At 44.0% G+C, this 121284-nt stretch overlaps 2 protein-coding genes across 2 annotated transcripts; both read left to right on the top strand.

The window, feature by feature from the left end:
* Positions 1–291: 291 nt before the first annotated feature.
* On the top strand, positions 292–57875 carry KCNK13 (potassium two pore domain channel subfamily K member 13). The gene is made up of 2 exons (XM_081913875.1): positions 292–1524; positions 55974–57875. The coding sequence occupies exons 1-2, from the start codon at positions 1179–1181 to the stop codon at positions 56894–56896; spliced, it is 1269 nt and encodes a 422-aa protein (XP_081770001.1). The 5' UTR covers positions 292–1178; the 3' UTR covers positions 56897–57875.
* Positions 57876–100071: 42196 nt separating this feature from the next.
* On the top strand, positions 100072–114158 carry PSMC1 (proteasome 26S subunit, ATPase 1). The gene is made up of 11 exons (XM_081913723.1): positions 100072–100175; positions 102769–102822; positions 103863–103959; positions 104858–104982; positions 105847–106032; positions 107508–107636; positions 109398–109494; positions 110461–110650; positions 111670–111821; positions 112437–112591; positions 113828–114158. Exons 1-11 carry the CDS (start codon positions 100173–100175, stop codon positions 113960–113962), a joined length of 1323 nt encoding a protein of 440 aa, XP_081769849.1. The 5' UTR covers positions 100072–100172; the 3' UTR covers positions 113963–114158.
* The last annotated feature ends 7126 nt before the right edge of the window (positions 114159–121284 follow it).

Genomic DNA, 121284 nt, shown 5'->3' with positions numbered 1-121284 from the left:
TCATCTGGGCATCTCCTTAGGAACATCCCCGACAGGTGTGAAATGGCACAGGCAACCATCTTCTCCATCCATCCGCGCGGGACTACGGTCAGTCCCCGGAGTCTTTCCCTGCCGCCGCCTGAGTCCAAACAGGGCGAGAAAGGGGTCCGCTTCCTTCCCCAGCCCCTCGCCTGCCCCTAGTGTTGCGCGCTCGGAAGAGCAACGAGCTCGGCGTCCGACTTTTCAAGTGGAAGAGGTGGGAAGGCGCAAGGGGGCGAAGCTCTTCCCGCGCCCGGATCAGGTCCTTAGAGGAGTTGGCCGCAAGTTCAAGGTCTTGGGAAGGCTGAGCTCCGAGAGCGGCGTCGGAAGGCGGAGCTGCCCTTGCCTTAAACCTCGGCGCAGGTCTTTGGGAGCTGCCTTAGAGGGCTGGAGAGGAACACAGGAGGAGGAGGGGGAGAGGAAAAACCCGTCGTGGGTTCAGGGTGAAACCGAATAAAAGATGCCGGGGCTAAAACCGTCCCTGATCTATGCTTGGGACAGGTCAGCGCGTGCTGGCCGGAGAGAGAGAAATGCGCTCTGCACATGATCAGAGAAACATTCCCTGGTTCCTTTTGAATCACGTCGCGTTTGGCGAGGCTCTCTGCAGAAAGCAGGCTCCGGCGCCGCGCACACGACGACGACTCCCAAGAAAGCTGAACTTCGGGGCGGAGTTCGTGTTTTTTCAATCGCGAGCCGGGCCACGTGCTCCGTAGATCCCGGCGGAGAAAGAAACTGGCGGGCGGACCGCGACGAGAACTACCTCTCCAAGGTCTTTAGGAGCGGAGGTTGGGACTGCAAGAGCCCTCGACTGCGAGCGGGTGGTACTACTCGGGAGCAAGCCTCCCTCCCTCCCACCCACCCACCCCTCTCTGCCTCGGGTGACCATTGAACTCCATCCAAGGCAGGATCGCCGGCTCCACGGACGGGACCCCTGCGATGCCCTCGTGGCCTTTCGCTTCGGCGCCCTGCTCTGCCACAGTCGCCACGGGGAGTCCTGGGGCTCCGCTCGCCGTCGAGGATCGCGTGGTTCGTTGTTGCTGCCGCCGCCGCCAGGCTCTGGAAACCGGCAGCCAGCCCGCCCGCTCGACGACTTGCCTGCGGCGGATCGCGTGAGATGGGCCGCCTGGGGGCGCACCGGTAGGGCGCGCCGTCGGGCGGAGATGGGGTGCCGCGGGGTGTGCTGCTGCCCCGCGCCCGGGCTGTACGCCTTCAACGAGGACAACGCCCGCTTCGCGCTCCTGGCCGTCCTGATCGTCTCGTACCTGCTGTGCGGCGCGGCCGTCTTCTCGGCCCTCGAGCGGCCCACGGAGCTGCGAGCGCAGGAGAAGTGGCTGGAGAGGCTGGAGAACTTCTCGCTCAGGTTCAACCTCACGCCGGCCGAGCTGCAGGAGCTGCTGCGCGAGTACGAGGGCGCCTACGTGGCCGGCATCCGAATCAACAACACGCTGCCCCGGTGGGATTTCCCGGGGGCTTTTTATTTCGTGAGCACCGTGGTCTCCACCATAGGTAAGTGGGAGAAAGCCGCGGAGGGGAGCGCACGGTCGCGCCTCTTCTCTGCCTGCCTCTCCCTTTTCTCTTCCTCCATCGCCAAGAAGGGGCATCTCTCTCAGGCTTTGGGTTACTTGCGAGCGCTTTTCCAAATCAGAAAACACGGTAATGTACGGGGGGGGGGGGCCGAGTAAAAAGCACATGTGCGTTTCACACTTCAGTGTTGGAAGCTGTGATGGACTGGGTATGCTGTAAAATACATGCCTGTGCTACATGGAGGGGTTTGTGCTTAGAAAAGCATCTCACTTGCATCTCCCTAGGGCAAAGTCAGGCTCACTTTGGGAAGTCCAATTTTAATGCCTCTGCATTGGCAATGCAAGTCAATTTTCCAGTAACTCTTCCTTCCTTCCCTCCTTCCTTCCTTCTCTCTAGGCTCTGTCCACCTGCTGTATGTTTTGCTTTTTTTATAATATTTCCCTGAAGTACCACCAAGCTCCTTTATTCCTTTATTAACTGTACATTAGCAGTGACTAGTTTGATCTGTTTTCATTGTTGGTTCTGGTTTTGCCTTTGTGCATGAACTTTAGTTCAGCTGCCTAGAGGTGTGAAACCTGTGAAAACGTTCCGGGGGGAGGGGGCGTGTTACATGAGAAATGGATTTGTTCAGATGTTTATAACTACATTTTATTTTTGCATTGTTTTATATTATTGAGACCATATGTGGAAAGGCCCAGGATATAAATCCTCCAAAATATATTTCCCATCCCAAGCATTTGAAAATATTTTTCCTTGACGAGCTGTGTTATGATATAACAAGCTTTGACGTTAACCGAATTGACAAGTCTCTGTAATAATAGCATTTAGCAGATGAGATTGACTTTTAAAGCATCCCAGCTGTGCAGTTTTCTGCTTTTGACAGTGAGCTCCACAGGTTGTTTTATGCACAGCACACCTTTTCTTTCATAGCTTGGGTTATTTACAGTCTGGTGTGCGTAGGTGATGTCTTTGAGACGTCCCACTTAGGCTGCTGGTGTATTGGGGCTACTTTTCACTCACGACACTGACAGCGCTTTTCCTTTTCCTGCATTTGAGGGGAGGTGTGAATGTAAAAACCTACTTAATGGCTGGATTCAGTATGGAAAGTGAATTATACAAACTCCTGTGGGAAAGCCCTGTAAATGGCTGTTGTCAATGAAAAGTGGGACCTGCTATCAGGCAGTGGTGTAGCGTGGGTTGTCAGCACCCGGGGCAAGGCAAGTAATTTGCACCCCCTAACCCGCGGATTTGCGCCCCCTAACCCGTGCATTTGTGCCCCCTAACCCCCAGATGTTGCGCCTGGTGCGGCCGGCCCCCCCTGCACCCCCCACGCTACGCCACTGCTATCAGGAGAGGTCCTGTTCAGAATTCTAGCCAGCCAGCCTTGCCCTTTTTCAGGATATTCCATTCTCCCCTCTGCAATTTACTAGCATTCAATATCCATTGAGCATGTTCAGCCCTCACTGAAAGATCTCCCCTTTGTTTTCCTTCTTAAAAACAATTTATTTATAGCTTACTTCTGCAAACTTCTGGGTTTCCCTTAGCCAGCTGGTACCTCCCTCTTGTGAATGGATTGTGCCATTTTGGCTGCATAAGGATCTGCACTGGGAGAACGGACTCATGAATTTCAGTATAGTAGGGATGGGGAATGTGTGGCTGCTGTGGTGTCGCTGAACTACTGCTCCCATCATCCCTGGCCATTGGTCCCATGCTAGCTAGTGCTGATGGGAGTCATAAATGACAACATGGGGTGCTGCTGTTGGGTTTCCCTATCCCTGTTTTATATAAGATGGATAAACTGTTTCTGACAGCATGCCACTGAACACCAATTGCTACAACAGGGAGAGGCTGCTTGCCTTCAAGTTCTGCTTGTAAGTTCCTAAGAAGCATCTTAGGTTGGACCTTTGATCCTGCAGGAATCTAAGAAACTGCTTTATACCATGTTAGACCCCAAAAATGGCCCAAAATGGCCCAAAAATGGAAACAAGAGGACCTACCGACCTTGACTGAGTGGAGAATGAAACTTATGGATTATGCAGAATTGGATAAAATGACTGGAAAAATTAGATATCAGAAAGATCACAAATTCATTGAGGACTGGGGAAAGTTTACGGAATATCTGAAAACTGTATGTGATGAACAGACAACGCTAGTGGGTTTTAAAGAGGCTCTGTGATAAACCAAGGTATATTGTAAGAAAGAAACTGAGATGGAAGGTTATTATCAAATCGGCAATACTACATAGAAAATGTGTAAAGATATGAAAAATGGATGATTGAAGGAGGTACTGGTGGAAGTTCAAAAACTGTAAATTGGTAAACATGGTTGTCAAAATTATTTGTTAAAGAAAAACTTAATAAAAATTTATATATATACCATGTTAGACCATTGGGCAGAGGTGTATCTAGGGGTTGGTGAAACCAGCCCCCACCGGGGGTGTAGGCCTGAGGCAGGGTGCAGCAATCACCTATCAGGCGCTGGGAGTCCTCCCAAGACACCTGGAGCTCCTTCTCCCTCAGCTCAGGGAATCCGCCAGGATCTCCAGCAGGAAAAGCTGCTGCTGCTGCTGCTGCTGCTGCTGCTGCTGCTGCTGCTGCTGCTGCTGCTGCTGCTGCTGCTGCTGCTGGAGGGGACAAAAGGGCTCACTGGAATGACTTCTAGGCAGGGAGCACGTTCCTCCTATCCAGGCAACCTTGCCTGCTTCTTTCTTTCAGCGGGCAGGAGGGATGCCAGTACAGCTCTTTGCCGAGCGCACAAGGGACAGTGAGTACGCTCTGCCATTGGGCCATCTAGCTTATAACTGGGGATACTGACTTGCAGAGGCTCTCCTGGGTATCAGGCAGAGGGCATTTCTAGCTCTTGAGAGCCAGTGTGGTGTAGTGGTTAAGAGTGGTAGACTTGTAATCTGGTGAACCAGGTTCGCTTCCTCCCTCCTCCACCTGCAGCTGCTGGGTGACCTTGGGCCAGTCACACTTCTTTGAAGTCTCTCAGCCTCACTCACCTCACAGAGTGTTTGTTGTGGGGGAGGAAGGGAAAGGAGAATGTTAGCCGCTTTGAGACTCCTTCGGGTAGTGATAAAGTGGGATATCAAATCCAAACTCTTCTTCTCCACCTAGAGATGCCTGGGATTGAACTTTGGAACCTTTTCTGTGCAAAGTGTGCACTTTACCACTGAGCTACAGCCCTTCTTATGTTCCTAAATGGCGGCTGCTTTTCAGCTTCACCCATGCAAGAGATGTTGACTGGTGCTTGTGAGGACTCATCAACACTCGATTTCCCACCATGTTTTTCCGGTTTGTATCAGGGTTCTCTTCACACCCACCCACACCCGGCTACTTTCCTCATGGAAACCAGCTCTTTGACGCTCTTGGCATTCTGCAGAAACCCAAATTGTCATTTGCTCCGATTCAGCATTAAAGAGTGCATTTTCCTGGGGAAAGTGGGGGGCGGGGGAATGCCTACGCTGGGACTAGGAAACACAGGTCTGTGCGTGGAAAGTATGGGGCAGAAGCCTAGTGTAGATGAGCCTTTAGTGTCATTCATGGAAATGAACATCAAGAGATGATGTGTCAGTGCAGACAGGACAGATTCTCGGGAGGTCTGCAGGTGCCACATCTGAGGTTAAAATAAGAAAACCTGAAGCTTTACTGATTTTCCAATTGGCAACCAACACACAAACCTTCTGAGTTTTTGCAGTGAAGACTAGGCCAGCTTCTTACTCTTCACCCCTTCAGCAATGACTTACACCACCTTCTGCTGCTTGCAGTGGCTGTTGCTCCCAGTTACCTTAGGGTCTGGTGTGCTATCACAAGCAACGTACGCAGTCAAGTGATGGTCCCCAGGGCTGGTAGCAAAGTCATGAACTGGCCCACTCCACAGTAGTTGTTGTTTAAATAGACTATTTCTGCTCTAGAAGACAATTGCAGAATTTGAATTTGCTGCAAAACAGAGAAGACAGCAAGCACACTTACATAAGGTTTTTGTTTTTTTAATGCCATGCAGGGACTAATGTATTTGTAATTTGAGACATTTCAGTGAAATTGGCCACCAGGCACCTCATTTCCTGTGTAGAATAGTCATCAGTGAATGATGGCATCTCTAGAACACTGCTTTGCAGGGATTCAAACTTAATGCTGAGCCTCTGTGGGTTGCTTTTGATTGTTTGGAATACTTTTTTTGAAGCTGGGTGCTGGGTAGAAATCTCTTTTATGTGGGCTGAGGTATACGTTACATACACATCTGAACCAGAGGACTGGTTTAATCTTTTACTCCAAACCACAAAGTGAGATGCAGATGAGATTTTATAAAGCATGGCTTACTAAGAGGATGCAAGTCGTGTTGTGGTCTAAACCACTGAGCCTCTTGGGCTTGCTGATCGGAAGGTCGGCGGTTCGAATCCCCGCAATGGGGTGAGCTCCCGTTCCTCTGTCCCAGCTTTTGCCAACCTAGCAGTTCGAAAGCAGACCAGTGCAAGTATATAAATAGGTACCGCTGCAGTGTGAAGGTAAGTGGTGTTTTAGTGCGTTCTGCCATTTGTCACGGTGTCCCGTTGCACCAGTAGCGGTTTAGTCATATTGACCCCATGATCCAGAAAGCTGTCTGCGGGCAAACGCTGGCTCCCTCGGCCTGAAAAGTGAGATGAGCACCACACCCCATAGTCGCCTTTGACTGGACTTAGCAGTCCAGGGGTCCTTTACCTTTACCTTTTTTTACCTGCTATGCCCAAACCAGCCCACTTAATAAGACTACACCATTTAAGTGATTAATAAACCTCTCCTTAAAATTTTAAATTAGTTCCAAGACATGATCTGAAGGCACACTGTATAGCAATCTTACTTGAAGCTAAATGGGGCTGATATGGATTTATTTGATTTAACATTTGTATTCTGCTTTTCGAACAACAAATGTTGAGTTCACAGTAATCATTGTAGCATTGAAAACACTACAATATCAAACATATAAGTAAAGCAAGCACAACAAATTCATCAAAACAATTAATACAATTGAATGCCTGGATAGGAGACCATCTGGGAAGCCAATATATGCTGGTTTGAGTTCCCTGGAAGAAAATGGAATATAAATCAAATTGTTCAACTACTTAATGATAAGTGGTCTCAACAAAAATCAATCAAAACACTCTAGATGTCTTCAAGATGTTTGGACTGCAACACCTGACACCAGCGGCTTAGTTAGCCACTCGGGTGCCCGGTGCGGCATGAGGCACGTCCTGCAGCCGGGGGTGGGACAAGCTGCTCATGGGGGCGGGACAAGCAAAGGTAGGGCACACTGCGTGGAGCCTCTCTGCAGCCTCCCCCTCAGCTGTAGGGCAGCCGAGGCAGTGGGCAGACGCAAGCCCCGCGCTGCTCAAAAAAGCAGCGTGGAGCTTGCAAGCAGTCCACCCTCCCCCTCAGGAGAGACGTGTATCTCTGGCACACTGCAGGTCCCGCGGTGTGACGTCCAGTGCTCCCCACTTCACCTAGCTACCAGTGGTGTAGGAAGGGGGGTGTGGTAGTTATTTTTTCAAAAAAAAGTATTGTGAGCCCAGTTTGGGTTTTTTGGGGAAAACCACATGCATTTTTGCCATTTTGTCACCCCCCTCAGTGATGACACCCGGGGTGGCCCGCACCTACCACACACCCCTTCCTACGCCACTGCCTGTCACCCCTTGCGATTGGCCATGCTGGCTGGGTGTGATGGAAGTTGGCATCCAAAAGTTCTGGAGGAGACACCAGTTTGGGGAATTCTGCTGTAGTACAAATAAGTGTCCCTCATTCCAGTCCTAAATAGGCATAAGTAGGATTTCTTAGGTATGGTTTGCCTTCAGTCTACCACACACTCATGAATCTAAAGCTTGCTTGTTTTTTCTGCCTTTGAACTGATCTTTCTCGGGAATGGCTTACTCACTGGCTTATTTGTAGCGATACACAGCTATGAGCTGAAAATCAGTAGTGCTGAAGATCTTCAAAAGAGACATGGACTCGATGTTCCCAGTAATAAGTAGTTTTTCAGGAACAGGCTTTCTTAAGACACATTTCTATTAATAATAAAACTCCTTCGTCACCAATACACCTTGATACAGGAGGAGGCCATGGCCTCTGGCTGCTTCACAGTTTGTTTAGTTCATAATAGATGAAACAAAGTCATAGATTTGTCAGAATATCCACCTGAAAACCACTGAGCTGCTACTGCTACGTTTCCAATTAGCCAAGCCCCAAACTGGACTCTCATCATCACCTCATTATGGGCAAGAGTTATTAATTATTATGAAATGTAACTCTTTTAAAGACAAATGCAAGAAATTGTGATAATGAAAACTATCCTCTGTAGTTTATCTAAGTTGGTAAGAACATAAGGAGACACCCTGCTCCCCACAGTGACCAACCAGTTGCCCATGGAAAGCTCACAAGCAGGGCATGAACACAACAACACACTCCTGCTTGCCTTTGCCAGCAACCAGTATTCAGAGACATGCTGCCTCTGACATTTACTTTCCACCTTTCCCAATGAGACAAGAAGATAAGAATAGGGTCTGGTCCCGTGGGTTACCCGAGAGGTGAGGTCCAAGTCTGGTCCGTGGTCAAAAGTGCAACGTGGAAGCAGTCCGTAGTAGCTGAAGCTGGGTGCAGGGCAGGGAGCCAGGGCGGGTCAGAAAAGCAGAACAGGGTTCAGGCAGGAAAAGCAGGACAGGGTTCAGGCAGGAACTAGCAACCAACAATGTTGCTCCCGCAACTTGGGACTGGGGCTGGCCGGCTTTTATCTGCCCCGAGGCATAGGGCGGCCCTGACCCTCTGGTGACTCGCCTCTCCTGGCCTGGAGGCGAGCACTCCTCCTGCGGGAACTTAGTTCCCTTCGCCTCTCTGCCCTGAGCCTCTGTAACTCAGGAAAGGCTGGAGGGTTACCGGACCCAGAGGCAACCTCAGCTTCCTCTGACGGGGCTGAGAGTGGAGCACCTGCAGGCAACGGGTCCTCCATCACCTCAGGAGCCAGAGCAGACTCAGCTGATGCCTGCACCTGAGGATCCAGCACAGGTGAGGACCCTTCAGGCTCATGCCCCAACCCTGGCTCAGCTGGTTCTGGGGGATCCTGTGCAGGCTGGGATCCCTCGGGTTCAGCATCCAAGTCCGAATCCCAGGCCATCAGAAATAGTACTGCTGGATCGATCAAAGGCCCATCTAGTCCAGCATTCTGTTTTCACAGGGGCCAACGAGATGCCCATGGTAAGACCACAAGCAGCACAACACTCACAATTCACAGCCACTGGAGCTCAGAAAAAATCACCTTTGATACTGAAGACAGCACACAGCCATCATGACAGTTACTGCTGTTATTGTTGTTATTTATTAATCACCTTCTGCATATGTCTCAAGGTGATATAGAGAAAACAGTTACAAAACAGCTCAAAAAATAACAGAAGCTGAGGTTAAGAACAATATAAAACAAGACCTCAGCGGCAGATTCATTTAACTAGGAAAACCATTGAAGGTCACATTCCCCATGAAATTTTTTTCTGCTGTTTTAAGACAAATGTTAAATGAATAGGGCAAAACAGCTGGAAAACCAAGCCTATCTTTGTGTGTGTGTATAGTATTAATGCGGTGGTGCCGAATTGCACCCAACATTGCGGGGGGGTCCATCGTGCATCATTCTAAATTAAAACGCTTTACATTCTATTTATTTTAGTAGCAGAAATTTACACATGTACCTGTTTTGCATGGGTCTTTTGTCTGGATTATGGTCCAACTATGCTCCCTAGAATAAAGTTCTCTTTTCCTGTCAGATGCCCAAACTAACTTTTTGAACCTATTGCCTCACATACATCTGCTTCTGTTTCTATTAATTAACTGTGCGCTTCTGATTTGAAAATACTGGAATAAAGGTCTCCGAAAATATATCTGATGGCAAATTTCCACAAGTTTTTCCTCTTGATGTCAAAATGTGTTTCCATGGCTTATCTAACTAGAACAGGAACAAAGGGGAACCACTTCCATTTGCTTTGCACTGTTTAGAAAGATAACAAATTATGATGGGGAATATACAGTTTATGCTGATATTCTCTACCCCTTCTATTCTCAGTTGGTAAGACCCTGTAGGCAATATAATTCTTAAGTCTTCCTGTCAACTTGCAAAAGTAGTTTAAAGCAGACCAGGACCAGGGCTTCTGAAAACTATAAATATGCATCTGAAATAAATTGTGCAGAAGTGTTGTCTTCTTCAAGTGGCATTCTTTGCTCATGAAAGCCACACATATATAGAGGACTGCAACGATACCCACCTGGGTTCACAAGCAAAGTTGAATCCTCAACTTGAAAGAGCCGTGTGACACAAAGGCCCAAGAACCTTTTATCCACAGACTAATGGAGTTAGGCATTTGTTCTTTCTGCCAGTCTGCATTGCTCTATGTGGGTGAATGACAAAAAATATTTGGACAAAGCTGCTCTTCTTGAATCCCATCATCTATGAACATTGTGCTAAATCATCCTTCAGCAACCTGGTGCCCTCAAATACTGCTTTGGGGGTATTAGCCTGGGCACATCGGTAGGTGGGATGTGTTTTATATTTTTATTCTGAGAACCCTACAGTCTATTTTTGATGCATTTCCCCCCTTAGCCAGGCTCAGAGGCTGTAAATACAGTGGTACCTCAGGTTACATACGCTTCAGGTTACAGACTCCGCTAACCCAGAAATAGTGCTTCAGGTTAAGAACTTTGCTTCAGGATGAGAACAGAAATCGTGCTCCAGCGGCGCAGCAGCAGCAGGAGGCCCCATTAGCTAAAGTGGTGCTTCAGGTTAAGAACAGTTTCAGGTTAAGAACGGACCTCTGGAACGAATTAAGTACTTAACCCGAGGTACCACTGTAAATCACATTGGGAGAGGAGGCAAGGTAATATGGGGGCTGTTTGTAGCTTTGCAGCAGGGATTGAAAGCCTTTTTGGGGTGGGGCAGCTAACCTTCCAGTGTTGAGTGTGGTCATCCACATTCTACACATGAAGGTTTGCACATACACCACAGACACGAGGTTTATTCTAAGCTCCCCTCCGTCCCATGTGCAAGCAGCCAGCACACTCCCCACCCCTCACCCTTTTGTAGTGTCCTGCTGTATGCTAGAATAAGCCCTGCATACAGGACATAGGTAAAGGTAAAGGGACCCCTGACCGTTAAGTCCAGTCACGGACGACTCTGGGGTTGCGGTGGTCATCTCATTTTACTGGCCGAGGGAGCCAGTGTTTGTCCGCAGACAAGCATGTCTAAGCTGCTTCTGGCGAACCAGAGAAGCGCACGGAAACACTGTTTACCTTCCCGCTGGAGTGGTACCTATTTATCTACTTGCACTTTGACGTGCTTTTGAACTGCTAGGTTGGCAGGAGCAGGGACCGAGCAATGAGAGCTCACCCCGTCGCAGGGATTCGAACTGCCAACCTTCTGATCGGCAAGCCCAGAAAGGTTGAAACAGGTTGGCAGCCACAAGGGAAAGCTTGACGAGCCAGATCAGGCCTGCAGGCCAGTGTCAGTGGCATGCGGTGAATTTTTTCACAGGAACAGTTAGGGCCAGAGGTGCTAGCTTGCAAGGGCTGTGGTGGGTCAGGTTGATGTTATGCGTGTGATGCCCTGACGTCACGCACCCGAGCTTCGCGCCTCCCTCCCTAAGCTGGGCAGAAGCTTCCCAGGCTTTGCGAAGGAGGTGCCAGGGCTCTGACGGGATGCTGGAGCCCTCCTGCCCCCTTCCAAAAGCTGTGGGGGGAGCTTTGGGAAGATGGCAGGACGGATCTTGGACCCATTGGAACCTCACACCTCCCTCCCTAAGCCGGACAGAAGCTTCCCGGGCTGTGTGAAGGAGACGCCAGGCGAACATTTAGAGGTCAAACCTAGTCCAGGGGTCAGCAACCTTTTTCAGCTGTGGGCCGGTCCACCGCCCCTCAGACCTTGTGGGGGGGGGCTGGACTATTTTTTTTGAGGGGGGGAATGAACGAATTCCTATAAATAACCCACAAATAACAAAGAGATGCATTTTAAATAAAAGCACACCTTCTACTCATGTAAAAACACGCTGATTCCCGGACCATCCGTGGGCTGGATTGAGAAGGCGATTGGGCCGCATCTGGCCCCCGGGCCTTAGTTTGCCTACCCCTGCCTTAGTCCAGTGACCACACACCACTGCTCATTGTGTTACGTTGGGCAAACTCATGTGTTCTGGGTGGGGGGAATCTAATATGAGTATGAACTGTGTAGACTTCTCGGTAGTGGCGCCCACCCTGTGGAACGCCCTCCCATCAGATGTCAAAGCGATAAACATCTACCTGACATTCAGAAGACATCTGAAGGCAGCCCTGTTCAGGGAAGTTTTTAATATGTGACATTTTAGTGTATCTTTCATCTTTGTTGGAAGCCGGCCAGAGTGGCTGGGGAAACCCAGCCAGATGGACGGGGTACAAATAATAAATTATTATTGTTGTTGTTGTTGTTGTTGTTGTTGTTGTTGTTGTTGTTGTTGTTATACCAGGGATGGAGGACCTCCAAGCCTCTATAGCTGGCTCTGATAATTCTCCTCAGACTGCTCACCTTCTTCCGACACCACAGACACTGGCTCTGCTTTGCGCCCTGTTTTTGCCTTCCTGGAGTGCATCCTTGAGCTCTGATCATTTCTCTTGTTCTCCTAGGTGGAGCAGAGAGGCGTGTGTGCAGAAACCAGCCTTCTGTAAATTTCTCCATTTTGTTGCTCTGCTTGTGCTTTGCTTTATTAATTCCCAGCTCATCTCAAACAGCGCTCCTCCTCCTCCCCCCCCCCCCGGGAAAAGTTTTTTTCACAAATAAGTAAGGCATTTAGAATTGTCCCCTTGATTCAGCGCACAGCAATCTTTTGTCTTATGTATCTTTCTCAGGCTCTTCTTTCCAAGTTACGTTTCCCAGGCTTGGACAGTGAAATTTGCAACATTGCAGAACATGTGAAGGCCGCTTGCTTGATTAATAATAAAATAAAAATGGTGCTTATTTTAAAGAAAAGAAACAAAAATGTTTCTCTGTCCCACTAGTGGGCCTCCTCTCCCTCCCACACCCAGTTAAGCTGTCATCTTCTTAGTTAATTACCAACAGGGAAACCAAGAAAGCTAAAGAGAGACTCAAGATGGTTCCTTGATGAAGCATGACTCTGGTTGGAAAGATTCTTTAAGACTTATTTAAAAATAAAGTTTTGATGAACTTGTTTAAGCTTAGAGTGTATTTTACTCTTGTATATGTGTGTGGTTGCTTTTTAATTTCATTATTTATCCTCTGAGCTTTTAGGGTTGGATAGGCTCTATACTAAAGAACACAATAAAAGTTAGCTATTTCATAGTCATTGCTATTTGCATTTTCATGCTGCTGTTGCTTTTTATCTACCTAGATCCATCCTAATCACAATGGTTCCTAGTTCATTGCCAAAATGTGACATGTTCTGGTAACAGATCTGGCACCCTAGGACTGAACAATACACTGCATAGATGACTCTTTCCAAATAGTTTGCTCGGTGCCTGTTGACCTGGAAAACTAAGCACTGTGACTTCCATTATTTTGTCTAAACCTACAACAACCATCATATTCTGAGCTGAATGCATGCTGAGTAGCATTCTGCAATCTACATTGGAGGCTAATATCACATAATGGAATATATACTAATAAGACAACAGTGTTTTGTTTGGACATACATGGTGCCAAGTACCCCCAATTTAATGTTGAGAAAATTGCTTTTGTAATTGAAGGTAATAGCCAAATTTGCTGAGAACATTAGACATGCTGAGTGATTTGGGACACACGTGCACACACAAAGGTACAAGGAGAGGGGGAAATGGCAAGTTGATTATAGTACTGTTGTGTTGCAGTGTATATTTTAACTTGGAAACTGTCACCGTCTAATTGTAAAGGATTTTGGAAGCGGAGGACTTTAGGGGAGTGATACAGGAAACTTGAGATATGAAACATGGGAAAAGCTTTGGTAGTGTTGCAACACTTAGACCAGTGTTTCACAAATTTGGGTCTCCAGCTGTTTTTGGACTACAACTCCCATCATCCTTAGCTAGCAAGACCAGTGGTCAAGGATGATGGGAATTGTGGTCTGAAAACAGCTGGAGACCGAAGCTTGGGAAACAATGACCTAGATAGAGCCTCCTTGTGTCACCAGGATCCTGACAAAGTCTGTGGATGCAGCAGAAATACACTGTGGCAATTTTTGCAGGGCAGGCAAACATGACCTTTGCTCCCACATTACAACAATAATATCTGAAGCTTCACATTATGATTTGATTTTGTGCTGGTCATTCATTCTGCATCTTGTAATTTTACAATGTCCCCCCCCCCCGGATTTTTTAAAATTGATTTTCCACATTTTTCACACACACAGAAAAGAAAGAACAGAACAGAACACGCAACAAAGACAATAAACTAAACACAAAAGAAAATTATTACTTCAAATACCTAAATCTCTTAACATTGATAACTGACTTCCTCAAATCCCCACTATCTGAATTTCTTTATATCACCTGTATAACAGTTCTCCAACTTCATATTTCTAAAAATATTAACTCCTTTCATTAATTAACCTCTTCTCCTTTATTATTATTCTAATCCTTAATATTTACTACCACATAATCTTATTCTACCCTTAGCCTATTTGTTACTTCCAAGAGTTTTCTATTTATCTGTAATTTTATGAAATTTAATGTTTTTATCGCACAATGGTACCTCAGTTCTCAGACCATTCTGGAAAACCATTCGAGTTCTGAAACATTCGAAAATCAAGGCGCAAAGGGTTGACTGCAAATTTGATTGAGAAAATTGAAAAACACACAGCGGAATTCGTTTTACTTCCGAGGCATGTTCGGAAACAGAAGCATTTACTTCTGGGTTTTTGGTGTTCAGGTTCTGAAACGTTTGTCAGCGGAGACATTTGAGAACCGAAGTACCACTGTATAGCATCATTGTATGTTTTTTATGCATTGACAGTTTGTAAACACTCTTGAAAAATACAAAAATGGTAGCGTTCCCACACCTGCAGTCTTCCTGTATCATGACATCTGTGGGTCACCAGATGCTGGATAGCTTCCAGCAGCATGGCCAGTAGTAAGGGTTGTTAGGAGTTGTGGACCAGCAACAGCTGGAGGCCCAAGGCTCCCCAACCCTGTTCCATGTTAATGCTGCTGCTGTCATGGGGATTACTGGGAAATACTGGGTTTCCCCAGCCACTCTAGGCGGCTTCCAGCAAAATATTAAAATACAATAGTCTATTAAACATTAAAAGCTTCCCTAAACAGGGCTACCTTCAGATGTCTTCTAAAAGTCTGGTAGTTGTTTTTCTCTTTGACATCTGGTGCGAGGATATTCCACAGGGCGGGTGCCACTACAGAGAAGGCCCTCTGCCTGGTTCCCTGTAACTTGGCATCTCACAGTGAGGGAACCGCCAGAAGGCCCGTGGCACTGGACCTTCGTGTCCGGGCAGAATGATGGGGGTGGAGATGCTCCTTCAGGTATACTGGATTGAGGCCATTTAGGGCTTTAAAGGTCAGCACCAACACTTTGAATTGTGCTTGGAAACGTACTGGGAGCCAGTGTAGGTCTTTCAAGACCAGTGTTATGTGGTCTCGGCAGCCACTCCCAGTCACCAGTCTAGCTGCCGCATTTTGGATTAGTTGTAGTTTCCGGGTCACCTTCAAAGGTAGCCCACATAGAGCGCATGGCAGTAGTCCAAGTGAGAGATAACCAGAGCATGCACCACTCTGGTGAGACAGTCCGCGGGCAGGTAGGGTCTCAGCCTGCGTACCAGATGGAGCTGGTAAAGAGCTGCCCTGGACACAGAATTGACCTGCGCCTCCATGGACAGCTGTGAGTCCAAAATGACTCCCAGGCTGCGCACTTGGTCCTTCAGGGGCACAGTTGCCCCATTCAGGACAGGGAGTCCTCCACACCTGCCCGCCTCCTGTCTCCCCAAAACAGTACTTCTGTCTTGTCAGGATTCAACCTCAACGGGCAAGATGCTGGACTTCTGGCACAACTGATAGTGTAGGAACCAAGGGCAAGTGGCAACGGCAGCACCGCAGAGGTATCATGCACAGGTCTTTAGCTAACAGCATGCCGTGCAGAAGAGGGACGTTCAGTGACCCTAAAGTTAAAAAAAAACACCATACCATCTGCAGAATAGAGACTGCTGTGGGTTAGTTGAACTAGCAGTCTGTCTTGGAAGCTCCTCTGAAAACGAATGACAACTAGTCTATGTTGAAGGCTTTAAGCTGTAAACCAGGACACTTGAACTATCCAGTATAATTACCAATAGACACCATGTTCCAATAAGAAATTTACTTGGAATCAGCCAAATGGAAAGATTTTCTAAGGAGTGCTTGCACTCTTCACCCCCCCAGCTGTATTTCTGATAAAATTATGTTATTTTAGAACTCTTCTTCTTTTTGTAGTCTTCTGTTCTTGGAACGAAGAGTGCCATTGTTACGTTCTTCACACCTTCTATGGTGGTACTATCTTATATAAGCACTCTCTGATCTTGTAACAGTCTATAACCTCTCCTTTTCTTCTTTTTCTTTTTTAGAATGTGCTAACGTAACATTGCCAGTATGCTTTATTCTATTAGTAAAGAGAAGTCTTGTTACCTAGGGTTGGTGCATGTGTTTTATTTTGTTCTGTCTTTGTCCCTTTTCCAGAATAACTCTTCAAATGAGATTGGGTTTTTTCCCTCCCAAGAGCTGAAGAGCATCACAGTAGCTACAGCTGTAATCTTCCTGATTTCCTAAACACATCCATTAGAAAATATGCAGGTATTAATCCTATAGCAAATAATGGCTTTAATTAAACCCCTATGAATTCTTCAAGGGGAAGACTCTTAATCTGTCATTTGGACCAGAGTAATCATGGGATTATGTGGAATATTAAAAATGATTGGAATTGAATTTTATGAGGATTAAAGTTTTCGTGAAACACTGACAGTGGTTTGAATTATTCCTTGACAATGTGCTTCTTATGCCCATTTTATTGGCATGTTTTGGGTATCAGGTGGCCAGGAGCAAAAGAGAGCAGGGTTCCTGCATGTTTAATAGTTATGTAGAAGAAGGAATTTCAACCGTTGTAGTGTGGGAATGTTCAGGGTGGCAGGAGTGGATATATTATTTATTAATATCCTTCCTAACTTGTGCTAGCAAGTTCCTTCATGTAGCAGAGTTACATTCCCCTTTCTTACATGCACAGCAAATAGCTTGTTGCAGGCTCATGTAAGCCTTCTCACTATTATACACTTCAGTCTGTTTCAAATCAAATTGTACATTCCTGGTAAGTTCCCTTTAATCCCTCTTAAAAGAATAAAGACCTGACAATCTTATTTAAAGTCAAGAAAAGAAGTTTACTCACATCAGTTCACAGTTGAATTCCTGTAGGCAGACTTTGTTACAAATATGTACATGTGGATCTACCCCATATGGGGAAATAATCCCAGTACTTTTCCTAGCTGAGAGCTAGCAGAGCATTCCTAGCTAGAAAGCTGGTCCAACAAAGAAGGAAGTGAACAAGAGAGAGAGTGCTGCATGACTCCTCCTTTTGTTACCTGGACAGGTAAGGTCACACCCACCTCTAGTCACATGCAAGGGAAGGATGCTCCAGCCCAGTTTTGACTGGCTGGACCAACATCCCCTGGCATGTCCATTCTAGGAAAACAAGGAATGTTGTATTTGACTGCTCCCAGTGGATTACATCCCACATGTAGTTTGCTCCCTCTTCTACACAACTATTAAAAGTGCAGGAGCACAGTCCTCTGGCTACCCTATTTGCCAATAATGCCTTAGCAGGGAGCCAAACTAAACAAATAACGCGGTGTCAGAAGTGCATTCACTGCTCTATCAAATGGATATATGAAATCGCCTTCTCTTGTGTCCAGTCGTCTCTGTCCAAGTATTATTCTGCTCTGACCACCACCAGCTTTCTGGGGTCTCTGGGAAAGGTCTTTCTCATCACCTTACTTCCAGAGATCATTTTTGCTAGAGATGCACATTTTGTATGCAAAATATGTATTCTATGAGCTTGCTACTATCCTCTCCTCATGTTAATTTCACATGAAGCTGCCTTACACTGAGTCAGATCATAGGTCAATGATATTAGCTCTGTGCTAGCTCTTAACCTGTGGTAGCTCTCCAGATCTTCATTCAGAAGCCTTCTTCCCAGAGATCTAGACATGCCAGGGACCTTCTGCATCAGTGGTGCCATTGGGGCAGAGGTCCAGGGCCCCACTCAGAAGAATGTGCAGGAGACCCCTCAAACCCAGGAAGACTGGCTTTCCACATTACCACCTAAAGAGCTCCTACCCTGTAGGACCAGAGTCAAAAATTACCTAACTGCACCGCTGTTCTGCATATAAACTGTGTGTGTTACTGGTATATCATTGAGATATGTCCCCTGCCCAGCCATATATCATATTAGTGCAAAGATTTCTGTTAGCAGAATTGAACTTCTGCCCTCACCCCCCAGGGACCCCCTAAATCAGTTCCAGAGGTTCCGCCAACCTTCCAGTATGGATTTTGGGAGTGTGCTTGGTGCTCATGGGGCGGGGGGGGGGGAGGATGGGGCGGGGAGTTCCGTTGCACAATAATAAAACCTTCCACTAATGGAACACAGGTGCCTTGGATACCACCTCTTCTGCTGTCCTTTAGCCTATTGCCAGAGTGTGATCTTGTACACTTAAGTACTGAGCTTCAAAATCCTTCAAGGAGCATGACTAGTATCCATGCTAAGTGCTTCCATAATAGAGTGGCTTTTGGGTAAGGGGGTATATTTTGAGTTATCATTTGTTCTTGGGAAGGATGAAGAAGGGATGTCATCAGACCTGTCCCTTTAAATGTCTCTGGTTTGGATTTTACCCATCCATAAATAATTTTTACTCAGCTTTAACAAAATAGATTTTTTTTAAAAAAAATCTAATTATTGTTGTGAAATCAACTTCACTGGATGATGCTTCCTATGGAAAGGATTAGGGCGGGTTCCTCTCAAACCTTTGCCTCCTCCCCCGGGGAAGGAGTGATCTACTCACCAGACTGACAGGCAGAGTAGACAACTAACTTCTCAGCCCCTGAGCAAACTGCTAAACTGGAACCACATCAAAATGCTGCCACTCTGCAGAGAACATGAAGGAAAAAATGGGAATAGGTGAAGGAAGGTAAGAGTTACAAAAAGAACTTGCCCGTTTAAGAAAGGGTAGAAAGTCCCAATTAAGGAGCAAGAGCATAAAGGAGGCCTAACAGTATTTGAGATAGCGGCAGAAACCATAGCCCCACCTGCAGCCCCAGTATTGTCAGTAGGAAGGAGAGGTGAGCAAAATGTCCTCTTATAGGCGTCATCAAACAGACATTCACTGTAAGACAAATATCTGTTTTTGCCAGATGCTGCTGCTGGAGGACTTGCCTAATAGGGCTACATCAGAGCAGAATCCAATGTTAGTGAGCTAAAATAACCTATAAGCTTCCTCTCAGCTCTCTTGCATTTCCCCTAAGCATCAGTCTCCACAGAAGCTTCTGGTTCTACTGTAACCATGGATTTGAAATAATTGTCTGGAGATGCTTAAAACTAGATTTTCTTCATTCTGACGTCCATCTAAATGACGAATAAAGGAAAAAAGGAGAACTTTACTTGGTTCAGTGGAAAACTCAATGCCTTTGCAGTAAGCTTTACTTAACTCAGGTTTCGTTTTATGCATTTTAGATGTATGTTTGGGTTTTTTTGCATGGCCCAGAACAATCATACTCAGTAGGAAATTGTCATCACATCCTATGGATGCAATAAACACTGAACAGGGCTGTGGTTGTGACAAAATAAAGTATTTTTTAATTTTAATTTTTAGATCCTGCTTTATATCAAAGCAGTTCAGTGTGTAAAAATCCATTAAAATCAATAAAAAGCAACAATCAAAACATCCACATAGACACAATGTGTAATTCCAGCAACGATAGCAATCACAACAGCCAGAATTACTGTGAGTAGTATTATTATTATTTATTTCATTTATGAAAAGCAAATTTCACAATACAATAAAAAAACACTAATATAAAACACCCGCATATATAAAAACAATTTCAAATCCAATACAGATGCTGACTGGAGTTTGATATGAAACACAACTGTTCCACATCCCTCACATTCAGAAAGGCAAGTGCTTTTTCTCTCTCACACACAGACAAACAAATTTACAAAACAAAACAAAAAATTCCTTCCAGTAGCACCTTAAAGACCAACTAAGTTAGTTCTTGGTATGAGCTTTCGTGTGCATGCACACTTCTTCAGATACACTGAAACAGAAGTTTCCAGACCCTTCTATATAGTGAGAAGGTGGGGAGGGGTATTACTCAGAAGGGTGGTGGGAATGGGTGATTGGCAGATAGCTGTGATGAGCCTGTTGACGACTCTTAACGACCGCAATAGGTCTTACAGGAAAAAGCAAGGGGTGAGAAGGTGAAAAATGGCTTTGTCATGTATAATGAGATAAGAATCCAAGGTCTTTGTTCAGACCAGGTCTCTCCATGGTTTTAAGTTTGGTGATAAGTTGCAATTCAGCAGCTTCTCTTTCCAGTCTATTTCTGAAATTCCTTTGTAGTAAAACAGCTACTTTGAGATCTTGTATAGCGTCCTTCAGCTCTCTATATTGGACAAACAGGCCAGACCTTACGCCAAAGAATAAACGGACATAAATCGGACATCAGGAATCACAAGACAGAGAAACCAGTAGGAGAACACTTCAATCTCCCAGGACATTCTATACAAGATCTCAAAGTAGCTGTTTTACTTTATCTTTAGTGGGTGTCCGTTTGGCAGCTCTAGCAACACCTCTATCACAAGCGCTGGTCTTGGGGGTTCCGGCGTGGGCACTTTCACTGCTCTTTGGCCTGGCTGCTGTGCCCCGATGGTGGCAGCCTGGCGTTGGCTTTTACTTGCTCCTTGACTCCTTCCTCCTCCCCGCCAACAGCTCCCGCCATCCCTTGCCATTCCTTTCTTTGCGGGCAGACTCTGGCAAAGTGCCCTGGCTGTTGGCAGAGATAACATTTCTTGGCGCTCTTTCCCTCCTTCTTCCGCCCTTCACTGGGGTTTGAAACTGCGCGCGCGCTGTTCCAATTTCCATCGGCTCTACTGGCGGGGAATGCTGCTCTGGAATCTCTGGAATGCGGAAATCCCTCCAACGTTCACCCTTCCCTTCCCGCTTCTCCAAAGCTCTCGCCTCCTGGCGTGCTCCTATGGCCAGCGCGGATTTAGTCAGCTGGTCCATAGACTCCACCCTGGGCGCCCGGGAAAGTTCGTCCTTCACTGCCGAAGAGAGCCCTTCTTCGAACAGCATTTGTATCGGTTCCGCCGATAGATCCCATCCCAATTTATGGATCAACATGGTGAACTCAGTCCAGTACTCACGGACAGATCGGCTCCCCTGTTTACACGCCATTAACTGTCTGCGCACCACTCCCTGCTCAATCTCGCTGGAAAACATCAGATCCATGGCGCGAAAAAACTTCCTCAAGTCCTTTAGGGCGTCATTATTAGCTGCCATCAGGGGCCTAACCCAGTCTTTCGCCCCCCCTTCGAGATGGCCAATCACAAACGCTACCCTCGATTCCTCATCGGGAAAGTCATCAAACTGCAGATTGAGGGCATATTGCATCTCTGTCCTAAAGGCTTGATAGTTCCTGGGATCACCCCCAAACTTCTGCACCAATCCTGGCACCTTTCTTGTGAGTGGGGTGGTTTTTCCCTTTTCTGCATCCTGAGCCCTCCTCTCCTCGAGCCTCGCCGTTTGCAGCACTAGCTGGACTTCCAACACCCTGTACCTTTCTTCCAGGCTTGGACCCGCTCCAGCTCCTCCTGCTTCTCCGGTTCCGGCTGGGTTGCTCATGATGCCTCTCCTTGCACAAGCGGCTTTCAAGGACTGTCGGATTGCTGTGATGGGATGTTGAGCTGCTTGTGCGTAAAAGCTTAGTCCCTCAGTTTGGCCAGGTTAGCAAACCTCTGTCTATAACGGAGCCCCTTAAGCATGGCTCCGTCAATCGCTGGCAGAATCCGACAGTGGCCGTTTACGGAATTTCTTCCAACATAAAAGCTCCTTAACGGAAACGCGTCTTCTGGACTCTCGGCGCGACAGTTTCCGGCGAGGAGTGGGTGTCCCTATAGGAGGTCCTGAAACCTCCCCACTGTTTTCGCTGGAAGTGCCTCTGAGCCATCCCTCCGACTCACTTTCCCTCGGAGCTCCTTCTCTCCCCCTGCTGGTTCCCTCTTCTGCTGCTAAGTCTCTCCTAACCTCCGTGAGCCCTTCCACCTCCTGTCCTTCCGATGCCAGTTCCCTGACATAATGTTTAGGTGGAATCTAAGTTTATGTTTAGGTGGAGTTGGCAAGGATTCTGCTGGGGTGGGGGGAAGTTCTGCCCACAGAGACAGATCGTCCCCATCTTTGTAGTATACAAGACCTTTCTCTAGCAAACTCCCTTTCTCTCACATGCATACGTGTGCGCACATATGCCAGCCGTCCTATGAACTGGCACCATGCCGATATCAAAATGCAAACCATCCTGCACCAGGTTCCTTTTGTTTTGAAATTTTCCCTTCTCTACATATGCAGCCATTTTGCTTGCTTGGCTTATCAACTTGAAGGCAACAACTGGAACAAGAGCTTTAGTAGCAATCACACAAAACAACCCAGCGCAACTCTGGTCACATTCAAGGACCCTCCTCCAGGGAGACAGTGACTCAGCTGCATGTCTTTGGCTGTTCTGACCCTGAGGTGATTTCATTGTCAGGGAGAACGCATTTTCTGTAGCATCCTCCTTGCACTTCATCATCTCAGCCCAGAGCCCAAGTGTTTTATTGGCACAAATCTCATTGAAGATACATGGCTTTGGCTCACTTACACATCTTGGGTTTTGGGGCAAATGACGGTCATGTTTTGTACACTTTGGGACCCAAAACAGGCAAGCAATACATGCTGACTAGACACAGACTTCTGTTCATTTATCAGCATCCTAGAATGTAGAACAATTTGTTCTAAGAACTTGGCCTTGGATTTAGAGCCTTTCTCAATAGCAAGTGTTTCTTCTTCAAATGTAGCACAAAAGAGCCTGAAATAGACATAGAACAAAACTGCGCGGCACAGTTCTCAACAGGATCAATGCTCTTGCTGCTGTAACTCTTCACTGCATGGGAGTACGTAATTAATGCAGAACCCTCGCCGGACACCATGCGACTCTGTCTACTTTGCCAATGCTAGTAGGTCTGAGATCTGGACCCAGTGAAACTTGTATATTTTCCCCTACTGCCTTTCCACCTAGGGGTCCATAAGGGGGCTTTGTTCCTGGATGACTCTTCCAGCAGAGTCCCAGTAAGATTACAAGATGCATCAATAAAGATGAGCGCCATTCAACACATTAAACCTGGCTTTGCCATCCAGTGTGCACACTCAGGAGGTAGCTGCAGCCAATCACGATGTGTGTGTATGCAAATGTCTCTTTGCCACATTCAGATGTCACATTTTTAGGTGCATACCTAAAATAAAATCTCTAAAAGTAGAGTGTATGCAGTAGCGCTAAAGTAACTTGACCTGATGGCTTTAAGAGTGCATATCAAGGATGGGGAATGAGTGACCCTCCAGAGGAAGTTGGATTCCAACGCCCACGGGCCCAAGCTACTATGGCCAATGTTCAAGGATGATGGGAGTTGTAGTACAACAACATCTGGAGGGCCACAGGTACTGTATCCTTGGCATATAGACATACATACCTTACTTGCCTGGGACGCAAGTGGCTCTGTGGGTTAAACCACAGAGCCTAGGACTTGTCGATCAGAAGGTCGGCAGTTTGGATCCCCGTGACGGGGTGAGCTCCTGTAGCTTGATCCCTGCTCCTGCCATCCTAGCAGTTTGAAAGTACATCAAAGTGCAAGTAGATAAATAGGTACCGCTCCAGCGGGAAGGTAAACAGTGTTTCCGTGCGCTGCTCTGATTTTGCCAGAAGTGGCTTAGTCTTGCTGGCCACCTGACCCGGAAGCTGTATGCCGGCTCCCTCGGCCAATAATGCGAGATGAGTGCCGCTACCCCAGAGTCGGTCATGACTGGACCTAATGGTCAGGGGTCCCTTTACCTTTACCTTACCTTACTTGCCTATCTGAATACTAGGATTGCCGTGAGATGCCTCTCTTATTTCAAAGGGTTCTCCTTAGTGTCAGGTTTTCTTTGAAAAATGGCAATTCAGGTTAGAAGTGTCTATCTCTAGCCAATTAATAACAAAAAAATGGTGAAGAATGTCAGCCCAAATCTTTTAAAGACTAAATGGTTGCCCTGATTAATGGTATTCCAAATTATTTGTTTACTCCGCATTCGTCCTGCTTTGCTTGCAAAAAGCATACAATGGTACCTCAGGTTACAAACAGTTCGGGTTACAAAGTCTGATAACCTGGAAGTAGTACCTCAGGTTGAAAACTTTGCCCCAGGATGAGAACAGAAATCACACACCGGCGGCAGCGGGTGGCCCCATTAGTTAAAGTGGTACCTCAGGTTACGAATGGTTTCGGGTTAAGAAGGGACCTCCGGAACGAATTAAGTTTATAACCCGCAGTACCACTGTACATAGTTTAGAATCACCATGTCCAATCTTCCATTTGTTCCAGTTTGTTTATGGGGCAATTTTACAACCGTCAGGCTTCATTCTGCATTTGGTCTGATTCATTTTTATGGTATTTGTCCATCTTCCTGCTAGTTGTTTGCTCATCCCACACTTCGAGAGCGAAGGCAGGATATAAATTCAATAAATAACAAAGAATAATAATTCTGTTTCACTTGTACTACATTTTCTCGGATGCCTCCTCTCAGGAACAACGCTAATATCACCTCGTTATTTTCCATGAATGAATCCTTGCAACTTTCTGGTTAGAAATTGCTGCTCTGAAAAGGTCAGCCAGCGCTTTATTTCTGCACCCAGAGACTTCTTCTATTTCTAGCTCAAAGTTAACAGCTAATTATTACTAGTGCTGAAGACACAGAGGAGGAGGAGAATGCCTCATCTCTGGTGCACAGGAGAGGGGGCTCCCCTGGCCCCCATAAATGGAATAATTTTTATTGCAAAGGCAAAAGAATTGTAAGAGACGAGAACCTACTCACTCCATCCACCCCTCCATTGATGAGATTTCACACTTCTAATTTTACTTTAAAACCTGTTTGAAAGATACTGCTGTTATGAGGTTCTCCTTGGTCGATGGAACTGCTGTGTTTTTAATCTCTGCAGCATTTCACATGAGCCCAAGGCTGGGCTGGTAATGCTGCCATACTCCTCACAAAAGCACCACAGGAATCACCAGGAGCTTCAAAGAGCTGGGTGATAACTGTCATACTATGTGCAAATTACTGCTGAAAAATCAGTCCTGAGGTGGTTCCAGGACCATGCCAGTCCTTAGTCAGCCAGCCACTTCCAACTGGTGTTTGATTAGCTCTGAGTAGGTGTTTTCATGGGGAAACAGGGCAGTGGATGAGACCTCTGGACATAGCGAAATAAGGCCAAGACATACTTGTCTGGCTGCTGCATTTTCCCAGGAGAAGATAAGCACACCGCCATGGCTGTCCTTCCTGCCTGGCAACCTGCCCTGCAGGATCCCTATGTCACCAGAAATGTAGCTGGATTTTGTGCAATAGCCATAAGTCAAAGGAAGCAAAAGATTATGCAGCTCCACAAACAGTCATAAATTGACACAGCTCACAGTCAAATTCTTCTAATTTTTTTTAAAAAAAACCTTTAATGTAGTTTATATTTCCTTGACTACGCATTTTAAATCTATTTAATGAGTATATTGATTGTCAGTGCTATTTTTATAGAAAAAGAGGTGCCGGAACTCACTATGAACACCTCCCTCATTTGCTTTGAATGGTGCCGGAACTGAGCTTCTGTGAGTTCTCCCTGAAAAAAGGCCCTGTTGATTTCTAAATTCCACTTTGACCATTTTAATGTTTGTGTAAAAATTATGCTGAAAGTCTGGTTTTACTATGCTGGCTGTTTAGCTGTAATAATAATAAACATTCATTCATACCCTGCAGGATCCGTGCCTCCACTGAGCAAAGACATCAATTCTGTTGGAATTCTTGGACAAAAAGTGCAAGAATGTTAGAAAAATTTTAATAAAAATTTGCTGCTGCTGCTGTTTACAAAAGAAGGTTAGGGGGAAAGACAGGCAGCAGCAGGTGACAAGGGAAGGAAGGGATGAAATTCAAAGAAAGTGAGAGAACAGATAGAAAATCAGGGAGAGTTGAAACCTTTTGGATGCCGTGGATGCTTTTTGGGGTAAAAATAAATAAAAAATGCAAACATAATAGTGATGATGACTTGTTCAACATCAAAGACAGCCTTCACTGAAGAGAAAAACCCTGGAAAGCAAAGAGAGGACCCAGCTACTAAAAGGGAATGAAATGTACTGGGAATAAAACAGAGATCCAGAAGCAGATTCAGCCACCCTGACCTTCTTTCCCTCCCCTCCCTCCAGCTTACTATTGTGATAAAGGTGAAGGTACCCCTGACCATTAGGTCCAGTCGTGGCCGACTCTGGGGTTGCGACGCTCATCTCGCTTTACTGGCAGAGGGAGCCGGCGTACACCTTCCGGGTCATGTGGCCAGCATGCCTAAGCCGCTTCTGGCGAACCAGAGCAGCACACGGAAACGCCGTTTACCTTCCCGCCGGAGTGGTACCTATTTATCTACTTGCACTTTGACGTGCTTTCGAACTGCTAGGTTGGCAGGAGCAGGGACCGAACAACGGGAGCTCACCCCGTTGCAGGGATTCGAACCGCTGACCTTCTGATCGGCAAGTCCTAGGCTCTGGTTTAACCCACAGCGCCACCCGCGTCCCTACTACTGTGATAGTTGTTCCTAAAGGGAAAGTGTGCCACATTCTCAGAAAATCGAACAGGGGTGCAAAAGACACAACGTCCTGTTAGAGGAAGAACTGGGGTTAGGTGGGGTAGAAGACCCTGTTGTTGGCCAGCAGGTACTGGGTTTTTCCACCTGCCTTGCTCCATCCTCCAGCCCTAGAAGCCTTCAGAAGGGAGCTTTTGCTGCACCAGCTTTTTAAAATTTTTATTTAGCTGTTGTTTTGTTAACATTGTTTTATATATTGCAATTGTTTCACTGAGGATTCGTTGATTATTCTATATGAATAAAGCTGTGTTTGTGATGTTCTAGTATGTTCTATCATTCTATATTGACATTTATTGTTGGTAAGCCGCTTTGGAATTCATTTGAATTTAAAGAGGCGTAGAAATATAATCAATCCATCCATCATGAACAAAGTTGTTCTGGTGCTGTTAAATTGACAGTGATAGGATAACATGAAGATTTCTCAACCCTTTGAGCGTCAGTCACCAAGTCTGTGATTTGTAACCAGGAACTGCTAGACAGGCCACACCACTTGGCCCCTGATGTCTGTCATCTAGGTTTACATTACAGCACTCGGCTGAAGGCAGGCGGGTGCCTAGGGACAGCTTGGCACTTCTCATCTGTCAGCCATTTCCCACTAACCTCCAATCCCTTTTATTTAGCTTGCAGGAAAATACATTTTTGCTTCTCTCCCCTTGTTCCTCTGAATATGCACAGATTTAAACATTGGCCTGTTTGATAGTGTTTCCTCAATTCTTCCTTTGCTGTAAAATTTCAGTTTGTTTGTCTAATTATTCTTTTGATTGCAACAATTAAGGAGGGTTTTTTGGGGGGGGGGGAGTTGGTGGAGCAAGTGGGTGGAATCCTTTTATACCATCCTTCCTTCTGATTTGTTCAATGAAATGTGTTTGAAGTACACAAGTGTTGAGGATCTGGCTGCTGGATCCACTGTATTATTATTATTATTATTATTATTAATTATTATTATTATTATTATTATTATTACCGTATTTTCCGCTCTATAACACGCACCCGACCATAACACGCACGTAGTTTTTAGAGGAGGAAAATCCGTAGGCATGCCACCCGTAGGCATTCCCTCCATAACACGCACAGACATTTCCCCTTCCTTTTTAGGAGGAAAAAAGTGAGTGTTATGGTGCAAAAAATACAGTAATTGAATTTATATGCAGCCCTATACCTGGAGGTCTCAGGGCAGTTCCCAGAAGGCTCAGGGAAGTTGTAGTCCCCAGGTAAAAAATGGTAAGGTAAAAAGGTAAGGTAAGGGATGCAGGTAGTGCTGTGGTCTGAACCACCGAGCCTCTTGGGCTTGCTGATCAGAAGGTCAACGGTTCAAATCCGTGCGATGGAGTGAGCTCCCATTGCTCTGTCCCAGCTTCTGCCAACCTAGCGGTTCGAAAGCATACCAATTAAAGTAGATAAATAGATACCACTGTGGCAGGAAGGTAAACAGCATTTTTGTATGCTCTGGCTTACGTCACGGTGTTCCATTGCGCCAGAAGCTGTTTAGTCGTGCTGGCCACATAACCCGGAAAGCTGCCTCTGGACCAAAGCTGGCTCCCTCAGCCTGAAAGCAAGATGAGCGTCACAACCCCATAGTCGCCTTTGACTGGACTTAACCAGTCCTTTACCTTTACCTAATCCCCAGAGCTCACCTAAGGCACACTAGATCGCACCTTCTGCCCAGATACGAACCAGAAATGGATGAATAAATACTTCCTGGAATGACCTTATAAGAAAAGGCTCCAGAAGCTTTTCCAGCAACAGCACAGATGTATTGAAAATAGAGCTACTCAGGAAACACCAGCAATTTTACCACCCAAAATCATTAGGGGGGCTTGCACTATTGGCCGCAGGATGTTGGTGACCCTCAGACACAGCACCCTCAGTGTGCCCCCCTAATTTAGCAAGGTGTGGGAAATGCAAACTGAGAATTCTCACGGGCTGCATCTGATTTTGGACTCCCTGTGGAAAGTGGAAATGTTAGGGCAGTTTTAGGATCCTGGCAAATGCTACCCTCTGGAGGTGGCCCTGGGCAGTTGTCACTGTGTTGTGGGTCCAGGGAATGATTTAGATAGGTCAAGAAGCTTCTCATATGCAGATACAGTGGTGCAGTCAGCAGGAAGGGAGAGAGTTTTTCTATGCATAACAAAATTAGGAGCATCTTTCATTTAACTAGGCAATAGGCTAAGTTGGTGGAATGACTAAATCAGTGAGAGAGAGAATACATTGGGTGTTAAGAAGTTTGAATAGAAATCTAGAGTGGCTCTGTCAAGGAGTGTTGGAAAGTTTTGATTTAATAATATTTGAATAGACAATATAGACATTTGCTGCTAGTCTGGAGACTGGTTTATATCAGGGATAGTGAACTTTTTGCCTTCCAGATGTTGTACTCCCAACTCCTTTCAGCCCGTCCACTATGGCCAATGGTCAGGGCTGGTGAGAGGTCCACAATTTCGATGCACACAATACACAATTCAGAATATTTCTATGTCTTATGAAGCTTATTTCTGGTCATAAGAGGCTCAATAGAAATGCAACAGTGATAGCTAAACATGGCATGTACATTCTCAGCTTTTCTTGAAACGGTTTGCTTGCTATATTTTTGAAGTTTTTCACAAAGGTAATTTGGTGCCATATGGATAAAGTGCGATAACAGCCACATGTCCCATTTCTAGTTATAGGATTTACAGAACTATTATGCTTTTCTCATAGAATAAATTGTGCTTATGGAGTCTGTATAATTCTTCTTCGGGTTTCTTTTAATTAAGATTCCATATGCTGCCAAATAAATTAAGATGATTCCTCTGAGAGTTGTTGTAATGATGTAGGTTTTTAAAGCAAATTAACTTTTCTTTGCAGCATTTTGCAACCGTGCTATTGGCGCGTTCTGCCTGTGCATGAAATGGAATGAGAATTCAGCTGATTCCACCACAATTTCTGTTGTGCACTGGCAGAAAGGCAGCACGTGCAGGAGAGCATTTGACTGCAGATTTTTAAATGTTAACATGGTGAGTAAATATGCAGTGTCCCAGATAGTGCCCTCAGTCAGATGGGGTTACAGAACAAGTGGGAGGGACAGTCTCTAGACAAGAGCTTCAGTTCCAGAAATACAAGGCAAAGTTCTATTTGCAGAGCAAATTTATTTATTTATTTTTGTTTTTTAGTCGTTTAGTGGTGTCCGACTCTTCATGACCCCATGGACCAGAGCACGCCAGGCACTCCTGTCTTTCACTGCCTCCCGCAGTTTGGTCAGACTCATATTAGTAGCTTCGAGAACACTGTCCAACCATCTTGTCCTCTGTCGTCCTCATCTCCTTGTGCCCTCAATCTTTCCCAACATCAGGCTGTTTTCCAGGGAGTCTTCTCTTCTCATGAGGTGGCCATGGGTTGATTTCCTTAAGAATGGATAGGTTTGATCTTCTTGCAGTCCATGGGACTCTCAAGAGTCTTCTCCACCACCATAATTCAAAAGCATCAATTCTTCGGCGATCAGCCTTCTTTATGGTCAAGCTCTCACTTCCATACATCACTACTGGGAAAACCATAGCTTTAGCTATACAGACCTTTGTCAGCAAGGTGATGACTCTGCTTTTTAAGATGCTCTCTAGGTTTGTCATTGCTTTTCTCCCAAGAAGCAGGCGTCTTTTAATTTCGTGACTGCTGTCACCATCTGCAGTGATCATGGAACCTAAGAAAGTAAAATTTCTCTCTGCCTCCATTTCTTCCCCTTTGCCAGGAGGTGATGGGACCAGTGGCCATGATCTTAGTTTTTTGTTGTTGAGGTTCAGATCATATTCTGCGCTCTCCTCTTCCACCCTCATTAAAAGGTTCTTTAATTCCTCCTCACTTTCTGCCATCAAGGTTGTGTCATCTGCATATCTGAGGTTGTTGATATTTCTTCCGGCAATCTTAATTCCGGCTTGGGATTCATCCAGTCCAGCCTTTCGCATGATGAATTCTGCATATGAGTTAAATAAGCAGGGAGACAATATGCAGCCTTGTTGTATTCCTTTCCAAATTTTGAACCAATCAGTTGTTCCATATCCAGTTCTAACTGTAGCTTGCCTCATGGAAAAAGAGAGGTAATCTAATTTATTTATTACAGTTACTTATATCCCACCTTTCAAGATTACCTCTCTTTTTGCAGGAGGTATATTTTTTCTTCTGCTTTAGCATTGCTGATGCTTAAAGTTCTGGTCTTTATCTGCATGTATTCTTATCCTTTTGTGACATATCTATTAATCTAATAGATATGTAGCATAACCTACACTTTGGAACTCCTTACCTATTGATATCAGGCAGGCACCTTCACTGTACTTTCCAGCACCCATTTAAAACAGGCCTCTCCACACGAAAGCCCATACCTGGTGCTCCTCCAATATTTATTTGATTTAACAACCTAACTTGGACATGGGGCAGAGAGCCTTTGTTGTTGTTGTAACTTTCAGATCTACTGCAATTCAGCCAGAGATCTCTACAAGTAGGTCTTGCCTTCCTTCTGGCCCGCCAACTCCCTCCCATAGTAAAACGCCACACACTACAAAAGGGATCAGCAAAATCCACTTGCTGAATTAAAAGTCCCTGACGCCCTTTCAGTGCGTCACTGGTACGCATAATGAACATTGTTCCGGAGATAATTAGATGTTTGCATACTCCTCTGAACGTCTTTGCTTGGAATGGATTTCATCTCTTGATGGCAGAGAAGGCTTAGAAAGTGGAGCTCTTTCTGTGGTCTTACTGTGCTTCCTACACGGGCAGAACATCACTGCTGCCATCACTGCAGGCATACTCAAGTAGGCGTTGCCACAGGCAACAGGCAACAGGATGCTGGCACTCGAAGCTGAGAGAACCACAGGGATGAAAACAGAAACAGCAGCTCAGCAGGACCCGGTCTCTTAACAGTTAGTGAAAAAATCAGCACCTCCTATCACATTTCGTTCTGGCTAACAGATCCTGGCTTGCATTACAAACATTATGCAGTGGTCTTTTTTATATTTCCTGATGCGCATCCCCCCCCCAAGGGTGTTCATCAATTGAAAGCGGAAAGAGAAGTTGAAAACAAAAGGCTATGGGTGACATCCAGTGACGTCCACACCAATGCACAGCAGATTTCTGCTCGCACATCAGAACAGTTCCCTTTTCCCTATCATGTAACACACTGAGCACCTCTGGACCCCATCATATGGAGAGGGTGGATTTTATTCCATCCTGGCAGGGTCTTTTCTGCTGTAGCCCCATTGCTGTGGAACAATCATCTGAGTAAAAAGTTCATACCACCACCTTCTTCTAGACAGCCTTTCGAAGGCAAGTATAACTGTGGATGTTTTTCAGTTAGCCATTGCAAATGGGACTACTTTATCTGTTGCTTTGTTGTAGAGTTCTTGTTTGGGGGGGGGCTGGCTTTGTCCAGGTTCCAATTTTATTGAATTGGTTTTACTATTTTGTTTTATTTTTGTAAACCACTGTTTATAAATATGAATCTTTTAAAAATAAAAAATAAGTGAATAAACTTCAAAGGACAGTGAATTTCAATGGTAGAAGGAGCATCTTATGCCTGGAGCATGTCCACCGCATTGTTCAGCCTGAACACTGAGGTCCTGCTCTGAGGACCTTCTGGCAGTTCCCTCCTTGCGAGAGGTGAGGTTACAGGCAATCAGGTAGAAGGCCTTCTCAGTAGTGGTGCCCACCCTGTGGAACGTCCTCCCAGCAAATGTCAAACACATAAACAGTTATGTGATTTCTACAAGACATCTGAAGACAGTTGTCAGGGGCTGGACTGAGGAGGAAAGGTGGGAGCCACTCTCCCCTCTCTCTGCACCTTCCCAGGAAGAGGCAGACAGTACAGTGGTACCTCGGGTTAAGTACTTAATTCGTTCCGGAGGTCCGTTCTTAACCTGAAACTGTTCTTAACCTGAAGCACCACTTTAGCTAATGGGGCCTCCTGCACTATTTCTGGGTTAGCGGAGTCTGTAACCTGAAGTGTATGTAACCTGAAGCGTATGTAACCCGAGGTACCACTGTATAGATTTAGAACAGCGGTTTGCTGGAGGGCATAGTTCAGAGGCTGATGAAGTAAAAAGCTGGGATATATTGGGGGAGCAGCAGGAAGGAGAAGCATGGGGGGCGGGAAGAGAGAGAGAGACAGTTAACAGACTCAATGTCTCTTGAAAGCATTCCTGATTCCCCCCTCTCCCAAAACCGGACGGGATGTGTGAGTAGCAGAACAGAAATCTCAGAGGCAGAAATCACTGACCAACCGGCGCAGGGGTGACATAGATTAGGAGGGACTGAAGGTATGGGACTTTACTTGGAGCAACACCATTATTATAGAGACAGTGTTCCTTTGTCTCTCTCTGTGAAGACTGAATAAATAAGAACTCTTTTCGGTTATCTGCCTTTGACTGCCACAGGGGAGGGATCGTCATTCCCAAAAGCCTTGACAGAGCCTTGACAGCAGCCCTGTTCAGGGAAGTTTTTAGTATGTGATGCTGAATTGTGGTTTTAGTATTTTTTGTCGGGAGACACCCAGAGCGGCTGAGGCAACACAGTCAGATGGGCGACGTATAAATAATAAATTGTTGTTGTTGTTGTTAGCATTTCCTTTGCATTCAGAAGATCCCATGTTCAATTCCCAGCTTCTCCGGGTAGGGCTGGGAGAGACTCCTGCCTGAACTGTTGAGAACTGCTGCCAATCAAGTGTGTAGTGGACAATACTGAGCTAAGTGGACTACAAGTCTAATTCAGTATCAGGCAGCTTCCTCTGTCCCTGTGTTCATCTCACAGTGCCACAGCTTTGGCAAATGTGAAGCCATAGTTCTGTAGCACCTCTTTGGGGATTACAGGAAGTAGCAAATCGAAAGATACATTGCCTGTTTCTGAAGTATGTTCGTGGTGGCATGAGGGGGGCTTTGTGAATATGCACGAGTCCTCCCCACATCTGAAGCACATGCAGCTTCACGGTGGGAAGAGATACGATCCTCTTGGCCCTGTGGAAGTGTGAAAACAGAAAGTGTGATTCTTGCACTTCATCTTTCATTGGTTCTTGTAAAATGCACAAAAGGGGGAGCAAGTTGCCGGAATAGCATTTCCCCCCCCCACACACACCTTCCCATCACCTGAAAACAAATGAGCAGATGTTTGCTAAAGGAAAGCTGCTCATAGTGACAAATTGCATATTGCCTCCTGCAAGTCTGTCTGGAGACAATTAAATTTATTTTGTTTTGTCTCACAGGGGACATTTGGTTTGGGGTAATTTTTATTTTATTTTTCTAAGATACTTCCAACTGATGGTGACACGGGATAGATTAAGCAGTGGATTCATCTGCTGAGGGGGAAAGGGTAAGGAAAATAGCACATCCATCAATGTGACCCATGCTTTGCCTTGATTCCCCCCCCCCCCAAGAAAGGCAGCATGTACCTTTCTGAACAAAATAATATTTTCAGTGGTGTCTGGTTACCCTATTCAGTTCATTTTTTTTGCTGGTTTTGTGTAATCTGCTGGACTGCAATTGCCTCATTAACACACACTGTCATTTTTCCATAGTCAAAATGTTCTGTTTTTTGTTTTTTTTTAGAAGAGGTTGGATTTGATATCCCGCCTTTCACTCCCTTTAAGGAGTCTCAAAGCGGCTAATGTTCTCCTTTCCCTTCCTCCCCCACAACAAACACTCTGTGAGGTGAGTGGGGCTGAGAGACTTCAGAGAAGTGTGACTGGCCCAAGGTCACCCAGCAGCTGCATGTGGAGGAGCAGAGACGCGAACCCGGTTCCCCAGATTACGAGACTACCGCTCTTAACCACTACACCACACAGGCTCTCCAAAATGTTCTGTTGTGAACCAATGCTATCTACTCATAGCGAACTCCCTTCTCTGCGTGTCACTACTGAGGTAGTCAGGAATGGCCCACCAGCCACACACAGTCAGGAGGTATCAGCAGGTATCAGTTTGAGGGGCATACAGTGGTACCTCGGGTTAATTCATTCTGGAGGTCCATTCTTAACCTGAAACTGTTCTTAACCTGAAGCACCACTTTAGCTAATGGGGCCTCCTGCTGGTGCCACACCGCCAGAGCACGATTTCTGTTCTCATCCTAAAGCAAAGTTCTTAACCCGAGGTACTATTTCTGGGTTAGCAGAGTCTGTAACCTGAAGTGTCTGTAACCTGAAGCGTATGTAACCCGAGGTACCACTGTACAGCCTACAGGCATACAAAAAATTGCCAGAAAGAAAACAGAAGGGGAGTGGGGGCGGGTTGAAAGTCCTTTATAAAAAGCCCAGTGAGGGTTAAGGTGCTCAGGTGCCAGTAAGGGCTTTAGTTTGTGGAGAGGGAGCACTCCATACTGTAAAAAATAAAAATAAATGTGCAGGTCACACTGAACACAGCATGAGTACAGAATGATGTGAGGGGTATATTATGTGTACATAATATATCCCTCACAGAGTTACAGTTCCCAGCAAGCTTTAACAAACCCTTAACAAACTACAATGCCCACAATTATGGTGGCCGGGGGCCTGGGAGAGAAAAATGTGTTTCGCATGTGCTTTAAGGGTATAATGTGTTCCCAGCCTTTGATGGCTTCCAAATCCTCTTGGGATGGAGGGAGATATTTTACCCCATCCTTGAGCACATTTTCAGTTAGCTATAGTTTCGCATTACGACTAGACCTAACCTGTGATTGATCTTAATTGTTGTTTATTGAAGCAAGCAAGCCTCATAAACCACAGGCTGAAGTTGGCTTCTTCATCTTTGGATGAAAGGCAGAATATAAATGTAATAAATAAAATAGATAATTAAAACTGTCCACAGTTTGTCTGACCATGTAACGGCAAACTGCGGTTAGCTAAAGATAGAAGCAAAAGCTTCCAGTCTTCTTCTCACGTCCCTAGGCTCATTCATATAGCAGTATTTTATTTACTTTATTTAAAGCAGTCAGCAACACTTAGTATTGCTTGTAAATATCTCTAAATGATGTGCAGTCTAAAAAAGAAATACAACATAAGACCAGTAAAACAGTAGTGTGTTTGTGTGGCTCATTTGTCTGTAATTTATACAGTGGTACCTTAGGTTAAGAACTTAATTCGTTCTGGAGGTCTGTTCTCAGCCTGAAACTGTTCTTAACCTGAGGTACCACTTTAGCTAATGGGACCTCCCACAGCTGCTACACGATTTCTGTTATCATCCTGAGGTAAAGTTCTTAACCTGAGGTACTATATCTGGTTTAACGGAGTCTGTAACCTGAAGCGTCTGTAACCTGAAGTGTCTATAACCCGAGGTACCACTGTATTGGCAAAACCTTGATTGCAAAACAAGTTGTTCATGGCATAGTGCAGACACGTCACATCATGAAATGAGGGATAGCTCAGTCGGTAGAGCACAAGACTCTTAATCTCAGGGTTGTAAGTTTGAGCCCCACGTTGGGCGAAATATCCCTGCATTGCAGAGGGCTGGACTAGATGACCCCCGTGGTTCCTTCCAACTCAACAATTCTATGATTCTATGTTACACCACTGCTGAAAGAACTGCACTGACTGCCAATTAGCTACCAGGTGTTGGTACATGTGTACAAAACCCTATGCAGCTTGAGACCAGGATACCTAAAAGATATCTAACCAGCCAGTCCCTGCCTTTGGCAGGATGCAGATTATTATCTCATCAGGAGGTTCATTCTGCATGATGTCAGAATCAGGCCTTTAGATATGGTGGCATCTCCTCTTTTGAACTCCCTCCCCTGTGCTGTTTATCTTTTCAGCACCTATTAAATAATTTCATTTTGCAGCAAGCCTTTTAAGTAGAGATTTGCATCCCGGTCCATCTGAACAGAACATAAGAATTGCTTTTATATAAGTTTTGAATGTTAATGTTTTTATTGCTCTGGGGTGTCTTATGGGAATTTGGGAAGTGATTCATAAATGTACTAAATCATGCTGAAAACTGTTTTTTTTTCTGTGGCCTTGACAGGAAAGCAGAGTTCTGGATAACCTGCTCATTAAGTGGTTGTCTTGTTCCTGCTCCTGGCACAACTTCTCTGGTCGTGGGTTGCTATTAGTCAGGATGGAGTCCTTTTGACCATGTGCTGCAGTCGAAGTGGCAGATTCAACCTTTGTGTGCTCAGAACATAGTGTTCTCTACAGCCGCATCCAAGGTGCAGGGTTTTAAATAGCCCCCTCTGCACCACCCACATAAATACAGCGGCATTTTCTTGCCAGCAGAAGAGAAGCTGTGTTTCCTGTATGCTCGGTGCGCACTTAGGCACATGCTGAAAGCAGGTGTTTGGCAACAGACATAGATCAGAAAACCCCATATACAAAATCTGAATATACAGAGTGCTGGGGTGGGGCATGCAGTTTGCAGGAAATAAAATGACAACAACCGGTGAGCTAACCCTTTCCTGCAACTCTCGGCCGCTTTTCCCTGTGATGCCAAGAATGTTGGGGAAAGTGAAAGGCAAGGAGAGAGTTAAGCACAGACCATTCTGCCACCTGTTGCTTCTCCTGTTGCTTGTGAGAGCCAGTGTGGTGTAGTGGTTAAGAGCGGTGGACTTGTAATCTGGTGAGGCGGGTTCGATTCCCCGCTCCTCCACATGCAGCTGCTGGCTGACCTTGGGCTAGTCACACTTCTTTGACGTCTCTCAGCCCCACTCACCTCACAGAGTGTTTGTTGTGGGGGGAGGAGGGGAAAGGAGATTGTTAGGCCCTTTGAGACTCCTTTGGGTAGTGATAAAGCGGGCTATCAAATCCAAACTCCTCCTCTTCTTCTTCTTCTTCTTCTTCTTCTTCTTCTTCTTCTTCTTCTTCTTCTTCTTCTTCTTCTTCTTCTCTGCATCTCAGGCTCCCGTTCAGTGGTGCCAGATATATGGGGCACATGGGTATTCAGCCCCCTCAATATTTTGAGGCAGGGGGCACAGCCCCCCCAATATTGAGGAGACTGCAATCCATCGCTGCCCCTCAGTGGGTGCTGGTAAACCAAGCAGGAAATTTGGAGGGCAATTTTTGCCCACTGTGATTGCCAGAGTGTTCTGGCAGGTGCCTGCACATCCCAGAAGGTGGGGCCCAATGGGGGGGGTGTTGTGTGTGTGATGTCATGCACACGTGACAGCCCCCCCCCCCGATGTGGGGCCCAACTCGGTGCGCCTGCCTCTGTTACTGATTTGCAACTGTTTGGTGGCTCCATTATTCTCAGATTAATTAAGGTTGGGAGATAGGTCTAGTTAGGTTCCCATTTCAATGTGGATCTACCTAATTTGCATTTCCCAAAACAATATGCAACCCCAAACTCTAATACCCTATGAAATTTACTTCTCCAAATTTTGCAGTCCAGATCTCCAGCCAAAAAACTGTGTAAAATGCATGTTTTAGGGGAAAGTATGCATAGAATGTATACATTAGTGCCTATTGGGGGGGGGGGAATGCATTCAGACCAATATAATTTTTGCCGTTCACAATACATTTCTTTCTAGCTTAGATGATGGATTTGTTCATCATATGACTTCTCTTTCCCCCTCCTGCTCTGGATTCAGGTTACTGGGAGCAGGGAACAAGACAGCAAAATTGTCAAGAATATGAAATATGAGTGTTTTCCCCTCAGGGACTAAACTGCTGGAATAAACTATCCCTCAGCTTCATAATGTTTGTGTGGAAGCTTCATTTTTTTTTCTGGGTGAAAAAGCACTAGGAGTAGAGAGTCTCACTGGGAGAAGAAGCAGCGCAAGCAAGAACCATATTTCTAGCCGTATCGAGGCAGCATAAGTGAGATGTCACATGCATAAGTAAACATTAAGCATGGGAAAGGTATCCAGGGAGGAAAGTGGGTGGACTGTCTTACATAAATGTCTGTCATGTGAGAAAACTGAGAGACTAAGAATCTTACTATGAGATCATTCTGGCAAGAAGCTGATTTTGATCTATTGGATGCAGTGAGATATCTATAGAATTTTGTCATGCAAAATTATGTAGTACATACTGTACATGCAGTATAAAACTATTATTGCATATGTTTTCTTTTTCTCAACTGCATACCAATAGGCTTTACAATGCAAACACTGAAAATATAAATTGTATGGGTGTCCAGCTGCAAGTCAGACCAAGTTTGCATACTGCACCCATGTGAAGCTCTGCCTCTCCTGCCTTTTTCATAGCTCTAAACCTCAGTGGAGAAGCACCTGTCTTAGTGTTTTTATGCTGCTTGTTCAGTTCATATCTGTTCAAGTCTTGGGTAAATGGGATCATTGTCTCCTATCAACCACAAAGAGTTGTGACCCAGCAACATCTATAGGTCCACGGGTTCTAGTCTATTTTTCTCCAAGGTGCTCAAATTAAGAGCACACACGATCTGTCCCATCCCTGGCTTTATTCTGGTTTTGAAAAGGTTGCTAGTTTGTAGATGAGTTCAGTATCAATATTTAAGAACGGTGTTTAGAGAAAAGTACCATACTTTTCCGTGTATTAGACGAGTTTTGTTTTTTTACTCCAAAATAATATTCGAAATCAGGGGTCATCTTATACACAGGTAGTGCAGAGCAGGGGGCAGGCAATTGGTTGCAGCCGTGAGCAGGAACTTTTGAGCAGCGATGGGGTGGGTGATTGGTGGCTGCAACAAGGGCTGCTTGCGATTGGCTGTTGCTGCGGCAATTGGGTTGGTGATTGGTGGCTGTGGCAAGGGCTGTTGTGGATTGGCTGCCATTGTGACAATTGGGCGTGCGATTTCCTGCTGCTAGTTGCGATCGAAAAACAAACCCCTGTGTTGCAATGAGAACCAATCACAGAAATATGGACACAACACATAGGCTAATAACTGTTAAATCATATGTAGTAGAATAATTATATCATTCAAAAGTAGAATAATGATATCATTCAATGATATCATTCAAAAGATATGATATCATATCTCACAATGGTTATTCAAAGGTTTCAACAAAAGATGTCTCAAAAGTCTAAGAAGTAAGGTTTTCTCAAATGACCTTTGACACCTATCTTGAAAGCATGGCTTGATGTTCTGTGCCACTAGTTTGTTACATTGTATATATGAACTCCAATAGATTTATTTCTACCTTTTGAATGATATCATTATTCTATTACATATGATTTAACAGTTATTAGCCTACATGTTGTGTCTATATTTCTTTGACTAGTTGTGAGCGGGTAGACGCTTGGCGGTTTTAGTGTTGCGTGCGATTGGCTGCGTTTGTCAGTCGTGTGAGTGATTTTTGTTAGTCCCTCCACCCAAAAAGCTCAAAAACTTTGGCCATCTTCCCCCCATTTTCTGAAATTGGAGTCCCCCAAAATAGGGGGCGTGTTAGAATTTTTTGGAGGTAATGACTGAGGCTGTAACATTAGCAAAAGGAGACAGTTGGCAGGTGACACAGCACAGGCAGTGGTGTGTAAGTAGTGCTAGGGCTTGCATAACTTCTTTTGTAAACACAAAACAATCATTGGATTCAGTTCTCCTGCTATCCTAAGAACAAACGGCAGTTGTTTGAGTGCCCTGATGCCACTGGATAATGCTCTAAATGTTCATTATTGGCATCAAAATAATTCTTATTTTGAAGAAAGGAACAGTGTTGGACAAGGTGAAGACCGGAAGAAGAGAAGGATGAAGATATTGGCTGAGGAAATTGCAGCACTTACATATGATTAGTAGCTTTTGTTCTAAGTGGGATTGTCTCACTGTGTAGACAAGAGACTTCGTTGGATAGATAGACTAGATAGTTAGACAGGAAAAAACCAGTTTGGAAGTTTGATGAGAGAGATTGGTGTGGGGGAATTATAAACAAAGCAGCTGCCCGAAAAGTGTCCGTACAATTAGAGTATTTCCTTTCAACCTTTCTGTTGGGCCATGTAGTTCTTTTATGAAGGCTCTTATTATTTACATCAAATGTTAGAAAGCTAAGGAGAGACAAAGGAAAGGGTATCTGGACAGGTGTATGAGTTGTAGTGCTGTTGAGTGATCGTTTTGAATATTGGTGTGAGTGGCAATAAAAGAACTCAAGTTAATGTAGTTCCATCCTGCCCACCCCCCCCACCCCCAGCTCCAACTTGTAAAAAAAAACACACCTGTATGAATAATCTAAGATCTAAGAAATTTGTACACCGCTTAAAACAGAGATGGGAAAAATTGTCCCTCCCATCACTCTTAGCCATTGGCCATGCTGGCTGGAGCTGATGGAAGTTCAAATACAGCATATCTGGTACTCTACAGAATCCCCATCACAAGGCTGCACTGAAAGTAATTCAGTAGCAAAAAAACCATAATAACTGTAATGGTACTAGGGGTTGCTCGTGCGTAAGTTGCCGCCACTCCTGGTTAGGTTACCTGGTTGAACCCTTTCTGTCTGGACAGCCCTTCACTTCGTGGCTGTCTCAGTCGCTGACAGAATCCGTCAGTGGGCGTTTCTTGAACTTCTTCCAGCAAAGAAGTTCTTTGACGCCAAGTCTCCTCCTACTCTCCCTGCGCGGAAGTCTTCTGCGCAGAAAGGGTGTAGGCAGCGGAGGACCCATGCTCTCCCCGCTGGTCTCTGGTGAAGAGTCCTGGAGCCTCCTCTCCGATTCCCCCATCTGCCCCCCTTCTCCACTGGTGTTACGCTGATTTCCTTCCCCAGCAGATGGGCTGCCTCTCTCCCTACTGGGACCCTCTCCGGCATCCCTCTGGAGCCTTCCCTCTGCCTCTAGCTCCGATGGCAGTTCCCTGACAATAACCAATAAGGTTATGTATTGTCACCTCTGTTTCACAGAGGCATGCTTTCTGGGGAGCCAGCACTGTATAGCTCTTGGTGTAAAATGCATCTGAGATCAGACAGAAAAGAGAGGAGGAGAAAGAAATCACTACTGTACTTATTAAAAAGCACAGTGTATTTCTATGTATATAACACAGAAACAGTGTTTTCAGTTTTGGTATTTCATTCCATGTAGTTTTAAGAAGCCTTAAGGGGGGGCACCCTCTAAATTTCTCTAGCGTACAGGTGAGAAATTATGACAGCAGTAGAATTTTTAACAGCTCAAGCATCAGTCAAAGTGAGGGGACAGATCTCTTCAGGGAGCCAGGTCACTTGTCAGAGTGGTGTGTTCATAGTTGAAACACTGGAGGAATTTCCAGCATTTGTGGATCAAGTTTTGGGACTCAGCAGGGATTCCTGCAGCTCCCGGGAATAAGCTGAGCAGCCTGCTCAAGCAGAGAGAACCATACAAAACAGCCAAGGAAGAGGAAAAGGGGCCCCTGATGCCTGCCTCTTTAAAAAACACCGGCTTCCTAGCAGCATGGTGTGCAATTTTAGCACCAAGTTCTGTTTTAAAGCATCTTCGGTATATTGTACAGTATTTGATGTGACAAATTAGCTCCCAAGCATTATAGTTTATTCTCAGGGGCCCCAGCTCCTTCTTAATCACCTGAATGGCGCTGTGGGCACAGCATATTAGTGGGTTACATAAAGCTGGTGGGGACTGCAAACAATTTAGAAAATATGCTGAAAATACTCTGAAGCATCTCAGGGAAATGCTCCGCAGTTGAACCAGTAACATGTAATCCAGTGAAAACAAACACGTACGGGAAAGGGAGGGTGTCAGGAAGACAACTGGCAACCATTTTCATCCAACCAGACTTAGAATAATTGCATTTTGTCCTGTTCTAAACATTAGAGAAGTATATTCAGGCCACACAATAGGAGGGGAGGAGTATGCCCAAATCATGTTCCAGCTGAATCACCTGAATTTCACGGTATTTGCACCTTTAGCTTTGGTCCCACCTGTTAACAATGGCAGATCTCCACTTTCCTAGGGCACAGCATTTTATAGGTTAAAGGGGGAGTCTGGGCACCTGTTCTAGTTTTTGGAACTGGAGACTGCTACAGGTGCATGGAGGCTTCTATAAATGTGGAACATCACTAAGGCTAGCACTCTTCCCGAGATGAAATCCTGTTAAATATGCATAGGTGTATGTTCCCTGCGTTTAATGCGTGAACCAGCTGAAGCTGGAATAAATTAAATGTATCACTTGACAAGTACCACTTCAAACAATTGCAGGAGATGGTCATAATTCACATCACAAATTAAATCCAGGGTGATGTTTTTCTATTTTATTTTAGGACCTTTTCAATCAGTTTGTTTTTGGTCTGTGTTTGAAAATCCTGCAAACTCCGTAGAGTATTAACCAGAGCATTTTGGTTAAACTACAAAAAATCAAAAGCATCTAAAAGCTAGATGCCCATTCCGTAATCTTTGTAAGTAATGTCCAGCACAAAAAGTGGGGAGGGAAGTAGCTGACTCAAAAAAATATTGTGCTGGAGTATTGTTTTCTGTTTCAGCTATCACAGGTCATGCAGAACATGAACAAACCAGGATGTGAAGGCAAGCAGAATTTTTTTTACTGTGCTTTACTGTACAGAAGCAGATACTGAAAAGATAAGCATTAATGACTTTGGAGCAACTGGCTTCTAATTATCCAGGGCAGGGGAAACTTCTTCAGCCCAAGAGTTACAGTCAAGAGTTATGGGCAACCTTCCAGGAGCTTCGTATTGGTGGTGGGCAGGACCAGAGGCAAAAGGGGGCGGAGCAACTGATGTAGAGTAGGCCACATTCAGCCAGAGGTTTCTGTGCAAAGGTAAAAGGTAAAGGACTCCTGGACGCTTAAGTCCAGTCAAAGGCACCTTTGGGGTTGCAGCGCTCATCTTGCTTTCAGGCTGAGAGAACTGACGTTTGTTCACAGACAGCTTTCTGGGTCATGTGCCCAACATGACTAAACTGCTTCTGCCACAACGGAACATCGTGAAGGAAACCAGAGCGCACAAAAACACCGTTTACCTTCACACCGCAGCAGTACCTATTTATCTACTTGCACTGGTGTGCTTTCCAACTGCTAGGTTGGCAGTAGCTGGGGCAGAGCAACAGGAGCTCACCCCATCACAGGGATTCGAACCGCCAACCTTCTGATCGGCAAGCCCAAGAGGCTCAGTGGCTTAGACCACAGCGCCACCCGCGTCCCCAAGCACACATCTTTCTTTGCTCTTATTTAATGCAAGGACAATAACAGTAAGCTGACTGGCTCTGGGTTTGTTGCAGATGCCAGAAAGAGGGAAACTTAACCCATCTATTCTATACATACAATTTAGAGTTCTAAGTCACCACTAATGGAGGACTAATGATTTTTAGACTTGGACGTGATAGAAAAAGGAGGAACATTTGTCAAGTTTTTTTCATGAAATGAAAACATGGTTTACAGATATAGTTTTATTTATTTATTTGTTATCCAGGGTTGTTGTTTTTTATCAAGTGGTGTATAAATTATATGAAATAAATAAATAAGGCAGTATACACACATTATTATTATTTATCACTTATTTTTGTTTATTAGATTTTTATCTCTCCTTCTGGGCAGCTTCTCCTCACAAAACCCATGTAGTGAGCTTTATAAGAAAGTGAGGATAGAACCATTATCTTCAAAGTTTAGAGCCAACATTTGAACCAAACTGGATTTCAGTGCCTTGGGTTCAAACCTAGGCCGCTGGGTGTTGTATTAGGAAGATAATGTAGTGGTTTGTTAACATCCAAATACAGAGTTAATATTTAGCTGTTCCACTGAAGAAATTTTCTGCTTGAATCTGCAGGAAAACCTAGAACTAATTTATTCCTCAAAGTCGAAATCAAAACTAAATATCTCTGTATTCATATGATGTTGCTGTCTGACACAAATACAGTAATGCAAATATAATTGCCTTCCAATTACTCCGACTGGGTGTTTGAATTTTGTTGCATCCAATTAGAGCTAGTGTTCAACAGACGTCAAATAAATTGTGATTAAGATAAGGGGGCATGCTGCTGCGTATGTTACCAATAATTTCTCAGTTGGTTTTATATCTGCTCTAAGCAATAAGGCAAGGGTCACAATTTCAAACCTGGCACCCACAAGTGTCCTGGTACCCACAAAGGTTTTCACTGGTGTCACTGGGCAGAAGAAGAAGAGGAAGAGGAAGAGGAAGAAGAAGAAGAAGAAGAGGAGGAGGAGTTTGGATTTGATATCCCGCCTTTCACTCCCTTTAAGGAGTCTCAAAGCGGCTAACATTCTCCTTTCCCTTCCTCCCCCACAACAAACACTCTGTGAGGTGAGTGGGGCTGAGAGACTTCAAAGAAGTGTGACTGGTTCCGGAGGCGGTGCCTCCGACAATGGCGGATTCCCTCTGATTCAGAGGGAGACAGCTCCACAGAAATCAGGTCCTACTGCTGCAGCGAAGCGGGGACCCCTTCGAAAACCGCAGGCGGAAGAAGCCTGCAACCGTGGGACTCGGTGGGCACTGTTTGTGCCCCCCCCCATTTGGCAAAGGAACCCCACAAAAGGGTCCGGAGTGAGACGGGGGTTGGCGCGGTGCTGAGAGTCAATCGCTACTTCTGCGGAGCGAAGCCTCACAGCTGATGTCAGAGAGCGCTGTCCTTTTTCCTGTGACAATTCGGATTCTAAACAACAACCCATGAGTAGGACAAATTGAAACTTTTGGATAAAAAAATATACCTTTGAATTTGACCCGAGACGGGAAGGCGCAAACAGGAAGTCCGCCTCCCGTTCTTTGTATGAAGATCAAAGCAAAGATTTTACAAGCTAAAAGCCGGAAAAAATAAAAAATTGACAGCTTGAAATTTCCTGCACCTTTAACTACCAAATCCCCCTAGACAGCAGGAGGAAAGGGGGAAAAACTTGACTTTTAATCCTGCAGAGAGTGAGTTAAGAAAATAAGTCTCCATTGTCCCTAACCTGGGGACGGAATGACAGGAAAGAAACTGTCGGTGATGCTTACAATTTGAATATAGAAAAACTGACAGACAGAATTGGAAAAGGAAAAAATAATTCCAACGCCGCTTTCTGCCTGTTTGCTTTATATTGAAGGAAACAAAATATCTGAAAATCGAAAGTAACTTTCTCCTTCCTTGTTGGATACATTTTGAAAATGGATGCTAAAAAGTAACTACACCCCCTAGAGGAAGCCTGCCAGTGTGTCTGCTTCAATCTAAAAAGAGAGCATAGTAACTGTGAAAATCAGACCGTGGGACCAGTTCCCTGACCTTGACAGAAATGATTAGAGAGGAAGTTTTATCTGCCCTGGACAAAATATATGTTGTGCTGCGACAGCTGGATGAGAAAGTGTCTCTGATGAATCAAAAGATGGACTATATAACAGCTGCAGTTAACAAAGAGATGCCAATGGGAAATGCAGTTACAGAAACTGCACAACAATCTACTTATGAAACTGGTTTAACAGGGCAAGTGCAAGGGCAGAGAAAGATAGAAGAGGTTGTGAATGCACCTCAAAAGACACAGAGACTTCAAGTCCTACATGACCAAAAGCTGCAACACTGGGAGATGGAACTTGGAGGACACTGGCTAAATTTTGGACTTAAGAAAATTCTTATCTCTGGTGGGACTGTGAAACAAGTGGAAGATCATCTTTGGAACAATTACTTTTTTGGATTACAAACTAAACATTGGGGAGTGCAACACCGGGGAATGGGACAATTGGATAAAAGGAAATGAAGAATACTACTGTATGGAACTCCCCGGGGATTGGCTCTCCAAAGAGAAAGAGAAGAGAATGTGAAAGAACCCAACAGGGAACAAGGATGTATGCAACTACAAACAGAAACAAGGAAACTTGCAGAGGGGGCCTGGAAGTGACCTGAGAGCCTCAGATATTAGAACATCGGACTGATGAGGATATAATGACTTAAGGACTGACATTACCCGGAACCAGGAAAAGGGACGTTGGATAAATCTAGAATGAGAAATGCCTTTTGTAATAAACCTATATTTATGGAATTAGTGTAATACTAATGAAATATTAAGTGATGTTGGAAAGGAAGTAATTGGCTTAAGCAGAAAGGTTAAATATGGTTTGAATTTAGAAATTTTAGAGATTTGAGGACAAGAAAAAATTAATGATATTAATGCAAAAAAATGAAGTGGTTTGAGTAATAAGGGGAAATAAGAATTTGCAGGAATGGCTAGGTTACAAATGATAATATGAAGTAATATTACATGGGGATACATAAATAAGGGTAAGATAAGAGGGTATGAATTTGCTGAATAAATTTCCAAATGGAATACAAAGAGAGAGGTGAGAGGAAGTCAGGAAAATAAGTAAAAGAACGGTGAGAAATTGAAAGGAGGGATTTTTTACTTTTCTTTTTCTTGTTTTTGTGTTGAATTTTTTGGCTTTTGAGAATTCCCAGGTAAGATCCTCCCTCCTTTGTGTGGGCAGGTAATCCCTCCCCTACCTGGCCTGGTCTCCTTGGCAACTCTTCCCCCAGGTGGGATTGGACAACTGACTGAGGTAGGCGGAGACCTCCAGGTATCCCACCTGAGGGAAGGCAAAGCCTAGCCTATGCTGTTGGAGCCGCTCCAGATCTAGGGGCTGCATGCGTCCACGCAAAGGGCGCCCCCCGTTTTAAGCGGGGAGTGGTCATTCTTTATTTTTGGGTGTTCTTCTTTGTTTCTTTTTTTCTTTTGTTGTTTTTGTAACCTTTTTTCTTGTTAAAATCTAATAAAATATTATTCAGGAAAAACAAAGAAGTGTGACTGGCCCAAGGTCACCCAGCAGCTGCATGTGGAGGAGCGGAGACATGAACCCTGTTCACCAGATTACGAGTCCACCGCTCTTAACCACTACGCCACACTGGCTCTCAGGTTTCCCAAACTCAGTTTTCATTTTAAAAAAGAAGCAAGTCTGTGTCCCTCCTAGAAAGAAAGTTATGGGACAAAATGTGTGAGTAACTTCTAAGCAATTTATGTGAAATGACGAATGAGTGTGATGTACACACACACACACATCTGAGGAATGCTCCCAGTTAGATAGCAACACTGTGTGTGTGATCAGTATTCTGTGATCTCCACAATCAAAACATAGCTGACTTCCTATGGCAAGCATAACTTTGTCAGAGGTGGTTGTCTTGCTCATTTTGTGTGATGCCACATTCTCCATCGTAGCTATTTTGTGGCTGGCATCCCCAGAGCTCTCCCAAAATTTGAAATCTGGCCGCCGGTCCCAAAATGTTGGCAACCCCTGTTCTAAGAGGTGGTGATTTTTCCTCCTGGGGAAACTATTTGTTCAAACAACCCAGTTATATTTTCTTTACATCAGGTGTTCCCAAACTGATCTGTGGCTCACGTGTGTTCCATGAGCATCATTCAAGTGGTCCATGGCACGTCTGTAAAAATACAGTTAAAAATCATGCAGCACCTAGCACAGCTGTAATGGGCAGAAAAATCCTTAAGTCTTCCACCAAGATCCTCAGCAAATTTTAAGAGATCCATGGGGAACAAAGTTTGGGGATGACTATTGCTTTGGATCATATTAGAATGTCTAGGCCTTGGGGGGCTGTCAGTTTAGCCAAGGAAAAAATCATTATCATCATCATCATTTATTTATATCCCGCCCGTCTGGCTGGGTTTCCCCAGCCACTCTTGGCGACTTCCAACAGAATATTAAAATACAATAACCTATTAAACATTAAAAGCTTCCCTAAACAGGGCTGCCTTCAGATGTCTTCTAAAAGTCTGGTAGTTGTTTCTCTCTTTGACATCTGGTGGGAGGGCGTTCCACAGGGCGGGTGCCACTACTGAGAAGGCCCTCTGCCTGGTTCCCTATAACTTGGCTTCTTGCAGTGAGGGAACTGCCAGAAGGCCCTTGGTGCTGAACCTGAGTGTCTGGGCAGAACGATGGGGGTGGAGACGCTCCTTCAGGTATACAGTGGTACCTCTGGTTACATACTTAATTCGTTCCGGAGCTCCATTCTTAACCTGAAACTGTTCTTAACCTGAAGCACCACTTTAGCTAATGGGGCCTCCCGCTGCTGCTGCTCGATTTCTGTTCTTATCCTGAAGCAAAGTTCTTAACCCGAGGTACTATTTCTGGGTTAGCGGAGCCTGTAACCTGAAGTATATGTAACCCGAGGTACCACTGTACTGGACTGAAGCCTTTTAGGGCTTTAAAGGTCAGCACAACACTTGTGCTTGGAATTGTGCTTGGAAACGTACCACTTAGGTAGTATAAGAGACACAAATGCCCAGAGATCTACGGGTACGGGGTGGTATACAAGTTTAATAAATAAACAACAGCTAGTAGTAGTAATGGCTGTGTTCTGCCTCAACGATTGGAGGTATGGTGCCTCTGAATGTCAGTTTCTGGGAATCACAAGTGGGGAGAAAGCTGTTGCTTGTTGGCTTCCCATGGGCATCTGGTTGGTCACTGTGAGACCAGGATACTGACTAGATGGGCCATTGGCCTGATCCAGCAGGGTTGTTGCTATGTTATGAGGCCACAGGACAATGTGATGGCTGTGGTATGATCACAGCAGTCATATTCCATGCCAGTCAAAGTGAATAGATGCTTTGATGGCCACACTAAAAGTCCCTACTGGCAGCATCCAGACATAATGTCAATATCTGAGAAGCCATGGTCTAGGGACTTGTTCACTCAGTCAGGTTTTAGAGGTTATTATCTAACAGCTGTTACCATGTAGGAACAAGCCCTGAAACTTTGTCAACCATTCTTGGTTATTCGCAACTTCCTGTGTCGCTTTGCAAAAGTGAACTTTCCTTTCTGGTTTATACATGATCATTTGGCCAGAACTAAGAGGGGTGAGGCAAGAGTATTAAGGGCTTATAATAAATAATACATGGAGATCGGTGGTTTGAATCCCCGCGACGGGGTGAGCTCCTGTTGCTCAGTCCCAGCTCCTGCCAACCTAGCAGTTCGAAAGCACGTCAAAGTGCAAGTAGATAAATAGGTACCGCTCCGGCGGGAAGGTAAACAGTGTTTCCGTGCGCTGCTCTGGTTCACCAGAAGCAGCTTAGTCATGCTGGCCACATGACCCAGAAGCTGTACGCTGGCTCCCTCGGCCAATAAAGCGAGATGAGCACCGCAACCCCAGAGTTGGCCACAACTGGATCTAATGGTAAGTGTCCCTTTACCTTTAATAAATAATAATAATAAATTTTTATTTATACCCCACCATTTATACCCCAAGACCTGGCTCAGGGTGGCTAACACCAGGTATAAAAACAATTGATTAAAATACAACTTAAAAACAAGATTAAAATACAACATTAAAATGCAGCCTCGTTTCAGTTAAAGTGAATTCAGAGTTTCATTTTTTTACAGTGATGTAAAATCTTTTCATTTTTTACAGCCTAGTCATTTAAGGCATTTTATAAATCATCAGTATCCTAAGAGCAGCATCATGCATTGTTTATAAATGAGATTGTTATTCTCTTGATAATAACAAATATATCTTAATATGCTATGTTTGAAGTTTTCATCTGTTTTTAGTTTATTGTAGATTTTAATTATTATATTGTAATTTTGTAATTTCTTTAGTTGTTAATTTGAATGTTTGAAGGGTGTTTTTTGAAAACCACCCTGAGGTTCTATTTACAATCAAGTAGTATTTGCATATTGTTACAGAGCATACATGCATACGTATTAGGGAAAAAATACCTATTCTGTAAGATGACTCTACATAAGATCTCTGTTAATCCATATGGGAATAGCCTTCTATGCAACTGTCTCAAGGCGATGAAAACAGCAAAAACAACAACAGTTAACCGATATATTTAAAACTATAAAACAAAACCGTACAGAATAGACGCTCCTGGCCAAGAACAGATGGGAAATTCCCCCTGACCTCATGCTTTACCAACTGAGCTACCAAGGTGGATAATAATAATACAGTGGTGCCTCGCTAGACGAAAAGAATTCGTTCCGCGATTCTCTTCGTCTAGCGGTTTTTTCGTCTTGCGAAGCAAGCCCATTGACAGCTTAGCGGAACAGCTGATAAGCGGCTTAGCGGCTTAGGAAAAGGGCAAAAAAGCAAAAAAAACCCACCGGGGGACGCAAAATTTTTTCGTCTTGTGAAGCAACCCCATAGGGAAATTCGTTTTGCGAAGCGCCTCCAAAACGGAAAACCCTTTCGTCTAGCGGGTTTTTCGTCTTGCGAGGCGTTCGTCTTGCGGGGCACCACTGTATTGCATTTTATGTTCACATTTTTATCTTAACATTTTAGTGCTGTATTTAATTTCTACGGTGTTCTTTTGGGGGAGATTTTTGTTCTGGGACAGTCTATAAGCAAACAATCCATCAGAACACGGCAGGAGCAGCTGTATGCCTGCAAATCATATATGTAATCCAGTCTTAAATCAAAGACTGAGCTCTCCATGGTCCTGATTCTTGGTTGCCTAATCTATACTTCCTACACCTGCCCACAACACCCCTTTGGGCTCTTGCTGGAATGTTATATGGTGCTTTAAACTTGAAATGTAATGTGCTCCATGCGTGTTCTGAAGCATACATTAGAGGCATTCCTAACACTCCTTTTGAACATGTAATATGTTTTTAATCAAAGCGTTTGGGGAAATGGAGTTATTGAGTAGTACACTGGCATGAAGCTGCACAATTAATTTTGGAAAGGAAGTGTTTGGATAAATCGTGGGTGTGTTGCATTTTCAGTTGCTGGAGTATTTTCCTGGCTTGCTACGTGCCACATAATTAATGCAGTATTTTAATAACTAATTTATAAAGCCAAACATGAGCAAAAATATTTTGTCTTTCTAATGTCGTTTTGCTCTCCACCAGTCAGCTAGGTAAACAAACTACAGCTTCTTTGGAGGAAGCCATGACTGTTTAAAGTAGCATCGTGGTGCTTTAAATATGTGGTGTGTGACTGTGGCCTTATCTGGCAAATAACAAAGCAAAGGAAGGAAGGGGAGTTTCGCCCATGTGGATGTGAACTAGTGCAAATGTGCTCATTTTTCTCTGAAAATGAGCACAGATTAGCAGTAATGGTTCTGTAAATGAGAAAGGGAAGGCTATCTTCACTTCATCATACTTGAGCCCATCGTCAAACACCTGATACTTTTTAGCAGCCTGTATTTCCGTTTCTCTGTGCTGACAGAATATTCTGATAAAGAAGCGGAGGTGTTTAATTCAGTGTGGGGGATGCTTCAAATGTTACTTCTAGCAGGCATATTTTGCTTAATAATCAAGCAAAAGGGTATCCAGTTGTTTACATATTTGTGTGCATGCATCATTTAAATTGGAGTCTTTTTAAAATGGCCCAGTTATTAAAAAGTTAGTGCACAGTTCCTTTATGTAAGAACAAAGACAAAGAAACAACTGCGCCACACGGTCATGCAGATGTAATCAGGTCCACCACAAGGAGAAATGGAAATGGAGTGAAATAATTACATTCCGACCCTGTGATTCTGGTGTGTCTCAAAGGCTAACAAGTCCAACCTCCCTGGCTGGTGCAGGAAATCCACTGAGACACAAAAGAGTTCGGTGTGGGAAAGCTTGATGCTGGTTGAATGTTCTTACGAAACAGATCTGCTCCTCTTTTCGCCAAGCAGGAGAACATTCTAGGGTGTTCACAGGGTCAGTTTCCTTGTAATGGGAGAGCACTAGAGATTCACATTGTCTTGCCATATCTGTTGCTTTGCAGGTTTCCAAGCAGAGAATAGAATCATAAAATCATAGAGTTGGAAGGGACCACAAGGATCAACTAGTTCAGGGGTCCCCAAACTAAGGCCTGCAGGCCGGATAAGGCCCAAGGGACTCATTTATCCGGCCTGCGGCGATGCCCGACGCCCACTCTTACCGGCACAGAGGAGGCCTGTGCACATGCGTACAAGCTATTTCCGGTGCTCCTCCGACCCGGAAGTGCACAGGAAATAGCATGTGCGAACGCGTATGGGTATGCGCTCCCCCACCCACCGCGCGATCAGCGCTGGAGACACCAGCCTGAGGAGCAGTAAGTTTGCTGACCCCTGATCTAGTTCAACCCCTGCAATGCATTTGTACATTGTTAAAACTTGATGGTTTCCAGAGAATGTAAGATGTTCATTTTCCCCATATGCAGTAAAGCAAGCTTCCTCAAACTCGGCCCTCCAGATGTTTTTGGCCTACAACTCCCATGATCCATAGCTAGCAGGACCGGTGGTCAGGGAAGATGGGAATTGTAGTCTCAAAACATCTGGAGGGCTGAGTTTGAGGAAGCCTGCAGTAAAGCCACAAAAATACCATGGTATCAGACATCCCTGGGAAGAGAGATTGACTGTTAAACCACTTTGGGAATTGTAGCTCTATGTGAGGAAGGGAAAGTCCCCATGCTCCTTTAACCAACATAACACTCAGCTTTTTTAACCAACCCAGGGTTTTTAGAAGCAATTTTACTCCTAAAGCAGGCAATGTACTTGCTGATGATGCTTAAGGTTCCAGAAATATAACACTTTTGTCCCAGTTTCAGCCAAATCCAGCTAAAACCTCTGATTCTGGCCTAATTCAGATTTGAAGGCTGAGACACCCAAAGGATAATAACAGCCTTTAAGGAAAATTGCAGCTTTTCTACATTAAGTCCATGATCACCAGTCAGCTGTCTGGTGATAGACCCATTCACAATACTCAAGGTAGTCAAAAATCATAACATTTCGTGCCTGTGCTATCTGTACATTTGACCTCTTCATTCTTCATAGGAAAGTGGAATTGGGGAGGGGGGTAATTTTGAAATTTTTGAAGGGGCTTTCCAGCTACTATCAAGTTAGTTCTCCCAATTACCGTAAATGAAATGCTTCTAAGAAGATAGAGAACAATCAAGGTGCTGCAACAAAACACAATCCCTGCCTTGCACCGCCATAAAAATGATTTACTTAATTATATTTACATCTGTCTTTCCTCCAAGGAGCTCAATGTGGTTCATGGTTCTCCCTTTTCTTTTCTTTTCTTTTCTTTTCTTTTCTCTTCTCTTCTCTTTTCTTTTCTCATCCTCACAACGACCCTATGAGGTAGGTTAGGCTGAGAGACAATGACTGGTCCAAGCTCACTCAGTGAGCTTTGTGGTCCATTGGGGATTTGAACCCTTGTCTCCCAGCTCCTAGTCCAACACACTAACCACAACACCACAGTGGCTCTATGCTTCCTTGCCCACCAAAAATAATGAAGATACAAATTACCAGAATAAAACTGAGTGTAATAATATAAGTTGTGGTAATAATAATAATAATAATAATAATAATAATAATAATAATAATAATTTATTATTTGTACCCCGCCACTCTGTGCGGCTGACAACAAAGATGAAAGATACACTAAAATGTCACATATTAAAAACTTCCCTGAACAGGGCTGCCTTCAGATGCAGTGGCGTAGCGTGGGTTGTCAGCACCCGGGGCAAGTCAAGTAATTTGCGCCCCCCTAACCCATGGATTTGCACCCCCTAACCCTAGCCCCCAGATGTTGCGCCCAGTGTGGCCGGGCCCCCCTGCACCCCCCACACTACGCCACTGTTCAGATGGTACTGTCATGAGTATCTAATTTCTATATTATCTAGGGATTTGTTTATTTTTGGCTAACACAGAACTCAAATACGCTTTGCTTAGCATATTACACACCCACATGAACATTGCTGTAATTAATTGAGCACAGGAGCCTTGCCAAGAGAGACCACAGACAGAAGCTCAAAGGAAACTCTTAACACTCTTCAATGCACAGGACAAAGACATCATGTTGCAATAAAGGATGTGCTTTTTGGTGAATATTATCTACTGCCTTGTTAGTTTAGCAAAAGCGTAGGAGGCAATGACTTAGATCAAACTCTGGGAAAGTAAAGGGAGTCTAGCACTCTGTCCCCCCAAATTACAGACTTTCAGGGTGACAAAATGTAAGATAAACTGTAACTGTCTCTTAGTGTCATTATGCTCTCTTCTCTACCAACGAGGGCCTCAGTTTTGTGAAGTCCTGTGTCAGTTTCTAACCTCAAAGTTGAGGGTTTGGGACACTGTGTTCCATTTCTAGAAAAAGGGGGAGAAAGAAAAAATTCATTTTCTTTGAGGATCCCAAGTTCTCCTTATGTTGGGGAGGAAACAAAACATGGCCAGCAAGCATTTGGAAGCCACCGAGGTAAAAAGAAGCAGCAACCCCAGGAGGAGCAACTATGTCCCTTTATATAAATGACAGCCTACTAAGCAACTGTACTAGACTGAAGCAGATTTATAGCACAAACTCGACCTAAATCCAAATGCTCTGGTTGAATTGAAGACAAAGGCTGCAAATCTAAAGTTACTAGGAGTGAACTGAAACAAATGTCTACACATAGTTTTGATTTATCTGGAAGAGTCCGGTTGCCTCTGATTGACTGCTTGATTTTCACATTTATATGCTGTTATTTTGGCCCTGCCAGATATTTAAATCAACAATAAATATCCCAAAGCCTGATTCATCAAACTTAGTAGCTTCAGTCAATCCTCACAAAACAACCACAGCAAGCAGCTTCAACAATAAATATGGGTAAATATATAACTGTTGCCAAATATCTGAAGAAATGGGGGAGGAATGTTTTCTTCTACTTAAAGGACACAAGCCTAACAAGTCTGCCTCAAGAGACAATTCACAGTAGAAAAGATACTACCGCTTACAGCCATCCACTTTACTTTGGGTACTACAGGTATGCCACCACATTCAGCTGTATAGAACACAGGAAGTTACCCTGTACTGTGTCAAACCATTGGTTCATCTAGCTGACTGTTGTCTAATTTAGGGGTAGCCAACACAGTGTCTTCCAGATGTTGTTGGACTACAACTCACATCAGCCCCAGCCAGCATTCAGGGGTGATGGCAGTTATAGTCACAAAACATCTGGAGAGAACCAGATGTTCTCTCCTGTCTAATCTGACCAACAGAGGTTCTCCAGGATTTCAGATGGAAAAGCCAGGGATCGAACCAGGGAGGCCTTTTGCATAACTGCTAACTGTGTGAGGGAGTACACACCATTAGGGCTTTTAGAACCCCTCTTGGGGGAACTTTGGGGTCAGTTTTTGTTTTGTTTTAAATTATAGTGGAATGGATGAGTGCAGGGGATAATGCCATTCCACCCACCTTCCAAATAGTGTATGTGACATCCATCCCATCTTTCCTAGAAGGATGGGAAAGACCAGCAGGTAACTTAATAAAATGAGCAGTTTAGATAAATGTGTCATTTAAAGTTAATCTCTAAATTCCACAAGAACAGGAGGAGATGGATCCCAGTAAGTCAACCATCCACAAATGAATGACTAGAGCCACTCAGATCTTGTTGGTGCTACCCAACTCCAGTTTACAGCTCACCCATGAACTCACTGGGTGCCATTGGACAAAACCACACTTTTTCAGACCCAGCCACTCATCTGCGAAACAGAGATAATACCCTTTGGAGGGCTGTTGTAACAAATCCTAGATCAAGTTTATGAAGCACTCAAGAACATTACATGGATGATTATGATGATTCCTATCTGTTACTGAGATCACATCTAAAGATGACGACTATGATTTATTAAATGTGTATACTGCCCTGTTCCCACAGGTTTCAGGGTGGTTCGTGACATAAAATCACAAAATACATAAATAAAGATTCTTACATGAAAATGGCTATTTTCAGCATCCCTTTCCCTTTTGCCTGTTCCTCTGTTCTGCTCAGAAGTCTTGCCCATGTGACTTTTCCCTGTTGTTTTTGTCTTCCAGGTTTTGGCATGACCACACCGGCCACTGTCACAGGCAAGCTTTTCCTGATATTCTATGGCCTTATAGGCTGTGCAGGGACCATTTTGTTCTTCAACTTGTTCCTGGAGCGCTTGATCACCATCATAGCCTATGTCATGAAGTCCTGCCGCGAGAGGCAACTGAGGCGGAGGGGGGGCCTTGCCCAAGACAGCCATCACACTTCTGGGACCGCCGAAGTGGACAGCTTGGCAGGATGGAAGCCGTCCGTATATTACGTCATGCTTATCTTGTGCATTGCGTCCGTCATTGTTTCCTGTTGTGCCTCTGCTCTGTACTCTCCCATGGAAGGGTGGACGTATTTGGACTCTCTTTATTTTTGCTTCGTGGCCTTCAGCACCATTGGTTTTGGCGACCTGGTGAGTGGCCAGAACACCCACTATGAGAACCGAGGCCTTTACCAATTTGGCAATTTCCTGTTCGTACTCATGGGGGTTTGTTGCATCTACTCCCTCTTTAACGTGATCTCCATCGTCATCAAACAGTCTGTGAATTGGATATTAAGGAAACTGGACAGCACGTGCCATAGGTGCCAAAGAAAACTCTTCCGGTCGCGAAGGAATGTTGTGGTGCCGGGAGTTGCCCGGAGCCAACGCAACATATCCATTGAGTCGGATGGTGTCCTCGAGAGTGAGGCAGATGGGCGCAGGCTGTCCGGCGAGATGATCTCGATGAAAGACCTCTTAGCTTCTAACAAAGTGTCACTGGCCATCATGCAAAAACAGTTGTCCGACAGTGCCAATGGCTGCCCCAGAGCAAGCATCGCTTCTAGACAAAACGGTTTTGCTGGCGGCGTAGGAGCTTTGGGCATTATGAACAACAGGCTGGCAGAGACCAGTACGGATAGAGACATCCACGCTGGGAGGGGATCACTGGGTAACAGATAATGAAGGGTCAAATGTCATCACAGAGACAGAACTAACTGAGCAGACCACCTCTTGAGAAGAGGTCCTTCAGTGTTGTTGCTGGCAGTTTGGACCTCTTGCATTTTGCACTGCGCCGCCGATCCACCCTTGCCCTGCAGACCCTGCCAAAGAACATCCCAGTGGTGTCATGTAGTGTAGCTGCAATTAACAAGCTTCTTCAGCATGTATTTAAGTTTAGGTCTGAGTTAGGAGCAAGGGGAAATGGAGAGAAACCATGCAGATGTGTTGCTCCCTTTGTTTTGGCTGGCACCTCAGTCCTGTAAACGCTCAGAAGAGCAAGCAGTTAAAGTTGCAGTAGTAGTCCCAATCCAAAGATGTTGTGCACCAGAAAGTGCAATACAAGAACAACTGTGTGTGTCGGAAGGTGCAGGAAGCAACCACATAGGTGGATAGCTGAATAGCCCAGCAGTTACTTCTCTGTGGCTTTCAGATGCTGTTGGACTCCAATTCCCATCAGCCCCAGCTGATCCCCATGGTCGGGGATGATGGGAGTTGTAATCCATCAACATCTGGAGAACACCAGGTTAGCCCCCCCCCCGAAATAGTCACTTGCCTTTGATTTCACTAGTAAACAGCCATTCACTACTGGGTCCAAGAGTGACTAGCCACCTGAGTTGTGTGCTCCTGAATAGCAAAAGCCTTGTGAATTTGGAAATGGAAAGTGGATCTCTTCTCCCTCAGCTGCCCAGACCATTTATCTTCTTGCATGCATTGGAATCCTACACTGTGTGGCATGTGCAGAAGACATAATCGGGAGATCTGCATGCAGTGGTATCATGTGTGGGTTTGTGTGCAAAAAAAGAAGTTTTATTGCACATTTTAGGATCAGTGCTATTTTTCTAGAAAAAGAAGTGCCAGAACTCACCATTATCACTTCCCTCGTTCTCTTAGAAAGGCAATGGTGCCTACCTGAGAGGAGCCGGAACTGAGTTCTGGCTGGGGGGGGAAAGCCCTGTTTAGGATCACATGTATCTGATAGCAAAACTTTGCCTCACAAGGAAAGATACGTGCCTATGTGTCTTTCATTGTGAGGCAGTGTTCTGCCATCAGACACACTAGATTAAATTTAAGTTAAATCCCATAGAGTCACCAGGCACCCAGGTTTCAAAATGCAAGTGCTCCTATTATGAAACTTGATCCATAGCTGCTATCACTACCATCAATAGATCTCTGCAAAAAGGTGACGTTCTCAAAATCTACAAAAGGGGTAGTAAAATGGAAAAGCATGGAAATGATCAAGCACAAACACACGTCAAAATAATTTCATAGACTTGCTGTTTACAGTCAAGCCAAAATATAATGTGCGGCTAGGAAGGAACAGGAGAAACGTAACACTGATATTTTATTATCTAGGCTGTAGCTTTATAACTTTATAAGACCATGAGTTTGGGAAACAGAAAAGTTTCAGTTTGGAGAGGAGATGCTAGCAGAGGTCATTTGGGAACCGTATTAAGGCCTGCTTTATGAAAACATTTTTTATTAATAACCACAGGAAGAACGTGGGAGTGTGATGTTGCAACCTGAACATGACCCTAACTTAAAAGGTACTGTAATTCTCCAAAAGACTGAGAAATTACGCGGGACTAATTGGATGGCCTCATGAACTGAAATGGTAGAAATGGAATGAAAATGGGCATTGCAAAATGTAAGGCCATGTATTTGGAAGCAAACAATAAAAGATGTTTGTTACCTGCCGAATTAGTAGTTGAAAACAACCCACAGAGAAAATGATTTCAGCATATTGGTTGATCACAAAATGGCAATCAGCCACCAACATGACACAGCTGCAAGAATGGCAAGTATAACGCTTAGAAGTATTAGGTGGGGGAAAATAGTAGTATAGAGCACTTTTAGTATAAAGCCTTGATTTTGTTTTCCTCTGTGAGGAATACAACCTAGCCATTAAAACAGTTAAAACTTTCTTCTTCTTCTTCTTCTTCTTCTTCTTCTTCTTCTTCTTCTTCTTCTTCTTCTTCTTCTTCTTCTTCATACCCCACCCATTTGACTGGGTTGCCCCAGCCACTCTGCATGGCTTCCAGCATATACAAAAACATAATAAAGCATTGAACATTAAAAACTTCCCTATACAGGGCTGCCTTCAGGTGTCTTCTAAAGGTTGTATAGTTACTTATCTCCTTGGCATCTGATGGGAGGATGTTCCACAGAGCAGGCATCATCACCAAGAAGGCCCTCTGTCTGGTTCCCTGTAACCTCACTTCTCACAGGGAGGGAACCACCAGAAGGCCCTTGGAGGAGGACCTCAGTGTCCGGGCTGAACAATGGGGGTGGAGATGCTCCTTCAGGTATACAGTTATTATAGCAATCAGGAGTAACATTGAAATCCCCTCTGCTCACAAAAATGGGTTGGATCAAGCATCTGGGAAACTGCAACAGGTAGGCCAAGCTGTGTGCATACACTGTAATGCGAGCTCTTTGAGGCCTTTGGGTTGTGCCATACAATAAATAGTTAACAACAAATGAATTTGATTTGGCACGGATTCCGGTGATAACTTCTCAAGGGTTTATCACAAGTGTCCTTGGACATGAAATGCTTCGGCAAGTTCCTTTTTAGCATTCATGTAACTTCATCCCCAACTTGGTTCACATATCTTGGTGATGATAATGACAGGGTTTTGATTAGGAAAGATGGAAACTCCTAATTCTGCTAAATGAAACTACCCAAGTGCTCATTATGAACAGGTGGGGACCTAATGAGAATGGCTTTAATGGTGAGAGAAAGGCAGGAACAGGAAATTGGGTGGATCAATAATGGCTGGAGGACATTAGAGAACAGTAGAACAGAGATATTAAATAGAAAAGAAGTGGTTGCGGGGGAAATCAGAGCCACATTCATTTACTCCTGTGCAAAGCTATTAAAACTGATAATGTTTGCATGGCAGTAATTGAACCAAAAAATGGATTGAAATTAAATCCAAAACGCAGTATGGGAATGGAAGGCTTTTCAGTTATGTGCTTTGGACATTGGCTTGTGAGTTCACAAAGGCAAGCAAATTCTGTTTAGGATGAGCCAGAGGTTTTATAAGAAAGAGTCCTTGAATGAAGCAAGAGGGAGGGTTTGACTCAGTGCCCCTAAGAAGGAAGACACAAGAGCCACTATTCTTCCTGCTGCAACAGAAAAGACAAACGTTTTATGTAATAAACAAAGAGAAAGAGAACCTATCCAGTTGATGCTGACACAAAACCCCACACATACACTATGTAAAAGAACAGAAGTTTCACCACCCCTCCTCTCCCCTCTTTCTTCTTCCCCGACCTTATACTGTCCACAACACTAATGTCTCATGCCAAATGTAACTGATCTGTAGAAAAGACTTTACAACCTGAAAAAAGAGACAATGCATATACTTTTGTAAACCAGGAAAATCTTTAATAAAAAAATATTTGGACAAATTCCAGAAGATGACATGAAAATGAGATCAACCCTGAACAATGAATGAGCTTCTTTTGTCCTGCCCCTTTAGCCATTGGTAATAATAATAATAATAATAATAATAATAATAATAATAATAATAATAAAAAATATAATAATAATATTAATAATAATAATAATATTAATAATAATATATTTATACCCTGCCCTCCCCAGCCAAGACCAGGCTCAGGGTGGCTAACAACCAATATAAAAACAAATTGATTGAAATACAACTTAAAAACAAGATTAAAATATAACATTAAAACATTTAAAAAATTTAAATGCAGCCAATAGCTAGATTTCCAACCTTGAACTTTTCAGGTTTCTACGAAGCAGCTGGGAGCAAGCTGAAGGATACTAGAGACTCATCGTGCCACCACTGAACAAACCTTTGAATGAATTTTTAACACATTTCTGAATGTGTCTAAATCTTTCCCTTCTGTTATTACCAACGGGAGAGGAAACATTTTTAATGCAAACACACACACACACACACACACACACGCAGCCCAGCAGGGCAAAGGACAAGTCAGGAAAACCAGCTTTGTATCCACCGTGCCCTCTCCCAGTTAGCATTGTAGCCTTAGTATTTTATGTGACGTGAGGGTACAGGGCATTTTTAAAAAACTCCTTTATATTACTATACCCCTTAGCAATTAGCAATGCTGGGGGGGGGGGGGGGAGGATGCCATCTGCACCTGGTACGCCTGCACTGAAAAGATGCAGCTGTCCATGGATTGAAGTTTTTTGTGTTTGTTTTTTTAAGAAAAGGTCCTTAATGTATATTGTGGCAACATTAACATTCTGATCCGAGTTTCACACTCCACCTAATTCCATTAAGAGTCTTTACTGTCGTGTGGCTGAAAATAGCGCAAGCAATGTTTACGGTTGCCTTCCTTCAATATTTTAACTCTATTGGATAACTTGCAGAAATTGGTGTGCAGACAGAAGCTTCAGGAGGCCACGACAAGCAGCACTTTGCGATCTTGTTACACAGGTGAAGTGTACAATGCAAATTACTCTGAATGGAAAAAAACTTTGAGGCAATCAAATTTTGAAAGTTCACTTCAAGGAGAAAAAAGCTCAGGCACCTTGAGCTTGTTCACCTTCATTGCTCAGTGAAGAAACATTTAGCCTGCAAACTGTCCTTACCATGTTTGCATTTCTTGATGGCAGAATTATAGCTACTGGGAGCTGCATCCCCTTTAATTGTTACAACTGTTTTTGAACTGTTTATTTAATACAGGGATGCTTCACATGTGCAGGGACCTCATTAGATCATGATGGTGTCTGTTTAGTTGTTGAAATTATTCAAAATGACTTACAAACACAATAGTCTGGTTATGAACTTACCATATTTTTTGCTCTATAAGACTCACTTTTTCCCTCCTAAAAAGTAAGGAGAAATGTGTGTGAGTCTTATGGAGCGAATGCAGGCTGCACAGCTATCACAGAAGCCAGAACAGCAAGAGGGATTGCTGCTTTCACTGCGCAGCGATCCCTCTTGCTGTTCTGGCTTCTGAGATTCAGATTCTTTCCCCCTTGTTTTCCTCCTCCAAAAACTAGGTGCGTCTTGTGGTCTGGTGCATCTTATAGAGCGAAAAATACGGTAATTCGTTCTGTAGGTCCATTCTTAACCTGAAACTGTTCTTAACCTGAGGTACCACTTTAGCTAATGGGGCCTCCCGCTGCCACCGCACAATTTCTGTTCTCATCCTGAAGTAAAATTCTTAACCCAAGGTACTACTTCTGGGCTAGCGGAGTCTGTAACCCGAGGTGTTTGTAACCCGAGGTGTTTGTAACCCGAGGTACCACTGTACTAAAACGTAGTACAGTGAACACAATAATCAATCAAACCCTTATTACGGTCATAGACCAGCATAAGTAGAATGGGGTACAGTAATTTAAAATCTGAAAAAAGGTTTTGGAAAGCTAAAATTATTAAAACAGAAGGTATATGTAAAAGACTATAAGAAGCTAAAAGGAGCTAAATGAAGGGTTAGGAGCATTAAATGGATGTGGAAGAGCATAAAAGGTTAGTATATAAAAGGCTATGACTATCGATTTACAAAGCACTCTGATATGGGTGTTCATTAAATCTAGTTTGCGGCACACGTCATCAACCGGCGAATTTTGAACGCTGCTATGCAGAACCTGGCAACATTGTATGTTGTAGCAGGGTTGGTATCTGAATGAACACAAGAAAAACCTAAAAAAAACTACAAACATATTTGCGGGGAATTTGGTGCCAATAGAGAGAATCCCCACACTGCAAGTTTCAGAAGGCGGATTTGCCTCCAAAAGGGAGGAAAGGGTTCAATGTTCCCTTCATACCTGCTCTGATCTCCTTAATTATCACCCCTACCCTACCCTCCGTTGATGAAAGTTCAGAGGAAGGGCCACTTTCAGTGATACTCAGTATGTGTTTTGTGTGCAAGAAGTCCAAAATTCAATCCGCAGCGTGTTCAGGTGAGACTGGAAGAGTCTTTCTTCTGAAATGTTGGGGAGCCACTGCCTGCCAGTGCAGACAATACTGAATCAGATGGACCAATCAATGGTCTAACTTGGTGTAAGGCAGCTTCCTGGGCTCCTAAAACCCTACATGTCTGTTTCAGTGACGTGTTTATGTAACATATACTTCGGCCCTTAGTTTTTTGCTAGGCTCACAATCCAGAAACAAATGTGGAAGCTGTTGCATTAGTCCAAAAGGATGCCGTACTACGATGGGCCCTTTGGTCCGACTCGTCTTGCATCCTTTTGAGACCCCTGTGATGATTTTGTTTGTCTCCTGAGCAATTCTAGCACCTGGCTTGAAAGAGTTTTTCAAAGAGCAAGGCGAGGTGGAGAAAATGGGGAAAGTAAGCAGAGGGACTTGCATTAGGGAGCAATTTGTAGGATGCAAGTCCTAAGAGTACTCTTGGGGTTGTCAGGGATGTGGATGGCATTAACTGCACAGTTACAGAAAATGAGAAAACGCTGTCCATTTTCAATGAATTTGCCAATGATAGAATTTACAACCTTACCTTTAATGTTCTGAAGAGTCTGACGTCAGAAATTTAACAAAGAATTCCTGTTAAGATTTACTGGATATCTTTCATCTGATCTTCAAGAAACTTTCAGTGAGCCCATCTCTATTCTTCAATATGCCTTTTAAAATATTATAGATGTATAATTTTTACAATGCTTTTTAAAATAACTGAATTGATCTACTCCCATCTTTTAAGCAAACTTCAATGAGTAGCCTGCTTGTGGTCTGCAGCAGGTACACTTTAAATATCTTTCTTGCTTTTTAAACAATGATTACAATAGAGGAAATGTAACAAAGGTGACATGGTTAGAGAATCTTTCTTTTTAAATATAGCGTTCAAAACATTTCTGCAGGGGGACAAGCTGAAATGTGCTCCAAATGATCCTTGGCAGGGTTTTGTGGGGGGTTTTGCAGCATTCAGAATGTTACAAGCTGCTGTGCTGAAGTATAACATATACAAAAGAATACTTAGAAAACATTTTTTTAAAAAACCATACGGGGATGTGAATTGTTTCCTTTATTTTTCCTAACAATTATGAACTTTAAATTTAATGGCCCAAATAGTGGAATAGGAGAGCTGAAAAGAATGCCAATATATTTCACATCTGGCAACCAATGCACCAGATAGTACATAGGTAAGTAAAGGTAAAGGGACCCCTGACCATGAGGTCCAGTCGTGACCGACTCTGGGGTCCGACTCTGGGGTTGCGGCGCTCATCTCGCTTTATTGGCTAAGGGAGCCGGCATGGCCAGCATGACCAAGCCGATTCTGGCGAACCAGAGCAGCGCACAGAAACACCGTTTACCTTCCTGCCAGAGCGGTACCTATTTATCTACTTGCACTTTGGCGTGCTTTCGAACTGCTAGGTTGGCAGGAGCAGGGACTGAACAACGGGAGCTCACCCCGTCGCGGGGATTTGAACCGCTGACCTTCTGATCAGCAAGTCCTAGGCTCTGTTATTTAACCCACAGTGCCACCCGCATCCCTACATAGGTAGTACATAGGTAGATGAGTCTGAAAAGCCCGGGACACAAATTTTCATGCCCCTCTAGCAGTTATGGTGGCTCATTTAGCAGAAATACAGTGGTACTTCGGTTTAAAAACAGCCCTATTTACGAACGATTCAGTTTACGAACTCTGCAAAACTCTGCAAAACCGGAACTCTGCAAAACCAGAACTCTGCAAAACCGGAAGTATTGTCCCAGTTTGCGAACTTTGCCTCGGTCTAAGAACGGAATCCGAACGGTGGAAGGGCACCAGCAGTGAGAGGCCTCATTAGGGAAAGTGCACCTCGGTTTAAGAACGGTTTCAGTTTAAGAACGGATCCCCAGAACAGATTAAGTTCAAAAACCGAGGTACCACTGTAATGTATTTAGCATTAACTCTGAAAGTGTATACTCAAGTCTGACCAAACCAAGCCTCCCAGTCTAAAATATATACAGCTAGAGTACTATGAAAATTTGTTCTGGGTTTTTAAGACTCTTCTATCCATGTACTGTCTGAAACCAAAGGGGCGCATTGGTTACCAGATGTGAATTATTATTATTTTAGCTCTCCTACCCCATTAAAATAATCTAGGGGGGGGGGGGGAGATGTAAGAGAATGAACTTGAAGAGAAGGTAGAGATTATTCCTTAATAAACTAGAAACTAGATGAACTAGAAATTCTTATTCTAGAAATCTTCATGTTCAGTTCACCTGACAATTATAGGAACTGCTTTCAAATGTTGTTCATAAAATGTTTCATAATGCCTAGGCCCTCAGTCTTGTGCATGTCCTTGTCTTTCAGCCTTAAGAGCGCATGAAATGCTATTGCAAAACCTGTGGTTGTCGTGACTGCCCCACTCAATCTTTCTCACTCCCCCAAACTCTCCCATTTCTGTGTGTGTGTGCACTTAGAAGATCAATGCACAAATAGCAGTGGGTACATTTATAGCTCAACCTTTGGGAAAGAGACCTTTACCTGCTGTGCTTGTTGCTATTTACAATTACATCTCTTTCTGCTTAGAACCAGCCAATCAATAAGGCTGCACGCTGGGTTGAGAAAAAGCTCTACTCTGCAGGATAAGAAAGCTATGACCCATTATCTGGGTATTAGGCCCTGTCTGCACTATATACTTAAAGCAGTATCATGGAACTTTAAGCGGTCCTGGCTTCCCCACAAAGAATCCTGAGAACTGTGGTTTGTGAAGGAGGCCAAGAGTTGTTAGGAAACCCTTATTTCCCTCAAAGAGCTACAATTTCCAGAGTTCCCTGGGAAGAGGGATTGGCTGTTAAACCACTCTGGGAATTGTAGCTCTGTTAGGGGGATAGGGAGTCTCCTAAGAACTCTGAGCACCCAGGATTTTTTTTGAGGGGGGAGCAATGAATGTTCAAAATGGTATAATACTGCTTACCATCTATTGTGTAGACACAGCCTTGTTTTCGATACAATGCCGGAAGAATACAAGAAGAGCCCTCCTGGATCAGACCACGGGTTCATTCAGCCTAGCATCCTTTTTCCAATCAGATGCTGTAGCTCTGTAGTGGAACATCTGCTTGGCATGTAAAAGATCCCATATTCAATTCCTAGTATCCCCAGGTAGGGCTGCAAATGTTTTACATTTGAAACCCTGGAGAGCCCTTGCCGGTCCCTGGAGACCAAAGTTTTTCAATCTTTTTGAGTCCACGGCTCCCTTGACCAACTGCATTCCTTCTGCAACACGCCTGTTGGGTTCAGGAGCCTCTCATCCTCTCATTCAACCAGTGTGGCGTAGTGGTTAAGAGCGGTAGACTCGTAATCTGGTGAACAGGGTTCACGTCTCCACTCCTCCACATGCAGCTGCTGGGTGACCTTGGGCCAGTCACACTTCTTTGAAGTCTCTCAGCCCCACTCACCTCACAGAGTGTTTGTTGTGGGGGAGGAAGGGAAAGGAGAATGTTAGCCGCTTTGAGACTCCTTCAGGTAGTGATAAAGCAGGGTATCAAATCCAAACTCCTCTTCTTTTTCAAACACCTTCCCTTGTGGAGTGTTCCCTCAGCCTCCTCTCCTCTCCCCTCTCTTTGCTAGTCCTCTGAGCAACCACAGCTGCCACCCCTGGTCTCTGAGCTGCCCCCCCACACTGCAAAGAGAGGGGCCTCCTCACACTGCCCCACAGGGGCCTAGAAAGCACCCCCTGGCTGGCCCCAGAGGCACCATTTGCCTGGGGAGCTTGTAGCCAGGGCTGCTGCAACCAACAACTGTGCAAAGCTTTGGGAGGCAGAGACACAAGAGGGTATCAGAGGAGGGAGGGAAGGAAAGAGAGACAGAGGCCAGTGTTGCCCGCAGCACCCCTGACCATCATTCAAGGCACCCCAGGATGCCACAACACACTGGTTGAAAACCACTGCTGTAGACAATTCTCAGCTAGATGGACCAGTGGATTGATGTGGTATAAGGCAGCTTCTTATGTCAACAATTTTCATTTAATTGTTGATATGCGAAAAAGTAACATTCTTTTGTCTTTCATTATCTCAGCTAACGGTAAGAGTCGTTTTAATAATGCCCAACAATTTAATATCCTGATCCTAACTCCAGGGGCGAACGAAGGCGTCATGACACCCGGGGTGGGGTGTTGCTATGTAGGGCGCATGTGCGGCATAGCTACGTACGACGCATGCGGCTTATGTGATGCTGCACATGTGCTGTACATAGCGGTTTGCCAGCGCCATACGGACAGTACCGGGATCCTCTGCTCGCGGCTGTAGTGCGAATGGAGGATCCTCAACATGTGTCTATAGCAGCAACGGAGGGATCCCACCGCTGTCCGTACGGCGCTCGAGTGGCACTGGTGGCAAACTGCTATGTACAGCGCATATGCAACGTCTTTATGTACAGTGCGTGCTTGCGACGCCGCACATGGGCTGTACATAGCAGTTTGCCACCGACGCTGGGATCCTCTGCTCGTGGCTGCAGCCGCTAACGGAGGATCCTCCACATGTGGCTGCCCCACTGCGGTGACTGCTTGCACTGCCACGAGCCCCTTCTTGTCACCCCCCAGACATAGCACCTGGGGTGCACTCCCCCCCCCCGCACACCCCCTGCTGCGACGCCACTGCCTAACTCTAGTCTGACTCCAAACTAAGTCCTATTGCTCCCACTGCAATTTATCTTGATTCTATCTTCTACAGCATTAACTAACCCTCCTAGCTTGGTGTTATCTGCAAATTGCATGAGCATCCCTTCAATTCTTTCATCCAAGTCATTTATAAAGACATTGAACAACAAAGGGCCCAGGACAGAACCCCACTTGTCACTTTTTTCCAGGTTGATGATGAGGAACCATTGGTGAGCACTCTTTGGGTTTGGACAGTCAACGAGCTATAAATCCACCTAACAGTGACATCGTCCAGCCCACATTTGGCCAGCTTCTCCACAATTATATCACGGGGAACTTTGTCAAAAGCCTTATTGAAACCAAGATACACTATGTCCACAGCATTCCCCTCATCCACTAAGCTTGTGACTCTATCAAAAAAAGAAATGATATTCATCTATCTATGACTTGTTTTTGAGAAACCCATACTAGGTCTTAGTAATTGCATAATCGTTTTCTAAGTGTTGACAAACTGACACTTTAAATCTATTCTAGGACCTTTTCTGGCATTGACATCAAGATGATTGGTCAGTAGTTACCTGAATCTGCTGTAATGAATGACTTGTGGTTTTTGCTTCCCAGAAGCCCACATGTAACTTAAATAAACTAAAGAGCTTTTTGTAGTCACTGGAATGACTTAATGCTGTTCATCATCATGCCCCCACCATTAAATGCAACCTTAAGAGAAACTTCACAAAATGCCAAGCCTATATTTTGTGGAAATCAGATAAGGTAATCTGACTTAGCAGTCAAAAAAACAGCTCTTGTGGTCACAGGTTATTCACTAGACATTTCAGCAGGCCACAGACAAAGTCTCCTGGCTCCATTGTTTTTAAGAGAGGTTTGCTTTGTGGCATGGAACTCCACATTGCCAACTTCTAAGGTCTGTGCATTGAACCGGGGTAGTGTTAGGAGATACCTTGAGTCTTTTGTGCTTTTCTCCTGCTTTTAAATCTTCCTTGCAGGACTGCTAGGTGTACTGAAGTGCCAGTGAAGTCCCAGCCCCAACCTTCACTTGCTTAGAGACCTAAATTTGCATCTCTCTCATATATGCATTTTTTTTTATGGGCCTGTGTACAGGCAGCCCCACTTACATGCTTTCTACTCACATGCAACTGTGTTTGCATGCAACACCGTGACACAAACAAACAAACAAACAAACAAAATCATATCAGGAAATGGCGGGAGAGAGCTAGAGCATCCTCGTGGCTCACGAGGAGACCCTCCCTAGAGCATGAAGAGTACCTCTGCCATAAAATGTCCTGTTTTAGTGCGAGCCATACGCCATCTCTCAGCTTAGCCCACTTCAACATGGTTGATGTGAGGATAGAACAGATGCAGGAGTACCTTGTGTTTTGCTCTGTGGTTCTTGGAGAAGGTGGGTGGTCTACATTTAATAAATAATCTTAATGTGTTTAAATTAAGATTATTCGTGTTTTCATTGCAGCTTTACTCCTAGTTCTGTCAATGGTTTAGTCACCAAGTGCTATGCTAAGCTGCAGGGAGGGTTGTTTTCAATCCCTTGAATTAAAATAGAAACATGTTTTGCACTGAGCAAGCCGAAAATCTCCTTTTTGATTATGTGAGGTTTGGGTGCTACAACACTGCATAGTGTACTTTCTGAAAGTGTTGTGGTATTTTTTGCTGTCTTGACAGACACTTATTTACAGCACTTATTTGTTAAGTGTTTATTTACGGCACTTAATGTGTCTACTTAACAGTAAGTTTGGCGAGGCTTATTAATAAGTAAGTGAGTATGGCACTGCAACCTTAACAATAATGCATCTCCTTGAAAAACAAAATGTCTCCCTTTCTGTTGTTATTTTGTTGTTGTCTTTCAGCAACCGATCATTAAAGAGGAATGATCAACTGTTCGCCTTGTATATTCACTCTCTGATTTTGAACCTTAATGAATGGGATGCCACATGAGAAGAGGCCTGAACAAAGGCCTATCTAATCTAGCATCTTGTTTTATAGTGGCCAGCCTGTGGGAAGTCCCCAATCAGGACATGTCCTTTTTGTGGGATGTAAAACTGCAGTCAAGTACAACATTCCTACAGTGGACATATTGGGGAATGTTCTGTACCACTCAGGAGAAGACTTCCTGTGTGGTCTGTTGTACTAGCACGGAGGAGCACACGCCCGCCATGTTCTGATCAGTGTGTGTTCTCCATTTTGTATGTTTGGAGAAGTGACTGCTTAGTCTCAGTCACTTGGGACTAACTTCTTTATGGAATAGTTCTACTTGTTATGTAACCTAAGCCTGACTGCAGGGATATGTCTGTGAACCTGAATGAATCTGTGAGTAAACTACTTTTATATTAACGTTAATCAGATTATTGTGTTTATTCTTTTTAAGAGGGATTAGAAGGGATTTTACCAGGACGGAATCTTTAATAGTAAGACTCAGATGAGTCAGCCACAAGCTGATCGCTGTGTAATTTAAAAAGGGGAATGTTTGGAACTCTGCTAGATTATGGAACTTGCTAGCACAACTTAGGAAGGATATCATTAAATAATATATCCTCTCCTGCCTCCCTTATCATCCCCAAACTTTTCCTCATTCAGAACACCTTGTGCTCACTTGTTATTCAATGGTCCAGCTGCCTCCCTAGTTAGTCTCCAGATACTAACGTGACCTGCCCAGGCATCCTCTTTGTCTTGGCGGTACCATTCCTCATCTGTGGTATACATTTGAGTTTCTATTGTTGTGATTTTAATCACCCCCCAGCATCCTGTAGAGATTTGACCCTTTTGACTTTCCCTTTAAGCTTCCCATTTACCAATCTCCATATCTTTTAGAATATTCCTCTTCTGAAGTCCAATGTGACTGCGTTGAACATTATTGGCAATTGCATCCTTACATAGATTTTTAATCTGATAGCATCGTGATCACTGTTCCCAGTTGGTTCAACAACACTTACAACTCACAGCTGGTTCTGGGCACCACTTAAGATTTGTTCAAGATTTGTTCATGTCCCCTCTGGTCAGTTCCATAATCAACTGTTCTAGGGTGTACAGTGGTACCTCGGGTTACATACGTTTCAGGTTACATACACTTCAGGTTACAGACTCCGCTAACCCGGAAATATTACCTCAGGTTAAGAACCTTGCTTCAGGATGAGAACAGAAATTGTGCTCCGGCGGCACGGCATCAGCAGGAGGCCCCGTTATTTAAAGTGGTGCTTCAGGTTAAGAACAGTTTCAGGTTAAGAACGGACCTCCGGAATGAATTAAGTACGTAACCAGGGGTACCACTGTAGTCATTTAGGATATCCAGAAATTTTACCTCTTTGTCATGATCAGAATATACGTTTGCCCAGTTTTTGTAAGGGCAATTGAAATCACCTATTACTATAGCGTTTCATATATTGGATTCTCCTTGACTTTATTCTCCACCTCAAGATCATCCTGGTCATTTTGGTCTTGGGTAGGGGGAGGGACAGTATATCCCCAGCACTGGGGCCCAGTATTGCCATACACAGCAGTTCTACGGCGGGGTCTTCAGGTTGTCCATGTTGTGCCCGAAGGCTACTAGCATTACCAGAGGAACACCTATGGATGGCATCCCTCTCCATTTGTCTTTGGCACATGCTCTTTATCCCATGGCACTTTTGCCTCTTTGAATCGCTGACAACTCCCCTTGCATGTCTATTGGCTAGTTCTTCCACCCCATTGCTATTTAGGCAATCTCCCATTAGCAATGATTTATTCCGGGCCAGAATTTTCCCTGGCACTAAATCAAGGGAGGACTGCCTTGACTGGGGAATTGCCAACTGATCAGAAAAAGAGGTCTGGCCCGCTCCTATGTCTTTAACTGTTGACGGATCTGTGGAAATCAACAGGTGAAACTGCATGGAGGTCGGATCAAACTGCTGTTATAACACAAGAGCAAGGGTAAGTAAAAAGTGAACCATCTTGCCTCCTCACAACCTATACCTTATTAAACTATCATGTTAACTCTTTCCCCACCCATTATTGGTCCTCCTTCCTGGCTGACTCATAGCTTTTTAATCATGCAGTGATAGTCATCATAGCAATTCAGAACTATATGTTACTGATGAGAATGACGAGAAGTGACTTTGTAATCTAACAGATATTGCTACGTCACCTACCCCATTCAGACACAATGGACCTTGGGCATTTAAGTCTGATGAATATTTATGGGCACTTCTGAAAATGTGGCACTCCTTTGCATTTTCTTGCAGCCTTTGCCCCTTTCCCCCCTAAGCAGACATAACCCTCACCAGTTAATTATCTGATGTGCAGCAGCCAAATGAGTTTTCACATCTTCCTGCACCACAATGTACTTCTTGAAGATTAGCACGTCTGATTGGAATCAAGATTATTATAGGTTCTGGTTTTGCCTGATTGTGTGGTACATTGAGGTCCTGAGAGTTTATTTGAATTGAATCTGAAACATGACAAGGAAAGTCTTACTTAGCTTACATGAAAAAACTTAAGTTTTTGCTTCTGTTACTTCGACCACAAGTGACATTTGCTGCTTTCTTTCACATGGAAAACAACAGCACAGCACTTCTTTCGCACATGTGCCAAAATGTTTATAATTCACAGCATCTTTCTTCTCAGATGGATTCTCCCTATCCTGTTTCATAGAGCAAGACTTCTTATGCTGCAAAAGGGTTTATGTATTCAGTTAAGGCAACAAGGAACAGTGCTGGAAAAGGTGCTAAATGTCCCGGACCTCTTCGTGGAATCTGGGCGTTTCAATAAAGTACCACTGGGCACCTGGCGCTGGGTTCCTGGAACATTGCTGCATGTTGCCAAATGAATAACGTTATCCTTCTTGTGCTCTATGTGAGCTCAGTGAGAGAATAACAATCAAGAAACCTGCTGTTGCTTATGGTTAAAATGCAGTGAATTTGAGGGAAGAGCCATAGCTCAGTGGTACATCATCTGCTTTGTATACAGAAGGTTCCCAGTTCGATCCCCAGCATCTTCTGGTAAGCCTGAGAATACCAGGTACAATGGTACCTTGGTAGTTGAATGGCTTGGCTCCCAAACAAATCGGCTCCCAAACATCGCAAACTCGGAAGTGAGTGTTCCAGATTGCGAACGTTTTTCAGAAGACGAACATCCAACATGGCTTCCGCGGCTTCCGATTGAGTGCAGGAAGCTCCTGCAGCCAATTGGAAGCTGCGCCTTGGTTTTCAAACCTTTTCGGGAGTCAAACAGACTCCCGGAATGGATTAAATTTGAGAACCAAGGTACCACTGTAGTGTGCTCGTCTGCTTGGGTCTTGCTTGCAGGTTTCCTATAGGCATCTGATTGGCCACGGTGGGAGGAAGAGTTTGGATTTGATATCCCACTTTATCACTACCCTAAGGAGTCTCAAATGGGCTAACATTCTCCTTTCCCTTCCTCCCCCACGACAAACACTCTGTGAGGTGAGTGAGGCTGAGAGACATCAGAGAAGTGTGACTAGCCCAAGGTCACCCAGCAGCTGCATGTGGAGGAGCGGAAATGTGAACCCGGTTCACCAGATTACGAGTCTACCGCTCTTAACCACTACACCACACAGAACCAAATGCTGGACTAGATGGTCCATTGCCCTGATCCAGCAGGTTCTTCTTATGTAGTGTTGCCAATCTATAATCTTTAATTGAAACCCATGTTCAATTAAATTTTGATTTTAGGAATTTGCAGCGAAATAGCTGGTTGTAATGTATCTGGCTTCAGTCTGTACTGAATAGTAGTCCCTCTCCCACTGATGTCTGCTTTACCGCGTAATGAGTCAGGCCCCGTTATCCATGTAAATCTGGGATTTATGCAAAGGGCTCCCATCCCTTGTTCTCGCTCAAAGCAATGTACATTTAACTTTGGGGTGGTGCATGAATGCAGAACAAGGCATTGCCTGGGCTGCTGTGTAGTCTTAAGCAATGTCTAGACATTATGTGAGCCGATATCCTTGCCCAAGGAACCAGGGTGGGGAAAACATGAGGTCATGCCAACATATTGTTGCTTTCTTCAATAGTGTCGATGGGAAAGTGTGTGTGTGTGTGTTAGCTTTACAACTCCAAAGAATGAAATATCTGCCCTCTGTTAGAAAAGCATACTTTGAAAATAGGCATATTTATTAAATAAACTGATTGTGTCTCATCTCCTGTTTCCCACTTTTGTAACTCCTTGTGGGGATTTAAGCATAAGTAAATAAAGGTTTTAAATTAAACACAGCAGCATCCAGTCAGCAGATTGAAGCAAGCAGTTCATTTGGACTGCGGGTCAACCAGGGACTCGATGAGCAGGTGCGCTCAAATCACACTGACACCCTGTTCAGTATACATAAAATGACAATGAGTTCTCTCACAGAGCTCTGTTGATGACAAACGAGAACATCTGCCAAATTAGGTTGCATGCAGCTCACATCCTATGGGCCAGGGGTGGTTGCAATGGCACAAGCCGCGGCTTGCAGTCCCCACAGCACTTGAAATGTGGAAATCAAAACCACAGTCCTCCTGTTGCTCTCCCCATCACTGCCACTTCCCCAAATACACAATATAGGCAATACAGAGTTGCCCAGAATTATAAGATGCTGCTTAAAGGCCCAGTGTGGTGTAGTGGTTAGAGTGTCAGACCAGGAGCCAGAAGACCAGGGTTCAAATCCCCACTCAGCCATCCATGAAGCTCATGGGGTGACTTGGGTCTCAGCCTAACCTACTTCACAGGGTTGTTGTGAAATGAGGAAGGAGAGCACCTGGAACTCACTGGAGAAAAGAAGGTGGGGTGTAAATGTAATACATAAATAATAAAAACAATAGCTTCCTACCCAACCTCAGTGATACCAAAAAAGTTGTCCTTGCATAAAACAGGGTTGGTATCACATGGCAGCGCTAGGAAGGCTCTACTTCTCTGGATTCCCTGCATTAGCAAAAGAGGAAGGGTCACAATGGTGGACTGAGCACCACAATGCTCAGCAGCAAGGGCTGTTAAGAAGGAAGTGAAGGTTCCCGCAGTGTGTGGCTGGTACTTCTGGGTTACAGATTAGCCAAAACAAGGGATCTAGTGGGCTCCTGGTGTTATTGTTGAAGCAGCTGCAACTGGGCTTCTCCTTAATAAGGACCTGTTGAACCAGCCATAAGGTGCTTCTTAATTGATCCCTGGATTTGCTGCTTCTCAGAGGCTGTAGGAAGGTAAGGCAGGATTGCTTTATCCCAGAATGACTGCTCCCCACATTAAATGGGGGGCACCCTTTGCGTGGTCACGTGCAGCCCCCTGGACCTTATGTGGCACCATTAGCACAGGCTTGGCTTTGCCTTCCCCTTCCCTACCTGGAGGTCTTGACCTATCTCAGCCAGTTGCCCAATCCCGCCTGGGGAGGCGTTGCCAAGGTGATCAGGCCAGGTAGGGGGAGGGACCACCCTGCCCACACAATAGGGGGAGGATCTTACCCGGGAATCGTTAGTTGGCTCCAGAGCTAAATAGTGACAATCAGGTGGTCAGGGGTGCTGCAGCATCCAGGATTAGCCCAAGGGAAGCCCCACATGCAACACATTGCAGTAATCCAGTCTTGAAGAGATGCATGAGTGACTAAGGAACACAGAAACTTTGTGGCTTTTGTGCAGCTGCAATGGAGCATACAAAGCCACTCCCGGCATAAGGGGGGGTTGCGGGCTCAAGCCCCCACCTACATTCTCGCGGGGCTGGCTGCAGCCCCGCGGGACTCAGGGATTTCCCAGGGTCATTATTATTCATCACCCACAGCGGCCAGCCAATCGGCTGGCAGTAGGGGCGGGCTTACTAGGGGGCACTTAAGGTCGGGGCAGCCCTGGCTCGCCCCTTTCTTTCTTCTCAACAGCTGCGGTTTCCCACTCACCCTCCCTGTAGGTTTTCACTCAGACTTTGCTATGGGCTTCGGCTGGTCGCTGTAAGGGGCCTGGTAGGAGCGCCATCACCTCCCCCAAGATCTTGAAGGGTAGTTCATTAAAGGACTCCGGGGGGCGTCGCCTCGTCTGAAACCTATGGAGGCTAGGGCCTAAAGCGTGCTCCCGAGCGGTAACCCCTCGGGGAGCGCCTAGGGATATGCATCTCGGGGGCTCCCCCTGTTGGTGCTTAACCCTTCCCGGTTTTACCGGATAGTCTGATAGGGCCAATGCCTAAAGCCAATACCGCTCTTACCTGTAATCAATAAAGTTGTGGCCATTTACGCCCATTAACCTAAATTCTGGTGTCCGGTGTCTTTATTTCATCTGGAGGAGGGGGCAGGAATCGCCACGGAAAGCAAGAAAGCAAGAAAGCAAGAAAGCAAGAAAGCAAGAAAGCAAGAAAGCAAGCAAGCAAGAAAGAAGAAAGAAAGAAAGAAAGAAAGAAAGAAAGAAAGAAAGAAAGAAAGAAAGAAAGAAAGAAAGAAAGAAAGTCACATCTTTTTGTCAGCCTAATTTTGCTCCCTCACGTCTGCCTCTGGCCCCACTGGAATGCTGGCCCCAGAAGCCTCCCCATGGGCCACAGGGTCATGCAGGCGTCAGACTGAAAGGGGTTCTCTTTGCCTCTGCACCAGAATGAAAACACAGGGTTGCTTTACAGAGGAGGTAGGAATAAACAGTAGCCCTCGGTTGTTGCCATCAGTTACATGGCTCATAGGCTGCAACTGATCCACAGATATTCTCTCTCTCTCTCTCTCTCTCTCTCTCTCTCTCTCTCTCTCTCTCTCTCTTTCTCCAGATGGGCTACATGTCAAATGCTGCTTAATTAAATAGTGAATCTGCATGAGCAATCTGAAAGCCACCAAACTACGTTAGAAGACTACGGGCCAGGCTGGCAGATGGTGTAATGTGAGATAAGCTTATTGCCATGATCTTTAACAGCTGAGGATCAACTAACAAACATGAAATACAGAGAAACAAAATCTTAAAACAAGCCAAAATACCAAGAATTTATAAAAACAAACAGAGATGGTCCCAAAATCCCACTGTCCATTGCAGAAAAAGAACAAAGCAGTTATTCTTAACGCTTGGCTACAATATGTTTTGATGGTTTTTTATGGCTTCTGACTCATTTAAGAGCTGGTAATCATTTAGCACTTTGCCATATGTTGGCACGCAGCCCTGTTGGTCTCTCTGCATCTAATAAAATGGGTCAATACCTTGTCATTTAAGGAAAGCTTTTATTACCTGTCCCTGCCAACATTATTCCTGTCATTCAGGTGGGGCAGCTGCTCTCCAGCCGTCCAAAAACAGAAGCAAACAAGCAGCCTTTGCCTCCATCACATCCATGCTGTTCCCCCAAAAAGTTTGGGGATTCCCCATTTTTATCCTTTATCCCTCTGTTTTATTCCTACAAAAACCAGGTTCCAGATTATTACAACACCGCTGTAATTGTAAACTTGCTTGCCAGGCTATATGATCAGAACTTCCCTGGGTATAAAAATTACCTCAGGTTTTTCTTTTTGGCCTTTCCCTCACACAGACCATATAACATCGGTCCTGAAAGACCTACATTGGCTCCCAGTACGTTTCCGAGCACAATTCAAAGTGTTGGTGTTGACCTGTAAAGCCCTAAACTGCCTCAGCCCAGGGGGGGAGAACGGGGGGGGGCTTGAATTTCCACCTGTATATTGGACTAAGCAGGTCACAGTCTCCCCCACTATGGTAACATGTATTTATATTTCATTTATAATTAGTCTTTCTAAATTTGCATATATTTGCATATGTAAATTTAGTGCAGATTTGCATCATCTTTTGTTTTTTCTTTTCTTTTGTTTTTTAAAAGTGATACATTTCTGCTTTTCTGGTGAAGTGCAACTGGCCATTCTATCCCCACTCAACCCCAAATTTCACTCTATAGAATGTGTCTGATGGGGAAAGGCAGCTTGTAAAAGCAAGAATCTACTATTAACTTAAGCAGTGAACTTTTTAGGAAGAATAAAAACCAGGTAAAACAGGAATTGGTCTTTTCTTACTTGGAGTGTAATTGCAAAGCCTTCCAAAGCAGTGAATGTAATGGCTGGATGACATTGATGCTGCCTGGGCAATTTGCCTTTTTTGCAAAGCACATAATGGCAGTATGTGACATGCTCTTTCATCAGAAAAGTTCAGATCTGTCTAACAAAAACACAGAAGAGATGCTGGGTGATTTTCTTATCTCAAAGAAGTCAGATATAAAGATTAATATTTAGTAGATATATTCTGTCATCAGTTCAGGGTCTCATTATTAGGACTTGAGTGGAACGTTAATGCAAAAACAAAAATTATCAACATAATCAAGTCCACAGCATTGTGAATTAGCATCCATTTCTTTGGGCCCAAATACATTAGTTATCCTACTGCCTCCCCCTTTTGTGTGTTTGTCTTTACTGATTGCAAGTGTAAAGGTTAATGTGCAACCAAATTTATTGCAAGCAAGAATATACAGACTCAGACTTCCATGGAAAGAGACACGAAAGAGCACCCGTCTTTCATCAACAGAAGATCTGTGCAAAGATATCAGGCACATGCGATTAATGGTTCCAGGGCTAGTACAGGCTGCCATTTCTGCATCTGAAAGAAAAATGCATACATGTCCCCACTTTCTTGGGTTCTGCACCAAAGAAAACAGTCTGATACTGCAATTAGGGAGTCCAGATTCCACACCCAATTTGGCATAATGGGCAAGTGTGGCAAGTTGGATGCCTCTGAAGATACTTCTCAACCAGTTTGGTGTGGCCATTCCAAGCTGCACCAACTTGGATGTGTCTGAAGATATCATTGCCCCATTCCGTGCATCCAAATCAACACATTTTCAAACTGTCACACCAAAATGGGCAAAGTCACATCAAATTGGCACCCAAGTCACTACAGTTTGGACCCGCCACACCAAGTTGGACAAAGTTTCAGTCTGCCATCTTGATTCAAAATGGCACCTGGTGTCCAAATGTAGCTGAAAACCAGCTCCGCCACCTCAGGAGCCCTCATGCCAAAATGGGCAACAACATATCAAAAGGCACCACCCAAATCCATGGAGAACAGGCGGACAAACCACTTTCCCAAATGCATGTATGCTAAGATCATGAGATTAAAATATTCTTCATCTTCAGTTTAGAACAGGAAAATGTAAGTAGAAATACAGACCAATGAATGTTAATCTCCAGTGGTAGAAGAACGATATTATGCTTTTCTGTATGTAATTAGTTTTAATAATAACAACCAATAAATTGCTAACACTTGCATCAAAGTTCCAGGGAGCTGTAAAAAGCCATTGTCAGTTGGTGTAGTGATAATTAGGAAAATTTTATGGGATTGGTTAAAATTGGAAATGTCATCCATCTCGGGATAAATTGTATGTAGTAAAATAATAATTGTCACATTATTAAAATCCAAGTTGCAACACTAGCCTTGGGAGTGTGTGTGTGTTACATTTCGGTTTTGTGTATGATTGTCATTTTTAAGAGCCTACATGAGAAACATGGGTAAAATAATTTGATTTGTAATTAGTTAGTATGGAATTATGTCATGCTAATTGTTGCTCCATCAACTGGCAATGGGTTTTTACAGCTCCCTTGAATGTTAATAGGCTAAGTGAGCAGATAGTTTGCAGGAGAGCTGTGAATACTCTAACAAAAGACTGCTGGATTCCAGACAGAAAATGATTGTGCGATCAATCTATCAAATGCTGACAAAAACATAACTTAGTTGCTGATTATCCTTCAGTTGAGTCTGGCTTCTTGTATTCCCCATTGTTCTGGTATATTTTCTAGATTTGAGGGCATTTCAGTTTAATGGTAGATGCAGAAGATCTAAGGGCCATTTTCCAGTTTCTCCAGAAAACAGAACTGGGGGAACTTTCTGCTGGAGATCTTGAAAAGCCTCTATCAACTGGAATAGGCTGAAGAAATTTGGTGAAAGGCAACTTTTTATGGACAGTTCTCTTCACAAGGGTGGCCCCACAGCCCAAGGGTCTAGCTAATGCAGAAGGTCTAACCAGCTTCAATTTTCTAGAGAACATTTTCTCAGAGAGCAGGGCTAGGAAAGACCTTGTCTAAGACTTTCAGATCTGGGTGGGAAACCTGCAGATCTTGTTGGACTATCATTCCCGTCATCTCATGCTGACTGGGGCTGATGGGAGCAGTCAAGAAACAATTCTGGGCCAGATGGATCAGTGTTTCTGTTCAGTATACAAGACAGCTTCATATGTTTATAATAATCTGCACTTACGTTTTAGAATGCTTGGAAAATATTTTGTCGCTTTAAATTTATTCATATGAGGGTATCCTCATGTACAAAATATACTACTCCTATCACCACCCCTAGTTTGACACTAAGAAAGCCTGAACCATTGCTATGATTTACTTATTTATATATTTACTATTTATATACTGCTTAATTAGAATTGTCTCTGAGCAGTGTAGAAGACATGCAGTACAATGGAAATTTAAACATTTGTTTAAAACTATAAAAATTAGGATTCAATTAAAATGCCTGCTGGAGAAAAAAAAATTAAAAAACCCTTCAGTAGGTGCTGGAAATTTAATAGGGAGGCAGCTTCTGTAGCAAACTCCCTCAATAAATGGGAGCTAGGCAACATGACCTGCCTTTGGTTCAACCAAAGTTTAGGGCTCCGGGAAACAAAAACAGACACAAGCAGGGTTTTCAGCACCCTGGATAGAGCCCAGGGAAGAATGTACTGTACTTCTGACAATACAGTTCTGAACGCAACACTTTGGGTGTATACCAGGTTCTTCTCTCTTGCTGAGAAGTGCAGAACCCTAAAAGGGCAGCCCCCTGGTCTGGAGTCCAGAACTCCATAGCATCTCCATAACTTCTTGTGAACCAAATTGCCTGTGCTGGTGAGCAAGCCCAAAGAAGCACAAGGTCTTAAGGGGTGAGAAGGCCGAACTCCCAGTGGGATAGATGAAGTACTGCTAGATGCAGTCTTGGAGAGTCTGGACCCAGGGGCCTTTGCTGTTGTGCTCAGGTTCAGTATTGAGGCTTGAAACAGGGCTGCTGGGTAGAGCATCTGCTTTGCAGGAATGAAGTCTTAGGTTGTCCCTGGTGTCTCTTGGTAGGGATGGGGAAAATTTCCTGCCAGGAGAGCTGCTGCCAGTCTGAGCAAGCAATACTGAGCTAAATGGACCTGTGGTTTGGCCCAGTATAATGTACTTATGTTCCTCAGTGGGGATAAATATGTGTGGTGTGTTTTTTAAGGAGAAAGGCTGCAGCACAGCACAAATTTCGAATGCAAAAGCCCCCAGATTCAATTCTGGCATCTCCATCAGGGCTAGGAATATCCCCTTGTCTGAAATCCTGAAGAGTTGCTGACAAATTTGCTATCAGCCACAGTAACATGCAACAGGATACCATAATGAGAAAGCTATAACAGAGTTATAGTGTTCAATCGCATAAGGGAAAACAACCCTTCCTCATTGCACAAGGCTATATTGCTTGGGTACTTTGCACTGCTTATCCTTACCTGATTTTATGTAAATAACAATTCCACGTTCAATTTCACAATGTACTGAGCAACTAAAACCCTTTGATTAACCTCTCAGCATCTACAGCCTGAGTTCTTCCCAGGAGGTTTGGCAGAGTATAAAATATCTGCCTCCCTTGTCTCCTCCCACCACTGTAACACTATTTCATTTCAAAAGGAGGCACGGTTTTACTTCCATTAAACATAATGGCCTGAGATTGCTATGAATGTTCCTTTCAGTTACTTATATACTATTGCCTGTGTGTAGGGAAACCCTGTGCCTAAAAGCCTCCATTCTCTGCATTGTGCTCACTGATGGAGCCATTAAGAGGGAACGGTATTTTAGAGGTATGTGGGGAGGGGGGAGATTGACCCACTGCTTATCAATTCAGCCTACACTCTTCTGCCCAGGATTATGATATAGCTTCCATACTGAATTCCTAGGGCAATTACAAAGGAGTGTAAGCAGGTCTCCCTCTCATTCTGCAAATGAGTTTAGACATTAGAGGGGGAAATGCACTTAAAAGACCTTTTGAAGATAATACATAATAACAGAGGGAATGTTGTTAATTAGCAAAATAATGCATCACTGCAATTATGGGGAGTGAAGGTACAGCTCCATAAACAATAGGAGCTAATTTTGTACAATGTCTTTTTGAGGGTAAAATATTCACAAGGCAACTTTTATCTGTTTTTGTGTGTGTGGTAACATGATGCCTAAGGACACGGGTGGTGCTGTGAGTTAAACCACAGAGCCTAGGACTTGCCGATCAGAAGGTTGGCGGTTCGAATCCCCATGACGGGGTGAGCTCCCATTGCTCGGTCCCTGCTCCTGCCAACCTAGCAGTTCGAAAGCACGTCAAAGTGCGAGTAGATGAACTTTCCGTGCGGCTTAGTCATGCTGGCCACATGACCCGGAAGCTGTACGCCGGCTCCCTCGGCCAATAAAGTGAGATGAGCGCCGCAACCCCAGAGTTGGCCACGACTGGACCTAATGGTCAGGGGTCCCTTTACCTAACATGATGTCTTGAAAGCCTGGCCATTCAATAATATCACAAGTTGATCGTATCCAGAAAACCGCAAGTATATTAGTGTTCTTCAGAGCATGTCCTTTCACAAGACCACATCATATGTTACCCTCTCATTTTCTTCCAATATGCAACCATATTTTTCAACTGTGATTCTGAATGAAGTGTAAAGCCTTTCCATTTCCCAGCAGAAATGTTTCACCATAAGAATGTCTAGGAACATAGGAAGTTGCTTATACTGAGCCACACCAATGATCTATCTGGCTCAGTATTGTCTACACAGGCTATCAGCAGCTGCTGCTCTCCAAGAATTCAGACAAGGAGTCTTGCCCAGCCCCATCAGGAATGCTGGGATTGAACTTGAGACCTTCTGCGTGCAAAGCAGATGCTCTACCACTGAACTATGGTCCTTCCCAAATCTAGGTAGCAACCATGAGCGAATGAGCATGAGAGAGATGCAGAAGAGAGCATCTCAAAGAGCTTACAAAGAATTATTGGCTTAGACTTTGATGAAGAACCTCCTAGGGGTAGGGAGATATTGCTAGACTACAAATCCCACCATCCCTGGTCAGCTGGGGCTGATGGGAGTTGGAGTTCAACAACATCTAGAGAGCAACTAATTCTCCATCTCTCAGATCAATGGTCTGCTTGACTATAAGGCTGCTCCTTGTGTTTTGTGTGTATCTGCCTTTAGGCAATAGCTTAAGGACTTGCTTGATTCCTGAAGCTCAAGGCTTGATTGATGCAGCCTTGCCCACATCCATGTTCTTTCTGGAATCAGCTGATCATATATTTTTTCAAAATCTACATATGAAAGACATCTGTGGGGTCTAGGAAGTCAAGATTATTGTTAGTACTTTTGTTCCAGGTGCCATTTTAATTTAAGCATGGCCTAGCCTTGCCTTTAACTTACCTTTTCAATTTGTTATTGGCAGTTCTACTCCTAACTGATTATATGGCATGTCCCCTTTCCCTTATTGACATTTTGCAATTGGGTCCAGTAAAAATGTTATGGTGGTTGCTGCTAAAAAATACTTTGGTGCGGGCAAGACCCTCTTGAGCTCCTCTAATGTCTTTAATTGGCTCCCTTAAGTGGGTTGGCAGAATCACATAGTAATTCTCTAGACCAGCATCACCAGCTGCAAGGGAAGTACAGAACTGATGAGACTTTACCATACAATTTGGCAGTAAGGGTCAAACTAGATGTGATTTTATCCATACCTTTAGTTCAAGCGCCCTTTTTTATTTTTAAGTCATAATGTGGAGAGTGAGATTTGTTGTTCTGGAGAGACTTACCAAGCTGAGACTATGAGTTTGCTTTATATACTTCCTAACCATATATACGCAAACAGCTATAACACAACTAAGGCTTTTGTATTTAGGAGATGGGATAAAACCCAAAGCTGCTGCTAGCAAACTCTCAAAAGCTCAAGTGTTTATCAGTTAATCATCTGGGCAATTTTACAGGTTGCCATTAACTTTCCCAAGCACATGGGAGGTGGTTCATCAAGTTCAGCTCATTGCCTGTGCAAAAGCTTTCCTTAAAGCAGCAATTTAAAGCACTTTTATTTACCCTGGTTTTCAAAACCTAAGCAGTTGGTTTCCCATGTGAGATGAGTGTTCCCAAAGGCAGAGTCCATTGCTGCCATCAAATATCTTCTCCTATTCAATTCACATTTCAAGGAGAACTGAACAAATTTGCACTTTTCAAAACAATATGCAAACTCCAACAGTCACCTGTTGAAATTTGCACTTCTCTAGGTTTTGCAATGTAGTTCTCCAACCCAGTAATGTGTCCAAAAATGCAAATACAGTCGTACCTTGGTTGTCGAATGCCTTGGTACTTGTATGTTTCAGTTCCCAAACAATCAAAACCTAGAAGTGAGTGTTCCGGTTTTTGAACGTTTTTTTGGAAGCCGAATGTCTGATGTGGCTTCTGCTATTGTTTCCAGTGTGCCTGCACAACTGGAAGCCAATCGGAGGCCACGCCTTGGTTTCCGAACGTTTCGGAAGTCGAATGCACTTCCGGAACACATTCTGTTCGACTGTACTAGGATACGACTGTACAGTGGTACCTCAGGTTACAGACGCTTCAGGTTACAGACTCCGCTAACCCAGAAATATTACCTCGGGTTAAGAACTTTGCTTCAGGATGAGAACAGAAATCATGCGGCAGCAGCAGGAGGCCCCATTAGCTAAAGTGGTGCTTCAGCTTAAGAACAGTTTCAGGTTAAGAACGGACCTCTGGAACGAATTAAGTACTTAACCCGAGGTACCACTGTACTAGGATAAAGTGTGCATTAAAAATGGATATTTCTAGAGTCTGGATTTCCTGGCTTGAGCAAAGGAGGGGGATGGACTCAGCAGTCTACAAGCCTCTTCCATTTATTATCTATTGCTACACCCATAGAGATACAAATTTATTCAGTCAAAACAGAGGGGAGGCACATCCTTTGCAGCTGCAGGATAGCCCACTTAATGTTGCCTCTCGGCAGCTCTCCCTACCCTTTCCATGATCAGTGAGATCTCAGAGATGAGGTATGTGCTTCTGGGCATCAGTCATCATAATTTAATACCTCTTTTTAAAAATCTAGATATATCTTAAGAAAATGTGCTTTTTTATTAATGTTAAGCCATATTGTTGCATCCATCCATCTATCTATCTATGTCTCTCCTAGTGAAAAGGTCCTGTGCTGCTTCGATGGCCCACCCATCTCTGCCAGTACCTTGGATCCTGAATGCCTTGCAAGTCGAACGTTTTGGCTCCCAAAAGCCAAAGTGAGTGTTCTGGTTTGCGAACGTTTTTTGGAACCTGAACGTCCGACACGACTTCCACAGCTTCCGATTGGCTGCAGGAGCTTCCTGGACATTATTTCAAATTAAAAATGGCTCTGGTGATGTAAGGTTGGGGTGTTAAATTGAGACACCAAATTAATTTTACCTTTGACCCTCTTCTGCGTCTGCTTCTTCTTCTTTGGCGATCACTCATAGCTGAGTAAGATTGTCTTCCATAAACACGGTTTTAACAATGAGTCCGTAAGTGACTGTGGAGGCAGTTCTGGATCCACACATCCTTCCACAGTGGGATCATTGGTTTCTGGGCGGGAGTTGATCAGTGTGTGGATTTGCCAAGTGTGCCTTCCTCCTAGCACATTTCTTCCTTGCGTCCTGAGTTCGAGTGTCTTCAAAGCCCATGGCACCTTTGGTAAAGCCTGTTCTCCAACTGAAGCACTCGCAGGCCAGTGTTTCCCAGTTGTCAGTGTTTATACTACATTTTTAAAGATTTGCTTTGAGACAGTCTTTAAACCTCTTTTGTTGACCACCAGCATTACGCTGTCCATTTTTAAATTTGGAATAGAGTAGTTGCTTTGGAAGACGATCATCAGGCATCCGCACAACATGACCAGTCCAACGAAGTTGATGTTGAAGAATCATTGCTTCGACACTGGTGATCTTTGCTTCCTCCAGTACACTGATATTAGTTTGCCAAACTTTGACCCTAAGACAAGGTTGGAAACTAGGCCTCCCGCTGTAGAAACTGCATCAAAGCAACTTAATTAAGCCTGACATTCAGAATCAAAGGGCGTTTGAAAACTGAAATATACTGGTAGTGCTTGGTAAACACTCTGCTATCTCTCCAATTAATTACAAAGGAAGAGGTAAATATGCACATGCAGACACAAAGAGAGAGGTGTTTTTTTTGTTCAGAAACAACACTTTTTATGATGGAATGTTATGTCAAGTTTTCAAATTGAATCGACTTGCTCTGTGGGTTGAGAAAAGTGTTGCATGCGGCAACATTGTTGTGAAGTACCAACACTTTATATTGTTTCACTGGTGACGTAAGAGGGAAAATGGCTATTACTCATACTTAATCTAAGCACAAGCACCAGGGCTCCTGATTAGGCGTTTAGCTATGCAATGTTGAATGTTATCTGTTAACTCTGTTCTATCCTGTTTCCCCTTTGCTTTTGTTTAAAGCAATTCATGAATCAAGAACTTATACATTGACCCCTAATAAGGAACCGTATGTTGTAGATACCACTGCAAATTTATTACTCTATTTTTGCGATATGCAAATGACATGAGAAGACTTGGTCTGTTTATTTGTATCATTTATTACTCCTATGATCCTTGTTTATAAAAGCCAAAAAGGTTTTTTTAAGGGTTATGAAGTAAAAAACAACAACACCTGCCCTTTGCCCCTGATGTTTGCCTCCAACCCAGAATCTTCTAACAGCCAAGTCTTCCCTCAATTCAGAGCTGTACTGTGCCACTTTTTCTCATGTGAACTTTCTCTGTGCCAAAAGAGGGTGGTGAAGAAGTAAAACAACCTTGACAAATAAAAAATAATTTGCCCTCCTCTACCTAGCCACTCCCTGTCCTCTGTCCCTTCCTTCACGTTGCCTTCATTCTGGATGGGAGGTGCATGTTAAGGAAGGGAGGAGAATGTGGGCACTATTGTGTCTGTTGTCAATGGCACCTGGATGGCTACCTCCCACCTAGGCCAGTTACTTCCTTGGTTGTGTCTCCAGCTCCTCCACCTTCTCTGCCCCACTACACCCACTATCATCTGTGAGGGGAAGGGGAAGCAGAATTGGTACCATGGCACATGTGGTGGCATCAACCCTTCTCTTCCACCCTCGTCATGCCATGGTCTTGCTGGAAAAAAAAAACCTCGAATCTGCTAGTAGCCTGAGTGTAGTGGTGCAATTAGGTAATTTTGGACTCTGGACTTAATGATCCTGTGGAACTGGGTGACTCTTTAAATGGTTATGTGTATTATTTCACTTAGTTCAAAATATGGCAAGGCAGATTCATTTTGCTGAGTGAGATCCTGGGCTTCTGCCCCCCAAAGTTCTGCCCTAATAGCAGCACTACCTAGAAAATAAGGGTTTTTATCATCATCATGTTTATTTGTATGCCACTTTCCCACAAAATTGTGCCCAAAGTGGTTTACAATATAGTAGGTGAACAATTAAATAATACAATTAGATACATATATTTATGCTGTGGTCCATCCTGAGATTTTTGGATGAAGGGTTGTATACAACTTATATATTTGTGTGTGAAACTATTAGAAATAATAATATTAATAAGTAAATACAAGCAACCCAATTCGTACAAGTTTGTATAAAACAATACAACTAAACCAATCTAATTTAGCAGCTTTAAACTAAGCAGGAAAGAGAATAATGCCTAACAGAGAAATAAGAAATTAGTATACGAAACATCCACACACTCCAAATGATGCATCAATTTCCAATAGTTTGGATCAAGACACAGTCTTCAAACATCCAGGGGCCTTACTCCACCTCTCCCTTGGGGTACTGCAGACGCTCCCAGTGTGGTTCTCACCCAGAAGGGCTTTATGTTTTCATTGTCTCCCTTTAGTTAAAGGCTCTCTATACCCCAAATATTATTTTCCATGACTAGAGTGAACTGTCTGCATCTTAACCGGTTCTACCATATTGAACATTATTCCTCCTTGGATGGCAAAGAAGGATCCGAAGCACTTTGTTTAACGAATTACAGTAAATCTTTGACTCTAGCTTCATGTACTTAGAACCCCTTCATAAGCACTTCCAGAAAATTTCTTACCTTTGTGCGAACAGTGGCAGAAGTGTCACCCATGAGCACGGCATTTCACCAGCAGCTGCCAAAACAGGTGTAGAGAGGATTTGTGGCTAAGGGAGGTGATGTCTGATTTGAGTAATTAAGTCAATTCATTTTGCATTATCAACAGTAAACATCATTACACCAGTTATGTCAACCCCGCTACCTCGTGATAGCGCTGCAATCAGAGGCTGATTGAAACTAAAGATGTAGTTATTCAATAATGGATGTGAACGTAGCAATATACACATGCAACATTAACTTAATTTATAATGCTTTGGGATGTGGTAAAACAGCATTCATTGCCTCCTATCCCTGCGCCAGGAAGAACATTGATGGTGGTCCATGAATTGGCCTCAGTGTAACTGTGTGCATGATCTGGGCCTTATAGCACAATCCTTATAGAAAGTTTCCAAGGCAGTCTCCCATCCAAAAAAGGACTAGGCCCAAACGTCCTGCAGAGACTCAGGCACTAAACTACATCAAGTGGCTTCAGATAACATCTTTGGCTTGAATCAAGTAATTAAGGTTGCAATCCTAAAGTGGTGGGGAAGGAAGACCAAAGGCAGACATATCACCTCAACCAATGCCTTTGTGCTCCTCTGCCCTTTTCTTGGCTTTTCTTTAACCATTTCTCTCCCATTACAAATGATGAGAGGGAAATTCTCTCTGACAGCTCTGGAGCTGGTGCAGCTATCTCCCTGGTTGCAGGGAGTGCTTTGGAGGCTACAGGCCCTGTGGATTCATGCTCCGCTCCAGTCCACACTTTCTGCATCCCTGATCCATCCCAGGCCTAGTGCACCAGAGCTCTGATGTTGCTAGAGCAAGGGCTACAGAGCTTTCTGCAGCCGCGGAGAGGAGGGATCAGGCATCAGATTGGGCCTGAGATTGGCTCTGGCTCCACCTTCTGTTGGCCTTGCAGCCTTCCACCCTCCCAGTCCCAATAGGCACCAGTCACCACTGGTTTCTACAGTAGTAAAGAGGAGAAATCCAACATCTGATCAACCTCTCTGGATTGGACAACACAGAGGTCAGACGGAGACCTGGGTCACCAGCCCAGGGACCAGAGGATGGCAAAGCCATAAAACCTTCTCTCTTCTCAGTGAATTGTTATGTTCTTGACGCCCTATAGCCCAAACTCTTCATAATAGACATTGTTACTTTGTTCACATAAAAGCTCTCTAGAGCAAGAAATGACTCTTACTCATTCGCTTGCAGTACAAAATAATTCCTAATTGCAACTTCGCTTTTCATCTGGAAGAAAAACACACATCATGAGCTATCAGTAGTAATTAAATGAAGATCACGTCACAGGCTCTATTAGCTGTAATATTCCTGCACTAGTCAATATAAAGTTTTAGAGGCGCTTTCACAATTGTTTCTCCCCAGGGATATCTCACTCGGTTACATCTCTTGTCCCCTGAGAACTGCTTGCGTGTTTGTCTCTGCAGCTTTCTGATTATCTTTTTATCCTGCTGAATTTGGCAACAGAACAGCATTTGGGTATGAATTTTAATTTTGTAGCATACTGCAAGCTCGTCTTAGTTAGGGCATGCAAACCCCTTTTGCAAAGCCATCAACGCCCACAGCCTCAAATTTTGGGATGCGCTGATTGACAATAGTACACTCTTTAACTTCGACTCTCTGAATCAATTAGAGCTGGTGTTTGCAGTTTATGTGTGAGATTGAAATCAGCCCCCCAATATATTATTAAGCAGAATGTAGTTGTTGTTGTGCTGCATGCGACAGCACTGGGAAGATTGGTAAAGTATGGGAAGCTGGAAGATGAGAAGAAGAAGAAGAAGAAGAAGAAGAAGAAGAAGAAGAAGAAGAAGAAGAAGAAGAAGAAGAAGAAGAAGAAGAAGTTGTTATTACTTATACCCCGCCCATCTGGCTGGGTTTCCCCAGCCACTCTGGGCAGCTTCCAACAGGAGATTAAAAATACATCAAAACATCAGTCATTTTAAAAAAAACTTCGCTAAACAGGGTTGCCTTCAGATGTCTTCTAAACATCAGATAGTTGTTTATTTCTTTGACATCTGATGGGAGGGTGTTCCACAGGGTGGGAGCCACTACCAAGAAGGCCCTCTGCCTGGTTCCCTGTAACTTTGCTTCTCGCAGTGAGGGAACCACCAGAAGGCCCTCGGCACTGGACCTCAGTGTCCAGGCCGAATGATGGGGATGGAATGATAACCGGGAGTTGATGTTGCATGAGCTTGGTGGATGAAATCGTTGCCTGAATCCTTGAGCAGATCAGAGTTTCTGAGCCCTTTAGGGAACAAGGGAAATGCAGGATTGCTGACACTAGAAGGGCTGTAACTGGGTGATGGAGCATTTATTTTGAATGCCACAGGTTCAATCCCTGGCATCTCCAGGGAGGTATATGTTCTTTAAAGGGCCCAGAGACTCTTCGGAGGAGAAGCCCAGGGGATTGCACAGATGGATGGGTGAACTCCTAACTACTCACACCCAGAGTGGAAAGGCAAGATTTTTGTGCCCCCTCCCTTGGCCTGCACCTTGGTGGGGGGACCAACCTGAACAACCCCTAAGTATGCCCCTGATCAGAGGAACAAAACACCCTTGCAATGCACACAAGATATGACTCTGTCCTTTTTTTATTTTTAAAAAACACCTTGGTGCTTATAATAATGTGCTTGAAGAAATAAAGGTAGAAATTAAACCTTATTTAGCCTGTTCAGTATCCTGACATGTGGCAATGAAATATTCATGAAATCCGAACAAACTGAATTCTTGTCATCAGACACATTTGCACATTGTCTTAATAGCGCTGTGAATCAAGAAATGTTACAGAGCATTAAAGCATGTCATTAAAGATAATACACCTAATATTGACTAGCTGTGCATTTTTTAAAAAAAATCTTAACTGTTTCTGAGTTGCTCTGTGCTCTCTCTCCAATACCTAATCTGAGTTCTGAGCTGTTCTGTGTAAAATAAAGCTTTAACTTTCCCTTCTTTGGGCCAAAATGTATGAAATCCCTTCCTGCCAAATTACAGGCAAATATGCCCAGGGGCATATTTGTGTGTGAAGAGAAAGAGATTCAACCGAGCACACTATTTTTCACTATTAAGACATTTACAGTGAAATTCTGTCAATGCTCACTTTGAAATAAGTCCTACTGAGTTCCAGGAGACTCTTGAAAGTCTAGTATCATACGTGGGTGTTACGATCCTATGCATTAGCTCAATGGGACTTTGGATCAAGGGTAGGTCCAGCGCCGAGGACCTTCTGGCGGTTCCCTTGCTGCAAGAAGCCAGGTTAAAGGGAACCAGGCAGAGGGCCTTCTTGGTAGTAGCGCCTGCCCTGTGGAACACCCTCCCACCAGATGTCAAAGAGAAAAATAACTACCAAACTTTTAGAAGACAACTGAAGGCAGCCCTGTTTAGGAAAGCTTTTAATGTTTAATAGGTTATAGTATTTTAGTGTTTTGTTGGAAGCCACCCAGAGTGGCTGGGGAAACCCAGCCAGATGGGCGGGGTATAAACAATAAATTATTATTATTATTATTATTATTATTATTATTGGTATAGTAGGGGAGGATGGGACGCAGGTGGTGCTGTGGGTTAAAGCCTCAGCGCCTAGGACTTGCCGATCAAAAGGTCGGCGGTTCAAATCCCTGCGGCGGGGTGCGCTCCCATTGCTCGGTCCCAGCGCCTGCCAACCTAGCAGTTCGAAAGCACCTCCGGGTGCAAGTAGATAAATAGGGACCGCTTACCAGCGGAAAGGTAAACGGCGTTTCCGTGTGCGGCTCTGGCTCGCCAGATGCAGCTTTGTCACACTGGCCACGTGACCCGGAAGTGTCTCCGGACAGCGCTGGCCCCTGGCCTCTTAAGTGAGATGGGCGCACAACCCCAGAGTCTGTCAAGACTGGCCCGTACGGGCAGGGGTACCTTTACCTTTACCTTTATAGTAGGGGAGGAAAGGTAGCTCTGCTGAGTAGCTCTGCTTCCTTTCCCACGAATCAGATATGGCGTTCTTGTAGCAGCTCCACAGCATTTAGCTCTGAGGCTGTGGTCCTAATTATCCCTTTTGGAATATAATTACATTGAAATGAATGGGGAGGGTTGACAGGGCCACGCCTCATTGCGCAACCTGCCCATCTGCAGCGAGGGGAGCCTGGCCAGCTGACCTGGCCCTTGACAGGCACATTGCCCCAACACTGACCAAGCAACCATTCAGCAAGGGTGTTGGGGGTGCAGTGGCAAGGCAAGGCCAGGCTTCAGGGCCCAGAGACCCCTGGCGGCAGGCAGGGCGGGGATCCCTGCGTGTGGGCGCCTGACTGCACCCCCTCAAAATCATGCTCCTGGGACTATGGCCCTCCTGGCCCTTTCTACGCTATGCCCCTGGGCAGACACCTATAAAAAGCTCAAGTCCCTTATTAAGTTGTGGGTGGACATAGCAGTCGACACAGAGATTTCTCCAAGTGGTTCTTTATAGTAATCTGGAATTGAACTGAACAGCAAACAGCTCAGCCGGCCTGCTTTTATAGGCAGCTGGCTGTCAACATTGTAACAGCAACACCCCAGGGTTTCCCGCCTAAATTAACTTAGGTGGACCTGAGTGAAAACTATATACACAATACCCCTGGTGGCCAGGGTGAGAACTTCAATACATAACACCCCTCTTTCTGTCTGCCTCAGGGATGAGAAACCTGTGGCCTCCCAGATGTTGTTGGATTCCAACTTTCAGCAAGAGTTTTAGAGATGTCACACTGTTTCATTCTGTACATAGCCTGCAATGTCCTGCTGAAATCCTGTACCTTTTTATATCATGAATGTTGGGGGGGGGGATTCAATTTTTTTCCTGCAAGGCTGCTGTTGGTAGCCTTATGCTGAGAGACTTCATTACTACAAGCATAATATTCAATATAGGTGGGAAGCATCCACAATCACTGTCAATCCGCATTATATTTTCAACTTTGAGCATCATTTGTTTTCCCTGCTGCTGTATGTCCATTTCTAATGTATAAAGCAGATGAATATTTTACCTTGCTACAGAGCCTGTTTTTACTGTTTGCTTTGATGTTCTTGCATCTTTTGTTTTTTGCATTTTCTTTGAATTGACTCTTTTTTCAGCAAAGGGTTGTTTTTATGAAATATTTATGTGCCTTTGGCACAGCAAAAAGGAGGGCTTAGAATCTTGATCATTTACTTTGGCTTGACTCTGTTTGATTCCAGGGGACTTCCTCTGCTTATTCCAGATCTCACCTTGCTTTCCTGTACTGTGTTCTGTTGTCAGATCTAAAAGTTTGTCTGCCTTCATTGCATTCTTGTATTTTTATATCTTTATTTCATACACCTTCAGTTTACAACAATCACATGTATGCACAATAAAGACCAGGTAAAAAAATTAAATGGTGAAATTAAAAATAAAATAAAATTAGGGATCAATTAACTACTACAGATAGATAGTTTCTTAAACGCCTGGATAAACTTAGTGACAGAATGGTTTTCAGATGATGTTTAAAGATTAAAACAGAAGGCACCTGATGAATTTCTGTTGGCAAAACATTCCTCTGAAGCTTCTTTCTTAAGGATAGCATCCTATGAATCCAAGGGAATCCAACTTTGTTCTTCTAGCCTTCTGTGCTTTCCTTGAAGTTCCTCAGATGAAGGGTGGTATATAAACTTAATAAATAAATAAGTTCCATTGCACACAACAAAATTTGTACACCATTCTCTTGAAACAGAAGCAGCTTCTGTTTTCAGAGTTCCTAAATGTTTAGCTTTGGAGCATACAGAACAAATCCTCCTCAGTATTCTTCCTGCATGCCTACTTCAGTGAGCCTAGGAACCAATCCTCACTTCCTTTCTCTCTGATTGGCTCCAACCAGCACAAAGAACTTCTCAGTGGCTAAAATCATGCCGATTGGGCTCTAAGACACTGGAGTAAGGGAATAGTATGGGATCTTTGACCCCAGACCAATACACCTCTGCCTAAAAGAGAAATTATTATACCATACATAGGAGCCAACTCCTAGGGGCTGAGGAGTCATCGCACCCCACTAAAATATTTGATGGGCCCCCCAAGTTGATGGGCATTGCTATTCAAATGGTATGTGTGTGCACCCCATCATGAGATTGATTATGCAGGGTGGGGCTTACCTGCCCCCATATTTTATTCATGTTAACATTCCTAATACCATAGTATTAAAACAAAAGGCCTTTTAGCACACCACACTGGCACGAAAGGATGGCAAGTGTGGCAGGAATATTCAAGGACAAAGACAATCAAAGGAACATTTAAACATTTCCGTGTGGTATAGTACAGACATATTGTGAAGAGAGATTTCAACTCTGAAAAATATGAAGATCAGCAAAGGGAAAGGCTTTTTGTGTTGATGAGGAGATGAGAATTTGTTTGTCTCAGATTAGACCTAATATAAAAGATTACCCAGCAAAAGCAAGGTCACATTGAGTTTGTATAAATATTTAAGGTACATATGTAAGAGGCTTGTTTATAATTATATTTTGAGAATGATTCATGTTCTCAAGTGGCTGTTTTATACTTTCTGGGTGTCCCACGATCATATTATAAAGTAACTGTGTTCTAAATCAAGCACTGCTAGGAGTTGTTTATTTTTGTTTTCCAATGTATTTCTTAAGGGAGGGAAATCGGTGTAGTGTGAGCAAATTTTTCTCCTGAAAGTGTGGCCCAGAAAAAGAAGTTTGAGAACCACACTTTTAGCACAACTCTCAAGGATAATTAATTGCCGCTCCGGCTTTGCATCCCTGCACTGATCGACCGGCAGTAAGAAGTCATAGCAGAAAGGTTATCGGCCCGCTCCTTTTTTGTTGGCAGCTTAAATAAATTTCACATGTAAGACCTTAAGAAAATGCTTGACTCTTTAAAGGTTAGGTTTCATCCCTCGTTTTATATTTTAATATACCATCTCTGTCCATGTATGCTTGTATTTGCTGGTAAGTACTGCAAATGAAGTCCAGCCTGTGGGAAGGATGCCTAAGGACAAATTGCAGGCACAGGAAGACTGATCAGGATCAGGATCACATAGCAAGGAGAAAGGGGCCCCGATGATAGCTGTTTCTGAAAGATATACAACATATTTAAGGGCAAATGATGTGGTTAACAGCCCAAGATATTTGGCTGGCTAAGGTGAAGGACAGGTGTAGGGAACCTTTGGGTCTCCAGATATTACTGAACTATAGCTCTTCTCAGCCCTAGCAAGTATGACCAGGGGACGATAGGAGCTATAGCTCGATAACATCTGGAGGGCAAACAACTGGCAGAGGACAAGTTGGTTCCTGTTAAGTTGTGGGTGAACATATCAGACGACACAGAGATTCTTCAGAAAGCCCTTGTTTATTCACAGACTAGAACAGAACTGGGCTGAAGGGTTCAGCCAACCTGCTTATATGGAGCTCAACTACAAAGCAACAATAACAACTTTCTGTAACTATCCAATCACTGAAAGTCACTTTCAATTCCTTATTTGCATATGCAGACCTGAGTGAAAACTATCTACAGTATCCCCCTGCTGGCCCAGGGTGAGAACTTCAGTACATAACAGTCCCCCTCCCCTTTTCACATACAGAAGACAACTAGACTGGCAGATGAATCATAATTCAACATGGGTGATGGTGAATCAGGTGGCTCCCTCAATTTGCCTATTGGTAGTGCTGGCCCTAGTCAATATCATAGGTTGGCCACCAGAGCTTTGTTGCAAGGCTAAGCTATTAAACAGGAAGCAACGTTTTTTTAAATCATGAACCAAAGAGCATGCCCGTCTTCATCAACAGTCCCTTGTAGTGTTCAATGCCCTTGTGGTGTCCCTGCAGGGCAAGACTAAACATGGCTCTCAGCAAGAGATCTGCTTAGTCACACAATATCCTAAACAAAAAAAAATTCCTTCCAGTAGCACCTTAAAGACCAACTAAGTTAGTTCTTGGTATGAGCTTTCGTGTGCATGCACACTTCTTCAGATACACTGAAACAGAAGTTTCCAGACCCTTCTATATAGTGAGAAGGTGGGGAGGGGTATTACTCAGAAGGGTGGTGGGAATGGGTGATTGGCAGATAGCTGTGATGAGCCTGTTGACGACTCTTAACGACTGCAATAGGTATTACAGGAAGAAGCAAGGGGTGAGAAGGTGAAAAGTGGCTTTGTCATGTATAATGAGATAAGAATCCACATACTTTGCTGCCACATACACCCAGACAACACCATTACTGGCCCCAACAACATCACACATACCATCTCAGGACTATTTAATTGCTCATCGTCTGACATTGTGTATGCCATCAAATGCCAACAGTGTCCCTCAGCTCTCTATATTGGACAAACAGGCCAGACCTTACGCCAAAGAATAAACGGACATAAATCGGACATCAGGAATCACAAAACAGAGAAACCAGTAGGAGAACACTTCAATCTCCCAGGACATTCTATACAAGATCTCAAAGTAGCTGTTTTACTACAAAGGAATTTCAGAAATAGACTGGAAAGAGAAGCTGCTGAATTGCAACTTATCACCAAACTTAAAACCATGGAGAAACCTGGCCTGAACAAAGACATTGGATTCTTATCTCATTATACATGACAAAGCCACTTTTCACCTTCTCACCCCTTGCTTCTTCCTGTAATACCTATTGCAGTCGTTAAGAGTCGTCAACAGGCTCATCACAGCTATCTGCCAATCACCCATTCCCACCACCCTTCTGAGTAATACCCCTCCCCACCTTCTCACTATATAGAAGGGTCTGGAAACTTCTGTTTCAGTGTATCTGAAGAAGTGTGCATGCACACGAAAGCCCATACCAAGAACTAACTTAGTTGGTCTTTAAGGTGCTACTGGAAGGATTTTTTTTTGTTTTGTTTTGACTATGGCAGACCAACACGGCTACCTATCTGTAACTGACACAATATCCTATTAGCTTTGTCTTCCTGTAGTCATAAGGAATCAAAACTGTTTTTCCTTATCCTTCACACAGTATTTCAACTGTTTCTTCAAGACGGCCAGTTTTCAGATATAAAAATAGTTACTGTCTGGCTATATTTCCTTACGGCCACCTAGCCAGCAAGCAAATATTTCCATGCCATTTTCAGATTTAGCAGGAACAGATACTGCAAAATAATAATAATAATAATAATAATAATAATAATAATAATAATAATAATAATGATGATGATGATGCAGGGCTTCCACACCCACCCTGAAGTTGGCATATATACTTTTTACCAGCAAAATTGGCAGATTAAACAGGAAATCTCTGTTCTTCAGTAAAGAGGAGCGTGGTGCAAATCATTCCTTGCCTTGTCTAAGCACATGTACTTGGGGGTAAGTCCTGCTGATCTCCATAGCTATCAACTTACAGATTTGAAAATAAGGGACCAGCAGCCTCGAAAATAAGGGATCAGCAGCCCAAATAAGGGATTTTCCGGGCACAGGTATGTTCAACTTCTGAGCCCCTCCAAGCCAAAGGCAGAAATCCCAGCCAGCAGCCAAACGAAGCCTCAAGCAGTGGTTCCCACAACACAGCAACCCGGCAAAGGGGATGCAGCAAGGAAAACCACTGTCGCCTCTCCGCTGGGAAGCGCTGAGCAAAGGCAAGTCCCCAGGCAACGCAGCCAATTTGATCGGCACAAGGCATGCAAGCTCCACCACCCCCCAGTCGCTCTTAGACTCCTTATCGGGTGAGCAACGCAGCAAAGCAACACAGTTGGAGCCTCCCTCCTCCCTGGCTGGCAGGGAGGGAGGGAGAGGAGCTGCTTCCTTTGAAACCCAGGAAATTTAAGGGACATCATCAATAAGGGACAGCAGCAGGACTCGGCGCTGGGATAAGGGACCTTCCCACCAAATAAGGGATGGCTGACAGCTATGCTGATCTCAGAGGAATGTGTACTTTCATGTAAGCATGCTGAGTAACATGGTCACTCTGAAAAGGCAAAATACAACTTCTCTAGCATGTGCTCTAAATGCAAATGGTTGTGTGTGAGCTGTCCCCAGAGCTTTAGCATAATTGCCCTGATTACTCTCCTTTGGAAGAGATTTGGATGTTCACAAGAAGCAGGAATGTCAGGATGAAAGTGCAAAGTACAGGTGCACTTTAGAGATACTGAATGAAGTTACACACAAGGACCAATTTCCAGAGGGAACAAAATATTATTTTAAAGTGGTATGTCCTCCTAATGGTAAGAGCTGCCCAACAATGGAATTAATTGCCTTGGGAGGCTCTCTTTGGAGTGACGTTTAACCAAAGATTGGACAGCCATCTGCCAGGGATGTTGCAGATGCATCTGACATTGCAGATCCAGCACCTTGCAGGCAGTTGGATTAGAGGACTTTCAAGTTCCTTCCAACTTTATAATTCCACGATTTTATGGAATTGTAGCCTCGCAGTTTACATTTGCTATCCTTTAATCAGCTACGCCAGGTAGAAAGTTGTACACTGATGGCACCATATAAATACTTCCAAGTAAATTCATAGAATCAGGCTGCAGATCATGCATATCTCCATCAAAATAGGGGTGTGAGCAAGTCCTGAGTACCCATTTATGTAATATTGGTAGAGTTTGGTTTCTTGACTAAACTAGTCTGAGGCCATTCTGACATATCCTGAAAGGCACAAATCCTCCTACTTAAGTAACATTTGTGCCAGAGGCATAATATTTATTGGGTTACAACGGAGCGAAGCAGGAGTGATCTTTATTAACTACTGTGACAATGTAGCCAATCAATAGGTTTGTGCAGTGCTTTTATCTGGGGGGGTATGCATAACCCTAAACATTTTGTGAATCTAAGTTTGGCTTCATTGAGGGGCAGTATTTCAATATGAGTAGGAAAGTGAGAGTACCCCTAAACATTTTTTTCGGAGGAGGAAGCACTGGGTTGGTGAAAATCCATCCTGAACTTGGCCTCTGCTTGCAATGTATCAACTTTATGAAATTTAGTTATGCAGAGCCCTCTGCTGGCTTATTTTTTTCTCCTACATTTTTGAAAGCAGTTTGTAGTATTGCAAGTACAGTACAGAGAGTTTAGGGGTTGGTCCACTGTCCCTCAGACCTTGTGGGGGGTTGGACTATATTTTGAAAAAATAATAATGAACCAATTCCTATGCCCCACAAATAACCCAGAGATGCATTTTAAATAAAAACACACATTCTACTCATGTAAAAACACACTGATTCCCGGACCATCCAGGGGCCGGATTTAGAAGGTGATTGGGCCGGATCCAGCCCCAGGCCTTAGTTTGCCTACCCATGGTTTAAAGCAGACAAAAAAGGCTCGTTTTTCATATATACAAATAATAAAATTACTCTCCTTAAATTCCATAGGAGACTGTAAGAAGAACCTAGGAAGACAAGTTGTGGTAAACAAAGTATAAATCATAAAAAGAAAAATAATGGTTTAATTAAGTAGCAACTAAGAAAACTAGGCAATAGAGAAAACTAATAGGAATTAAATATTATAATGTATGAATCAACACCGGTGTCACAGAAGGCTAAAGGACACACATTTCAGTAAGCTTGACAAATTATTTCTCCTTACTCCACCGGGAGTATAACTAATTTTAGAGCCCCCTGGTGACTAACATAGCACTAAGGCAAATATTTTATCAGTGCAAAGATTTCTGCTTGTGCAACTGTTCTCCATCTTTCCTCTCCCCATGCACCTCGCGTACCTGCTGTTCTAGGGATTTCTTCAACCCCCTGGATTGGGGGTGGGTGTATGGGTCACGCTGAGGGAGAGGAGGAGGAAAGCATAGTGTTCCCTCTGCCTCTCCTATCCTTAACCTCAAAGCTCTAACAGAATTCTAAACCTACTGGTATATCTGCAAATTATTCACCATTTTAATTATCAAGTTTTCCCTAATGTAGTGTTGCTCCGAGATGAGGCATTTTATGTAATTAAAACTGTGTGTGTGTTTTCCACACCCACCCTGTGGTGGGCACCAATGCAGGAGGGGACCCACCAGAGATCACTTCGCTCCAGGGCCGTGGAAAGCGACTCAGATCTGAGCCTACTCCTGTCTTTGCATCAGAAAAAACTATTGCATGTTCCAATCATATCGCTTTCAACTGTGCTGGCAACACGCACACATTTTTCTTCAGATCATCAGCAGGACGTTTAATATGAGCATGCACTTCACATAAATCCTTTTTATTTTTTAAACCGAAACAACAGAGCTTTTGCACGTAAATCAGCATGCGTCGATCCTTTAGTTATCAAAATGTCAATTCCCTTTCTCTTCCCAAATCCACGCCAAGAGCTTTTCCATTGCAACCCCTCTCTTCCAAAAAGTTTCCTGCCCCTTCCAAGATCAACTCATTTAAAGCATTTTTATTTTATTTTCTAAATATACCCTTTTGGGGCACACTGCAACACACACAACCCGTCCTCCACCCCCAGGGAATCAAAACATCTACGACGGTGCCCTTTCTCCCGTTCCCATAGAAACAAGCGGGCGTCCTTTTCCCCGAGCCTTCTTTTTGATAGGCTCCTGCCAATCCTTGGCTCCGCCCCCTATCGGCTCCGCGCATGCTTTTTGGTCCTCGCGGCGGCCCGTAGCGAGCCCGCTTCCGCTTCCGCCCCTTCAAGGGTCCGCTCAGTTTCCGGCGGCCGGCTGTGAGTGAGCAGAATGGTGAGTCGGGTTGGGGAGGCCGGTGAGTCCGGGAATTATTCGGTCTGCGGGCGCCGCAGCTGGGCCTCCCCTGGAGAAACCGAGAGGTGGCGAGGAGGAGGGAGAGGTGGACCAGGATCCTGCCACTTCCGTCTCTCTGCGTGGGCTTCGCAGATTTAATGCGGTGTCATCGCCCACCCCCTACTCGAGGCGGGGTGGATGGCGAGCGAGGGGGAACCAGAGAGTAAGGAAGAGCGGGGCTAAAGGCCTCGAGGGCCCACTCCACCACCACCCCCGGGCTGCGACGGCGAAGATGGTCGCGGAGGTATCCGGGCCCCTTCTGGGAGCTCGCTGTCAAGAGTAAGGCTGTGGCGGCCTTGGCGCTCGTCGGTTGTGGTGACGCCTAAAGTGAGACGTATGTGGCCACTAGTCGCATCTGCCAGTGCCAGCCTCTGGTGTGGAAAACACACACACAAACACCTGCCCGTCTATCTATACAATGCAGTGGTACCTCGGGTTAAGAACTTTGCTTCAGGATGGGAACAGAAATCATGCTCCAGTGGCACAGCGGCAGCGGGAGGCCCCATTAGCTAAAGTGGTGCTTCAGGTTAAGAACAGTTTCAGGTTAAGAACGGACCTCTGGAACGAATTAAGTACGTAACCAGAGGTACCACTGTACTGCACAGACTTCTGTGCCCCAGAGTGGCTAGGTCAACCCAGTCAGATGGGAGGGTACAAACAATGAAATAATAATTGTTTTTGTTTGTGTATCTCACATGCCTTATATACAGTCATACCTCAGGTTACAGACACTTCGGGTTGTGCACTGTGCCGAACCTGGAAGTACTGGAATGGGTTTCGGCCGGGTTTCGGTGCATGCGCAGAAGCGCCGGATCGGGACCCAGCGCTGTGGGTTGCAGACGTGCTTCCCGCACGTATTACGCTCGCAACCTGAGCATCGACTGTATTCATGCCTCACATGTATAGGTCTCTGTGTGTGAATCACGGCTCACACATACAGGTCTCTGTGTGTGAATTGTTTGTTTACTGAGGTTTTTGTGTCCTGTTTAGCCCCAGTGAAGCTGTGATTCCAAGAGACCGCTGAGTCAGAGGGTAAAACTCTTTAACCACTTGGCAGATCTAAAAAACAAAACAAAAAAACGCAGCAGTAGCTTTTAACTTATAAAAGCCCACATGGTTGCTTCTCATTGGAAGGTTGTGCAGGGCAGTCGCATTGCTTTTATCGTAAGTTGCCTTAGTTGCTGTGAAAGCCCATTTACTCAGTTATGGTAGTGGAGTGATTTGAATTGAGGACATCCTGCTTTTGGCCCTTAGTGCAGTTGTATGCACGCTTACCTGGAAGCAACCCCACAGAACATTATAAAGCTTACAAGTAAACATATGTAGGATTGGACTGCATATCACTATGCTAGTATGATTAGCTCTCCAAACACAACTGAGAATTTGTCAGTTTGGTTTTAAACTACTGTTTAAAAGCACTTCACTGTGAAGAATTTTTGTTGAAACTAAAAGTTATATTTTTTTGCAGTGTGGCAGATCATAGTCTGTACTTCCAATTTCATTAAGATGCTGGAAGTTTGCATCTGTTTTGCACATCTTAAGCTGCAGTCCTAAACATGCATGCAGTATGATCCTAAATATCTCAAAAGTGTTGGCCGCTATCAGGTCTCTTGGAGCATGGAGCATAAGCTGGCTCGCTCTGGCACCTACGAGGTGAAGTTCTTTGATGAGGAGTCCTATAGCATCTTGCGCAAGGCTCAACGCAACAACGAGGATGTCTCTGAGATCAAACCCCTCTTTTCTTGTTTATATTATAGCTGGTACTCCAAGGTACCAAATCAAAGGAATGTGACCTTGCTTTTGCCCACAGACAAAGGGGAGTGTTATGCTACGTGAACCAATCATTAGTCTAGCATGAGGTGGTCACGTGCTCATCATGCTCTTAGCAATATCTCGTGCTGTAAAATCACTCTGCAATAATAAGAACGCTGCTCATGCTCTTATGTACAAGCAATCATTTTCCCACACAAAAGTCATTTCTGCTGAATTCATTGAGACTTGCTTCCTCAAATGTGCGGATAGGATTACAACCTTACAGGTAGAATGGGACTTGGTTCATGGTGTAAATATTTGAATATCAATATGTTTAGTACAGGTCCGTCCCCCCACTTATGTGCGAGTTATGTTCTGGGCCCCTGTGTACATAAATGAAATCATGTAATGTGGAAAGAACCCCCATTTTAATAGGAAGAGTGCGCAGAGAGGAGAGAGACAGATTCGCCCTGGAAATTGCTCGGGCCACTGCCTGGCCTGCCTGCCTGAGGGGAGCTAGTGTGTGCAGCTGCAGCAGCTGGCCATAGAGGGCATGGGTCCACTGGTGCCAGGATGGCGGAGGCAAGGAGAAAGTGCCTCCTGTGCCACTGGTCAAGGGAAGGGCAATTTATTTGTTTATGATGCGGCGACTCGCGTAAATGCGATTCTGCCTGAGTGGGATGTGTGTAAAGGGGGGAGGGGAAGGTTCCTGTATATTTCAAGCATGTGAAGTAGGCTGACTTAGTATGCCATTTGATCTTCTGTTTGTTCCCATTATTAGGGTCAAAGTCAGAGTGGTGGACATGGTCCTGGAGGTGGCAAGAAGGATGACAAAGTAAGAAAATGTAAAAATGTTTTTATCAGTTGTAATTCCTGGAGAAATGCAGCAATACAATTTTGTTTAGAAAATCTGTTTCTGTGCTAATTGGGCAGTATTTCCTCGGGTGTATCATTGTGTAATTGAATTTGTGCTACAGTATCCCCATTTTTTTGCAATGCAGATGGCTTTACTTGCTGCATATAGATAATGCCTTAATCATAAAACATTATCAGTCACCATTGTGTTACATTGACACACAGGAAAATACTGAATTTAATAATCTAGAATCCATTAGTACTACAGTGATTGTCAAGAGTTTGTAATCAGAAACTTTTAAACACACGTTTTTCACCAACATAAACTTCCTCTGTCCTTTCCATAGCAGTATTTAAGTAATCTTACCAACCGCATAACTAATACATCTCATTTTGTGCCTTCTGTTGTTTGGAGCCAACTCAGTAGCAGTCCTCTTGGACAAATTGTGAGCATTGTATGCACTGATTTGTTTCCGAGGCACACTATGTTTCTCCAGCCACCTGCATCTTGATTTCTAAGGCCATACATAGTAAAATGTGAAGCATTAGCTCCAGTTGCCAAGAATCACAGCAGCATGGAGGAGGATGTGTTATCTCAGCCTGTTTGCTGGACTTGAAATTGTCTAAGGTGGACCTTTGGAGGTCACTTAGGACACAGTCAGAAACCTGTGGTTGTAGTTTATTGATCTCTGTATTTATTGAGCTCTGTATTAATAACTTGCTTCCCAGATTTTTGGTAAGAGTTGCCGATTGGAGTTGCTTCAGTGTTTCTCCTTGTACTGGTCTAGGCTAGGGGTCGGAAACCTGTGGCACTCCAACTCTCATTAGCCCTATCCAGCATGACTAGTGGTTAAAGATTTTGAACGTAGTAGTTCAACAATATATGAAGGACCACAGGTCTCCATCCCTGGTCAGCAATCATATTTCTTCACACTGCACTGCTGACTCTTGCACAGGTTTCATTGGGGTCAATTCTTTCACCATTCTGACTCTTTCTACCTGATTCTTGAAATAAAAAAGGATAAGAAGAAGAAATATGAGCCTCCAGTTCCAACTCGAGTGGGGAAAAAGAAGAAGAAGACAAAGGGACCAGATGCTGCCAGTAAACTTCCACTGGGTAAGTGCAGCTGGTTTGTGCACATTTCAGGAAGGGACCATCGCAGAGGACGTGTTTGCCTGTAGGTGTCTAGTCATTTTCAACTTTTAGAATTTATTTTATAGTCTGATTACTGTGCAAATACTGGAAGCACAGAGCAGATTTTAGCCATATTAAAACAACCTTTCAAATACACCTACCTTGACTCTGAGGTCATTTTCAGAGGCCTTCCTCTGAGTGTGCTCACCAAATGAGGTGTGGTGGTGGGTGATTACTGGAGAGAGGGCATTTTCAGTGGTACTGTACTGGTTGTGGAATTCCCTCTCCAGAGAGGCTTGCCTGGCACCCTTTGTTTATAATCCTTTTGCTTTGAAACTAAATCTTTTAGGCTGAAGTCCTAAATTCAGTAGGACTTCTGAGTTAGACATAGTTAGAGTTGTGCTCTTAGTGCTTTTTAATGCTGTTTTATGTGGTTTGCTACCCTTGGTTTTATTTCTTCTAATTTTATTGTGATTATTTGTTTTTTAAATCTCTTATGGGATTTGTGTAAGTAAAGTAAATAATGAACACATTTATCCCTCAAAAATAAGTCGTCATCATCATCATGGCTCCTCTACCGGAAGACTCTGCCACACCTTGCTGGCATATAACCTCTCCACACAAGAGTCTCGACATGAAATCTCAACATGCTTCCATCTAGTACAGTAGCTCCTTCTCACTGCAGTTCAGAATAAGATAGCTCCCCTTGCATTCACAGGAAAGTAGTAGCTAAGGGTAGAAAGCAGGAAACCCAGGCAAATGGTAAGAGCTTAAAAATCCCATTTAGTTGGCAATCCCAAAGAATGAAGGTACCAGTGTTCCCCCCATATCTTCACTCACAAAATTTGAATATTTTTATTCTTTGCCTTTTTCTTTATAGTAACCCCTCACACCCAGTGCAGACTCAAACTGTTGAAGCTGGAAAGAATAAAAGATTACCTTTTGATGGAGGAAGAATTCATCAGGAACCAGGAACAGATGAAACCTTTGGAAGAAAAGCAAGAGGTATATGTTGAGAGGCAAATATTCTCTCTACTTATCCATCTCCAGTTATTAACTTGCTCCAGTCTGTATCTCAAGCCATTTGTTTGTATACTTTCCACCTTCTGCCTCTTCTATTCATTGCCTGAGGAAATCTCATTCCACAATAAATTGTTCAGAATCGTGAATGACCTTGCCATGTTTCTGAAACTGTGCTTATTATATGAGAACAAAATGGACGTGGGTCATTTCTGCACTTTGAAAATCCACTGTAGTCCAGCAACATTAGGAGGGCCCCAGTTTTCCCTCGTCCTATTGGCTCAAGCTATTCTATGAAGCAGAATAATCATTTTTCTGTTAGAAGCATAAGAGAATAAGCCCTATAGGTGTTCTCAGGCAGTGTGTTAAAGAAACTACATTGCAAGTTTAGTATACCATAGTAGCTATTGGTCTGGCAAATAAAGATAAAGAAAGAAAGGAAAATCCAATGCATCACATTTTTAGCTTGCTCTTCTATTTATAAGGTTTACAAACAAAGCCATTTAAAATGACATCCAAGGTTCTCAATACAATATAGATTTATATTGAGAAGGGTGCACAGGACTCACCTACTCTAGGTAAAGATAGGGTGGCATAAAACAAGCTTGATTACTTAGGACTTTAAGAAGCACAAACTTAAGCAGAACCTATTGTCAGTTTTACATTCTTGCTATCTTGCCTATTTGCAGACTTTCTGTTCTAACATAATGGAATTAGCTTGAGGCCCTTGTATGTAGGTAGGGACTGCCACCAAATGGAGCCCTATCAGTCCTTTCTCTACTGTAGACATAGAAGGTTGGCAGGGTGATGGTCAATCCATGCATACCTACATTTTATTTTTGTTTGCAGGAAGAGAGATCAAAGGTGGATGATCTGAGAGGGACCCCGATGTCTGTAGGGACACTGGAGGAGATTATTGATGATAATCATGCTATCGTGTCTACGTCGGTGGGATCAGAGCACTATGTCAGCATTCTCTCCTTTGTAGACAAGGATTTGCTGGAGCCAGGGTGTTCAGTTCTGCTTAATCATAAGGTAATTATTGTCATATTTAAAGATGAGTAGTCTGCCTCTGAAAGTGCGTAACATTTATTAATATTTATTTATCTTTAAAAATTGTGCCCCACTCTGAAGCTCAAAAATCTCCCAGAGCCGCCAGGAGCAAGTAAGACAATCCTTGCATGCCAGTTTTCAATCTAAAATACATGGCACAAAAGGAAAAAAGGTGGAGGAGGAAGAAGAAAACAAACTTGGGCACCAATATTTAAAATGGAATAGAAACAGTTCAGAGAGAGAAGGAACCAAATGGAGCTAGTTCTCAGCCCAGCCTGCTTCTTGCCTTTCCCTCTGCTGCAGTCTTGAATTTGCACCATGCACATTTTGACTACCTGCTGTAGTCTGGGCATGACAAATTTGAAAAGGATTCAAACTTAATGGAGAACTCGGAGGAGGGCAACAGAGAAAGTAAACACCCCTGTGCAGAGAGAGCTGATCACATGACGTCAGCTAGTTATGAGATTCTAGATTCCTATTGATTTGAACAGCGCCAGGTTGTTGCTTCTTTGGTTTAGAATGGAAAGGTATGAAGAAAAGCAAAAAGAAAAGTGCCTCTTTTGATCAGCTGTGAAATCATTTTCATGAGAGGATAATTACTTGTCATCTGCTCTGCCACTTCCCTTGGAAAGCTTAGTCAATGGAAAGTGGCAGACAATACCAGTTTCTTTTAATTTTTGTCGCTGGTGTTGCAGCATGGTGTAATGGTGTAGCCTGAGCCATGCTTAATTGGATATGTAGCAAACTTGCCCTGTTGACCGATAGGGCTGCAGCAGTTTGGCAACAGCGTCTGAAATTCAGTTGACATTTTCATTGAAGTTACTGCTGGAATGCTGTAATTGTACCTGTTCATAACTTAGATCACACTATTCTTCTTGCATGCATTTGTATTTGTAGACATGTTTAGGGCCCAATGTGCAGCAACCAAAACCTGGCCTCAGTAGCTTATGTTACTTGTGTTTGCTGTTGACTCTTCCGAGCGAGTCAGGGAACTTTTTTGTTTGTGTGCTGCTAATGTATTCCGTTACTGTAACTGGCGGCTGGTGTTTCATTTTTTGTTTTCCCGATATGGCATATGTTTTATTTGATTCCCCTCTTCTTTTTCTATGGTACAATGTATTTATGCAGCCTTTGGGTGACAAGCGACCAATAGGTTTATTATAAATAAACAAACAATCTTTGGCTGTGGTTTAGAGATCTGCCAGATAGCACTGTACTTTGGAGCAGGCAGAAGCAGCAGAGGTCGCTGCTGATTTGGGGTGGTCCTGGGCATCCTTTTCTGGTGTTGATTTTGACCAAGCGAGCTGGCCCACAGACCTATGTCAGTGACATTTATGCTTCGGCTCCTTGCTGGTAATGGGACAAACACTCAGATAAACATGTCGTTTCTCTCCAACCCAGACCCAAGTGAATTACACGCAATATTATTTATTGGTGCTGCTGCCTGTTTTGATTAGGTCCACGCTGTGATAGGAGTCCTCATGGATGACACAGATCCTTTAGTGACAGTGATGAAGGTGGAGAAAGCCCCTCAAGAGACATATGCAGATATTGGAGGCTTAGATAACCAGATTCAAGAAATTAAGGTATTTATACTTTCAGCACTGATGAAAGAAGTTGGAAGTTTAACTAATTAATTAATTTTCATTGTATATGTGTTTGTGGTTATATCTTTGGTTATTATTTGTTATATCTGTTGTTGTTTTTATTTTTTTATCTTTCTTATTTTTGTTTTATTGATTTTATAGTATGTAATATGTTTGTAGGAAATTCAATAAATATTATTGGAAGAAGAAAAAAAGGGGGGAGAAGAAGGACGTTTGATTATGTCACAATTTAAAAAAAACAACAAAAAAACCGTGCCGGTATTTACTTGATTCAGCAACTATTGCAGGAACTTCAGTTGTATTTTGCTTAGCGGAGAGGCGGTCAGGTAATGATCTCTCTTGATGGTGCCACATGTCCCTGCGGCTTGAGCATGTGATTGTAGTGCTGAGGCTCCAGCCCACTACAATTCTCTTCCTTTAGAAATGAAGCAACCTCCTGTTCTGTTTTCCAATGTTTGTTGAAAAATCATCTTTTTCTGTCCCAAGCCTTTCAAAACGAGTATATTTTATCTCTGCAGTTTTTAATTCTTGTTCATTTTTTTAAAATACTGTTTACAGTCGTACCTTGTTTTGCGGCCGGGTTCCGTTCTGGAGCCCCAGCCATTAGCCAAAAAGGACGCAGGGCAAAGCGCTGCATCTACGCACTCACGCAGAGCGGTTTGCACTTCTGTACGAAGCGCGATTTAGCACTTCTGTGCATGAGCAAGCGGCAAGCTCGGATGTAATCCATTCCGGTACTTCGTTTGCCGGAATGGACGCTAGTCGGACGTTCACGGAAGTTTTACTGTATATGATCTGTACTGTTTTATATGAGTATTCTCTGAATATAGAGCAGTTTATAAATCCTAAAATAAATAATACTGTAAACTTTTACCTGTTAACGTTTACACCAGTGTTAAAAGACTTGCACTGGCTTGCTCTTTGCTACCGGACCAGGTTCACAGTTCTTGTGCAAAGACCTGAATAGCTGCGGCCCAAGAAACCTTAAGGACTGCCTTAAGTCCCAAGCTGATCGCTGAGATCATCAGAGGGAGCACTATTAGTTGTCCCCCATGGAGCAGATGCACAGCTCATGCCAGTGAGAAGTTGTGCCTTCAGCATTGTGGGTGCAACTCCATGGAATATCCTTCTACTAGAAGTCAAGCAGGCACTGTCCCTGCTGTATTTCAGGTGCCTAGTTAAAACCACCCTATTTCAGGAGGCCTTTGCCTCATGAAAGCTGCTCTGGTGTTTTAATTTATGAGATTTTAAATGTTTGAAATTTAATTCACGTTTTAAGTTTTTGTATATTGTAATATCTCATGTTTCTATCATTGTAAGCCACTTTGAGACCCAGATGATGGTGAAAAGCATTCATGTATGTATGTATGTATGTATGTACATATGTATGTATGTATGTATGCATGTATTATAGCACCTTGCAAAGAAATTGTTAATCCTGTAAGAGAAATGAGGCTTACAGAGAATTGCCTGGGACTATCCAAGCTGAGTGGCGCTTCAGATCTCTGTTTCTCGGGGCTCTTGTTTCTCAGCTTGACGCTCCAGCTCCTTCATCACACTGGTGTCTGTTGGAAACATTGGAGTTGCCTTTAAACTTTGTTGCTTTAAAATACTCAGTGTTAACATTCACTTTTGAAAATTCTGATTTTGATCATTAATTCACTGCCCAGCCTGTGATATTTTTTTTTCAGCTAGGAAGAGCTAATATACAGATAGATATGTTGTTGCTTCTTCTTATAGGAGTCTGTGGAGCTCCCTTTGACCCATCCTGAATATTATGAAGAGATGGGTATCAAGCCACCCAAAGGAGTCATTCTGTATGGACCACCTGGCACAGGTATTATCCTTCTGTCATTCTGGTTCTATATGTCTCTAAATGTTGACACTCCAGGCTTCACCTCATGATTGGTACACAGCTCATAGATATTCTGCCTGGAGGCTGGAGCAATAAGGTCTTGCTACTATCTCTGGCATTGTTCTTTATAACAGTGTGCTTCTGAAATGTGGGGTGTGATAAGCTAATATGAGGTGCTGCTGAAAATGCCATCTTCTGTGGAGGCTAGATTGGCTCCACAAGACACAGTGCTTTTTCTGCTGCAGTGCTGAAACTCTGGAAAGCTTTTTCTGCAAGGAAGCTCAAGGCTCCCTGGCGTCTTTGGGGGCAGGTTAAGGTCTTTGACGACTGTTGTGCCTTTGTAAGTTGAGTTTGCAAAATGTTTTTCCAGCTCTTTGTCTACTTAATAGTTCTGTTTTTATTTTATATTGTCTTGGGGTTTAAACTGACTTGGATATTTTATGTGTTGATTTGGTTGTTTTAATTTTTGGCTGTATACTGCCTTGAATATATTGATTATTATTTTTTTAGAAAACATCTTCACCAGTTATGGCCATTTTTTCCAGACGTTCCTTTAAATAGCCTCTCTACAACACTCCAGTCAAGCATCATATTATTATTATTATTATTATTATTATTATTACTACTACTACTACTACTACTATTATTATATTATTTATACCCCACCCATCTGGCTGGGTTTCTCCAGCCACTCTAGGCAGCTTCCAGCAAAATATAAAGCATACCTCTCCCCCAGGAAGCATGAGTTCAAGTTGTAGGAACCTTTTTGAAGTACTTCCAAGGCTGTAGCTGAATTGTAAGATTGCCTAACCTCAGAAGTTAATTTCTCATAGACAATATGAGTACCTTGTGGATAGTTCTAAACTGCATGCATGCATAGCAGTGTAATGCAGATTAGTCACTGTGTCTGCAAGCTCTAAATTCAACTGTGTTTTGGAAATCAAACAGGTAAAACATTACTAGCCAAAGCAGTGGCAAACCAAACCTCTGCCACCTTCCTGAGAGTGGTTGGTTCTGAACTTATACAGAAGTACCTGGGAGATGGTCCAAAGCTTGTTCGAGAACTCTTTCGAGTGGCTGAGGAGCATGCCCCGTCAATCGTCTTCATCGATGAAATCGATGCTATAGGTACCAAAAGGTAGGACATGGTTGTCGCTTTAATGTGGGATGTAACAAATGCAATTCTATGAATTGGTTCCATTTTTTTCTTTCTTTCCAGTCAATCAATGATAGGAGTTGGGACACAGGAGCTGTGTTGTATTCTGTACTCCCCAAGGGTTACTTTCCTTTTGCTCACAGGTGTTTTTGCTACAGAGCCAATCCTTGTTTCGTGCGAGGGTTCCGTTCTGGACCCCTGCACCCATTGGTAGAGCACATGTAAGCCAGCTCCGCCCCTGTTCCACCCCTTTTCATGACATCTTTATGACGTTTGGAGGCTCCTTCCAGGTTCGGCGCCGTGTGTGTGATCGCACATCAATTCGGCTGTGCCTAAACCGGAAGTTGCCTATAATCCTGATAAGACCATCTTTCATTTTTTTCAAAAAATTCTACCTCACATTGTAGGAATAAATTTGAAGATGCTATGAAGCTAACTTCTGATGTAATATAGGTGCCAGAGCACTCTCAGACTATACTCTAACTGAGCCATTTGTAAGACCTGTTGTAATAATTACCGGAGGCTAAAGCAGTCACTTAAAATTTCAAAGGAAGACCAGATAGAAGTTGCTGAAATGCAGCTGTGTTAAACAGAGCAAATTATGTGCGTGAAATCTGATGGTTATGTAAAAGCACCTGTTCCCCATCTTGAAGGCTTTTTGTACTGTTTCAACTGAGGGCAGGGGGAATGAGAAGGGGCAGAAAAGACTTGCAGCAGCTATGTGGTGCCAAGCAAGCAAGTTCAAGCAAAGCAGTGCCATTTGTAGATCAGCTTTGAATCCAGCCTCTTATCCATCAAGCGGAATGTGGTATCTCATCCGCTAGGTTTGGAAATTTAAAAAAAGAGGTTGAGGGAGATCTCTGTGTAGCCATTGCTTGTGCCATAACTTATTTGCCTGTGATTGCCCAGTGATTTTATTTAGAGATAAAGGGAAATGTGATCTTTTGTGGAGAATGCTGTATGCAACTTACTTTGATGTTATTCTCTCTTCTCCTCCAAAGATACGATTCAAATTCAGGGGGCGAAAGGGAAATCCAACGAACAATGCTGGAGCTGCTGAACCAATTAGATGGGTTCGACTCACGTGGAGATGTAAAAGTGATCATGGCCACTAACAGAATAGAAACACTGGATCCAGCTTTAATCAGGCCAGGTGATCATTGTGTTGCAAATTATTTCCACTTTTTTGTATTTAACTATTGACTGTGTTGCAGTTTCTCAATAAACTAAGTGCTTCCTTTATTGATATTATTACTGACACTTTTATCCAAGCAAAAATGGCAAGTTCCTCTCCCTCAGTGGCTCATAATCTAGATTTAGAAGCCGAGGAGAGGGAGGCGTGATAAATGAGCAGTTACAGTTCTGCATGTTAGATCCCAGGGTATGGTCTGAAGACAAATAATACAACAAACTTGTTGGAGCTGAGCACATCATGGGAGATGGCCTGGAAACCCTGTATGAGCCACCTTGAGTTCCATGGAAGAAAGGCAGGATATAAATGTAAGAGAAACATGTATGAAATTTAACCTCAGGGGATGCTTATCCTCATTAGTCAGGGGGAACATATTAGCTGTGGAGTAGAAAGTGCCAAAAATGGTTTATGCTGTAGTTGCTTATTTCCATTTCAGATGACATCCCATCATTTCTAGGATAAAACTGCTTTTTAAAGAAGTAAACTGTTTAGTCGCAGTGTGAAGCCACCTCCCAAGGAAATCCTTCCATCTCAGTAAAAATCTAAGCTGCTTGGTTGTTGTTTTTTAATCCGCAGGACGTATTGATAGGAAGATTGAATTCCCTCTGCCCGACGAGAAAACAAAGAAGCGCATCTTTCAGATTCATACCAGCAGAATGACTTTGGCAGATGATGTCACACTGGATGAGCTGATTATGGCTAAAGACGATCTTTCTGGTGCAGATATTAAGGTAAGATGCTTGATAACCAATTAAAGTTTTCTCCTCTTAACAGTGAATCATCTCAGCTTCCTTTCCTCATATGTTTTATCCCTTCTCACAAACACCATTATTTTTATCAGATTTTAGAGGAACTGTTACCTGAACATTCTTGATTTTTGAAAGGGTTAGTTTTTTTAAAAAAATATGAACTGGCATCTTCCAGTTTGCCTGTTAACAAATGTCCCGTGTCGTGGAAGCTTTTCCCATGTTGGTCAGCTATTTTGCCTCCTCCTGAGTTAGAAAGTCATTGATGTTTGGAAGTGGGCCTGTCTTTGGTATGAGGGACTAAAACTCATGGAACGAGGGTAAGAAATACTTGAATGCTTTGCCAAATTTTACTAGAAGCTTGTAGGAATCAGTGACACTTGCAGAATGCCTTTTGCAGGGAAGGAGGGAGCAGCTAAGGCCTTGCATTCATTGTAATCCATCTCAAGTGTTCAAGTCAAAATGATAGAACATTAAAATCACAATGCTATAAATAAAATGCAACTGTTAATCAAAAGGGCCCCATTAATTAATTCCTAACATTAACCACCAGAAAAGGCTTGAGTGTGTTTCATGAGGCATGCTTTAACAAGAGCTGAAATATTGCCAGCATTGGCACGGGTTGGAGGAATTGACAGGAAGGCGGCTAACCCTGAATGCGGCAAAACCAAGAGGACCTTGGCAGTTGAGCATGATGCTCAGACAGAGAAGTACGGAGACACTTGCTCATATGTCTTGATAAGAGATGAGTTGCAGAGTTGAAAAGGCTCTGGCCTGTTTTGCTTCCTTGTCTTTCACTGGTGGGTGCACCATAGCTGACTCACAAGATCTCGCCTCCATTTTCTTGTAAAAACTTCGATTTTGGCATTTCACTCAAATGCTGAAAAGATTCATTGGGTTCTGCTTCTGTGAGAGCAGAGTATGGAGAGGGAAAGAACCAAAAAAAGTATGGAAAGATTACTGTGTGTTGCAGTCCAATTGCCTTTTTGTTTAGTTAAGCTGTGAACCAACCTTGACAGGCTTGTGCCCCGATCTTGTGCAGGTTTATTTAAAAGTAAGTCTCAGCCAGTGCTGTGCTGCTTACTGCTAAGTAAGTATGCATAGGATTGCTGCCCTAGCTGGACAATATTGCAAGTATTGCTTACTGAAAATTATTTTTTCACTACATTGAATAAAAGTGAGATTCATAATTTTCTAACCAGAGGCTTCCATCTCTGGCAGGCTATTTGCACAGAAGCTGGCTTGATGGCTCTGCGGGAACGGAGAATGAAAGTAACAAACGAAGACTTCAAAAAATCAAAAGAGAATGTTCTTTATAAGAAACAAGAAGGCACCCCAGAGGGCCTCTATCTGTAACTTTTTACCTTTTGTTTGTTTGTCCTGGGGCAAGAGAAATTATTGGAACCTTCCTTTCAGAGTACAGGAAAAGTATGAGAAATTAATGCCTTGGGTGGAAAGAAAAAGCTTTTGCTGCTTGAAGCATTGTTTAAGTGAATTCCTCCACATTGTAGTTTTAAACACTTTATTTGCCATTAAAACCTTGGTTTCCAAATGGATTGGAATGAATGGGTTAAGATTTTAAGCAATGATGGTTTCTGATGTGTATCTTGGCCTGTCTGTTGTTGTTTTTTTTAATGAATATTTATTAGCTTTTTCCACAATAAAACAAAACAAAAATAACAAACATACAAAAATACAAAACTTAAAAACAGTTTAAAAAAAAACACATAAAATTTCAATTACTTAATTTATTTTGACTTGTTTCTCAGAGCCCCTCACACCTCCCCTTCTTGTATTCCAATTCAAATTATTAGCTCAGCAAATCCTTATTACTTATTTCTCAACTTTAACTTAATTTATCTTAACATATTATTATTTTACTTTTTCTCCTTCATCCCTTTCCTCAATTTATTTTTGCTAACCTTATTTTCATTTAATTTAATTAAGTCCAATTCTACCTTATCCAAACTTAAACATCAATACTTATCCTTAAGTATAAGTATAAACATCAATTCTTATTCTTAAAACATTTTTTCTAAGGTCGACCAAGATTCCCTTCCACGAATTTCCCAATTTTCATACTAATAACAAACAAAATAAAAACAGATTAAATTGTAATTATGAACCCTTTGGATTCCCAAACTCCACCCCCCCTTTCCCGGTTTCAGCCCCCAACAAGTGTCTATCAGTCTTGATCTACTATCAGCCTGGAGATCTCACGTCCGAGGCTCTTAATTCTCTCTCAGTTCCTCTCTGCCGGTCTTTTTGATAGTCCTTAATATTGAACACCAAATCTCAGAGAAGCTCCGGCCCAACAGGATCCATGTTTCTTCCAGCCAGACCTCCATACTTAAAAGTAGGGCCTATGGGGTGTTCCTGATCTTGTTTCTTACTCTTTTCCAGTTCAAAAATCCCCAAAGCTCTAACTTCCACCTTAATCAAATTTGTAATCCTTAGGTCTTCAGATCTCCTCATAAGAAGATCTCTCCATTTCTCAATCTCCAATTCAGGCCAGACTTTCCACATGAAGTCTTTATTTTCCTTTGTTGTCGTCATATCAGGCCTCAAACTCTCTTTTGACATCTGCGAAATTACAGCTCCTCCTTCCTTTTCTTCAGAAGCAACATATGTCTCCTTCTCCAAATTCTCAAAGCTCACGAGTTTCTCTGTTTGTCCAGTTGCACAGGCTTCCTGATTCAAATCCTTATCAAATTCAATGAAATTATTTACTGTTAAGTCCAGAGTTGTAACATTTGTAGCCAAAACATCAATTTGGCCTTGTAACTTTCCCAAGAGAACAAATACTCTGCCCAGCTCAGCCTGGATTTTCCCTCCTCCAGCCATTCTTGTAATGTCCCAAAAACCCCTCTAGAGGGATTTTGGTTCCTTAAATGTTTCTTTCAGTTCAAATCCAACAGTCAAGTTAGTTTGTATCAGCTCTTCCTTATTTTCAACAAATTGTAACAAAAATAACCAGCAGAAGCCACAAAAACAAAGTTCTCTTTTTCCGTCTTGACAGCTAATTTGACAGCTGTCAAACTCTTCAGTGCCTCATCAGCAGGCTCTCTCGCAGAGCACTCCCGGCTCCGGGGGGGGGGGGGGTGGCACTTCAGCTCTCAAAATTAGTTCTTTATGCTCCAGTACTGTCAGAGCTGCCCCTCGGTCCCAGCTCACAGAGGACCAACGCCAGGCTGTGTTTATGTACAAAGGTCTTTATTGAAGTTCAGTTTCCATTTCAAAGCCGCAGCGCGCAGCTCTACGTCCTAAACCCTAGACCGGCGAAGTCCCGTCTGAGTCTCCTCCCCTCTGACACCAGTTTAATATCCTAGCCCTGCTCCACCTTTTCCGCTGCTCTCTCCTTCTCTGGGTCCTTCTGCCCGTTGGTGCATTCCCCTTTCTAGACTCCTCTGACGCTGAGTCGCTTAGCTCCTCCCCCTGTCTCCGGCGAGCTTTGGGACCCGGCTCCCAATCCTCCTCCTCTGAGGTCCCGCGCTCCTGTACATTGGAACTTGCTTCTCGCGCCAAACCAGTGACCTTCCTTCTAACCGTTACACTACTCCTGTCACTGCTTCCCTCTTCCGGAATACTGGCCGGATCTGACCTCCCCTCTGTTGTCCGACTCTCCGATGGAGGCGTGGTTAGCCCTGCCTCGTCTTCTCTCCCTGGTGGGGAATCCACTGGCCCTGATACTTGGGACTTTTCCCCCTCACTATGCTCTGGTGGGGAAGCTGGTCCTGATTTCCAACTGCTGCTCTGGGAGTCCCTGCTCCCCCCTTGCTCCTGGGGCGTTCCCCTTGGGAACCCTCTACCCCCGGCCACTGGCGCCCCCTTCTGCGAATCTTCCGATTCGCTGGAGAGACTCATGGAATCCCTTGGGCCACTGTCATATTCTCCTACGCTCCCCTTGGATTCTTCCCCTTCACTCTCCATCTCCTCTCTTCCCTGTGCCTCTCCTCCTGAGCCTCTGACAAGTACGATTTCTTATAATGCCAAACCGTGAAATTAAAGTCTTTTACCAAAAAAGGGAAAAAAAGAATTCTCTCGACCTTAGTTAGCAGGTCCTTTGCTTTAAATTATTTACAAAGAGGGGGGGCTGACTTCCTGTTTAAGCCTTCCCCACTCGTGCCTAATTCGTAAAATAAAAATTAGAATCCCAATTTCCGTACTACTCACGGGTTGTTACTTTAAAGTCCAATTGTTCACAAGAAGAAGTCAGCGCTCTCCGACCATGGCAATGCGGCTTCGCTCCGCAGAAGGAGCAGTCTACTCTCAGCACCGCGCCGCTTACCCCTTCCCTGTTCCGGAGCCTTTAAAAAGGCTCCTTCGCAGCTTGGGGGGCGCAAATGGTGCCCGCCGAGTCACCACGCTCACAGGCTTCACCGCCTGTGATTTTTGAGGGTCTCCGCGTCGCCGCAGCGGCAAGACCCAATCCTGCGGAGCCGATTCCCTCCGGAGCTCAGAGGGAATCCGCCATTAGTCGATCGCGCTAACCCGGAAATCCGTATCTTGGCCTGTCTGCCTGCCTCTTGGTCTGCAAACCAATTGGCTCCATACCTTTTCCACGGCTGGAGGCTACATTTAGTCCTGGGTGCAATTAGAAGTAAATAGCTTAAGTCACAAATATGAATCTCCAGAATTTCAGGTGTCAAATTTTTTGCTGTCACAGGACAGGCACTTATGGGGAAAGCCCCATGTTGAGCCATAAACCCAATCTAGGTGGGGATGCACATAAAGGCGATTGAGGAAAGAAACAGCACTAAATGTACAGAAAGAGAGAGGCAGATAAAACTGTAAAAGAGAAAGGGGGGATAAAAGCTGAAGAAATGGGTACTTAAGTGTGGTAATTGCAACAGAAAAAAAAACACTCTAGCAAGAGGATCTGAAGGAAGTGCTGGGTAGAAATTGGATAATAATAAAAAACAAGGCTTGGAGTCTACCACTGTAGTGGAAAAAATGTGAGTGGAAAAACCATGTCCCTTGGTATGTGCTCTTAAGGGTGGTTGTGGGAAGCCTGCCAAAAATCCAGCCTAGCTGCACAGACATTTATGAGATTGCACAGAGACTGAGAAAGAATGCTGAAATAATGTTGAAAAACATTCTGCTGGGATTGCTTTCAAAAGCCCACATTATTGGAAAATCTATCCAGATAAGCAGCTAGACAACGTGCAATAACAGATGCTCAGTGGAAGTGAGATGCACTAGAAGAAGCAGAATGACTTGGAGGGCTGAACAGAACACCCTGCATCTTTCATCACTTCCTGCCTGGTTCCAAGAATGTGCCAGATTCACAAAATGGTAATATGGATTGAGAGTCAGATGTCACGGCCAAGACTGTCTGTGGGTACAGGGCAGTCATAGTCTGAATAACTGTGTCAATCACAGAAACATAAACATAACTTCCATGGTCAAACCGCTGTTGGAATTCCAGGCTTTGGAGTCCTGCAGAGATTCTCCAGGTTGGGTCATGCATTCATGGAGAGAGGGAACTTAACCCACAGCTGTTGTTGGCATGCAGGTATGGGGAGAGTTCCTACAGGTAACAAGCCTAAAGGCACTTCTTTCCTCCTGAGAAAGCAAAAAGCAGCAGGAAAACCGAAAGGGGTTTGAATTGCGTTTATGTGCATGTGTATTATTCAAAACAAATGGGGCCATATTTTTACCTCTCTGCTGCACTACAAGGTGCACCATTAACTGCTAGCCGATTCCCTCTCCTTCTGAATTATGAAGCATGTGTTCTGAGCCTGAGGGGGTTTCTCATGGCTCCGGTGAACAATTTAAACCACGTCGAAAGCAAATTGCTCTCGTATTATCTCAAGCTGAACAAGACAGGCTGTGACAACGCTAAGCGCTAGAAATAGATGTTGCTAGAGGAGTATAATCACAAAGGAGCTGCCATGAGCAGGTGGCTGCCTGCAGATTGTATTTCACTGACAGGGCCATCTCCTCTCTTCGTCACTAGTTGTAGGTGAGCTGTGCTTACAAATACTTGGGACACTCCTGAGCAACAGATTTCTCCGTCCATCCATGTACTGTTTATTCAGTTTGACAACGGCGTGGATTAATTAAGCTTGTTTGCTCTGTTGCCAGAGCAACCACTGTTCTTTGTACATGCCATTCTGTGGCTATGATGAGAACACACATCCAGTGTTGTATGAGTGGACTTCTTATGAATGCAACATCTTCTTCCTCTCCTCTTCCTTGCAATTACCCCCCCCCCCCCCCGCCGCCGCCGCCATTCTGCTCTAGAGGATCCTCCAATCTTCTGGATCAAAGTGGGGCAGAGGAAAGGGAAGTAGTTCTGCTGGTGGGACTGTTAGAATTCCTGCTCCATGATTTCAGTCATGGGATTGTTGTCTTTCACATGATGGTATATGTTTTCACTCCACAGAGTCGGAAGTGACAGAGACAGGATGTTTGTGTTACTGTGTTCCGTGAACGCAGAACTATTGTCCTTTGTTCATTCAATATGCTGATGACACTCAGCTCTATCTGCTGATGGATGGCCACACTGACTCGGCCCCGAACACACTGACCAGATGTTTGGAAGCTGTGGCTGGATGGTTTCGTGGGAGCCGATTGAAACTAAATCCTTCGAAGACAGAGGTCCTATGGCTAGGTCGGGATGGCATGGGGATGAGGGACCAACTCCCTTCTCTTGCGGGGGCCCAATTAGTGCCATTGCCTTCCGTTAAGAGTTTGGGTGTAATCCTAGACGCCTCCCTTTCCATGGAGGCGCAAGTTACAGCAACAGCCAAGGCGACATTTTTCCACCTTCGCCGCATCAAGCAGTTGGTCCCTTACCTTTCCCGCCCCGACCTGGCCACAGTGATCCATGCGACAGTCATCTCCAGGCTTGACTACTGTAATTCGCTCTATGCGGGGCTGCCCTTGAAGCTGTCCCAGAAACTCCAGCGGGTACAGAATGCTGCAGCGAGGCTCCTCACGGGGTCTCTGCCATGGGAGCATATTCACCCAGTGCTTTTCAAGCTGCACTGGCTCCCGGTGGAGTACAGGGTCAGATTTAAGGTGCTGATTTTGACCTTTAAAGCCCTTCACAGCCTAGGACCCTCATACCTACGGGACCGCCTCTCCTGGTATGCCCCACGGAGAGCCTCAAGGTCCATAAATAACAACACCCTAGTGGTCCCAGGCCCTAAGGAAGTTAGATTGGCTTCAACCAGAGCCAGGGCCTTTTCAACTCTGGCTCCGGCCTGGTGGAACGCTCTGCCTCATGAGACCAGGGCCCTGCAGGATCTGATTTCTTTCCGCAGGGCCTGTAAGACAGAGTTGTTCCGCCTGGCCTTTGGCTTGGAGCCAATTTGATTCCCTCCCTCTCTTTTTTTCCCCTTTCTTTTCCTTCTCCTCCTGCGATGAGGCTACATTTTAATATTTTAATGTTCCATTATTTTAATGTTGTATTTTATTTTTGTTTTTAAGTTGTAATCATTCATCTTGTTTTTATTATTGCTTGTAAGCCGCTCTGAGCCCGGCCTTGGCTGGGGAGGGCGGGGTATAAATAAAAAATTATTATTATTATTATTCTCTTTGCTGTCTGATTGGCTCTCTCTCTCTCTAGCATCAGACAGCAAAGAGAATGAACAAAGGACAATAGTCCCACTTCATGGAACACAGTAACACAAACACCCTGTCTCCATCACTTCCCACTCTGTGGAGTCAAAACATATACCATCATGTCAAATACAACAATCCCATGACTGCAATCACGGAACAGGAATTCTAACAGGGACACCACTGGGTTTCACCCATAAATATTCCCATGATCTTAACTGCAGTTGCATGCTCCTGGTTACGTCAGCTGTGGTTAAGGTACTGATCTTGGCCATGGTAGATGTGATTTCACCGTTCAGCAGTATTTGGAACCTGTATCCAAATGCTGGTTAACAGCAAATGTGGGTTAAGGTTTCTGCCAGAAGAAGCTTTAACCAGGCAAGCGGGTAGGAGAAAGGCACTTTATCCTGCTTCACAGAAGAGCAGCCCATGTCTTAAGCTCCATATGCTGTTGTTTAGAAACTCACATAACAGGAAAGCTAATAGCCAGTAGGGGCAAGTCTCCTGAGTGGAAGCCCTAGTTTTCACAGTTAATACGTTGGGTACATTTTTTCACTGCAAGTTTAAGTCACTTTGGAAAATGGGTTAAATGCCTTGGCTTTCCCCAAAGAATCTTGGCTTTTTAAAGTAATGCCAAGAGTCTTCACTTATCCAGGTCCTGTGCAGCTCCAAAGAACTAATGGCCAGATTTCCCTGGCTTGTAGCCAGGACAATTTTAACAGGGTTTTAGGTTTTTGACATAGGCAGATGCCCCCAACCCATAAAGCCAAAAACATTTAGATGCCGGATGTAACTGTGAGCTTGAACTTAGATTTGAATGGTATGTCCCATTGATTATGGTGGGATTTATTTGCAAATAAATGTGGCTACCAGCACAGACCAGGAATTCAACTATACAAATACTTTTTTTGTCCCCACCTTGTTATCTGAAGAAGGGTTTCGGAAAAGTAAGTAAAACTTTTGCACCTACTCTAAGAGGCTGCTTTGCGCAACACTCCCTTTGGAGAAAGGCAGTGGTGAAACAAAATCCTCTGCCCACCACTGAATTACCTCTGCTGAAGAGAACATACCTCTGTCTGAGAATACTATTTTGGCTCCTCTGAGATCCG

Source organism: Podarcis melisellensis (genome assembly GCF_964234715.1).
Source record: "Podarcis melisellensis genome assembly, chromosome: 1".
Classification (NCBI taxonomy): Eukaryota; Metazoa; Chordata; class Lepidosauria; order Squamata; family Lacertidae; genus Podarcis; species Podarcis melisellensis.
The sequence above is the reverse complement of the archived record's forward strand: the minus strand, read 5'-3'. Positions and strand labels throughout refer to the sequence as shown.

Bases quoted from the DNA above. Each gene is read 5' to 3' on its own strand.
- KCNK13 (XM_081913875.1), top strand. From the start codon at position 1,179: ATGGGGTGCCGCGGGGTGTGCTGCTGCCCCGCGCCCGGGCTGTACGCC. The intron at 1,525-55,973 runs GTAAGTGGGAGA...TTTGTCTTCCAG, and splicing joins CACCGTGGTCTCCACCATAG to GTTTTGGCATGACCACACCG.
- PSMC1 (XM_081913723.1), top strand. The intron at 106,033-107,507 runs GTAATTATTGTC...TGTTTTGATTAG, and splicing joins CAGTTCTGCTTAATCATAAG to GTCCACGCTGTGATAGGAGT. The intron at 107,637-109,397 runs GTATTTATACTT...TTCTTCTTATAG, and splicing joins ACCAGATTCAAGAAATTAAG to GAGTCTGTGGAGCTCCCTTT.